We start from the raw sequence: 144,179 nt of genomic DNA on the forward strand, positions 1-144,179 counted from the left end.
TAGAAAAAACAGAAGCAAATTTGTATTTGCTTAATTTTTCGTGAAGTAATGGTTCGTGAATATGGTTCCATGTACGAAACTTTAAAATAACATTATTTGTCGTACTCGTTGTGTTTTCCTCTTTTCCAAATTACCAAAGCAAGACCTAAAATATCTTCATATTGCAACGTTTTGTGAAAAAAATTTTTGAAAAATATTCATTACGGAAATAATTATTATTTTCTGTATTATTACGTGGCGCGCATATCTTGTTTACTTTTGATTTTTGACAAATTATTTTCTCACCAGTGTAAAAAGCAACCCCATCATTTTTACATCTCACCATAGGGGATTGCTATCATTCGACAATCCCATGGCAGCCGGTTGTACGTACCGGATTGACCCGATGGAATCCTCCAACGGCAAGGGCTGCCGTCTCGGTGTACAACACACTGCTACAACAACAACAACAGCTATCATTCGACACACGCTCTTTGCAAATAAAAAGTAATTGACACACATATACGTATGACGTATGAAATTAGGCAAACAATTTAACTAATTTATGCTACAGCTGCTTAAGTGTTGCCAACGAAATGTAAAGTAAATGAAATGAAAATCGCACGAAAACCGGAGAATCAAGCTATACATCGCACAATTTTATTACGTTTTGTATTCGCAAATTTCCGCGGAAATCGGAACGGTCCTGTATGTGTTTGCCACCGGGCCTTACTTACTGGAAAAGTACGCGAACAGACCATATATATGCTCTAACAGCGACATCTATGGTAATAAGACGAACATATCATTCTGTCAATTTCCTTTCGTTGTCTATACCTTCTTTCGTCTTTCGTAGCAGATATCAGATATCAATTTTATTTTGTATTTTGCAGTTCAGCTAAATCGAAAAAATGGTAAAAACGCCCATTTTTAAACAATAAACTCAGTATTTTAAAGAATTGTGTCATTTTTTCTAACAGATACGCTTCATTCTGATCCAAAACAGAGCAGGCAAAACTCGTCTAGCCAAGTGGTACATGAATTTTGATGACGATGAAAAGCAAAAACTCATTGAGGAAGTGCACGCAGTGGTGACTGTGAGGGATGCTAAACACACAAATTTCGTAGAGGTTCGTGGGTCGATGTACTCCAATATCAGGAATTTGAGTTGACACTTTGCCAATTGGTATATTTTTTGTCTTTACAGTTTCGTAATTTTAAAATCGTGTACCGCCGATATGCGGGTCTCTACTTTTGCATATGTGTCGATGTGAACGACAACAACCTGTGCTACTTGGAAGCTATTCACAATTTTGTCGAAGTACTCAATGAATATTTCCACAATGTGTGCGAACTGGACTTAGTGTTTAATTTCTACAAAGTATATACGGTGGTCGATGAAATGTTCCTCGCCGGCGAGATACGAGAAACTTCCCAAACCAAAGTTCTTAAACAACTCTTGACACTGAATTCTCTGGAGTAAGGGAAGGGATCCATCACAATTCTTGTAGTGTAGTTATCATTCCATTATGGGTTTTCGTATTATGTGTTCTGGATTTTGCACGGAAATCTCGCAATTTAACCCATATGCATATAAAAATATTTTCCTTGAGAATTTTGCTAAAGACAAAAGCCATTTTCGAATCTTTGTTTTAGTTTGTAATTTTATTCGCCCTGTATTGTTCGGTTATTTGTGAAAGTATAACTTACCAAAAGTTTTCGCTATATTAAGATGTGTAGTAGAATGGATACACACGCAAAGAGATTTAAGCATCGTTCAAATATTATAAACTATTGATATTGTTAAATAAATCAAATATGAATGTATATGATGATGTATTATAAATAAATGATAATGCATTCTCCAATATTGAATCTGTGTTTTATTCCAAAACGATACAGTGCGCATTTTCCCACTGCATATGAAATTTTTTACGAAATATTCCATTCTACTGCTTATCGGATTCGACAATGAAAGACAGATCTTTTCTGAGAGAGAAAACATTTGAATTGTTTGATAAGAGAACAATTTATCAAGTTTTTTAGTCGGTAGTTTTATTAATCATTGTTTCATATTTCTTAAAATATGCAAAGGGAAACAGAATGCTGCCCACTACCTCACCTTATAACTCGGATTATTATTTTGAACAAATTTATACGGCAAATAGGCAACAAAACAAAACGCTACCCACACGGAAAAAAATAAAAATCGGTTTCAATCAGGAAATTAATTGATGCAATTAATTTTTTAATTGAAACTGCTTCAATCACGATGGTAATGGTAATATCAATCAATTGTTTTCCGAATTATAAAAAAAAGATGTAGCGAGTAGGCATTAACTTTATAAATAACATGAATTCGGAAAGTAAACCCAACAGAAAAACATTTACATAGAATTTGATGATAAAGAAGCTGGTATGCCATTATTTTGTATATTTTGATCATTAATAAGATTAGAATTGCGTCTTGAAATTTAAAAAGGTAGTCGAATGTCAGTGGGTGAGTCCTATCTTCTATATATAGGAAGTATTTTTTCAACATTTTGAGCGGCTAGACTTTTTCAAAAACAGACTGCCATTACAGTGCTGGTGTTTTTTTTTAATGAATGAAAGAAGTTACTGCCCATATCACTAAGTTAGGTTAGGTTGAAAAGAGGGAGTGGATATTAATCCGCCCCATGCCACTATGGACATACACATAAGCCTAAGCTTCTTTTGGTCTCAAAAAATTAAAAAGTATTCTCAAAAAGAAAAATTTTAAGTTTGGAATTCCCTGCTACTTACGAAATCCTTAATTGTTTTCCATACCACTCCCCTAAGTTGGTTCATATCTGGTATTGTGTCCCCACCAAAGTACCGGTGTCTTTTAGCCGCGAAAGCCGAGTAATGACATAGGAAATGCTCCAACATCTCGTCATCTTTACCACATGCCCTACACATGCTAACACTTGCGGCACCGATTTTGCATAAGTGAGCCCCTAGTCCTATGTGTCCGGTTATGATACCAAAAGCTATACTGACATCCTTCTTACTTCCTTTCAGTAAACCAAGTTTTTTGAAGGTAGTCCTCTGGCCTTCACAGCCAAATCGTGTTATCTTCCATTCCCCCTGATTCCGTTATGGCCCGACACCCAAACGATGCGGACTGTGCTCATACTCAGAGAATACGTTAGATTTCTTCTTACACTGCAAGACTGTTCGTGACGTTACCGTCCTGGTTGTTATTGCCCTTATGGCCATTTTATTATCCGTATAGATGTTCATACTCAACGTCTTAGCGTTAGCACCACACCACCTTACGCATTCCGTGACCCCCCGGATCTCCGCCTGCTCAGGTAGTCTTAAATAGATCTCAGTCCCTGGGTTCTCTTTATAGACCCCCAAGCCCACTCTGTCCTCAAGCTTTGATCCATCCGTGTAATATGATCTCCCAGATGGCAAAACTAGGGTTCCGTCATTCCAAGACTGCGTCGCTGGCAGCAGTGTCTCGCACTCGACCTCAAGTGTTGTCTCAGGTCTCCGATCGGAAACCTCTTGGCGAAAGAATTGAGAATCATTAGAATCAATTAATTTTATAATTGAAAATTGCCAGAATTTCAATCACGATCGTAATTGAAAAAAAAATCTGGATTCAATTAAAAACTGATAGCTTCAATTATTTTTTAATGAAACGATTTTTATTTCCAATTAAATTTTTAATTGAAAATATTTGCGTGATACATTGTTTGGTGTAATTGGAAAAAGTTCAGACTCAATTAAAAAATTCATTGAATCAATTAATTTTTAATTGAAAATTCATAAAATTTCAATCGCGATAGTTATGGAAAAAAAATCCGGATTCAATTAAAAAATCATTGGTTCAATTAATTTTTTTAATTGGAAACATTTTTTCTTGATATCTTTTTACTGTGTACACAGAAAAAAATCGGCAAAAAATTATCAATTTAAAATTTAATTGAAAATAAAATAGTTTTCAAATAAAAAATAATTTCTCGGTTTTTTTGCTTGTTAGGGCGAAGATAATAAAATTTTACAATTTTTTGTTTGTTTCTCTTTCGATCTTGTCCATTAGCTGTAATTTTTCCTAATGCATGTGTTTTTGTGTAATGACAGACTTTTTTTCTATGGCAATTGCACTACTTCTATAGTACACATGATTCTGTGCATCTGTTGGAAGTTGATGGCTTCGAACGCCAGACAACGACAACGGCCCTCGCTGTTGCTCCGTGTGCCCAGGCTCGAATCCCGGCCGGGCTCTGCCGAATCCTTTCATTTTTCAAGTTTTTTTTTGCCTGTTAGGGCAAAGTCATTAAATTTTACAATAATTTTTTTTGTTTCTCTTTCGAGACGAGCTTAATTACCGGAAATTGCAAATGGAAAAGGAAAGCCGAAGATAGCAACACACACCAGCCACTATGGGACGTGTTTCGTCTTTGGTTAGAAGACTTTTCAACCATATTAGGTGTGATGGCTTCAAGGGCCGTGCGTTAGTATGTTGCATTTGAATCGTATTAATTGCGGAAACGCATCTATGGTACAATAACAACATTAACCACGCTCGACAACTCTGTCCATTAGCTGTACTTTTTCCCAATGCACGTGTTTTATTGTAATGACAGACTTTTTTCTGCGGCAATACAAAAATAATTGATTCAATCATTTTTTAATTGAATAAGATTTTTTTTCAACTACACTCGTGATTGAAAATGTTTGCCATTTTCAATTAAAAAATTAATTAAAATTTTTTATCAATATCTTTTTTTTAATTTTCAATTAAAAAATTAAAAAAATAATTAGTTCAATAATTTTTTTTAATCGAATCTTAAAAATTTCCAAATATGGTGCTTAAGTTAATTCAATTAATGGCAATGTTTTCCCTACACATTTCAACAAATCTTAAGCAATACCATGTGCCGGACTAACCCTATGGAATCCTTCATCGGAGTTTCAAATCATTTCAACTATTTTTTTAATTGGATCAATTAAAAAATTAATTGAAAATTTTAATAGAACAATTTTTTCAATTAGTTTTTAAAAAGCGGTTATTGATGTTATCATTTTTGTGATAGAAACAGTTTCAATTAAAAAATTAATAGGATCAATTAATTTTGTGATTGAAACCGATTTTTATTTTTTTTCTTTGTATATTTCTGGCGCAATTTTAAATTCTCACACAAACTAAGCTCTCTAAAACGAATTTATTGGCAATTTTTTATTGAAATTAACACAAAAAGATGGAATATGTAAAACACAGTAAAACATGAAATAAATACCGCAGAAGCAAGTGCGATAAAACAGGCTCCAAGAAGTGCAAAAAGCGACAAGGTCTAGAGGCTAGTATGTGAAATGGAAGAGAGCGGTGTAATAGAACCATCATCGAGTCCATGGTGCTCCCCAGTGGTACTGGATAAAAAGAAAAATAGAGGCACTCGTTTCTGTGTGGATTATAGAAAGCTCAGCGATGTCACCAAAAAGGACGGCTATCCACTCCAAAGAATTGATGACACACTAGACACCCTAACCGGGACAAAATGGTTATCCACCCTTTGATTGCAGAGTAGTTACTGGCAGGTAGAGATTGCAAAAAAAGTAAAAGATAGAACTGCATTTGTCTTTAATGACGGTCTCTGGCAATTCTACGGCTACACTGGAGGTCATGTTTGACCTTCGACGAGCATCTTAAGAACTTGAAATATGTTCTCCAGCAACTATCAGCTACTGGCCTCAGACTAAATGCGAAAAAGTGCAACTTTTTCCAGCAAGAGGTAAAATATCTGGGACATCATGTTACGGCGAGAGAGATTGGCCGCGTCCCCGTAACCTACATGAACTACGCAGCTTTCTTGGTGTCTGCACTGACTATTTGTTCGATAGCGAACCTGCCAGCTTACTAAAATTGACACAAAAAGGCCAACAGTTTCAGTGGAGCGATGCTCAAGAGGAATCATTCCAGAAACTGTAAGAACTACTATCTTACCTCTTTTGGCATACCCTGCCACTGGCGAGAAATTTGTTTTGGATACGGAAGCTAGCGCATATGGTATCAGAGGTGTTTTATCGGAGAAAGCCAACGGTCAAGAAAAGGTAATCGGGCTTAGATAACGTACGGCTGCAGAGTACGGTATCTAGGCCCGAATTACTGTGTAACGTGAAGAGAGTTGCTGACAGTTGTAGAAGTCATAAAACACTACCACAAGTACCTATATGCCCAGTACTTTCTGCTAAGGGCTGACTATTCAGCTTTCCAATGGTTGCTTCAGTTCAAGAATCTGGAAGCTCAACTGGCTCGCTGGATAGAGTGGCTTCAAAGCTACGATTTCAGCATAGAGCATAGAAAGTTAGGCAAATACGGAAATGCTGGCATTGCACAAAGTCTGAATCTAAGAAAAACATCGTGAATATCAGGCTACTGAGAATCGAATCTGATGAGGATTAGGCAGTATAAAAGCGAAAGATCCCATCCTGGACAATATAATTCTGGCGAAGGAAGAAGACAAACGACCAACCCGAAAGGAAATTGCACCAGAAAGCCCTCTTCTGAAATCATATTGAGCTAAATGGGACAGACTGTTTGTCATGAATGGGTGTCTGTACCAAAAATGGAAAGACCAACCGAAATCTTATTATCGTAATAGTTTCAATTCCAAATTAAGGGTATTAGCAAAGTTCCATGATAGCCCAAGCGGAGGATACCTTGGAAAACACAAAACAGCCCAATGGTGAAACAACAATTCTAATGGGTTGGATGCCAGAAATCCTCTGCCAAATGGGTATCCAATTGCGAAAGGTGTAAAAAGGCTAAAGGTCCAACACAAAAAAGTCGAGGTCACATGCTACAGTATAATTCGGGTGCCCCGTTTGAAAGGATAGCTATGGACGTGGCTGAACCATTTCCAATTAGCGACTCAGGAAACCGTTATGTCTTAGTGGTTATGGACTGTATCAGGTAATAGTCAGATTTTTATGCTATCCCAAATCAAGAGGAAAAGACAATTGTGGATGTTTTCAGCAAAAATTTGATATGTCGCTACGGTGTCCCATCAGATTCATTCCGATCAGGGCAGATATTTGAATCTGCAATTTTTAAAGAAATGTGTGACGCATATGGAATCAGGAAACCCGGAACAACGCCTCTACATCAGCAATTCGACGGCATGGTGGAAAGGTTCAATCGCACCTTGGAAGAACACCTAAGGAAAGTGATAGATAACTGCCAGAAAGACTGGGATGTGCACATACCGAAATGTTTGTTATATGGATCTGCGGTACACGATTCAACATCTCAGACGCAGGCCAAGATTTTATTTGGAAAGGAGTTATGCAAATAGTGGAGGCTTTATCCCATTGTTTATCCCACAACGCAAGAAGGGTTTGTGTCCGAAATTGTAAACACATTGGAAAGGCACCTACAAAATCATAGATCAAGAACGGATGTCTAAGGGTTGGTATTCTATTCTGCTTTTGGAATAGTGGCGGAAATTTTTAATTGTTCCGCGAGCGGAATTTGACATCTATTGAATGTTTTTGAAACCAATAAAACATAAAAAATGTATTCGGCAATGGTTTCAAGTGTTGCTACTTTAATTTTTTTCCAATTTTTCTCACTATAAACAGAGTACTACTTTTCCGCTTATTTGTAACCAACGTTTCGCCGACGTTTTTTTATATGGAGTTTGACATTCCGCTTGAAAATCTGAACAGAATACTCAGCTTAAGGTCAAAAATGAAACTGGTTGGAACCTCATATGGAACAGGAACTGCCTATTCGGGACGAACAAGCTTAAGGGGATATTGTTGCAGTTGGGGTTTATTAGTTTTAAGGCTCCATTAGTTTAATTACAGTTATTTTAAAATTTAAATTGTAACAAGTTTTCTTATTACATCATCACACATTGTTTCTAGTATTCCCCAGAATTTCTTTATTGTTTAAAAAAATAGGGAATATTTTTATGTTTAAAATTGAGTGCTTATTATATCCCAGATGCTTGTGACAAGAACAAATTCATTTGTTCTTAGTAAATTGCTTTTTTTAATGACTGTTAAACAAATTAGTTTGATAATATATGAAACTGATTGTGAAAAACCGAAGTAATAACAAATATTTTCGCAAGCAAGATATATTCATTTACAGGTAGTGGCAGTTGCCCAACAACAAAATATTGAGTGCACTATCTGTCAAAATCAGTGATTAGTGCAACTCTGATTTTGTGTATGTTACTAGTTCGCGCCATTTTTCTTTGTGTGTGTTATGGTTCTTAAATACAGTAAACACACACAACTAAAACTTATTGAAAGATAGTGCACTTCGTGAAAAAAAAAATTGTACTCAGCTGTTTGCGGCAAACTACCTGGTAGCAGCTGAACCTCTGCACAATCGTTATTACTTCGTACAGATTTATTACAATAGCTTGTTATGAAATAAACATTTATTTTTGATTTATTTTAGAAGTACATTTATTTATATTTTTATACAAATAGTTTTTTATTTATGCATCCACAAATAATATTTTTTCTACCCCAAGTAAACACATGTGAGCAAGATCACTTACACTAACAAACACTTAGTTACAATTAGAAATTTGGCGATCGTGTTTATTTTACTCAAGAAATGAACACATTTCGAACCGAACACTGATTTTGGTAAGTAAGTCTATTCATGATGAAATGTCAAAGCATACTGAGCATCTTTCTCTTTGACACCATGTCTGAAATCCCACGTGATCTGTCAAATACTAATGCATGAAAATCCTAACCTCAAAAAAATCACCCTTTATTAATTCACCAATTCACATTTATTTTATTTAAATTCGGGTGTAATTCATGGGTTTGCTTAGGACTAAATAATACATTCAACAAACAGCGACGACTTCGGGCAAACTTATTGGGGACAGCGTTTTCCTCCAGACATATATATTGCTGTATTATTATAGTCCTATCCAGTGCAAGTCAGATGTTCTGGATAAATATCATTCCAAAGTTCTACTGGTAAATTATTGATAACATGCAATAACAGATACTAAGAAACGATTAATCGTGATTTGCACTATACAGTACTAAAATAAAACACAGCATATATCAGTTTAGTGCAAATAAAACATGCCTAATGCATTCATCTGGAGAATATATGCCCTGAGAAGTAAACGATTAAAACCGATAAAATTAAAATGGTGCTTTCTTATCGACTTTTTGCTACTATTCGATTTAGCTGCCATTCGATTAAGTGTAAAAATTTCTATTAATCGATTAGTCGAAAGTCGCCATCTTTTGTTGGAAGAATTTTTTGCTCGAAAACAGACTTTTTGATAATATTACGTGTTAAAATATATACAAATTGCCAATTCAAATAGGCAAAAACTCTTCTCATAAAAATATTGTAACATTTGCTCTAAATAGCGTCTCCTTTAGATTTCATATATTTTCTTACTTTGACGGAAAACAATTCTTTTTGTCCACGTCAAACGGTGACAATAGTGATTTGCAAGTATTGTATGTGTGTGAGCAAAGAAAGAAAGGAAGGAAAATACGTCAAATACTGTGCGACGAGAACTCTTAAGAAAAAATATTTTTGTGCACATCTCGGTGGTTTTAAAAGTTTCTGAATAAACGTTCCAGCCAATTCCACACAAAAACATAACAATGTCAGCTGTAAATCCCGAATAGTAAGTGAAGAAAGTCAAATGCGATGTGAATGTGATAAATGTCACACGGCGATTAATAATTGGATCAATCCATTGTTCGGCTGGGCTGTTCCATTCTTCTTGCACGACGAATATGAAAAATATGTAGAGTATTTTGCGACGTCATTTATTCATGTTGGTGAATGTGTGATGTACATGAGGTGCCTTTGGGCTGAGTTATCGGCCCACTCCCTTTTTCCAAATCAAGCGTTGAAGTGTGCAGAACCAAAATATGACGGTCACTTTGCAGGGGGGTCAAAATGCATCTACCTGGAAGTGGTCCCTCGCATAAGAACTTGTTTCAAATATGCTAGTTTCATTCGATTGATCGACTTTTTCCAAAGTGCATTCAGTCATTTCTTTATAACCTTTGTCAGTCGACAATGAATGGGAAAAAAAGTAACTTTAATAAGGGGCGGATGAGTCACTTGCTTACGTCTTTTTGTACTTGTATATGTGCTTTCTATGAGGCGCGTAGAACAGGTATGGAGCCCCCCTTTTAAAGGGCCTTTGGTTAGCTATGTTGGAATGTTGAGCATAGGAAATATAAATTTGGGCCCATCTTGGGACAACATCTATTGCTGTGTGTAATTTTTGACGATAGGCCCTACGCTGTTATACAGAGATGTGCACGTGAGTGATTTTTCACTCACGCGCACTATGAAAATAATTTTCTCACGCATGCTTAAGCACGACTTTTTATGTGGACTCATGAGCACTTAAGGTACAAAAATCGTACTCACGCTCACGAGTCACGAGGCATTTACGACTCACGATATTAATCACGACTCATGGTTGAAAGAACATTTTAACATGAAGTAAATGATATTTTCTGTGTTTTGCATGCGTCTAAATTCTTTTACGACTTTTCTATCCCTTTTGTATAAAAATGATGATCGCTTAATAATCGGAAGCTTTATGCAAAAGAATTGCATAAAGCGACATGTTGCTGCACCGCATTAGGTTTCGTTACTGACTTCATTTGCAGCGAAAATGCCTATGAATATAAGCCTAGTACTGAATTCATTCGCAGCGAAAATGCCTATTAAATTTTTGCGAAGTCCGACGGACTATATTCTATCCCCCCTTTTCGTGAACATTGATAATTAATTAGAAGTGAAATTTGTATTGGCCCAGAGACATGCCGCTATTATTTCGCTTATAGAATTCAGTACCATTTTTACGGAATGACTTGACAGCAATTCGGGCGAAAAGGCGAAGTCAGTACTAGTCTTAAAATAAATGTGGAATGCAAACTTGCCCATCCAAATTCGATTGAGGATCAGGGCAATCTTCTCACATATCAATGAGTGCTGTCCGATACAAGTTTAATCTCAATGATAGGGGCCTCCTTTTAATAGCTGAGTCCGAACGGCAGGACGTAGTACGACACCTATTTGAGGAAAAGTTTTTACATGGCATAGTGCCTCACAATTGTTGCCAGCAATAGGAGGGGATACCAATCTCACTTGACCAACAACGGATGTTTTGCTTATGGACGAACCCATTTAGAAGCTAAAAAAAAAAAATAAAGTTAATGCTCTTTAAGTCGCGGTATCAACTCCGAATTTCGGTAGTAATTTTTTTATGATGATTAGTGTTCACAATTCAATTCAAAGTTGTCAAGTAATTATTAAAAAAAAAACAGGGCTGCCGATTTGTCGTCATTTTCCCAATTTTTAGCTTTGAAAATACCAAAGTGCCTATTTTCTGACTTTTTCTCTAAAAATGAAAATTTTTTCAAAATTTGAAAAAAACTACTTTCTATATCAATGGATCTTTTAAATCCCGATATTGTACAAAAATAGTACATAGTGTGATATTACACACTTGAAACCCTGCCAAATAGATCAAAACCGGTCCACATTTAGATAAATATGCTATATAACCGATCTTCCGCTTGAACTTCTTGATCATATAAATAGAGTATTTTTTACACTAAAATTTTCTCGCGAGCGTCTCATGCATCGTGGACGTTTCGGGACTCGTGAATTTCTAGTGAGTGTCTCGTAAATCGGGATTTTCTCGTGAGTCTTGATTAGTGTCGTGAGCACGCACAAAGAATTTTTGTGCAATTAAATTTTGAAATTATTTATGTACTACCTATATGGTGTCTGAAATTGAGTACAATCACATAGGTACAATATACATTATATTATTTCAAAAATATTTATGAGAGCTTATACAGAAGAATCCAAAACTTTATATTAAAAACTACCAATCACTAATAACAACCTAATAAAGGCCATCGCAAATTTTGGCCTCTGTATCAAATGCCAATGCTTTGTAAATTGTTTGGATTCAGTCATTTCTCTTTCATTTGGGTTTATGTCGACTATTCTTCGTCTCCTCGTAACTTGTTCAGATGTTGTGTTTTCTTTGTCTTCCTTCATTTGCGTTTAAAATGTAATCATTTTCTCTCTTTGTGTATGGCTAGTTAGGTTGTTTTTCTTCTATTGCATTATGCCATTGTTTGCTGGATGTTGTTTCATTACTCTATTGAACAAACCATTTTATCGTAGTTACAATTTCAATGAAATCCGAACCGAGGGTAATTAAAATCTGATTGTAAAAATGTGCAAAGTTCGATTACTATTTGAAGAACTATTTTTAATCTTTTCGAACCGAATTAATGGGACTTATATGATTTTTATACGTCTAATTTATTTCTTTTTCATAATGTATTAAAGAACATTATTCGTCCACATATGACGAACTAAGAATTTGACTACTTTATACATATATATGTCCTTTATTTACAATTGAAGTAAATATATTAAATATATTACAATAAAATATGGCCAATAGTTAACTATTCAGTGTGAAAATAGGGCACCAATAAGCTCTCTCCATCGAGTTCTATCGTTTGCCAAAGCCTTGGCTTGATTCCAGGATATATGGATTGATTCCAACTCTCTCTAAGTACAGCGGATCCATGTGTTTTTTGGGCTCCACTTGCTTTATGATCGTGCGGTCGGCGTAGGATATGACCCCACCAAGTCCCTTTTCTCTTCCGGATTTCAACATGACAGGGAAAGTGTTTGTTAGAAATATGGTTTGGCCAGAAAATTCGAAGAATTTATTGTAGGCAGCGATTTACGAAAACTTGGATTTTACGTGTAGTCGCTTGTGTCAAGCTTCAAGTTCATTCATATAATAAAATAGATTTCATACTACTGTTGAAGATCCTGACATTCGTATTATGTGAGATGTCACCGCATCTCCAAACTTTGTTGAGTTTAAGAAAAACGCTTCTAGCTTTCCGTCCGTCATCCGTCCTTTGTTATTTTGATACAAAGATGGAAGTTGTCAACGTCTTCCATGATATGGTCGTTTATAGTGAGCGGTATCATATTTGATGTTAGTATCCTCATCAATTTGGCCTTTGTATGCTTATTCTCAGGCCAACTTTGGCAGGGATGCACATCGAAACTGTGTCAAAAGGACGCTCGAAGTCGATAAATAAAAGGTATAGGTGTGTAGAAAGTTCCGCAGATTGTTCAATGATTATGCGCAGGGTGTTAATGTGGTCGGCACAAGAACGTCCTGGCCGAAAACCTGCCTGTTCCTTCCTCAAAATGTTGTAAAGCGCAGGCGAAATACGCTGCAGAAGAAGTCTTTCCATCTCTTTATTTGTTGCGTTTAGCAATGTAATTCCCCTCTAGTTCTTATACTGAATGAAGTTACCCTACTTTGGGATTGTGACCATGATCCCCTTTTTCCATTCCGTGGGGACAGCGTTTGTATCCCAGGCCTCCCTGGTTATTGGGGTGAGCGGTTGATTTTTTGTAAAGACTTTTGGGGCCTGGCCTTGGGCCCCATAAACATCACAAGGAGAAGTAAAACTCAAATAGCATGGTGAAGGAAGATTTGCTTTGTATTTTTTTGTTTGCCATTTCAATCATACTATCAAAATTTAACGTGTGCGAAATAATAGGGGCACTTCTGGTTTTCAAATGAAAAACTGCAAATTAAGAAAGAAGGAAGGCAATTTTTGAGTCACAATTGCAGCCAAATTGTGGCGAAATTTGTGAGGTACTGTACCATTTGGCAACCATGCAAAAACTTCTCTACAAAGAAGTTGTTATTCCCTCTTATACTACAGATGGGGCTCATTCCATTGGAAATAAATATTGGGGTTCGCTGTGGCTGTAGGCGGTTTCATTACATGATCTCATTCCCTAGTTGGGCTATTAAAAATGCTTGTTAGAAATGCTTCTTGAAAATATTAAATTTGACTATATTGAATATATCATCCTTTGTGGAAAAATATGATGTCTATGCTGTCATCGTTTTTATACATAAACTTTCAAGAATTAAAGTTTTTCGAAGTATTGAAGTAACAACTCATGGTAGAATTAAATTAAGGGTTGCGTATCCAGCCCAGCTGACTAAATATTAAGGAATTTTAGAGTTGTATCGTCCCACTGAATTATCACGCACACATTAAACAAATGACGTCTAAAGGCTGGTACTGCATTCGCTTTTCGCGATTACCTATGGTAATAATGTAATAAAATTTTTATTTTTATCATTGTTGTTTTTGTAGTATTTGAAAAACGTAATCGTGAAAAAGATGGGTTTAGTACCAGTCATAAATGACAAATGGTAATTTCAAATTAAAACTCAAATTCTAAAAGCCATTTGAAGAAATACAGTGGTTATGTGGCTAAGAACTCCAAGGAGAAACAAGTTCTCCTTGGGGTTCTTAGCGTATGTGAACATCCAGCAATCGGCCTGGTTTAACGATAGGAACTAGAAGGCATCTTCTTCACTTCTCCTGTTCTTGTGTTGTCTCAATGGATTAAAATGTCTATGCGAGTCCGATTGCGGACTGCCACTAAAGACTGAACTTTCGAAGCACATCATAAGCTTTAACAAAATTGGTAATATATAACAGTCGTTGGAATAGTGATATCAACATTTTTATCATATAAACAAACAACTAAATTTCCCATGAACATTGGATACAGGGGATATTTCTCCCATATCAATGAGTGCATATAAACACTCTTTAAGATAATCAAGCTTTAGCTTTTGCTGCGAAATTTATGTTTTGTGGTTAAGTTGACTATGTACTCCTTTTTTTAAATCGGATGATATACATTGGTTAAAAAAAAATTTCCGGATAGTTTGAAACCCGGGTTTTGTATTTGAATTTGGTCAACAATTCAATACGTGTGATATGGGAATACGTAGATTAACACATTGTTGTTTTTGTACATTTGTTGTTGTTGTTGTTTGTGCATTTGCATTCTGCACTAGTCTTTTTGTAACTGTCATCATGAAATTGTTGTCAGATGAAGTCATCGTTACGTGCTTTAGATATATAGTAAGTGTTTATATTTTGTCTATTCGTATTGTCAAAACGAATGTTATGCAATTATACTGCAAAATGGCTCTGTTGAATGAAAAGCTTTAATAAGCATTATAACAATTGAAACAAAGCATAACTTCGTCCATATTCTTTCCAAGGAATATTGTCGCTTATCGCTAATACTTTGACTCATAATTTTTCATATTTAAACATATAGGGGTCGCTGAATAGTCGCCAAAAAAATGTCACACAACTGAAGCGGCTAAATGAGCATTTTTATTATTTATTTATATTAGACTACTATCTCTGTGTTGGAATATGACTGCATAAAACACATATTGTTTCTATATTTTCACAGTGACTATCTCTTCAAATTGCTTCTGATTGGAGATTCCGGCGTGGGCAAGTCCTGTCTTTTGCTTAGATTTGCCGATGACACATACACAGAAAGTTATATTAGCACAATTGGTGTCGATTTCGTAAGTGAATCGTACTGTCACTATTTGCAGATTAAATAAACATATAAACTGTTCTTCTTTCTCACAGAAAATCAGAACCATTGAATTAGATGGTAAAACTATAAAATTGCAAATCGTAAGTAGAAGACAACACAAGGGCGATGATTCTTTATGCATATCTCAAATGTTTATATTTTCTGTTTTGGCTTTTAGTGGGATACTGCCGGCCAAGAGCGTTTCCGCACTATAACATCATCTTACTATAGAGGCGCTCATGGTATTATTGTGGTGTACGATTGTACGGATCAAGAATCATTTAATAATGTCAAACAATGGCTGGAAGAAATCGAGCGATATGCATGTGAGAATGTCAACAAACTATTGGTGGGCAATAAGAGCGATTTAACGACTAAGAAAGTGGTTGATCATACCACAGCTGCGGTAAGTTTTAGTATTAATTAATCCAAATCTCTATTCAGACAAGAGAGCAAAAATTTGCCACAAAGATTTGAATATAAACAGCCCTACCGGTAATATTGAATGTTTAAAACCCAATTGGATATGATAACTAATGCGTATTATGCACTAGAAAATAATTATTATTTCTTCAAATCCTAAATTGGCGTAATTTTTCAATTCAATTTTTGACTTCGTCGTCAAATTTTCAATTTTTCATTTTTTTTTAAGCTAGTGTTTAATTGAAACAGGAAAACATTAACATTAGTCAAAAAAGGTCTTAGGGCTTGGGCAACATTTGAGCAAATAAATAAATACGATTGAAATTATCAGGGTGGAAAAGAAAGAAATGATGGGAAATGCTCCAGCATTTCCTTTTAGCTCGATAAAATATGTGAATGTATTTGTGAAATACTAGGGTGATTAATTCGGTTTTTCAAAATGTTGGTTTCGGTTTTTTGAGCTGAATATATTAAACTGTTTCTTAAAAATTCCCATTTTTCAGGTTTTTGATAAACCTTTTTTTTGCCATAATAACCGGGTTCACATATTTATTTGTGATACTTTTCTCTTCTATTTCATTGAAATTGTGTTTTTTGAAAATATTTCTTTGGAGTTTGGCCTATAGAGGAAACTAAGAGAAATTATTTTATTTTATTTATTTATTTTATTTATTTATTTCATTTCATGCAATGCGAAGCCATCAGGCCTATAAATAATCACACTATGCATAAGACGTACTTTTTCTAACATAAGTTAAAAAACTACTCAATTAAAAATAAAAAACTCAAAAACTTAGAAAATGGAAACAAATATTTAACCTATTTAACACTTTCTGAATCTAGATAAAACTAAATAACAAATAAAAAACAAATTACTAAAAATTATAAGCAGCAACTGATTAAAAAAAAATCCTACTCAAAAAAGATCAACGTAATAAATTAAAAAAAATGATTAAAGCATAATAAAAAAAGTAATACTTAAACCAAAATATACAAAAAAAAAAAATCACAATAATACTTTTGGCTTTGAAAACAAATTATCAAGAATTATAAATAAAAGAGCAATAATACACACGATAAAAACATTCCGTTAAAGTTGTTGGCAATTTGACACAAAAATTAAAAGCGCTGAAAGTGTAGACGAAGACGATTTGATAAAGATCTTGTTGACAAACTGAAATTCTTTAAATCCGTAGGCAAGGAGTTGTACAAACGTGCAACCCTTACAAAAAAAGTACTACTCAAAAAATTATCTACCCTCGGAAGAACCAACTGATTAGTTCTGGTAGAATGACAAAAATTAAATTCATTAACAAGAAAAATTGGAGACCGACATTTCAATAACTTAAAGAGAAACAAAAGCAAACGATAATTAACATACGACGGGAAATCACAACCGAGAAAACGACACACATAGGGAGTTATATGAACACGACGACCTACACCGTAAACAAAACGAATCATATTGTTAAAAGCGACCTGAATACGATGCATGCTCCCTTGCGACGCACTGGAGTACACCTCCAGACAATATAAAATGGCCGGCAAAACTAATGCATGCGCCAAACGCTCCCTCACAAAGAGCGGTAAATATAAACTCGTGGTATACAGGCTTCTTAAAGAAAAGTTAACCTTAGACACCACGGAACTAACGTGCCGATCAAACCGAAGCCTGTCATCCAGCTGAACACCAAGACAATCAATGCTTTGCACAAATTCAATATCTACATTATTATATCTAACACTAACATGATTGTGACAGCCCGAAGATAAAAAAGGGCTTTAGTTTTAGAAGCGTTAACACTGAACCTATTCTCCGCCATCCACTCACGTAACGACTCCATCGCAAAATTAATTTTCGTCTGAAAAACATTCAAAAATCGGTTATCACCCTTAAAAAGCAATTGGATGTCATCAGCATATGCAAATGGAGTGCACCAACAATCCAGACGAGAAAAAACATCATTGACAAATAACACAAAAAGAAGTGGACCTAATACTGAACCCTGAGGAACACCGCTTCTTACAGAAAGAACACTGCTACATTTACCATCAACACAAACAAACTGGCTCCTACCTGTAAGATACGAGCATAACAATGTACATGCACTGGTCGAAAACTTATAAACGGACTTTAATTTACTAAGAAGAAGGCCAAAATCCACTCTGTCAAATGCCTTTTCCAAATCTAAAGACAATAGCACGCAAAATCGTGATCCACCCATGTTTGACCGGATAGAATCTGTCAAACCCAATAACAATGAGGCTGTACTTCTACCTCGCCTAAATCCACACTGGGCATCACAAATAAAACGATTACTTTCCAAATAGCCAGACATTTGACATTTAATAACATGCTCGACAATCTTAGAACAAATAGGTAAAATAGAAATCGGACGGAACTCCTTCAGAGCGTGACAAGACTGTTTTTTCCCAACGGGCACTATTTTGGCTAATTTCCAATCGGACGGAAAAGAAGAAGTTAACAAAATAGAATTTACAAGATGTAACAGATGACAAGACACAAGAGGATAGACTTTCTTAAGAAATTTTAATGAGAAACCATCTACACCTGCTGCATTGGACTTAATGGCAGAAAAAGCCTTATCCAACTCCCACAACTCCACCCGTTGAAAAGCAAAACCACTATAGTCATACTCCCCGAGAGAACTACTTTGGGAGTCCAATTGGTTTTTATTAAAGGTCGTATTCAAATCCTCCACATTCAAATCACAATCATACGACTTGCAACTGCCAAGTCCATTGGATTTTAACAACGACCATAACTGCTTTGTGCTTTTATTGCCCTCAAACTGCAGTACATTCGCTTCCCTTCTAACCTTTCTTATAACAGATTTGGCTTTATTCCTGGCTCTACAATAAATTCGCCACTTAACATTGGATCTATTCTCCAAGAAAGATTTAAAAGCCAAATCTCGAAGCGATAGATGATATGAAATGAGGGGATTGCTAAACCAATCCTCACTCCTAGCCCTTATCACCCTTTTTTTTATAGGAAACGCATTATGGATAGACCCAAGACAGCTACTAAAACTACTACATTGAAAATCAACGTCACTAGTGGAATACAAAGCGGAAAAATCAGTAGACGAAACAATTTCCTGCAAATCATCACAACTCAAAGCATTATAATCAACATATTCAAAGAACTGCAAAACATTAAGGACTGAAACGTTAAGGGACACGAAAATAAACGCATGATCCGATATACTGGGACAAACAACCTGGTTAGAAATACAGACACAACTACGATCACTTACAAGAACAAAGTCGAGTAAAGAAGTAGAATTATGTACAGCACTAAAATGAGTAGGTATAGAGTTGTGGACAATTGAAACATTAAGCCGCCTACAACTTTCGCGCACACTATAAGAAGACGACAGATCAAAAAGATTATTATTGAAATCTCCCAAAATTATGACGTCAGAGTATCTCACCAAAACATCAGCAACTTCACTTTCAAATGCCCGAAAATTTCCCCGCGGAAGATATACAACACCAACAAGAACATTTCTAGAACCAAGTAAAAGTTCTACCAACAAACATTCAACAATCCCATATTGACTACCACTATAAACAACTTTGTACTTAATAGACTTAGAGACAAACAAAGCAACGCCCCCACCTCTCACACATGGACGATCATTTCTGCAACAAGAATATCCCGAAATTTCAAATCGACTAGACGGTATACTTGGTTTTAGCCAAGTTTCGGAAACACCTACTACACTTAACAAACTGTCAACAACAACATTTCTTATTTCGTTAATTTTAGATGACCTCTCAGAGAGGTTAAAACTGCGGCAATTAAAATGCCCTACACTTAAATTATTACTATAAGCACACAATGAGGAGCGAAAAAACGAATTATCGCACGTAATATTACCTAAGTTGCAAGTATTCATAACTAATGACGCTATAAGGGCTCAATGAAAAATTAATTGCTAATACAAAAAAAAAAAAAAAATACAAAATAATAAAAATAAAAGGCTAGTACGCACGGGATCCATTGGTAACGGTGCTAGCCACATCTCCATTAGCGTTGCTTGACTCAGCACTTCCAAATAATTGATCACATTCAGTCGCACTCACTGTTTTAACGTCACCATTCAGAAACGTAAGGCACACCTTGGGAATATCTCCATTAATTAAGACGTATTTCAATATTCGCTTTTGTGACCGCAGCTTACGGCATTTAAAAACAAGGTTAGAGGCAGGTGCGGTAAGATGATCATTTAAATACACACGGGAATCAACCTCGCCACCAATTACATCGTTTAGTCTGATCGAGTTAAGCCTAGAATAGTTCGCCATAATCAAATACCTGGTATGAACGGAATTGAACTTGACCAGCACCATCCTACCACCGGAAATATAACAGCAATGATTAATATCACTGGGGGCAACCTGCACTCCGCACAAGCGGGCAATCTGTATCACTGGCTCACGCAGAGTTGTAATTGATCTCGGCATGCCACTTATAAGAATATCCGCGCGATTGAGACGTCTTTGCTGAACCAAATTAAACTGCTCCAATTGCCGTATCCTCTCACACAGCCTAGCATCAACATTGGCAATATTTTGCTGACAAACAAGAACATCCGATTTGACTTTCTGAATTGAAGCAATAAACTCACTTCGAAAGGAAGCAACAACACCATCCACCATTGTTTGAAAATCCTGCAAACATTTCTGCATCTGCTAATCAAATTTTTGTTTCATGGACTCAACAAAGTCATCAAAAAGCCCACGAATACAACTAAGACGATCATCTGCTGCTTGCTCAGATGGGTCAACACGTATACTCTGCAAACCAGTAAGGAGACCAAGCGTACCACTCTGAGAATGCACGGCGTCAACAGAATTAGATTGACTGCTATTGAATGATGTTGTCCCCAAAACGCTGGAATTACCGACACCACTGGAACGCGCATCACCGGCACTATCTTTAGCAAATTGACTGCTATTGGGTAATGCACCCCTAAAAACGGTGGAGTTAGCAACACAACTGGAACGCGCAGAATTGACTTTATCACCAATGCACTTCTTACAGGTGAACTGCAACGACTTGTTTGTTTTTATTTCATTACTAGAAATATTGACGCACTTAGTGTGAAAAAAAAAGGGGGGCAGCCAGAACACCCAATGCTGTAAACACCACGAGTGATGATTTTACCACAAACAGGACACTTCCAGCTTTTAGGAATAGCATGTTTAACAGGTGCAGGAACCATGATTCAAAGGCGAACAATGGCAAAACAAATCAAATGAAATGCCGGGAAAACTAGGCAACACACAGCAACAACAACAAGAGCGCAGATCGACGGGAGCAAAAAACCACGAAATAAATGTGGTATCCAAGTACGAGATGCAATTAGCTTATTAGGCAGATGACAGCAGCGCAAAAATTTCGTAGATCGGAATACGATACACTACTTTATTTTAATATTTAATTAATTTTTCACGGAGCTCAATAAAAACACTTAGCTTCTCATGATTATCGATTATATCAAACCTTTTTCTTCAAAGCAAATTTTATCTTTAAAGAAAATTAAATAAAAATTATGTTAAAAAAGTGTTATTGAATTCTATTAGACTGACAAGATTTCAAAAAACAAATTTTAAAAAACTTCATCAATATTTTCTTGTAAGGAATATAAGCAAGCACATTTGAAAGAAATTTTGTCTTAAGATAAAATTTCATTGAAATTTTGTCTTTAGAAAAAATTCACTGAGATTTTGTCATTAGAGAAAGTTTCATAAAAATTTTCGCTTTTTAGAGAAAATTTCATTAAAATTTCTTCTATTCTATTTTATACTAATGATTGGTGTTTTGCAAAAATAAACATAAAATAAGAAAACTTAAGAACTTGTTCATACCTTCAAATCGTTTATTTAATAAATATCGTTGTTTTAGAATAAAAATAGCATAAAAACGATGCCTATACCCCTGCGCATGTTCATTCGTTGTTGTCTCAACAACGACTGAAACAAAGAGAATAATATTTCTACTACATTCACCCTGTAGCTATTAACCACATCTGCTACCGTGTCTGCATGAATGTTGTGTAGATCCGCTTGATATGCCGCTTGATCTAGAGGTTCTCTCTCTTGTAGCGCCGAACCTCACGCTCTAAAACATGTACAATAGATCTACCTTCTACCAATAGATCTACCCTCTACCTCCACCTACCCGGTATCTAACTTATGTGAAGGTAAACATCTTTTAAGAGTATTTAAAAAAAAAAATTGAGATGCAACACCTTTCTGTATCATACTTGGCACGAAAGTGAAGGGGCTACTACCTCGGATTAATATATATTAACCACATTTCGTCAAAATCTGGTAAAAATGCACCATTTATTGCAGTAGATAGATTGGATTCAAGTTTGAATGGACTTACGTTCGACTCATTCATTCATACTTGAATCTCGGGATCCAATCAAAGTTTTTTCAGGGCACAGTTTCTCAATAGATGTGTTCCTTAAGGTTCTCGGACCTCTTTTTTTCTCTATGTTAATGCAGGATCTTTATAATCATGTAATACATTATGATTTCCATGGCATACAATCTAAAATAGCCAATATTTTACACAATTACATATCAGAATGTTGTTGTAGCTGTGTATTGTACATTGAGGCGGCAGTAAAAAGGAAAACATTTGATCATTTTGTTAATTTCATTCATGCAATGCGAAGCGGATTGCCTATATTTGGGGGGGTACCGTCGTGATCGCCTTCAAAAGACTTCTTCGCTGGAGCTTTTCATTCATTCTGACAACATGACCTAGCCAACGCAACCTTTATATTTTAATACTCTCCATCAATGCATACTGGTCCACAAATTTTGCGAAGAATCTTTCTTATAAATACCACAAGCACTGTCTTGTCTGCTTTCACAAGTACCCATGCCTCGGAACTAATAATAAAGCCAAAAAAATTGAAAAAAATTAAATAAAAAATTACAATAACACGTATGATAAAAAGTTAATCCGTAAGGCTATATAACATAGAAAGTTGTTGACGATTTGACACAAAAATTAGAAGCGCTGAAAGAGTAGACGAGGACGATTTGGCAAAGATCTAGTTGAAAAACAACTTTTTTGAATCCCTAGGCAACTTTTTGTACTAACTTGCAACGATTTCAAAAGGGTACTAGTCAAAACATTCACCCTTATTCCCGTTGTCGAAGGCAGTCGTAGTCGAAGTCGAATTTCACAATTCATGGTATTCTGTAACTTATTCGACAGTTTGATAATAGAAAAATATTGTTATAAATAAAAAAATTAAATAAAAGTAGGTTCCATACTCATTCGATATACAGGCGCGATGAAGTTTAGAATGCAATTAACTTATATATCGATCGTTTTCGTCAAATTTGACGATTAAATTCGATTTATGTAATAACAAAAATGTTAATACCATTTTGTTAAAAATTTCGGCATTGCCAACCGGTATAAGGGGAATTATCTACCCTTGGAAGAACGAACAGATTTGTGTTGGTAGAATGACAAAAATTAAGCTCATTAACAAGAAAAATAGAGACTGTCATTTCAACAACTTTACCCATTAGTGCATATTGTGTTTATCGAACGTTATATTTCTCTTTTTTTTATAATTTAAAAAAGACTTAAAAAGGTGGCAGATAAATGAAAGCAAGGAGAGCTTGCCTTAAATTAATGGTACGTTAACGGGGCCAATATATTTATCTTTACAAATCCTAGTAAAATTATCATGAAAATGAAGCGGATTGCCTATATTTGGGGCGCTACCGCCATATCGACCTTTGTAGAGGATGCCATCCAAAAATTAAGTTTCCGCTTTTATACAAGAAATATTTCTTAAAATCGATTATTGGTCACCATTTAATTCTAAATAAATCAAATAGGCTGTGCTATGCATTTAAATAAACGGTGCTATGCTTTGTAAGATGCATTGGTCGAAAACTTATAAACGAACTTTGATTTACAAAGCAAAAGGCCATAATCCACTATGTCAAATGCCTTTTCCAAATGTAAAGGCAAACCCGTGACCCACCCATACATACACCCAAACCCAACAAAAAAGAGGCTGTACTTAATCCACATAGACATTTGACACTTAATAACATGCTCGATAATCTTTGAAAAAGTTGATTAAGTAGAAATCGAACGGAACTCCTTTAAAGCGTGACAATACTGAGTTTGTGCAACGGGCACTATTTTGGCTTATTTCCAAACGGGAAGAAAAAAGACGATAACAAAATATATCTAACAAGATTGTGCATTAGATTTAATGGCCAAAAAAAGCCTCATCCGACTCCCACAATCCCACACGTTGAAAAGCAAAACCATTATAGTCATATTTCCTGAGGGAACTTTGGGAGTCCAACTGGTTTCTATTAAATGTCGTACCCAAATTCTCCACATTTAAAACACAATAACACGACTTGCAACTGCCAAGTCTATTGGAATTTAACAACGCCCATAATTGCTTTGTGCTTTTATTGTCTTCAAAGAGTAAGATATTCGCTTCCCTTCTAACTTTTCTTATGACCGATTTGGCTTTTTTCGTGCCTCCGCAAAAATTCGCCACTTAACATTGGACTAATTCTCCAAGAAAGATGTAAAAGCCAAATTTGTAGGGATAGTTGATATGAAATAAGAGGATTACAAAGCCAATCCTCAATCATAGTCCTCATCGCCCTTTTTATGGGAAACGCATCATGGAAACATATTAACATATTCAAAAATGTAAACTTTTATGATCAAATGTTTTCCTTTCTATCCTATGGCAGCCGGTTGTACGTAACGAATTGACCCGATGGGGACCCGATCATCGGCAAGAGCTGCCGCCTCAGTGTACAACACACTGCTACAACTACCATAACAACATATCAGGTGCACCCCCTGCATATTCTAGTAAACCCCACAGTTAAGGTTCAAACATATGTGGTGTTTTTTACTTGCAATTTTTCCATTAGAGCTGAGTATGCATCTCTAGCGAAATTTTCGGTTGGTGCCAGGACATTTATGGGAAGTAACTGTGTAGTATAGTCTATACAAATATCTATTTATCATTTTGGCCGATTTTTAATAATTTTTGGCTAATAAAGCACATATGAACTGAAATGTATCATGAAGCTCTCAAAAACATACATTTTCGTTTGTAGTTGCAGGCAAAAATTCTCCGATGGCTATTATGTCATCCTGTTTACGCAGACAAAATTTCATTTGAACTGCGTACCTGCAAACGAAATTTTCAGTAACGGTATCGGTAACGAAAATTTCGCTTAGGATATGTCAATGCATTTCGTTTAATCTTACTCCAAACGGTGCCAAAAGATAAACCAAATTATGAACCGATTAGGGCCATACTTGGTTTGGCTGTTGGAGACCAAAGTGGAATTTATTGTGCAAAATTTTAGCCTATTCTGGCCATATATAACACGTGTGTTAAAGGTCATACAAGAAGTAGTTGTGCGAAATTTCAGCCAAATCGGATAAGAATCGATCGCTCCAGAGGCTCAAGAAGTACAATCGGGAGATCGGTCTATATCAGGTTGTGAACTGATTTGGGCCATACTTGGAACAGTTGTTAATGGTCAAACCAAAACACAAAAGGGTCACGAAGTCAAGATCCGAGATCGGATTATGTGGGAGCTATGTCATGTTATGAACCAATTTGAACCATACTTGGGACAGTTGTTGGAAGTCTAAAAAAAACACTTGGTGCAAAGTCGGATAAGAATTGCTCGCTTTAGAGGCTCAAAGAGTTAAGATCCGATATCAGTTTTTATGGCAGCTATACCAAAATAGGGACCGATTGGCCTATTAACAATCCCAGCTGACCTGCACCAAAAAGAAGTATTTATGCCAAATTTAAAGCACTAAGCGTTACTCCTTCAAAAGTTAGAGTGCTTTCGACAGACAGACGGGCGGACGGACGGTCAGGGCTAAATCGGCTAGGAATGTCAAGACGGTCAATAATATACACATTTTGATGGGTCTCAGATCATTATTTCGATGTGTTACAAACGGAATGACAAAATTAGTACACCCCCATCCTATGGTGGAGGGTATAAAAAAACGCAATCAGATGCGGAACGGTGTGCAGTCAATTTTGCTAGATAATTTTTCTGGTAAACATTGAACATAAACCGGTCTCCCTAATCTTCCCCATCCAAGCCAAGTATGGCCTGATATTGCTTTAATTGCATGGAAAATATTATCCGTTATCCTTTGTTTGCCTATAAAGAGATACCGGGCAAAGAACTTGACAAATGCGATCCATGGTGGAGGGCATATAATATTCGGCCCGGCCGAACTTAGCACGCTTTTACTTGTTTTTATTTTTAGCACTTTCTATGCCTTTTTTCTTGGGTAACTTTGAACTTGAGTAACGCATTCCGCTCTATTAGATACTATTTTTCTTACATTTTTGAAATCGAAATGTTCATGCACATTTGCAAGCCAAATGACCTTTAAAAACGGACTACGGTACTTATATGGATTTAGGATTTATTACTTTTGACTATATTAGTAAGCCATTTGAGCAACTGGGTTTGCACTTCTACAAATAGCTTTTTGTTTTGCTTCAATCGACACGAGTATATTTTTTACATCTGTAAAATTTTGAGGAATTAAACACGAGAACAAATTTGTACATTATTATTGCGTGTTTATTTATTGTTTATTATAACTCGATTATTGAATATTTCACTTATTTTATGTTCATTGCAGGAGTATGCAAATCAATTGGGCATTCCATTCCTTGAAACATCAGCCAAAAGCGCCACCAATGTGGAGCAGGCCTTCATGACAATGGCCGCAGAGATTAAGAATCGCGTTGGACCACCTTCCAGCGCCACCGAAAATACCAGCAAAGTTAAAATCGATCAAGGGCGTCCAGTGGAGAATACCAAGTCCGGTTGCTGCTGAATAATTACTACTCCCGAACTAATTGTGAATCATTATTTTATTATAATATAAAAGAAACAACAAAACCAACAACAAACAGTAAAATAATAAAATTAAAAAAAACTTAAAAACAAGCAGAAAACCAATTCATAACGAATAATTATATTGATAATGATTTAAACTCTAAGATCAGACACTAAATGGAAATTTGCAGCCCAGAAGTGAGACGAGGTGTAGCCTTCTCAATAACACAACCACATCGGTCTTCAACTGATGCTGATGATGATGATCTTGATCATTGGCTCCGCCCAACGCAGCTTTCTCTTGCTATAGGCGACTGATTCCATGCGGGTGTGTTTGATGGCCGATTTACAATATTGTATTTCGATTCGACATAAGATAATTTTTTATTTTAAACAAATGTGTAGTAGCTTAATTTAACAACAACAACAAACCAATTAATATACAACAAACACACAAACCGACCCCACACACCAATCAATGAATAAGAACAGGTTACAGTTTTAATGAAAGAAAAAACAAAATTAGAATAAATTTCTTCTAATGGGGGAAAACTTAAACAAATTATGGGTTTTTTCTTCGTCTACTCATATTCGGCTTTAAATTGTTCATCTCTTCTACGTTACTCTGTAAAAACGCATCGTTTCGATTTGGTTTTGTTTAGCTGTTTCGACGTGCAGCCTTTCTGTGTGAGCACAAAGCCGCTCATATGTTGTTTTTCATCATCCACTTAGCATCTGCTTCACTTCCCCACTTTGTACACGCCGATGTATTACCATAATTACGATTATCTCTTTCTCAAATTAAATTTGTGATGTGTAACGAGTATTTACATTTAATTAAACAAAACAAAAACTAAAACAATCGATTTAATAAAAGAAAGAAGAAGATAAGTTTTAGTTTTGTCTCTCCCTAGCCACCTGTCATGTGTAGGCACCGATTTAATGGGCCCCTTTGTAATTAGAATAATTACTTCAAATGAATGATATACGAAAAACGAAAAACGAAAAAAATGAACTAAGTAAGTTGAGTGAATGTGGAATGAAATTAGGAGCAACAACAAAAACAAACAGTTTGCAACTTAAGAAATACACTTATACATTATTGCAGAAATAATTATTCTCTGAACATATACTATAAAATAGATGATCATACCAGAAGCAGAACAAAACAAAAGAAAAAAAAAATACAAAACAAAACAAAAATCCTTTATATACTAATACACACTTTTAAACGAAATCAATCACAAAATCTTTTACTCTCTGCCTTGGTTCCGATGCTTTCCACAAAATACTCTTAGGTTTCTTTCCCCTTTGGATTTCTTCATTCATCTCCTCTCCCATTCCTCCAATAAATTTCGTTTATTTTTTATAATTTTATATATTTAATAAGGGTTTAAATAAAGTATATGAAGTATTTAAAACAAAATCCAATTTGATGCGCTGTTATTTTTGATTTATAATGGGGTTGTGGAAAATGAATGTTCGTGGTTAAGGTATGTAACGTGAGTTGTGCAACATGTAAGTCACGTGATTTGTAAGCGAGGTCTTAACCCAACCATGATTGAAAGAGAGATAATCAGAGAAAACTCTCGTCTATTATTCCATTCTTTTCTAATTTTTATGAGAGTTCCGCTTGATTTGAGACACATGGGAAACTTGGAATTTATTTTATAAAGGGATGTCACTCTCTGTTACCAACGACAAAAAGTTTGTCGGTACTTTTTTGTCCTTTTTGGCGTAAATTCAAGACATTTGATGTTTTAAGTGGTTCACCAGGTTAAAACCGCATTAAGTTTTTGCCTACCTACATTGTCGGGTGCGACAAACTTTATTGACATTTTTATGAAATGGAGATTTCGCTGTAGGAATATTTTTCGCAGTGGCAAACATCACTTTTCACCATTTCCGGTAAAGTTGGGTATGTACCTCTAGCAAAATTTTCGGACATTTATGGCGCCATTGAAAAATAGTTGTGTTGAAAAACAAAATGGCTACAAACATCGATTTATAATTTTGGCAGAATTTTAATGATTTTTGGACAGTAATTAATCGTTTTTATTTGCAAATAACTTTACTTCATGTTGCATGGAGCTATTAAAATATACATTTTCATTCGTAGTTGCCAGAAAAAATTCACCAATGCCTATTATGTCATCCTGTTACGCAAAGAAAATTCCATTTAAAGACTGGTACTATTGGGTTGCCCAAAAAGTAATTGTGGATTTTTTAAAAGAAAGTAAATGCATTTTTAATGAAACTTAGAATGAACTTTAATCAAATACATATACTTTTTTACACTTTTTTCTAAAGCAAGCTAAAAGTAACAGCTGATAACTGACAGAAGAAAGAATGCAATTACAGAGTCACAAGCTGTGAAAAAATTTGAAAAATCTGCAATTACTTTTTGGGCAACCATATATTCGCTTTTCGCGACATTTTTCGCCGATTATTTTTTTAGATAATAGATTTTCAAGCAAAACAATTTGCTGATTTCATTCAGTATGACATTCTCTCATTACTTGTGGTAAATTTTAGTAACATTATTATTTTATCATTGTTATTTGTGTAGGTTTTCAAAAAAGTAAACGCGAAAAATGGGTTTTCAACGGTGAAAAACGAACCTAGTACCAGCCATAAGCTGCGTACCTGTCCGACATTTTCGGTAACGGTACCGGTAACGAAAGCTTCGTTTAGAATACCTTAATGCATTTCTTATGGTATGCACAAAGGTGCATACTACGCTTAAACAGAAAAAAATGTTTTATCAATTTTTACTATAAAATTACTTCTTGAAGATTCAATATTTACTTCATAAAGGTTTCAACAATATTTTTTGCTCCCGTCGATGTAGGTTGCTTATCCTAGTAAAGCACTGAAAACTACAAATATTTTGAATTTACGCCATAAAGGACGGTTATACAGAATTTTTGTTGTTGGTATCACCATCCTTTCACAAATTTTATAAAACAAAATCTAAGTTCGTATAATTAAAAATATGTTCAATGTCAAAAATAATTAAAGCATTTAACACCTTGTTTGAAAAAGAATTTTATTCATGAGAAAAATATCAATTAATTATTTTTATTAACACAGTAAAATGTTGCTTAAAAAAGGCAACTTTATGGAATAGGTTAATTGGATTTTTGAGATTATTAGAAATTTAAAGTTTCTTCGAAAGTGGTAAAGACGTGCCGTGAAAGATCTTTAATAATGTGTTAGATACCAAAGTATACCCAGATGTTTAAAAAATTCAGAAAGTTATCCCAATACCAAAAGGCAAAAGTTCCAGTGATATACAGGGTGGCTGATGAATATTGCTACAATGATGAATATTGCTACATTTTTTTTTCGGTGTATGGAATACATTTTTCTTTTATTCATGTTAAATTAAATTATTAAATTAATTATTAAATTATTATTAATTAAATTAATTAATTAATTAATTAAATTAATTATTAAATTATTATTATTAAATAGAAAAAAAGTTATTACATTTTTTTTTGGTAGCGGCTTTCATCAGCCACCCTGTATAACATTTTCGTCCAATATCAGTATTGAAAGTAGTTAATAACATCTTTGAAAGAATTATGGAACTTCAAATATCTGCCTATTTTCAAACCAACGAACTTTTAAGTAGAAATCAATTTGGGTTCAGGAAACGATGTGGAACTGAAGAAGCTCTGATTAATGTTAAAAATCACATATGTAGTTTATTAGATAAAGGTTATACTGGTGTCGTAGGTATTTTTTTCGATTTATCAAAGACATTTGAGATGATGGACTACAAAATACTTTTGTAAAAGCTTAACTATTATGGTGTTGGTGGACACCAATTAGAATTGTTTGCGTCCTGTTTGCGTCCTATTTGCGTAATAGAAGGTAATTTGTGCAAGTTAAAGGCGAGAGAAGTAAATTGGCTCTAGTGGAACATGGGGTACCTCAAGGTAGTGTCATAGGCCCCTTATTATTCCTAATATATATAAATGATCTTAATAATTTACAGTTAACTGGTAGGCTGTTTATGTACGCTGACGACTTATGCCCAGTATGCCCATATAAATTCGAAGCTTCTGTGAAGTGTTATATAGAACGGGATGTTGCTTTAATTTTAGATAATATGCGCATTAACAAACTTTTTCTAAACCGATCAAAAACAAAATGAAAGCGGTTTCGGCCTCAACGGATTTTTGATTCAGATTTTTCCATTCAAATCGACGGTCAGGAGTTACCAGAGGTCAGTTCGGTTAAGTATTTATTTACAATCAAACCTAGCGTGGGATGAACATATTAAACATTTAAAATCAAAAATATCATCTGCAATCGGTATATTATATAAATTCAAATATGCTTTTGACCACAAGACAAAGCTGCTCATTTGTGAGGCTTTGGTTCACAGTCAACTTAATTATTTGTCGATTATATACGCATACAAACAAACAAAACAATTAAGATCTTTGCAGAGACTTCAGAACAAATCTTGGAAATGTATAGCCAATGTACCATTAAATTATCCGACACATTCGTTATTTTGTAATATTTTTCCCAACCTATTACCGCTTCGTGGTTTATATAAATTTCAAACAAATTTATACGTTTTTAAATGCGTTAACAATATCGGTCATCACACAACTACGTTGAGAATAAATCAGAATTCGTTTAATACAAGGTCGCACCGAAACGACAAAACAACGTATTGAATTTTCAGGAAGTACTGAATTCAATAATTTGTCACAGGAAATAAAATCTTGTAACAGTCTTTCCATTTTTAAGAAATTATTGAGAGAGCATATTTTAACAAGTCTTGAGAATCTGTTATAAACCATCTTATATGATAAATTGCTCTGGTATATGTTGAATCACTTTCTACGCTAAATTTAAAAAGCATACTTCTTTTGTATATATATTTTATTTTTATTATATTATAGTAGCAGTTAAGCCAACTTGTCTCTACAATGCCTACCGGCGCTGTGGCACTAACTTATTTCTGAAATTAATGTATACAATGAATTAATAAAAATAAAAAAAAATTGTTTATTAACAATACAAATTCCTTTATAGGACCGATTTCACCAGATTTTGTTAATTGAATGCACACATTTCTTAATTGAACTCTGTTTTTATACCCTCCACCATAGGATGGGGGGTATATTAATTTCGTCATTCTGTTTGTAACTACTCGAAATATTGGTCTGAGACCTCATAAAGTATATATATTCTTGATCGTCGCGACAGTTTATGTCGATCTAGCCATGTCCGTCCGTCTGTCTGTCGAAAGCACGCTAACTTCCGAAGGAGTAAAGCTAGCCGCTTGAAATTTTGCACAAATACTTCTTATTAGTATAGGTCGGTTGGTATTGTAAATGGGCCATATCGTTCCATGTTTTGATATAGCTGCCATATAAACCGATCTTGGGTCTTGACTTCTTGAGCCTCTAGACTTCGCAATTCTTATCCGATTGGAATGAAATTTGGACGTAGTATTTTGTTATGATATACAACAATTGTGCCAAGTATGGTTCAAATCGGTCCATAACCTGATATAGCTGCCATATAAACCGATCTTGGGTCTTGACTTCTTGAGCCTCTAGAGTGCGCAATTCTTATCCGATTGGAATGAAATTTTGCACGTAGTATTTTATTATGATATACAACAATTGTGCCAAGTATGGTTTGAATCGGTTCATTACCTGATTAGCTGTCATATAAACAGATCTGGGGACTTGACTTATTGAGCTTCTAGAGGGCGCAATTCCTATCCGATTTGGCTGAAATTTTGCAAGACGTATTTTATTCTTACTTTCAATAACTGTATTAAATAAGGTTCAAATCGGTTCATAACCTGATATAGCTGCCATGTAAACCGATCTGGGATCTTGACTTCTTGAGCCTTTAGAGGTCGCAATTATTATCCGATTTGCCTGAAATTATGTACGACGGATTCTCACATGACCATCAACATACGTGTTTATTATGGTCTGAATCGGTCCATAGCCCGATACAGCTCCCATATAAATCGATCTCTCTATTTTACTTCTTGAGCCCACAAAGGGCACAATTCTTATTCGAATTGGCTGACATTTTACACAGGTCTCCAACATGTAATTTAATTGTGGTCCAAACCGGACCATATCTTGATATCGCTCTAATAGCAGAGCAAATCATTTCTTATATCCTTTTTTCCCCTCAGAAGCGATGCCGGGAAAGGAACTCAATAAATGCGATCCATGGTGGAGGGTATATAAGATTCGGCTCGGCCGAACTTAGCACGCTTTTACTTGTTAATTTTTTTTTTTGTACATATGCAGTTCGTGTACTTGTATTTTAACATACTGGATTTTTCTGTTCGCACTGCTCCAATTCGCAATATACACTTATAGTATTGAATTTTATGCAGTCGTAAACACATATTTTCCACTTTCTAGAGTTTTTTTTACCACTTTTATTTTCGTCTATTCGAGTGATTTTTGTAGAATTATATCAGAGATGCACAAAATAAAATTGCGATTGTGTGGGAAAGAAGCAAGAAATGTTGTTTTCCATTCAGTGGTGTATGCGCTAATTTGCTCTTCTATTCGGATTACATATGTATGAAAGAGACCACTATATTGTCTGGCTTATTGCAGAAACAGATACATACAGTTTGTGGTATTGAATAACGATTTAATTTCCCGCATCTAAAACAAATTTTTAACCATACATCTTTTATACCAATTACTAAATGTTGTTAAAAATGTTTTTATTTATCACTAGTCATTGGTCAAATTTTAGTCACCAATGTAACTTGAATTTTTTTTTGATTTTTCTGAAGTGCGAGAGGCTGAGGCCACTTACCTTTAAGCAGGTAGTCTTAAATCACACTGGAACATGTGTGTCTTAAGTTATTGATGGTGCATGCAGTTGGGGGTGAACTTGGAACAGTAAATTTTTCTTTTCATTTCGTTTCACTTAGAAATAAACTGATGTTAGCACTGGATTTGTCTATAATTGTTATTAATTACACATTATGGTAGACGATCGCTTTATTAAATAATATTTGTATTTGTATATGCATGTATATATTAGTATGTATATATATGATTAGAATGCGCGAATATATAAGCATGTATTTGTTCAAGAATGTATACTAAAACTGGAAGAAATCTGGTATCAATTTGGTATTGGCTTTAGTTTTCAATAAAATTTAATTGAAATACATTGTCGTTATGGCTGCTGTGCTCATATCCGTTATGGCTGCTGCCAGCGAATGCGATTCTGGCGGTTTGATGTTTCCGGTTACGGAAGTAGAAGTGGAAACACTTCCACCACTGCGCCACGTGGCCGAAGTACGCTCTGTGCCCGACGACGTTGATATGGAGTTGACCAAGAAGGTGGCCTCCCGTCTTAAGGGGCGCCTTGATCTCAGACTGCGGTCGCTGGCCAAGTGGTTTGGTTCGCGCTTCGTATAGGTTGGGACATGACGAGTGCAGATGCGTCGTTTATGTTTGTGGCCCCGGCAGCAGGTGATCAAAAGGCGCCAAAAGCCGGTGCGAAATTTCGACGACATCAGATTGTAAAGAATGGGGTTGAGGGCTGAATTCAGATACAACATGATGCGGCAAAAGTACAAAATATTATAGTAGCCTTCCAGGCCCAGGGAGACAACGTCTTCGTTCGAACTGGCAATGACCCACAGGGTGAAGGCCCGAAAGGGCAAAAGGCAGACAAAGAAACTGGAGACAACGGCAACTAACATAAAAATTACTTGCTGACGGTGTTTGCGCAGATTATTGTTCTGGGGATGGCTGTTGACATTGGTTGTAGTTCCTCGTCTTGTGGCCAGTTGTTGTTTGGAGGGTGATGTCGCTTCCGCCTTTACTGTTGGAGCTGCAGCTGGTGCAGAGATTCCTGTGTTGTTTTGTGGTGAAGTGGGTCGCTGGAACTCTGAATGCCTTCGCAGCAGCTTGTAGGCAATGGCCGAGTATAGGACCACCAAGATGGCAAACGGTATCAAGAAGAAGATGGTTATGCTGGCTATAAAGTACAAAGCACTCCAAAATGTATCAGCCGAGGTAAAACATACGGCCACAATGGATCCATCGTAGTAGGTTTCCAGACTGTAATCAGCTATCAACACAATGGGGCTACATTAGACAGGAAGATAATTATCATTTTAACGAAAAATCCCAATCAATCGCATCTTCAATTTTATGTAATTGCTCAAGAGATTAAATACTTAGCCAATCGTAGGTGCGCAGGTCTAAAGCCAATTAAATATGCAACAACACGAGCCTGTTAATTTAATATTTACATGATGTGTTCGAGGGGCGTTCATCGATAACTACAAAGTAATGCTAAAAAAATCTCTAAATACAAAGTTAAATACAAAGGAAAAAAATCAGAACAACAATAACATAAATTAATTACAAAAACATGTATATATGTAATAAGATTGTATATATGTATGTGTAGAACAAAGTAAATGGTCTAATAAGGCTTAAACTTTCCAGTGTTCAACAAGTTCTTATCGCAAAGTTTTGGTAAGACGCATCGTTAGCAATATTGCAAAATAACCGATCAATATAAGAGTATTCTCTTCGAAGTGCAGCTGTTTATTTACAAATTTTTTTTTTTATTAATTTTCGCCTTTCTATATGGTTATTTTTTGTTTTTTTTTTATTATTCACAACTATTACCATTGTACCGTATCTGATGAAATTAAATTTTAAAAAACTTTTATGAAGGAATTGATTGTATTCGCATTAATCGAACTCTAGAAGAGTTGTTTGTTCAAATGTCCAATGTACTAATAGGCCTTTTCTTAGTCTGGTGTGTTCATAGATGGGAGTAAATTAAGTTTTTTTTAATAAAATATTTAAATTATAATAGGAATTTGATTTTTTACATTTTTACGAAAATTCCAATCTCGGTTTTTAGTAGTACTTTAAAGTGGAGGACTGTATATAATTTTGCATTATCATTTTTTTTTTTTAAATTTAGCTCTATTGCAAATAGATCTGATTTAACCTTTAAACCATTGTTGTAGCGGTTGTGGAACTTAATTGTTCACCAAAGAAGTTCTCATAGGCACCATTTACTCTATTACACTGTGATACACCATAATTATGCAGGGGTACTACTGTACCAATTTCGTTATGTTGGAGTCCATGGAAAACGAAAATACCTTTGGTTTTTCTAGGTCACTTCGTCAAGTGATTTTATATCGGTAAATGTAGAGAAAAAATGGTTATAGTTTTTTAAACTGGCATAAATGCTTTGTTTCGCGACTGATTATTATCATACTTACCTTCATTTGAAGGTCACAATATTATCTTTGAAATAAGGTATATTGTTTCAAAATCTGTCTATATGGCTACAAATGGCTATTAAAATATGAAAAAAGCGAAAAAAATATTTTCTCGAACAAAGAAGTTTAAAATTGCAAATTTACCAAAACCCGTTCTTCTCTACATTAACCGTTATAAAATTACTTAACGAAGTGACCTAGAAAAACCAAAGACATTTTTGTTTTCAATGGACTCCAACAACACAGAATTGGTCATTAGAACGCCTGCTTAATTCTTTTTCTTGTTTTGTATCACAGTGTTGTTAACGGTCTCAGCCACAGATCTAGAACAAATGTTACTGAGACCTGTCTGATAAGTACTATGATTACGACTTTTTTTGTTTTATAGCGCTGGTCCACAACCTCTAGATCACAAAAACATACGTACACTCCCCCGTATGGTAGTTCCTATGGCGGTAGATATTGTTTCGATAAAATAAGTTGCGTTGTTGAAGTTGTCGTCTCCTTAGAAATATACAGCCCTATTCTGAATTACAATTCCCTGGGAGTTTCATTTCCTACTCCCTTTTCCCCTATTCTGAATAACAATTTACTGGGAGTTTTTTCCCTAATCCCTTTTCCCTTATTATAAACCAACTTCGAAAAAGGGAAATCTCTCCCAGGGCAAAAAGTAGCTATTCTGAATCGATATAAAAGGGAGAATGAGGCGATAAAACTTGGGAAAAATTCCCCCAAACAAATGAAAGGGAGTTAGGATAAAAAATTATGAATTTTATTGTTTTTATAAAAAAAAAAAAACGGTACCACTTTTTATTACTTGCGAACAATTTAAAATGTATGGAAATTAATGTTCACTTTTTCATCAAAATCAAGTAAAAATTTTGTTAGGTTCTTCCGGTTTAAATATGTCATGTACCCATCATAGAAGTTTTTCTCAAATTTTTCAATTTTATTGGCACTTGGTTCCGAGTCGGATACTAAAAGGAGGTCCCTTATCGTTGAGCTTAAAATAGAATAGGACGGCACTCCATGATGTGCAAGAAGTCTTCTGCTTTTTTCTTAATGGAATGTTTGTGGGCAATGTGGGCAAAGATACTTGGCGCTACATTTGGCAGCATTTACTCCACAGGAGTAGGAATAAATCCATAAGACGCTTTTAGGCAGCATTATGTCCAGCAGCCGTCCCAACCACTATGAAAAGCGATCGCCGCCCGGAAATGGCGATTAGATCTTCAAGTTCTAGATCTATAAAAGTAGGCCTTTAGATATATTGGCGCATCAAACAGACCACCACAGCTTTTATGGCGACGAAGGAGAAGCAAATCTCTATATTACGATTCAACCTCGTTAACTTCTTTTGGCAAGGCTAAACGCCAACATGCAGGATGTGTGCCCGCATGCAGCCAGGGACAACACGACGCAATCTATTTTCTGTTCACCAGACCACTCCGGAAACATCTAATTTAGCCAAAGTTGTTACCACAACACAGAAATATGATGACAAGCTGTAGGCCATAATTGTGCATCATTACAATAAAATATAAAAATTAAAATAAACATTACAAAAGCAACACTAAACATGTTTGTAAACTTTTTTAGCAACCGTTATAATTTATTTTTGCATATTTTTCCATTTTATGTTTTTTTTTCCCCAAAAATAACAATCAAATGTTTAGCCAAAATAAAACAGCTAAAGCAAAACAGCTGCTTTCGAAAATTCGAAATTCCCTCTCCCATATTTGTCTCTCCCCATTCAATTAGAATAGAAGGATTTTATTCTAGGGTGAAATTTATTCCCTGGGAGTTTATTCCCAGAAAGTTTTCAGAACTGGGCTGGTAGTCTCTTCGCAGTTTTCAGGTATTTCGGCCTTGTGTCTTCCTTACATTCAGTGTTCACACAGATGCCGCCCAGGCAACAACTATCTGATTAAAAGAGGTCAACCGGAGGCCCAGTTGGCGGTTAGGGAAGAGGAAGATTTAACTGTTCAAGATTTTAGTGTCAATCATAGGGTTTAGGAACGTTGTCTTTACTTGCAATATTCAGCGCTTCGGTTCGTTGCAACATGTTTCCATGCAATGAAAGTAGCTATTACTACAATAGTTAATCAATATTTAAGCAATAAAATTCAACATGTAGGTCTCCCAAGAAATTATCATAATTTTTTTTATAATCGATTAAAGTTTCTAAAATGCAATTTAATGTCATTCTAAACAAAAAGCTCCCTTCGCCGCAAGTTACTTTGTATGTGAAGTGAAGAAATCTAAACACTCGCAGTAGAAGGCAATTAATTTTGCCTTATTGATGGGTGGCATAAATATGCGCATAATCTCAACAATGTGCATATGTATGTAAGATTGAGAATGTTTTACATTGTATAATGGCCAGTTTGCTTGAAACAAGCTACTCAAACAGAGTCAATTGTGTGCAACTGGTTTGCTTCTAACGATTATTACATAATAATGGTGGTATGTTAATTTATTGTGGTACAATTGAATTTAAAAATGAATTAATCAAAAATGTTATATTTATATTAAGTGTTAAACTATGTTTAGATACAGATCGATATAGGAAAAATGTTAACTTGGAAAATAACAAGTATTAGTTTGGAGTTAATAACAACCTGCCACCAAGTACTGAACAAAATATATGCAACAATTAATTATTGAAATGGTAGCAATTTGTACTAAGTAGCTTTTAAATATGAGGTAAAGAAAGAAATAATAAAATACTCGTAACAAATGTATGTTTCCAATACAAAATACAACTTTGAGTTAAATTTTGTTTAACCGTATGCATTTGTAATTAATTTCATTAATTTTTATTTCATTAATTTAATTTCAAATAATTTTTTGTTCATTTGATTATTTTTTTTTTAATTCTCAATTAATTTTGTTATCAACTATTTTGCCCTACCACTGTGGTATAGGGTATTATACCACCACTGTGGTATAGGGTTTTATAACTTTGCGCATTTGTTTGCAATGCTTAGAAGGAGACGAGCTACCGATCGCCTTAGAATCACTTCCTGATTCCATTTAGCTGTGTCTGTCCATGTTTTCTTGTGATTAAGGTACAGGTCACATTTGTTGTCCGATTTGCACAAGTCACTTTTTTGAAGCAAGCTCGCTATTGATTTTTAATATTGATAAAATCGGAACACATTAAGATATAACTCACATATATAACATTCATCGAATATGGCCTTTTTAGGCTATAGTAGCCACAATTTTATTAACGGCCGTATTCACAAAGCTTAATGATAAAATCTGTCAAATTAACTGTCAAATAATCTACATTTAGTTTTGTGAATATTGGTGTAAGAATACAAAATTCCTCCATTTCGACTGATCGCAACAATGCCACAAAAAATTACTACATGTTAACATAACATGTAAATATATCTTGTTTTATCAACTTGTGTCGCACATCATTTCTAAACTAAAGAAAGCCATGCATATATCGTCTATTCATTAAACCGTCCATTGTGCCGTATACTTAATCAAATAGCAATTTCTATAAATTATACGTCACCATGATTTTACGAGAATTTCAATTATTTTCCACAAAAAACATTTTAAGATGTCAACCGCCATCAAGTGTGTTCGAGCACTCAAAAATTTGTGCAAATTTGCAAATTGTAACTGGAAGTCGTTCGCGTACTGTATTTACCAGCAGAAGAGGGCCGCTGAGTGAGTGAGAGCAAGCACCGTTTTGAGTATTTGGTAATTGAGAGCTTGCAAATTTCTAGTGGGGATTTTTTTCCTAGGAGAACTTTGTAGCGTCGAACACTTGTTTTGTTCAAATAAATAGCAAAATATATTAAAGGTTGCTCTTACTCTCCTGCAAATTACTCTTACTGGCAAATCGTTACGCGAAACTGGAAAAGTACGCTAAAAGACCTAATTTTCAAAAAAGAAAGAAAATTAAAATACACAGTTAAAAATAATTTTGAAAAACAACGAAAGTTGTTGATTTTCCAGCAACAATTTATTTTGAATCTCAACGACCCAAAGTACAAATTTGTTGTTGAAAGGCACTTTTCGCAAGCCATCATATTTTTTGATTTAAAATTCTGGAATTCTCCTTTTCATTTCGAGTTAAAGTTGAGTATCAAATTACATAAAGACTGTTATTGAAAGTTAACTTATCAAGGCGTTTGTTCGAATGTGGCTTTAACAGCAAACAACAATTCAGAAAAAATTATAACTATCCTTTGGTTTGTTATCACAAAAATTAGAAAAATACATACAAAAGAAGGAAATAATTTTTAATTTTGGAAGGATATTGAAGTGAAGTGATTTTAATTTTAGAGCATTTTTAAGGGAATATGCTTTAAAAAAGCCAGAAGTGCTTTTTTTCACATAAGTGTAAGCACTCCCAGATCTAAATGTTCTGATATCTGAAAACGTTACCTAACTCCGCCTATGAATTCACAATGGGCAGTCTGAAGCTTGAAATGCCGCAATTAATCGTCCAAAAACTGTTGGCTTTAGGCAGCAGACATAATTCTGCCAGGCGTTGAAAATCACGACAGCTGGGACAATGCAACACCACAAGTTTTACATAGTGTTTGGAACAACCTGATGTCCCAAGATAAGGAAAATCCGAATTATGCTGCTGTTATACAATCGAACAATTTAATACCACTTGGATGTTAATTTTACAATCTCTCAAAGTAGATGGAGTGCGATGATGATGTCACCTCCTGTGCTATTGTATCTGATGCCAAATCTCGTAGAATACGAGATTGATGAGATTCCGAAGAATGGGAGATTCCGAAGAAGAAAACTCAAAAGATCCAGAAACCCCCACATTAGCTCAAGCAATAGAGGCATCCAGCGTTCTTTAGAGCCAGATGCAATGCAGACACATCGTATACCGACTAATATACTCAAATAAATAGACATAAATAACGAAATTTAGGAAAATACCCCCATTAACAGCGATTCGATTTTTCGTGCTAAGCTCGGTCCCGTTCGAACCGGGTAATCGAGGTTCAACTGTAGATATAAAAAATAACGGACGTATTCACAAAACTTAGTGAAGCCTTAAAATAGATTTGAGAGTTCTCCAAAGGAAATCTGTCATACAAACCTTTTTCAAATCTACATTAAGTTTTGTGAATACAGGTGTAAGTTTACAAGATTTCAATGTGAAATGTTTACAAAAGGTAAAGCATGTCAATGAGCGTATTTATATACACACTATCAAATACTTCGTGCCAAATTTCGCTACTTTTATTACTTTAAATCGGACGAATGTATATGGGAGTAGAGTTTTGTGCGTAATAAAGATAGGATAAAAATTCTTTTTGAATGATTTCTTCATGATATCTTGCTCACCTCAGCTCACTAATTATGGAATTTAAGAATTTAAGAAATTTCATAGAATTTTTAAAAATAAGCATCAGTATCTGATAAGCTTCGTGAACATATTTATTTTGTTGTAATTATGAGTATTGGATTGGTTTAAAAGTGGGAGGAATCGTCCATCTCTTGCGTTTGGTGGCCGCAGTACACACATCGGCTAAAATGCATTGCATTTTGTTGCACAAGCACAATATTTGTGTCTCCTTTACCCAGACACTCATATGGATAGATATGTGCGTATGCATTTGAAGTTGGGAACCAGCGAGGGTGGCCTCAAATGTTTGTGCGGATATATCCAACATAGTTTAAACTAGTGATGGACACACTAACATTACAACTGGTTATACAATAAGAGTGTGTCAGTATTTGCCCATAGCTGGTTAAAACCCAAGGCACTTTCGGTTAGGCAAAAACCCATTGAGACATGCAAGTGTATGTGTGTGGGTGTATGTTTTAGTTAATAATCGAATATTGATGGATTGGTACCATCAATTCAATTTGCTGTTCATTGCATGTCCACAAATTGATCCTTATATTGACAGGGCATTTGCTGTTCCCTGTTTGTCCTTTCTTCTTCTCAATTCTCTTTTATGCGATTCTGGCGATTCTAGGTTGCTGTATGATTGGCATCTTTTAAGTTCAAAATAAATGTGAAATGGCGCATTTGTAGTTTTCCTCGCTTTGCTTTGTCTATGTATGTAAAGTGATAAATCAAGTTTTCTTTTTTTTTTGTTTGATCTCCTAGATTTATTTTCAAATACTAAATTTCTGGTATTTATATACATTTGCACACTGCTGACGGTTATGTGGTGCTGGCTCTTGTCCTCGCAGAGATTTTTTGGGCGATAGACGCACCATCGCTTTCCTACATCCCAAGAATGAGAAATTATCATTAGGCATAATAGGAGATGAATGAATATATTTTATTTTATTTTCTTTTTTGGCTTAATTTTGTTTAACGTATGTCTTGTGGTGCGCAATTCTTGTTGCCATTGCTGTTGTCATCCACCAAGGCCAAGGAATATAAATTTATTCTTTTACGATTTGTTACCAGCCTTAAATAATTATCTGGTCTGGGTTACTCTGCCTATTGCTGGCAATGTTGTGGATGGATACGGATCACTAATAAAAGATAAGTCTCCAAAAAAGGGCATAGTTTCTATGTAAAGTTCTACCATAAATTTTTATTTATTTTCGAACTAGTAGTCCAGCAACGAACACATGTCCATTAACGGGGTATGAAGACACTTGAATGTTTGAATTCAACTATTCTTGGTGATGTGTTGTTCGTGGATATACCAACAAACATGAGAGGTTACCATTAGCATTAAATTTATATGTATACCAACACATTTACCTAAATATTCAACTAAACTAAACAGACACATATGTATATGTGTTTGTAGTTGTTCTTCTCCTTCTGCTTAATGAAACATTAAAGCAGGCAATATATTCAAGAGATTTTTCATGTACATATATGTATATAAAAATATGCCGTAATCGAATCTGCAATAATACTGGGATTTATATGCCAAAGAATGAAATAATAAGAGAAGGAATAAAGAAAGATTAATAGAGAAGTAAACAAACAATGCCGGGCAAGTCAAAGAAATTTCAAGTGGTCCTATACAATATGGGTCACGCAGACACACACATGTACGCATAATAACAAACAAAACTTATTCAAAAATATCTATCAATTTGATATAAGGTTGCAATAACGTAGCATATACATTGGTTGCCTTTTATATCTCGGGATTAGAGAACACAAAAACAAATATTAATCATGAAAAAAATCCCTATTGAGATGTGTACACTTTTGCATGCGTTTAAACCAATTGTCGAAGCACTTTTCCACTCTTATTGAGGTATCTCCAAACCATGCATTCTTAACGCATCAACCGCTTCTTCAGGTGTCGAAAAACGTTGACCTCTTATTTTATTTTGTATGTACGGGAATAAAAGGAATTTATTCGGTGCCAAGCCAGGACTATACGGCGGATGACTCATCAAATCGATGTGTTGAGTGCTCAAAAATGCAGTAGTTTCGTATTGGAGCTTTTCTTTTGACCAATCGAAACGAGCGTTTTTTGAGCGATTGAAAATTTTTGTGGGATCCAATTCGAACAATATGTTTGGAGGTCAAATGTTCATGCAATATTGAATGTATGCTGGTCCCACTAATGCCTAATGTTGCCTCAATCTCACGATAGGTCACATGGCGATCTTGCAATATCAGTTGGCGCACAACATCAATTGATTTTGGATGATCTTCGCGAAATTTGTCTTGGAGTGAACTACGACCTCGGTTGAATTTACCATACCATCGATAAACACTGGTATTTGAAGGAAGATTGAATTCCATTTTTTTGGCAAAATGAATCTTTTAAGTTACTGTAAACAACACAAGTAGCTCTCGCATGTCAAAACGTTCTGAGTACGTATAACCTCAAAAATGTCAAGCTTTACCATAGAGCTGTCAGTTGGCTGACAAAACAAGGGTCGTCCAATCTCGAAATATAAAAGGCAACCCTCGTACAATGCTACATGTTTGAAATGAAATTACCGCAGTCTTGTACCAACTAAAAAAAAATTTTGAGATGCAACAACTAAGAGACTTTGAATAAAAAAATTGGCGTATGTGGCAGCCGCATACAAAGATTTTAAGGGGTCCATGCAACTTACAGTAACGTCGCAAATGGGTAGTAAAAGCGCATTTCTGGGTCCAAAAATGTAAGTCAGGAGAAAGCTTTATCCAAACTTGGCACAACTGTTCATTAAAATCGGGGCAAAAATACGGGTACAAAGGATGCTATATCATGATAGTGGCCATCAGTAAACGTAAGGCGATAGATTGATTTCAACAAGCAGACAGACGGACGGACATGGCTAAATCCTTTATGAATAACGACGGTACTAGATCGTTTGTAGCGTTGAAAATGTATACTTTGATGTGTTTAAAATGGAATGGCAAAATGACCTAGTCAACGGTAGCGGGTATAAAAACATACCACAGAGATATTCCGCATGTTTTTTATAGGGCTTTTAAAGCTGATTGGTCCATAAATGATTGTTTGGCAAGCAGAACAAAATTTGACATACTCGAAGTGACCGACTTTCAAGCCCTATAGATCAACTTCTGGACTCTCTAGGGTCCCCAAATTTTGCATACTTATTGCAAAATATCTCAACATTGACTATGTACTTACCATGCACATATCTCTATCCTTTCAAAAGTTCCAGAATTATTTCGAAGATTTTTCAATTTGCCAACGCTGTGCGCACTAAGAATTTCAAAGCAATCACGGTCCCGTGATTGGATTTCAATCTTACTCACGAAGTACGTGACTCATGCATGATTTACGCGTGACACGAAAACTCACTTCTCAATTGCACACCTCAACTAAATCATCTTAGCTTTTTAGGATGAAGAGGTTAGAAGATGGAAATGCAAATTTGCCATGAACATTGCATAGGGAACAGGAGCAAACTGCTCATATCAAAGCGGCCTCCTTTTTATAGCCGAGTCCGAATGGCGTACCGCAGAGCTACACCTCTTTGGGGAGAAGTTTTTACATGACAAAATACCTCGCAAATGTCGCCAGCATTAGGAGGGAATTTTTTTTTGGTGTTTTCGCTGGATTCGAGCGCAGGCGTTAAGCATCAAAGGCAGCATGTCCGGCCTCAACGCTACGTTGGTCTCTCAAGAGGCCCTAAGAAAAATGCATACTATTGGGTTGCCCAAAAAGTAATTGCGGATTTTTCATATAGTCGGCGTTGACAAAATTTTTCACAGCTTGTGACTCTGTAATTGCATTCTTTCTTCTGTCAGGTATCAGCTGTTACTTTTAGCTTGCTTTAGAAAAAAAGTGTAAAAAAAGTATATTTGATTAAAGTTCATTCTAAGTTTTATTAAAAATGCATTTTCTTTCTTTTACAAAATCCGCAATTACTTTTTGGGCAACCCAATACATTTTTCCTATACAACCAAAATTAACTACAATGGTTAACTGTTATATATATTTATGTGCGGTTTTTCAACTTGAATGGCGTTTTTAATTGGACTTAATCAACTGATTTCAATGGAATTAAAAAATTTTGTTATTAGTTTCCAACAAAAATCTCAAGTATTAAGTTATTATCAATCAGTTTATTAGTTTGTAATATAAATTAAATTATTGATATTGTTTGGGGATTTGCGCATAAAATAGTTCCAAGGGGCACTACTTCCTCTAAAGATTTCTAAAAAACTGATTCGTTGTTAATCCTTATTTGAATATGTTTTGATTATAATTTTCAATTCCAATCGAATCGTCTATAGACAGAAATAATGTACCAACGAATTAATTCACACATTCATATAACCATAAAAAAATATTTTGGTAGCTTCAGTACTAAAAGGTGATTTTTTTGAGGTTAGGATTTTCAAGTTTCAGTTGTTTTATTTTATTTTGATGATTAATTTTCAGTTTATAAAGGGTGATTTTTTTGAGGTTAGGATTTTCATGCATTAGTATTTGACAGATCACGTGGGATTTCAGACATGGTGTCAAAAAGAAAGATGCTCAGTATGCTTTGACATTTCATCATGAATAGACTTACTAACGAGCAACGCTTGCAAATCATTAAATTTTATTACCAAAATCAGTGTTCGGTTCGAAATGTGTTCATTCACCGTAACGTTGCGTCCAACAGCATCTTTGAAAAAATACGGTCCAATGATTCCACCAGCGTACAAACCACACCAAACAGTGCATTTTTCGGGATGCATGGGCAGTTCTTGAACGGCTTCTGGTTGCTCTTCACTCCAAATGCGGCAATTTTGCTTATTTACGTAGCCATTCAACCAGAAATGAGCCTCATCGCTGAACAAAATTTGTCGATAAAAAAGCGGATTTTCTGCCAACTTTTCTAGGGCCCATTCACTGAAAATGATTTGCAAGCGTTGCTCGTTAGTAAGTCTATTCATGATGAAATGTCAAAGCATACTGAGCATCTTTCTCTTTGACACCATGTCTGAAATCCCACGTGATCTGTCAAATACTAATGCATGAAAATCCTAACCTCAAAAAAATCACCCTTTATAAACTGAAAATTAATCATCAAAATAAAATAAAACAACTGAAACTTGCAGAGCTAATGTTATTTCTTTAATTCTAAATTCGACAGAGCTCTGTAAGAATTTCGAAGAGTTCATTGACTTGGACAAATCATATCTACAGATATCCACAACATTGACACCACCATCGTACTCACTCAGCACAATGTATCGCCAAACAAACAAAACCCAACAAGACTGCGAGTAATGACAAAATATCATTTCTAGCAGTTTCTTTACTTCGACTCGGTTCTTCAATCAAAACAAATCGGAATACATCGATTTAAGGACAATGGTGGACAAGTAGTTGACAAAGATATGCGGGTCCAAGCATCCCTATGAGGGTATGAATTCCATAAAACTAAGGAATGAACGCAGTTTGCAGAAGAAATATGTGAGACTTCAAAAGCTTTCTCTTTGGTAATTTTTTGAATTATTTCGACTATGTTCTGTGATGGCATTTTTTCACATAGAAGCCGAAATCTGATACTTTCATGTTGTTGCTGCCTTGTACATCAGTCTCAACGATTCACTGTTGACATATTTTGTCTTGGAATTTCTGCCGTTGCGTTTTTGTTTGTGTTTTTTGTAAGGGGTGGATGTTGCTGTTGACATAAATCCATCATGTATACGATTTTGTCTTGTAAGTAGGCACACTACAAATGGGATAATCCAGAATTGAAGCACTAATCAATTTGACAACATACCCTGCAGCAGTCTTAAATTAAATAGAGCAATAATGAAGCGCCTTGAGGCTCAATAAATCAAATGGCGAGATCTGATTACACGAGGGTTACATCAATTTATGTAGCTATGTGGTTCTTACTTGGTGTTGGTATCTATCTAAGGTCATGGGGGAATATCACATAATAACTTTCCCAAACTTCGCCCAATTAGATAACAATTAAGTCTTCTACGGGCCAAATGGACACATTTATAGAGTATTTTGGGACTGTACCAGGTATGGGTATTCATTATCAATGTACTTTACAGTCAAAATTTCTGCCAATCGTATACCTATTGAGGCTTCTAGAGGTTCAAGTATTGAAATCGGAGCATTGTTGCATATGAAATCTATATACAAATAAATAACTCATTTGGAGGAATATCATTGCAAATTTTTAAGCGGATCGATAATTTTTTTAACGCTTTCGTGATTTTGACAAATCAAAACGAAAATGGCTAGATCGACTTGAAATGTCCAAACGACCAGGAATAACTATAGGGCGGCAGTTCGACATTTCAAGATGTTTGTCTCTGTTCCGTAATGGAATGTACATGGGCAAATCAGCATTCGCATTTACACATGGAACAACAAGATTCGTAATTCTCCCTCTACCATGTTAACTTTAAAATTTTCCACAACGCTCCATTTACGACCTATGATAATGGGATATTCGTTACAACTGAATAAACATCTTTCAGATTAGCCAGTGTCTGCACGAAATGACATATACCAGCTACTTGATCCATGGCGTTTCATTTAGAAAAAATGCAGAGGAAATGCAGAGGATCAACTTTCGAAATTCCATTTGAATACACATATATTACGGGCTTTATATAAAAAGGGACGAACTCAATTTTTTCCATAATGAGGTTTTTTGTTTATTTTGGAAGACAAATGTCAGATGCACCTTCTCTCTAAAATTCAGGTGAATATAATTGTAAATAGCGGATTTATAACATAAAAAAAACTAAAAATATAGTCAAGAGTCCAGGCGTATTAAAAAGGTGGTCGCATCGGCGAATTACTACAACAAAGCATCTTTTTTGGGATCTTTGGGATATGTCAAAATTTGTAAACAAGGCGAAGAAAATTCAATTTGCCGTGACATTTCAGATTTGGTTCTACCAATCAGAGCAAGAAGTTTATTTATTTTTGAGTGTCAAGCAAGAAAAAAAAATATTTAAAAACGTATAATACTCCCATAGCTCCAAAGGCTTAAGCCACAAAACCACCAAGATGGCAGGTTTCAATAGTTTTTACTAGGATATGGAAGCGGTAAATATCTATCAAGAGAATACCTTTAACCTACCACGATAAAGCAGGGTAGTTCTGGCTCAATTCCGATCGGGCTGGGATTGATTCCAACTTCCTAGGCGTGTGTCTCGTTTGTTACCAAAGGACCCTCTGATTTAAGTTCATAATATGTTGATGGACGGGTAATGAGCGTACCACCAAGAAAGTGCTCAAATAGAAAGATTGATCAATCACCAGAAGGAAGAGGTTTGTACTCCTTTTTAAGTCTCTTTGATATCTGGGATTTTCAGGTCATTTGAAAATGAATGATGAATTTAAAGTTTATTGCTAACGAGGACGAATGAAGATGTCATCATGGTGTGTGGCGGTTCAAATGGCGTATAGTATGCCACAAAGGTTGTACAGGGGCTTGACGTAAATTCCAATTAGCTTCCGAGGCTTTACCCACAAAACTGGCTGGAACACTAAGGTCCGATCTGTGTGCTGTTCGTTGCTGTTACGAGAAGCTTATCTGCGTGCTACCGGGTGTGTCCATAGGTTGCGGATAATGGAATACCCCATACGGAGTTGCTGCAACGGCAGTCACGGACAATCAGCGGTATCGAGCGGAGAGTCTCAGGCCGGACGGCACCGACTCTTGCACAAATACTGAGTGCCTATGATGCTCGATATGACAAGGCGAGTTATTGGCGCCTTTAATTAACCAATGTCCACCCGCTTCTGGCGTCGATCGGTCCTTTGGACCGGAACGAGTTTGCCCACCTACAGGAGCCTGACGAGGATCGCCACCTCCACATGAAATGTGCCTAGAGCAAAGACAATCTACAAAACCAAAAAAAAGCAGATTTAAATAGTTTTCATAAGGTTATTGTAGCCGTAGATAGCTACCAAGTGAATGCTACAAACAAATGTCTCAAAAGGAAGATTGTGATTTAGAGCTCAATCACCACAAGGAGGGGTTGTGTACTCCTTTTTGACTCTTGGATATCTGTCGGATTTTCAGGTCATTGGAAAAGGACAGTTAAAGTTTGTTGGCTACACGGATGACGTTTTCATCACGGTGTGTGGCGGTAAAGAGTGCATTTAGTACGCTGCCAAAATACTACGTAACTTGGTATGTTCAGAGGACCTCTCCTAGATGTGATAGAGCTGCCGCTCTCACTACCGAATGTCCTGAAAAGCCATAGCAATGTCAGGACTTTGACCTTTCGCTGGCCACATGGCGGACTTAAGCTTGATTTGTGGGGATGGTGAGGAGTCATAGACGGCACCTATTGTGAGACTGCCCTGAAATTGCGAGAGTAGGTGCAGGATTATGGCTACACAAAAACCTATTTTCCTGTCTAAATCTTCTTCATGCAATAGTCCTTTTGCCATTCTTGACTACTATAGCTTAAAATTACATATTGGAGGGAGCTTCTCTAGACTGCCTGGCCTTTTTGTCACGCATGTTGGCTCCTTATCTTCTTAAATTTAATGTCTGGTATTGTACTGAAGTAAATTTTATCAGTCTTCTTCTGCGTTTTTTGAATTTTTCGGGGCGACACAATAGATCTAAGTTCCCTGAGTGTTGATTGATAGTGAATGAGGTTGCAAGACTCGTGCCATTATATACCCCATGTTTAAAACCATTACAGCAGCAAAAACAATTTTTAAAATTTTATTTTATTGTACGGCGAATTCAAAAATGTATTGACATATCAAATTCTCTCAGCTGGGTTGATGCGGCCACTTGATAAATACGTCTTGGTCACAGTTTTTTATTTATTCTGGAAGACATATGTCAGAGTCACCTTGCTCAACATTTCAGGTGGATACAATTGTAAATGATAGATTTATAACGATTCAAAAAAAGGGTTATGTCAAGCTATTCCTCTTCCCCTGTTAAGTAGCAAAAAATCGGGTAAGGCACTTTTTATATTTAGCCATCGATATATAGGATGTCCCATCCAGCAGTTGCATTCAGCATCCAAGCTTTCCTTGTGTGTTGCGGATGTTAGCTAAAAGTGGACCGAACTTCAATATTAGGGCGAAGTAAATATAGGTTAAGTGGCCCATATAGTGGTCCTATTGTGGGGCATCCAATACACGTACTATGTTTTATAAGTGGATGTTCGAGTTATAAGACTTAATTATAAGCTATTTTTAATGATTTTTCATTTAAGTATCACACTATGTAAATAGCGGCATTCATATATTTTCTAGTCTTTAAAAATCGTCATCGTTGTTTATAATACTTTGCCTAACCTACTCTCATTTAAATAGGATTTTTAAACAATCAATTTATCAATTATACTCACATGTATTTCATATATGCCACACCGACTGGTGTAGCGACATCCATCTACTTCCGCAATGGTTTTAAATCGCTGTCTAAATTGCTTGTTTTTGTTTTTTTTTTTTGGGGATTATTTTTTCTTTCAACGTCTCTCTCTCTCTCTCTTTTTCTCAGTCACCCTCACTCTCTTGGGAGTATTGGATATCAGTAAATATTATTGGCACATCCATTTGAGTTTAATAGTCCGAAAAATTGATTGTTTTTGTCGATGTTGTCAATGTTGGCATAGCGGCAGTAAGATTCGCAAAGCGATAGGGAACAACAGGAGAAAGTGCTTCATTCTCTCGTAGATGTCCCTTAACGTCATTCCTTGAATAAAAGCGAACCCATCGATTCACATTGTGATTTTATAGAAATAAACTGTTGTGTTGGTTCTAAAAAGCCCCAAAACATTAACTGACCAAAAAGATGGAAACATTAAATGGCACAAAGCAACAGCCGAGAAGATGTTCTCGCTCCCCATTCAAAGGACAAAAGTTAACGTTTTCCCAAAGCTGAAGGCGATAAAGTCTTATCGCTTATTCCTTTGGCAAATAAGTGGAATATTTGGAGAAGATAAACGAAAGGGGTATTTGATTTGTAATGGCGCATGCCATTTGTTGTTGCTGTTGCTGTGTAAACATTTTGTTTGGCAATGTCTTCTTCTTGTCACTTCTTTTCAATGGTGACATTAATGACCATCGGCATGTCAATTCCGGCCAAAAAAAAGTGTTAATGTCTTTAGGTTTGATAAATATGCAAAATGAGCAGATTTCGTTGTTGTTGATCAATCAAGCATTTGATTTTCGCAAACGAAAAAGAAAAAAAGCATAAATACCATAATATGAAGATAAAAACAAGTTATTACATAGGCGTTAAAATTTTGGGAGCCCATTTGAACTATTTTTGTGCATACAAAATTCCAAATATGATATTGTAATACTAAAAACTATTGATTTGTGAAAGTCCAGCAATTATATTTGTATGGGAAATTTGAGAACCACAAATTTTTAAGTTTTTTTGCCTGTTAGGGCGAAGATCATTTAATTTCATAATTTTTTGCTTGTTTCTCTTTCAAGACGAGCTCAATGATCGGAGATTTTTGCAATGGAAAAGGATAGCCAGAGATCACAAGTGGTTAGAATAACTCTGCGGCCATACATTGGTAGGTCGTACTTATATCGAACCTATATCTTATATTGAATACAAGTCTGACATCTTTTACATTGGCTTTTCTTTTCCACCGCATGTGTTTTCTTTGTAGTGATAGACTTTTTCTCTATACGACTACATAGTTTCCATGGCATACACATGTCATTTGTGTGCATCTTTTAGAACTTGTATTGATGGCTTCGAATACTAGACAACGGAAACGGCTCTCGCTTCTGCTCTTTGTATTAATTATTTTTAACCCATTAACACCTGACCCTCGTTTCTATTAACCGTTATTTTATTATTGACATCGCTATTTCAAATTTTTTTTTCTATAAAATTTTTAAAGATAAATACATTTTCGATATCTTTAAAGACCATATTTAAGAAAAGTGGATTTTTAAGCGTTTCACATAAATTCATATTTGCCGTTGAAAGAAGGAGCTCTATGGCATATGTATTTTTTAAAAATTAGTGACTCTAAGCATTTCTTTAAACTAGTAGAATTCTAGTTCCAAGAGGTTTCTGCACCGAGTTTGGGAAGCCTATCGCAATCAAAAAAGTAAAGATTTGATTTTTTTATTTTAAGTTTTTTTTCCTTATCTGCAGCTATGTGAACTCCGCGAACCATTTTTAACAGTTAATACTTTAGTTTACCAAACGTATATACCAACAAAACATTGGAACGAGTGTTAACCACACGGAAAAAATGTCCTAATTTTAAAAATTCGAGCCATAGATTGGCAAATTTAAAGATGATAAATTTTCCAACTTCTTAAAATTTTTGCATTTTGAGCAAAAAAATGTTGGATATCATCTCAAGATAGCGCTCACTATTCACAGTTACGTTACGATTCGCATCATTTTTGAAGAAGTACGGTTCAATGATGCCACCAGCCTATAAGCTGCACCAAACTGTGACTTTTTTTGGATGCATTTGTAGCTCTTGCTATGCTTCTGGCTGATCTTCACTCCAAAATCGACAATCCTGCTTATTTACCAAAAACGAGCTTCGTCGCTGAACACAATTTGGAATTTTGATAATAAAATTTAAACATTTGCAAGCGTTGTTCGTTTGTACGACGATTCGTAGTTAAATTATAGACCAAACTGTAGATGTTCGGCATTGAAACAGTGAAACTTGCAGGCTAAGAATGCTCTTAACACGACTTGGAACCACATAATGAAGGATAACCGCATCAGTCTACGTATGAAATTGAAGGTGTACTTAGCAGTTTGTAGAACAATGCAGAGCTACGTATCTCAAATATGAGGTTTCAAACATTTAGATGAAGTAGACAAAATTAAACGCTTCTTTATAAAAAAATATTACGGTTGCTAAATTGGTTGCCAAAGAAGCTAACAAAAGCACTAATTGAAAGGAATTCGTTTTGGGTGAGAGATTTGAGAAATATAGCAAGAGATCTAAACATCAATTGGCCGGAACTGCTAAATATTTTCAAACCAATGTCAAACTTTCCGTATAGACCTGCTAACGGCTTTAAAACTGAAAAACCTCCATGGTAATATCCGAAATAAAAAGTCAAGAGAACGGTTTTACAAACATCTTGATAAAGGGCTTTCATATATAACAGATGAGAATACTTTAGATAAAATCATATGGATTCTAAAGGCGCAAGGCGAAATGCTTAACTTAAATGGCAATTTATACGGAGTGGAAGATAACCATAAATTATGTAACCTCTGCAACATACAGGCTATCGATAATATCCAACATTTTGTAGGAGTATGTCCATTACTAAAAGAGTTTCGATTACGGTACTTGGGGAAAATAATACTAGATGAACATGAAATGATCAATATATTGAACGGCCAACGAGAGGATAATTGGAGAAATTTGATTAAATATATAAAATGTGCTTTAAATTATAGGAATTATTTGATACAAGAATTAATCTAAACATAAATGAGCCAGACGTTTGATACAAAAACATTGTCTAATTTAAACTATCAGTATTATATAAAATATAAAAAAGACCAAGAATATTATACTTTTATAATTGAATTTTGAATAATTAAGATAATCTATCTATCTATAAGTGAAACAAAAGACGAAACGTGCGTGAACTGTTTTAATCAGTGTTGCCAAAAAGGTAATAGCTAAAAAATAACTCTTTAAATGTCACAACAGAACTGTACATAGAAAGTTATAAAGAAGCACCCAAAGAAAATTATTTTAGTCAAATCAGTTAGAATTTGTGCCGCCATGATGTATGAAAGTTACGTCAGATTATGAACTTATTGGAATATACTTGGCACTGAAGATATAACGCAACTAAACTTTCAGCTGTATTGTATTGGGTTGCCCAAAAAGTAATTGCGGATTTTTAAAAGGAAGTAAATGCATTTTTAATAAAGCTTAGAATGAACTTTAATCAAATATACCTTTTTTACACTTTTTTTCTAAAGCTACCTAAAAGTAACAGCTGATAACTGACAGAAGAAAGAATGCAATTACAGAGTCATAAGCTGTGAAAAAATTTGTCAACGCCGACTATATGAAAAATTCGAAATTACTTTTTGGGCAACCCAATATATAAATTACGCCCTTCAGGTGCTGACGAAGATAAAGCGGTGATGGGGGAGCGGGTCAAGGGTTAGATCATAGACAAATGAAATCTTTAGACTCATAGGGTCCAAAAAGCTCTAGAAAGAAAGGAGAAATGTAAAATTCTCAGTCGTGTATATGTGAGTGCGCAAGGAACCCGGACGACATGGAACTGAGAACTTTAGAGTTATTTTATTAACATTTAGAGTTTCAAAGTCTATACCTTTCTTTTGTCTGACTAGAACTTAACAGTTTTCATTTCATACACTTATTTTGGCAAACGAAATTCATAATTGCATTAATTTATGATTTTACGAGTCAGTTAAGTTCCCAAAAAAAATCTTTCTATAATGTTTGATCATTGTTACATTCATCAATTTTGTGATAAGGAATGATAGCATATATATATATATATATAATGATTTGATTAAGCTTAATTGGTTTATTCAATAACTACCAAACATTTTGCCAAAATATATCAATGGTCCTAAATGCACAAATGATTTCTTAATATGCGTGCTATTATTGGTCATAATGAATGACCATAAACGTATTAAGCCACTATCTACAAGCTTAAGAGACTTTGTTGTCAGTATGCCGATATTAACCACAAGCTTTTTTTAAACAATTCCATTAATCCTGTACCATCTGTGTGGTCTCCAAAGAGAAACTGTATGTAAGAGAGCGAGAGAGAGAGGGAGAGGAAAAACTACAACACCATGCAATTGACTACTTGAGTGGAAAAAATGAAAAGACAAGAGCATCCTTTGATGTTCAGCTAAGACGTTGTCGCCGTCTTCATCAAATCTATTTTATATTGCCACACTGAGTGATAAGACGTACACATTTATATACACTACTACATACATACAGACATAACATAGATATAAACTAAATACTACTAAATACACAATACAATACTCGTATATGGAGACTTAATGAAGACTACTCCAAATGAATGACTTGCCAAACTAAAGCTATGGCCAAAGTGGGACATACTTCGTCCCATACCATTTTCTTAAAGCCCTTAAGCCATTGCAGCATCTTCTTCGAAACTTACATGTTTGGCCTTCAAGCGACTACAAGCTACATGGCGATGATGCTGATGCGGATGATGATGATGTGAATGCTGAAGAGAGGGGGCATTCACGCCCGTCTGGATCGATGAGGATGACGAACGCCGCTGGGGATGAGCTTTCGTTGCTCCGTATTTATTGAGAGCCGGCAAACTGGCCGCCACCACAGACGTACTATTGCTGTGTAGCATGGCTACCATTTCACAATCGCTACCGCAGGGCATTTGCATTTGTATCTGGACGCGGGTGCGATTGCAAACTTCATCACTGGAGCGTCGATTCGAACTGCGTGACAAAATACTGGAGGAGGTATTGGTGGTGGTGTTTGTATTAGAATTAGATGTGGTAGTGATGATGGCCATGGCATTGACTCCTCTCATTTTCCCACACGCCCCACAGTAACCACAGGTGACTGAGGTGAACAGGCTGAGCCATACGGAACAGATCAGTTTGTAGAATCCTTTGCGAAATTTTGTTGACATCAAATTGTAGAGAATGGGATTAATGGCCGAGTTCAAATAGAACATGATGCGGCAAAAGTACAGGAGATTGTAGTAACGCTCAACACCTAGATCGTGAATCCTATCCGGTGTCAGAATGATGCACAAAGTCAAAAGGCGAAATGGCAGTAGGCAGAGGAAAAAGGACAGGACCACTGCTCCCAGCATTAGGACAACCTGTTTGCGGGCCTTCAAACTCAGTTCCGGTTTAATGGGTCGTATACGCATCATCGTTCCCGTATCTGAGATCAAATTCTTCGCAATGACCCCATACAAGACAATCAAAATCAACAGGGGACATATGAAGAATACCATGGTGGTCATCAGGAAGAAACCCAGTGTCCAAATCGTTAAGGCTTGCGTCAGACACACTGGAACCGAAGACCCATCGATATAGTCGAGGAACTTGTATTCAGATATCCAAAATATGGGACTGTAGTTGAAGAATGTATGGCAGATAGAAATAGGAGAAAAAGAAAGATAGAGAGCAAAGAGAATTTGGAAATTTGGTGTTTTGCCAATAAGGGAGGAGTATTTGATCAGCTGGAGCTATGGGAAATGACTGCGAAATGTAGTAATTTAAGGATGAAAGGAACCTTTGCAAAAACTGTGAATGCATGAAAGAAGTAAAGGGCACAAGGATAGGGGACAATGACCGCAGGGGCATGGAAATATTAAAGGAAATATGCTATGGAAAATGATTGTGATATGAGGAAAAATGATTATCAAACCTTTGTCTTATTTTGACTTTAATTTCAATAAAACTTGGATTTTCAATAAAAATGCTCATTTAGAAGCAGATGTTCGGCCATATTTATAGGCAAACTGGTTTATAGGTTTAGAATGTATGAATGTATATTGAAAATTATTGAATGATTTGAAAAATTTCATTCAATAGCTGCTATTGAAGAATGGTTTTCTTGTTATGTAGTTTTCAACCATATAATTTAATGTTATGACCAAGAGTTTGTCATTGCGCCGGGACGAGGCCACGAAATGCATAGGTGCATTGGAAAGAGACGGCTCGTGTAATCGAACTTGGTTATTGTCGTATTCATTTCGTCAACGCGTTTTCGCATTAACTTCGACATAAGTCTAATCTACTAACGTACAGCCATTGATACATTCACAACAGAAAATATGTGAAAAGATCCCGGCGAAGGTTTCACAAACTGCACTTATTAAAACTACTCTCCGCATGGCAGACTTCCCATCAGGAAGATATCAAATGTTTTCTTGGCCATTGTACTTCAATGTCTTCTTGAGAATTTCCAATGCATAATTTCATCATGAATACCCTAAATACTTCGACTGTGCCATCTGACAGGGGCAATCTTAGATGTCCCATTCATCATTTAGAACATTTAGCAGAAACATGATATTGGCCACCTTAGAAGACACCACGCGGTTTGGAGGGGTGCTGGTATTCGTTGTTATCACAGTTCGTTACAGACATTCTCATCATCGGTGACAGTGATGAAGACTCGATATCAGACGCCTCTTTATTTGTAAACCATTTAATTTTCCGCAAATTTTACAATCATTTCCATTACAGTGACATCAACATGGGGGGACTAGGGAGCGAGAAGAAATATGTATCTTGAATATTTCGACGGAGCAGAAGGCGGAGGGTAAGGAGGGACGGGAAAATGTACTAACGAAATGCCAATGAGAGTGAAAGCAGATGGTGTAACATGAAACCGAAAATGCTTTTAGCAGCATTATCAGATGCCGCATGCTGTTCAATGCCCGCAGGGGTGTCCCTTTTGCGATTCCATTCGTCTATTGTTTTAGGGACTATTAACACCTCCCCGCCCGCAATGTAGGCGATTAACCCCTTGCCAACCTAACGACATGTAATTAATGTGTAAGAAAGTATTTTTCTGTGTTTATCATTCCCGGTAATAATTTTTTCTTTTCACTTTGTCGATAAAATAGAATTAACACCAAAAACAAAAGAAACGAAACTTGACCAAGATTTTGGTCAACTTTCGATAATGTTCACATTAAAGTGCCTTGAGCAATAGACTTTTGCGGGTGTGACGTGTTTTGTTTGAATTTTATTAAAAAGTAAAAAAAAACGCACACACCACAAAGGGGAAGAATAACAGAAAGTGTCAATGTCTGATAAGGGTGACAACAAGAACACCAAACAAAATATTATTTAGAGAACAAACAAAAAACATAACAGCGGGAAACAAGGCTCCACAAAGAGAAGAATGCTAAAAGAAAAATATGTGTGGGAGAGAGTGGTGTTAATCTCATTCGATATTGTTACAATGGTAAACAGCAATTTAAAAAGTGTTTTTATAGCAGGACAACAGGCATTGTCATATTCATCTGCATGTTCAACAACTGTAATCTGGATTGCCTAGCAGTTGTTGCTGTCTGTGGTGTTATCTATTTACATACATACATACATGCATATACAATTGAATACCAGATATTAGAGAAGAAAGTGTGTACATGTTCTCACTAGCTCTGCCTTCTGTTTAAAGTGTGAGAATTTATTTCACACACGGTACCCCCTACTCGCTCCACATACGGCTGTACTGATCCATTATCAAAGGCTTTCATGTGAATGGCGAGAGTAGCGGCCTATGGAATCGCCTTTGCATTTGTTTGTATTGGCGAGATTTATGAATGATGGTTTATGGGCAGGGTGAATTTGTTTGAAAATTTAATTTGCATTTAAAGAAAATAAAAATGTTAATAAAAATAGATTTCTGTCTTTGTTAGGAGAGGAAAATAGATGTGAATAAGAACGACATTAATGAGTAATTATTGTTTTTATTAGTTTACTGTTTTCTGTTGTTTTTACACTATGGCTGGAGTCTACTGGACGGTGGAGCAGTTTGTCATTCATTAAGTTACATATGCCATTTATTAATTTTTTACTTGAAATGTTTGTTGTTACTTTTACATTTACCAAAAAGCTTTTAAAAAGAAATAATGTAAAATTCCAAAAAAAAACATTGTGATAGCATTGTTTAAACAAAAATTCTTAGACGGTTTCTTAAACTTCCTAAAATACGTAAATCCCCGAGTGCCAACATAATAAAAAAAAAATATTTTTTGTTCCACATTGCTTTTTTGTAAAGAATTTAAGTGATCTACGAAAATCTAGTTCAGCTCTTTACAGAGCACAGAAAAATTGGACGTAGCACATTCATCCACAATCGAAATCCAATGGCGAAAACTCCATAATTTCGTTTCTAGGAAGGATGTTTTTTGTTATGTAAAAAGTTTAAGTTTAGTCGAGGGCCAAAGCAATCTTCAACATTTGAACCTAGCTTTAGGCATATTTGAAAAACTCTCAAAGTCGACTACTTTTCATACAATAGGATAAAAACTTTTTGAAATTTCCTGGAATCTTACCGAAAAACCATTGTAACGCTTTTGAGTCTGACGGAACACATAAACAAGCTAAAAAACACCTATTCATACTTTTTCCTCAACATTATGAATCTGTTAAAAAGTGTTCTTTTAATGGGAGATAAGTGCGTATAGAAGCTATAGCCATATACAATCCAAATTGAATTCTATTGGACACGGGAATAGCGTTTCATTACAATTCACTATTGAATATTTCATGCCTTCTACGAGCTCAAGACTATATTTGAATATAGTCCGATTTGGCAATATTGTTGTGGGTTATAAAACAACTTAATATTTCAAATTTCATTAACATTTGATAAAAATGGTAGCCATATACACATAAAGCTATCAATTCCACCACATGTTTGCGGTTCGATATGTATCTGAAACTGAATGAGTATGATATACTGACAATATTGTGTGATGATAGTTCTAAGGACCTGCCTATTGGGTTTGCCGGCGCTTCGAAACACCACTGGCAGTAAAGTTTTGTTGGTGCTCTTGCTGGCGCTTAATAGATACATAGATAACGCTTCATGGTGGTGGTGGGTCAGAAAAAATTCTGCCTCTGAGATCTGCAAGTTGTCTTCGAAGTTTTACCAACTAGCCACCCCTTTGATGATTTTGCTCCTCTGTCACGGGAATACGAGTAAGCCGGTCTTCTTTGCGCTTTTGCTGTCTAGCCAAGTAGTCCGCTATGGACAACCGCTTTGGACCCTCAGCAATGGTTGGCGCCTCGTTGGTTTTGTTTACCTTAACTTTCGTTTTGTTTGGCAGGATCGCCATATAATGATAGTGCTCTTTGGTATATCTAAGGACCTGCCTATTGCGTTTGCCGTTGAATAACGCAATAAAACAAATAGGGTTTTCTTGATAAGCCAACAGTTCGGCTTTTGAAACTTAATTGATCTTTATTTCAGATTTGCATCCTTATATACCATGCATAGATAACAGCTCTTTAATTCTAATTTCCTTTCTATAGTTATCCTTAAAAATAGACATTGCATTTTGTAAATAATTCTAAACAGATGTTTAGTGCTAAACAGCTGATTCATCTCAGGGTACACTCATGAAGGTATTGATCATTTCGATAACACCACAATTGTAATACTCGTATTATAGTAAAAAGTCTGTTATATAAAATTTGCACAAGAATCTATTTGCGGCAAATAGTTCTGGTAGTTTGTACATATTTTGCAACCATATTCGATGTTATTATGAAATAATAACATCGTTAACGTTTTATGCAATAAAACTGGCATTTCATAATTTGTTCTTAAATGGTAACTTCGTCTTGCTTCATAAACGGTTGTAGCAGACATTAATTTTCATTAAACATTTATCATTCGAGGTCATTTAAATTGTCAACACTTTATGTCGAATGGAATATTCATATATGAAATATGACGATTTAAATGCATTATCACAACAACAGTCATTTCATTTGAAATTTATTATGATTTTTATGTTAATAATTAATAAAATTGTTCACACCGACCAACCAGCCATCCAGTCATCCAGCCAGCTAGCGAACCTACATTACCATATGCTACAATGAGCGCAAGTCATTACCATCAATTAGAAAACACGCTTCTAAATCACAAGCTTTTCAACTCTACATTGGGCATCTCATGCATGCAACTACTACTTCAAAATGGAAAAAAAAGAGTCGTAACGAATCCAATCGATTCGAATAGGACAGAACAGTCATAATAAATATGGAAAAATATGATACTAATGCGAAAAAATGAGCAGATTTCTAAGTGCTACGAATGAAGGAACGATTGAATGAATTAATGATGGTCGTTTACTAATGACAGATGACAACAATTACCGGCAATTTGTCACTTACCTCGTAAATAAGGCCGCAATGCCCCAAGCCAGTGAACAGATCAGAATTGCGCGCGTCTTGGTACAAACGTAACCGGCCTTTAGAGGTTCACAAATCGCATAGTAACGTTCAAATGATATGGCCAAAATTGTCAGTACGGAGGCATGGGCGACGGTTAGTTCAATAAATGGGACAGCCTTACCTGTGAATTAATGAAAAAAAAAAAAAAAAAAATATGGAGAGAATATGAAATACTTAAGAATTGAGTTGGGCCTTGATGCAACAATTCTACAATACAAAATGTAAAAAACAAGTATGTATAGATTTAAGTCGGCCATAGACTACCTTTTTCGATACCCTTTACCATGTTGAGTTTCAGCACAAAGTACATTAAAAAAGTCAGTGGAAAATGACGACAGTGGCCAAGGTTTGGTGTTAAAAAAATTTACAAATTTCAATGAAAATTTTTGAGATTCTTTTACTTGTGTATGAATTTTTTATACGCTCCAATCTCGCTATTTCACTTCTTGAGCAATATTTTGAGTTGACTTCTTGAGCCTCTAGAAAGCACAATTACCGCCTGATTTGATTGAAATTTCAAATCGTTTTGATATGACTTCCAACAAATCTGCCAAGTATGGTCTAAATCGGTTCTGATTTTGCTGCCACATAAACCTATTTCACAATTTGACTTCCTGACACCGTGAAGGATACAATTATTACTCGATTTGCCTGACATTTTGGAGGTGGTATTTGTAACAGCCATGGCAAATACGGTGCACATCAGTCTATATCTTGATATAGCTATATATTTGAAAGTCATTCAAAGAACTTGTCACATGCGATCCATAAGATTCGGCCCGGCCAAACTTAACGAGTTTTTACTTGTTTTTTGCTTTTTTCCTTCATACACAACCATTATTTTATTTCACAAAAATCGGAAATGAAACAAACGTAATGAAATAATTAAAATTTTCTTCAATCAGATCGTTACTTAAAAATAGAGTATGAACCAAAATAGCGCGTGTAAGTTATTGGTCTGTGAATTTGATGTCACTTCCTATTATGAGACAATGTCTTAATACTTACACATTTCATGACCCAAAATCCAAGTTTCCGGCTTAGTGTTCAATTCGACCAAAACTGTGGGTGTACAAACTAATAAAACTAAAAGATCAGCTATGCTGAGGTTTGTTAGAAAAATATTTGTGGAATTTCGCATGTCCTTGGTTCTTATAATGACGATGGGTACCTGCAAAAACAAATCAAAATATAACAATTAAATGGCCCAGAATCATCGGTAGTAAAGTTTAAGGGTGATATAGTAGCAGATGATGCAATTTTAGTTAAGTTCAGTCAACCAAAATAGATATACTCCGCGATTCACCAGGATACAACCACTGAAATATTGTGTGAAGCAAGCGTCTTATCGAAAGATGGGGAGAGTATTTGGATTTTATTTTATGAAATTTGTGAAAGGTTATACAGAACTTAGAGCATCATTGGGTGGTAATCCTTTCACAAATGTCATAAAAAATCCAAGTACTCTCCACCATCATTCGATAAGACGCGTCCTTCAGCCATTATTTCAAAGCTTCTAACCTGGTGAAACGCAGTGTATTATTAAGACCTACTTTAATCCATTTGTAACTCCTCGATTGGTCGCGTACGACAGTAAATGGACCCAATCAGTCCTTGTTTAGGTATATCGGTTACACAATTTGAATTCTTGCTATGGAGACGTTAATTACCCAATTTAGATGAATTTTCAATCAACTAGTTGCTCTGTGTACTGCTTATTCTTACTGAAATCAGATTATTCTTATTGCCGCCACATTCCATTATCCTATTCCTCATCAGGCATTATTTTTGATGTAAAAACAAATTATACACTTTTTTTTATTATATTCACTTCCCGCACTCCACAAAAAGAAAACTTTTCCCCAATATTCAATCAAAACTTTTACTTGGTCGGAAAAATTCCTTCGTCATTAAGCGGATAAATCAAGAATTACTTTTCGAAATCTAGCTTAACGGGCTAACGTGGGGAGTTGATACTTACCATGACATTTCCAATAACACCCATTAGCATGATGACAATGCACAAAACCATGGCAGTGGTGCGAATGTATGCTGGAATTTCGGGCACTTCGCTATCAAAGGTGGCATTGGAGGAGCTGTTGCTGGCAGTGATGGAGTCATTAAATGACGTTGTTGGATATACGATAGGAGTTGGAGGTGTGGAATTAAGGCGGTTATCGTTGGTGGTGACTTCATCACTTTCTGCATAAAGGACTTCATTATTGTGGCCATGTGTCTGAAGAACTCCAACGTTTTGGGAGAGGGAAGCTATTAAATTGTCGGAATGGGAGAGAATTGTTGTTGCATGGAGTAAAGTAGCAGTGGCTTTGTTGGGGAAGGTTACCGCCGCCGACACGTCCACAGCACTGACCTTGCCGACATTGAATGTGAGTAGCCAGACGAGGACAATAAAAACGATGCCCAAATTTTGGCACTGAATTGGTCGTGCTGCTGCTGACAATGCCCATCGCAGTGGCTGGGATGTTTTGGTGGTTCTATTTGGTTCGGTTGTTTTTGTTGTTGCTCTTTTTGGTATAGTTGATTTGGCGGCGAAGGGTATGCCATGTTTATGTTTTTGTCGCTGATGTCGTTGTCTTCGTTGTTCTTCTGTTTCTTCTTCGCTTCGCTTTGCCTGTGGGTATGGTGGGCGTGTGAAGCGACAGACCAGGCATTCTGCCACAGCCTTTAATGGACCACTCAAAATCGCCTCCGACGCCGCCGCTGCCTGTTTGCTATACGTGGTATATGGTGCAATCTTAACTTGGAGGGCGTTTTAAATCAAATTACTCGCTTATTGTCCATATCCGTTCATGGAAAGCAGCAACATCATCATTATCATCATCAGCAGCAACTTGCCATGACTCCTATGCAGAGAAAATCACCCACATAATCACATGTCTTCGACTTCGACCGAAATTTTGTCATATGAGTGCTAGCCTCCTAAGTCACACACAAACTACATACACAATGTCCTACAGTGTGGTGCTCGAGGGTGGCTGTGTATGTGTGTGTTTGGCCACAGGATACTTGGAACACTTGATGTACTTATCCCGATTGTTATTATTTTCTATTTCCGCTTGTTTCAAATACTTGCGTCTTGCCTCTTTAAGGTTCCTTCTTCAAGGTCTGATGCAGAGCGCGGTCATTGTTGGGATTGAATAACTCAATTTGTGGTCATTTCTCAATGACGCAAAGCACTTAGCGCATTTGTCAATTATCCTTTTGCTACGGGAGATTATGTTCCCCACAGGGATGCCACTAATCCTTTCAATCGATTCGCTTAAAGAAATGAAATGAAAGAAATGAATCACAAAGAAGTGAATGTTAACTAAGGATTGTTTTTTTTATTCTTAATACCACTTGCAATGTCTTCAATTGAGGTAAAGCTCACAAAGGAAGTCCTTTTGGAAAATTTGTGGGAAAGATTAATGACATATGAATAACGTCACAAATATCAATGAGTGTGGTGTTATGACTTTGACACTTTCATTGGAATTGCCATGAAATTATGACTTTAGAGTATATTTGGTTTGAATTGGGAAGATGACGAACGAATGGTATACTGAATGAATGGAATAAAATCATTATCCCGGCCGACACGGGATAACTGTGAGCACTACACAGACTGGTATTTTAAGCTCCGACTTGTGTGGTATTCATCGTTATCACGGGAAGCTTAGCTGAAAGCTACCGCTGGCGTCTGCTTTTAACATCGTCTTTGTCCATGGCGGTGTTTTGAGTGAATGTAGGGCGAGAGAATTGAAACACCGCATCAACACAATACATTGATTCAAATCATAACTGCGGTGTTGATTTTACATAGATTAGAAAGCATATTTATTTTAACAAAACGATATTTTAATATAGCTAATGTTTTATTTTGTTCCTACTTAGATAATAGTTTTCATAATATTTCGGAATTTTTTGTTAAAAACAAAATTGCGTTGTTTGTGTCGTTTTTGGCAAACACTCATCATCCCACCGGATATGCAAGAGAAAATGAGCATAAGTATTTGCGATGGCAGTTTAAACTCGGACGTCGCTCGTTTGCTTCAAAGCGACATATACAAATTAGCACCAACGAGAGAGTAGTGTGAGAGAGAGTGAGTAGAGAGAATACGACCGCGGCTCCACCCTTGATATTAAAAACGTTCTGGAAGATTTTAATGCGAACATAAGGAAGGAAAATATATTTAGTGCAACAATCGGAAAATTTACGCTCCACGAGATAATGGGTTGAGGTTAATAAACTTCGTGTCGTGGAAAAAAAATGTGGTAGTTAGCACCAGATTTCAACATAAAAAAATTCACAAAGCCAGAGGTTGTCCCCAGATCAAGAAGTGAGGAACCAATTTGGTCACGTTGTGATAGATGTACAATCGATCTGTGAAGCGAATATAGATTCGGATCATTACCTTATTGCAGCAAAGATTGCCACTCGTTTGAGAGTGACGAGAAAAGTAAAGTCTGACTCTGCACGGAAGCTGGACTTTGAATAGCTGCAAATACAGTCGATGGCAACGGCATACTGCACTCAACTGACCTACCTGCATGATAAAAGCACACCTTGTCCTGATGATATAACGGCGCAAAAGCAAAATAATGCTCACTTCATGAAAATTCGCCAAAATCCGTACTTTGGTACCAGAAGAAGAGTGTCTAAATGCTACTAAAGTCAAGAATGCGCCATATAGAGCAACTCTGCGGTATCGGGAAAAAAGTAGAGATTGATTTAATACAAGGAAATGAAAAGTCGTGAGTGTGAGCAAATTGAAATGTACAGAAGTCTGAATGAAGTTCGTAATTTTTACGAAAGAATCAAACATTAAACCAATGGATTTGGTGCAGGCACATCCTCCTGTAGAGATAAAGAAGGAAATCTGGTAACAGATACAGATAGTGTGCTAGTGTCTGACGATGGCGGCGAAGGGGATACCATAGAACCAATCCTTGATGATGGTATACAATGTCAGAATAAAGTCCAAGTAGCAGTGATCTACTTGAAGAACAACAAGGCAGCAGGAGCCGACGGGTAGGCCCCTGAACTATTTAATACCGGAAACGATATGCTGATAAGGCGTGTACATCAGTTCGTCTGAGCCATCTGGCTAGAAGAACGCATACCCCATTATATGAACCTCGGGATACTATGTCCCGTACACACGAAAGGAGACGAGACGGAATGAGCCATCTACAGGGGAATAAATCTTCTCCCCATCGCATACATACGAAGCGTACTTAGCGTACGGCTTTACACCCGGTAAATTCACCACACTGCGCCAAATCTTGGAAGAGACGTTCAAAGGTATTTCAAGCCATGTCTGAGTTTGGTGTTCCTGCAAAATTAATAAGACTCTGCAGGATGACGCTTGCTTACTACTCACAAGAGAACACATGCTACTCGCCTATGCCGACGAAATCGATATCATGGATTTGTTGCCGGAAGTAGTAACTGCAGATTTTGAAGGGATCGCGAGAAAATCGGTGAAAATGGGTCTGGCAGTATATGGTAAAAAGATAAAATGGAAGGTATCAAATCCCACAATGTCTTGTACACCTGAGCAGAGAAAGAAAATGAAGAAAGTTGGGAACCACAACCTGGAGATTGTCAGCAATTTTATCTACCTCGGCACCGCCGAAACCCAAACGACACCAGTTTTGAAATAATGCGGAGAATAATAATCCAAATGCCTCTTTGGATAAGACAAGCAGTTTAGAAACAAGGCCACCTCGCGACAGACGAAAATTACACTATTCAGGAAACCGATGCTATCCGTGTTGCTGGGTACTTGTGTAAGCAGACGAGATAGTGCTTGGAGTGTTTGAGAGAAAGATTATTTGTAAAATCTATCATCTTGTAAAAATAAATCTATTTATTTTGAACTAAACTTCGATTCTGTATGCTGTTTTTCTAAAATTAGTTTTTAATGGTTTTAGACATATCGATTTTGTAGGAAACCTACATAATACCGTAATAAATAGGACAGCTACTCATAGCTATCCAGCTAAAAAGTTTTTGACCAGCAAATTGTTCCTCTATGTTCAATAAAATTTTTGAAGTTGATGATGAAAATACATTAACCAGATGTTGAGGCAAATACCATTCAAATGCTCATCGCTCATTCATTGTTCAATTAAATCATATTTCCGTGTTTGTTGGTATTCTGTTTTCACTGTTTTGTTCAGATGTGACCAGGCCAATCAAATTTGGCTCAACAACATTGCCTGCTTCATCATTTTATTGAGTTCCTTGGTACACTTTCTTTTCGCCATTGTTTCCCAGAGAATTTGCAGTGCTTATCTGTTTTGTTTTTTCTATTTTTCTATTTTTCATTCGAATTTAATTACTTTTTGTTTGTTCGGTCTTGAAAGCAACAGACAGACTGACAGACATGACCAGTTGGATGAATGGACAAATGGATTATTGTAGAGTAGCGTACTTGGAGCATGTGCCTGATGCTGTATCTATGATAAGCTAGCTTGAGAAGGTTTTGCCATTTTGATTAATGGAATTAATCCATATTTTGTGTCGCCATATGCACATCATGGTCGAAGTTGGCAAACATCATTGTTCGTTGTCACTTTAGCATTTAATGAAATTATGGATAATTAAGTCCGTCCCGCAAGATGTTATGTGGTGGGCAGTGGTAATATTCCTAAAGGAGACAGACAATAAGAAACAGTTTGTTGTCCTCCAGAGATGACCTTGAGAAGACTACTTTTGAAGTATGTTATACGAATGCTATCTTTTTGTTTCATTCCATGATAAGCTAACTTAAGAAAGTAGTGAACCCAATAATATTCTGTTTTCATATCCCAAATACGTTCTAAAGGGTGATTATGTAGCTATTATCTTTTTGGCAACACTTGTTCAAACAGCTCATGCACGTTTCGTGTTTTGTTTCACTGTCAAACATCCTCAGTTTGGTCTATAATTAAACCATGAGTCGTCTTCCAAACGAACAACGCTTGCAAATTATTGAATTTCATTATCAAAATTCGTGCTCTGTTAAGAAAGTTAATCGCGCGCTTCTTCCATTCCATCAACAAAGATCATTTTTGCTTCAATGGGTACGTAAATAAGCAGAATTGTCGATTTTGGAAGATCAGCCCCAATCATTGCAAGAGCTACCAATGCATCCAGAAAAAGTCACAGTTTGGTGCGTTTTATAGGCTGGTGGCATCATTGGACCGTACTTCTTCAAAGATGACGCGAATCATAACGTAACTGTGAATGGTGAGCGCTACCGTGAGATGATATCCAACTTTTTTTGTCCAAAATGGCGAGTTCGGTGAACATTTTATTTCACCTTTGGGACCGTTCAATTGGTCGCTTATATCGTGCGATTTATCGCCTTTAGACTATTTTTTGTGGGACAATGTTAAAGCTCATGTCTATACAGATACGCCCGCTTCAATTGACGCAATGGAAGACAACATTGAAGCATTTATACGTGAGATACCGGCCGAAATGTTGGAAAGAGTATGCCAAAATGGGACTAAGCGGATGGACCATTTGAGGCGCAGTCATGGCCAACATTTGCATGAGGGACCGTACTATCGATTCAAATTAGGATTTCATGCATTTTCTGAATTTTATGTGTGTGTGTTTTTATTTTTTTGAAAAACTTTCCCATAGCTCTTAAAAATCACCCTTTACATACGATAAATACCCTTTTCATACAAAATTACCTTTCTTTAGGCATATAAAATTAATAAAATTGAATTCACAATCATATGAAAAAGAGGTTACGTTAGATTTTGTTAATGATATGTGGCCCTTCGCACTGTGGAAAAAGCGGTCAAAAATACATAAAAACCGCATTTATTACCCGATTTCAATAAATTTCTAAACAATGATTTGTACTATGCACACCGATGTCCGAACCGAATATGGTCCAAATCTGACTCTATTTCGATACAGCTGTCATAATGACCTATTTGCCGAATTAGAGTCTTAAGCCTATAATTGCCGCATTTATTACCCAATACCGCTGAAATTAGGAGAGTGCGATGCAGGAGGCTACCCAACATCTGAGTTGAAGATGGTACATATCGGACCATATTTAGATAGAGCTCTTCTATAATCCGCTCTCCCGATTTGAACTTTTGAGCCCCTGGAGGGCGCATTTTTTATACGATTTGGGTGCATTTTTATACGATTTGGGTGCATTTTTATACATAGTGTTTAAAAACTTCTCCTTACAGAGGTGTCACAACGCCGTTGGGACTTGGATATAAAAAGAACATTGACATGTGAGAAGTTTGTCCCTGTTCCTTAATAGGATGTTCATGGGAAAATTTGCATGTTAAGAAATATGCTCTAAAACAGCCTATAAATGAACATAGCTTCCGTATAAACTAATCTGCGAATTTAACTTCTTAAGTGGTCCAGCCTTTATAGCACCTTAAAATAGAAGCTATTTACGGACCGTGGAAATATATAGGCCTCAAGTAAACGGTATTAGTCATAGGAAGCGCACCCTGTTCAGCTCGTAAAGGATAAATAATACAGTGCCACATAACCAATACCACAGCCACAATCGAAAACTTACAAAAAAAAGGGGGGGGGGGGACTTTTAGTCTTTTGGTCATAACTCCGAGGGTTGCAAAAAGTTGCAGCTAAAATTTTACATGTAGCATCTTAAGACCACCATTGGCATTGAAGTAACATTTCAATGGGGAGTTCAAAGGGGAACATAACTAAAACCTTACTTGAAGCTCGATTATACTCTCGAGATAACATTAAAAAACATACAAATAAAATAGTTATTTTAAATACACTACACAATAACCTAGCATACAAAAATTACATAAAACTTAAGTGAATACCTTTCTTTTCAATATTCATTAACGATTTTGTTAATATAAATTTGATTAATTTTTTTATTACAAAAATATGTGGTTTTTACTTCACTTTTGCACTTAACTCACGTCTGAAACCAAGTAATTACATCTTCTCTCTTTTGGGGCTATTCTTAGAGAGTACCGTTGGAATGAATTATTCACATGTATACCTTTGAGATGCTTAACCTGTAAGGAGTTAATGTATACATATTTGGTACCAAAAATTAGACTTTAATTTTTGGCCAAATGGCAGAGACCACTGTGCATCGTGGCGTTACAGCTATGTTCTTGTAGCGAAAGATTTAAAAATGATCTAATGAATCATATAAATCAAATTATGTAAATATAAAATAAACTCAATAACGGCTGAACATCATTTCTTAAAATAGTTTAGAATGGCTCTGCGATGATTCGATATCTGAAATGGGAGCAACCTCCCCTTAACATGATTTGCAAACAAAAGATATTGGTTTTTGGTGGGAGGATTTAGGCGAACTTTTGTTTGGAACCCAAAATCACGAGTCTGTCATGTAAATTTAGGGTAGGATATATGGGGGAACTTCCCCACACCAATACCCGCACAAACCGATCAGTGCAATATGGGATTCAAATGAAAAGTATTGAAGATTGAGTACTAATGATATCTACTTTTAGTGCTCAGCATCAGGGGCCGCCACACCCCCAAAATCAGACATAAATAATCTACCAATCTTTAAGCCGCACTTCAAATGAAAGTCTAGAGGTTTTAAATTTACTGTTACTAATTGAATGAAAGTTCGGGGAAAATTCTGAGTGCCAGAAGTGAAATTTGAATATTTCAATATACAGCGTCATTTATCACACTTTTCCCTAATGTGTGGTGAGGATAACAAATAGGGCTAACAAAACTCACTGTAAATATATTTCAGCAAATGTTTAATATCTCCGAAAAGTAAATTCTTAAATGCCCAATTTTTGTTGTTAATGCAGATCCCTTATCAACTAAAATAACAAAATTTTATTATATCAATCATCACTCTTCTCTTTTGATGGCCTAAACAACAACAAAAACGAATTTTTATTTGCCTTTCTCAAACACATCTGACTTACATTTTTATATTAAAACACCAAAATGAAAAATTGCCTACACGTTTTTCGTCCGTCTTGAATGTGAGAACATTAGAAGAGGAACGTCTAACTTAAAGGCCTACTACGGACGCCTAAGGGAAGAAATATGATTATTGTTCGATATTTGAATGTTATTCGCAATAGCCTTTCAACGCAGCCTGTATTTTTCTATTTTTTTTTTTTTTCATTTCTCACTCTCGTGCCGGCCACATTTTTTTTTATTTGGTTATCTGTCATCAATTTGGCTAATTGTCAAGAAAATTGTTATTTGTTGAACAAGAAAATAAATGCGAATAAAAAATTACCAAATCCATTTGAAAACAGACGCTTGCACACATACACATGCATAAGTTTTTTTTAATACTTTTAGCACACACACACATCACACATCCAGTGGTGGGTGGACCACTAATCCACCCGTAATGGATGCAAATGCAAAAGATAAGTTTCTATCCTCTGCCAAAAAGGATGTTAGTGGGTTAGCAAACATTACCAAAGTGCCGAGTGATTTCTAAGCATTACGACGCATGTGAGTGTATTAAAGCGGGGTCATAGTTCGTGATAAATGTTGACCAAGTGAAAAGTTTTTTCCATTTTCCATTTTTATACCCACCACCGATAGATGGGGTTATATTCATTTTGTCATTACGTTTGCAATACATCGAAATAACCATTTCCGACCCTATAAAGTATATATATTCTTGATCAGCGTAAAAATCTAAGACAGTCTAGCCATGTCGGTCTGTCTGTTCTGAAATCACGCTACAGTCTTTAAAAATTGAGATATTGAGCTGAAATTTTGCAAAGATTCTTTTTTTTGTCCATAAGCAGGTTAAGTTCTAAGATGGGCTATATCGGACTATATCTTGTTGGGGCCCCCTATATATAGACCGATCCGCCGATTTAGAGTTTTAGGCCCATAAAAGCCTCATTTATTATCCGATTTTGCTGAAATTTGGGGCAGGGAGTTATGTTAGGCCCTTCGATATCCTTCTTCAATTTGGACCAGATCGGTCCAGATTTGGATATAGCTGCCATATAGACTGATCTCTCGATTTAAGGTTTTGGGCCCATAAAACATAACTTTTTTGTGGATACGGAAGTTATATTATTTGAACAAATCGATCTTAAGGTCGAGTGACAGGAAAAAAAATTGACGAAAAACAATTTTGTATTCAATAAAAACCTTGTGAAGAAAAACAACTAAAAAGGCGTTAAGTTCGGCCGGGCCGAACTTTGAATACCCACCACCTCGGGTATATATGTAAACCCCCTTTCGTCACAATCCGATACAAATAGGATAATTCATGCACCCGACATTGAGTGGTCTTGTAAATAAAAGTCACTGTTGAATTTTGTATTTCAAATTTAAACAAAATCGGGTAATAAATAAAGCTTTTATGAGCTTCAGATCCTTAACAGGCATATCGGTCTATATGACACCTATATCTAAATACAGTCACATTTTTACCATATTTGGGTCGGATGTCACTGTTTCAAATTTCAGTGAAATTGGATAAAAAATAATGCTTTTATGGGCTTCAGACCCTTTATCGGGAGCTCGGACTATATGGCAGCTATATCTAAATGTAGTCCGATCTGAACCATTTTTGGGTCATATGTTAGGAGACCTAAAACCACTCACAATTTCAAATTTCAGCGAAATCGGATAAAAAAAAATCAAGCTTTTATGGGCTTTAGATCCTTTATCGGCAGATCGGTCTATATGGCAACTATATCTAAATATAGTCCGATTTGAACCATATTTAGGTTCGAAGTTAAGAAGCCTGAAACTACTCACTGTTTCAAATTTCAGGGAAATCGGTTAAAAAATAAAGTTTTTATGGGCTTCAGACCCTTTATCGGGAGATCGGTCTAATTGGCAGCCATATCTAAATATAGTCCGATCTGAACCATACTAAGGTCAGATGTCGGGAAGCTTAAAATAACTCACTGTTTAAAATTAATTAATTTAATTCAGCGAAATTGGGCAATTAATAAAACTTTTATGGGCTTCAGACCCTTTATCGGCAGATCGGTCTATATGGCAGCTATATCTCAATATAGTCGGATCCGAACCATATTTGGATCAGATATCAGGAGGTCTAAAACTACTCACTGTTTAAAATTTCAGCAAAATCTGATGAACAATTAAGATTTTATGGGCATTAGACCCTTCATCGGAAAATCGGTCTATATAGCAGCTATATCCAAATATGGTCCGATTTGACCCGTTCAAGAACTTAGCCAGCGTGCATCAAAAAGACGAATCTGTGCCAAATTTCAGCTCAATATCTCAAGTTTTGAAGCCTGTAGAGTGATTACAACAGACGGACGGACAGACACACGGACATCGTTAAATCGTCTTAGAATTTTACGACGATCCGAAACATATATACTTTGTAGGGTCGGAAATTGATATTTCGATGTTTTGCAAACGGAATGACTAAATAGATATACCCCCTACGGCGGTGGGTGTCAAAATGTAACAAGTTATTGTTTCGACAAGTTAAATAAAATGCAAGGAGCTTGCCCGTAGCTTATTATAAAGTCAAATGTGTGAGTTGGTTTATATATGCGCTATGTCGGAATCAGCGAACCAGATATCATTGAAATGTGTTGAAAATTTAGCCTAATACGAGCTAGTCTAATGGTGAGAGAGGTTTTATACAGAGACAGGTTTATTGAAAGATAAGCTGGTTTATTGGAAGGAAATAACATAGCCTTTTTTCCATGCACTTCACATTCCAACCGACGGCCTGCATTAATAATTAGTAGTTGTTCCGACCTGCATGCTGTGCCCCACTGAAGTTCTCCAGCATCAGTCCCCCATCTATATGGGTCTTAATATTGATAATTTTGGCTTTGTTTATTTGTAATGTCATAAGCTACTTTTTGTAATACGCACTATAGCCGCCTTACATTTTCGCTACATTTATTCTACTTTTCCTGTACGTTTACGAGAGCGTAACCAGGCCTTTAGAATACCATGGCAATCAAGAATGTATATACCGTTGATTAAGGTAATGCAAATGGAAATCCAAAGTTCGTTATTCCACTATTATTTTGCGATTTAAAAAGGAAATATATTTTTTTTTTTAATTTGATTAAATAGTTCATCTTCAAGTGACCTGACCCGCTCTTAGATGTAAATGCCTTACTATCACATTGGATTTGTTTAATTTGTGCGATGGCACGTCAATACGGTGACCCATTTTCCAATATTGTCGACTAAAAATAAAATCGCATCGAAAATGTATAGCAGGGCGGGTGTAAACATTTATGCGCCCTTAATAATAAATCTTGGTTTAATCGAATCACGCCACGTAGACCTCGTTTCTTACTTCACTCTGGGAGAAAGGAGAGTGCTTATATGTGTATGGGTGTGTGTGTGTGTGTGTGTTGGCAAAGCCGCGATAATCGGAGGACAAATAAAAAACGGAAAAGGAAACCAAATCACTTTAAAGCGTATCGAATCGTTGGCAAATAAATGAATTCCATGATTACTCGTTGTTGGAAGTGCTGCTCGACAATGCGACGATGTGTGAACAACAATTGGGGGATTTTAAACTCTAGCATTTGGCACAACATAAATTGAAATAAATCTTCAACTGTGCGTTGATAAACGACTATTTGGTGACTTAGTTCCTAGTGCGTGTGCTTTCCTCTTTTGCTTGCCAACCGCTACCATACCATACTGGCAAACTTTGTTTTCGTTGGTGTGCGAAGGATGGGAAGGTGTTTTAAACGATGTTATTTCAATTGAAATTAAATGTGGTGTGATGATAGTTAAGAGATAACAAGTCCTGGCGAGGATGAGTTTATTGATTTTGTCGTCTTGAGGTAGTTAGGAAAAGTTTTCGTTCTCTTTTTGGTCTTTATTTGGGTTCTTACACAACAAATTTGATTGGTAGCAAAGAAAGCCAATTGGTTCATTTAGCAGGAACTGGAAGGTGGTTCTATAAATGGGTATTGAATTCATTTTTATCGAAATAAAACCGAATCTACTGTAAGTCTGAAAGAAAAAAGTTGTCACGGGTCTACAAGGGAACTAGCCCGTTGATAAACTCATCGTAGCATGAGGCTGCCATTTCAAATGCTTCCGGCAACAACACACTTTTGCTGACTTTTAAAAATGTTTTTGCCATAGTATTCTTTAAATAGAAAGCATTAAAGCCGTACAATATCCTGCAATGGAATATCAAAAAGATGTTTAGGCCGAAAAAAGGAAGCGCAAACAGACAAACGAAACGAAAGGCACGTCACATGCGGTGTAAGTCACTACACCACTGGCCCTATACACAAAAAAAGCGCTGGCAGCATCAACCGTTGGGCGATCGCCGTACGAAGAACAAAAGAGTTTTGCAAAACATGTTTGTGTTTGTTGCTATTGGCATCGTTGGATAAGTTGGATTGGAATAAGGGAAGTAAGATTTGATTTGTTTTCTATTGCACTTGTGAATTCAGTCGGCTTAAAGAGCCCTGCTCAAATTCAGATGTGTGCTTTTAAATCTACTCTAGTTGGGATGGTTGTAAAGCACCATGATCCATTTGACATCGCCCACTAATGATATTTCTTGGTCGAAATTGAAATCGCGATACGGGATAACCAGTCAAATGCTTCTAGCAACAACACACTTTTGCTAACATTTAAAAATGTTTTTTGCCATAGTATTCTTTAAATAGAAAGCATTAAACAATGGTCTAAAGCCATACAATATCCTGCAATGGAATATCAATATTTATATATTTGCTATATAATTCTTTTCCGATTTGACTCAATTCTTATGCGATTTGACTGAAATTTTGCTTGAAGTGTTCTGGTATGACTTTCAACAACTGTGACTAGTATTGTCTAAAGCAGTTCATAAACTGATATAGCCGCCATAAAAACCGATCTCCCGATCATGCAAAAATTTCAAGCATATTGGATAAGAGTTGCGCCCTCTAGAAGACCAAGAAGTCTAATCGGGAGATCGGTATATATGGCGGCTATATCAGGATAAAGACTGATTTAGACCGTACTTAACACAGTCGTTGGAGCCAAATTAAATACTTCATGCAAAATGTCGGCCAAATCGGATAAGTCATAACAAATCTGAAAAGTCATAACAAACTCTAGAAGCTCAAGAAGTCAAGACACAAGATCGGTTTAAATGGCAGCTATATCAGATTATGGACCGATTTTAACCATACTTAGCACAGTTGTTGGAAGTCATAACGAAACACGTAATGAAAATTTTCTGCCAAATCGGATAGAAATTGCGTCCTCTAGAAGCTCAGCTTGAGCTTTCTATCTATCCGATTTGGCTGAAATTTTGCATTACGTGTTTCGTTATGACTTCCAACAACTGTGCTAAGTATGGTTAAAATCTGTCCATAACCTGATATAGCTGTCATTTGTACCAATCTTGGGTCTTGACTTCTTGAGCTTCTAGAGGGCTCAATTCGTATCCGATTTGACTGAAATTTTGCTTAAAGTGTTCTAGTATAACTTTCAACAACTTTGCCTAGTATTGTCTAAATCAGTCCATAAACTGATATAGCCGCTATATAAACCGATCTCCCGAGCAGACTTCTTGAGCGCAAGAAGTCATCCGCAAGTCCTATCCGATTTGGCTGAAATTTTTCATTACGTGTTTCGTTATGACTTCCAACAACTGTGCTAAGTATGGTTAAAATCGATCCATAACCTGATATAGCTGCCATTTAAACCCATCTTGGACCTTGACTTCTTGAGCTTCTAGAGGCGCAATTCTTATCCGATTTTGCCGAAATTTTAGTGAAGTGTTTATTTTTGACTTCCAACGACTGTGTTAAGTACGGTCTAAATCAGTCCATATCCTGATATAGCCGCCATATATACCGATCTCCCGATTAGACTTCTTGGGCTTCTAGAGGGCGCAACTCTTATCCAATATGGTTGAAATTTTGCATGTGTCGTATTGGTATGACTTCCAACAACTGTTCCAAGAATGGTCTAAATTGGTATATAATCCGATATGGCTGCCATATAAAATCGATCTTCCAGTTTGACCTTTTTAGCCTCTGGAGGGCGCAATTATTACTCGATTTGCCTGAAATTTTGGATGTGGTGTTCTTCTATGATTGGCGTGTTTCTATTTGAAAAAGTCATTCCAAGATCTTGACAAATGCGATCCATGGTGGAGAGTATATAAGATTCGGCCCGGCCGAACTAGGCACGCTTTTACTTGTTTTTATTTTGTGTAATGAAACTTCTGTCCTATGAATGTATATCCCACTAAGGGAGTTTGATTACTTTAATACAAATAAATAAATAAATGAATTGGAAAATAATAACGCCCTCGAAGCGGCCAATTCGAAAGATCAGCTTGTGCTGTAGATACATATATCAGCCTATAAACCGATTTGAACTATACTTTCAATGCATTTTGGAAGCCATATCAAAGTGCTAGGTACTAAACTCCAGGCAATCAAGAAACCAGGTGATACAACGAATTGGATCATACTTACCATGTATGTTGGAAGTCATAAAAAATTGCTGGCTTTCCTTTTCCCAAAGATTTTGCTGTGGCCATAACAAATTGCTGTTTTCACTAATACATTTTTCTTAGAGTGCCAAGAGTTTCCTTCTTTTACTTATAAATTTCTCCGTGTTTACGAACAATTTATTGCTCTATCGTAGCTCTAAAATTGAATATGACACTGAAATCAATGCATATTGCTATTCAATCACCTCTTAAAAGTGTTGCCAATTATCACATTCGTGTTAATTAACCGCCGATAGTCTATAATTTATAATTTTGAGCCCGACGATTTAGCTGACATATATTTGTCGATTACATACACGCTTAGTTTTTACTTATTATTAGAGAAAAAATACACGTTTTTGACCCGATTTCAATAAATTTTTTAATAGTGGTGTTTTCTTATTATCTTTTTCATACAAAAAACTTGTAAGATTTTTTTCCATTACATTCGGTTTGCAAGATCCTTAACTGCATTTTAGATGCGAATGAGAAAATGATGGTAATGGTCAAAAATCTCCATCAATTCGCTCATGTCGGGAAGGTCCTCCAACATTTCCTCAACGTAACGCTTGATATGATTCGCAATGACACACATTTTGAGATATTCTCAAACTTAATTTGAGACAATGTTGCCAAGTACTTTGCGATTTATAGTAAATTGATCTGTTGTTGTTGTCATAAAATAGTGCTGACGTAATTGCTCTCCAAGTAATACCAGATTTAGAATTCGATTTAAATTAAACAGAACACTTCACATTGATTTGCATAATAATTGACTCATTATGCAAATATTGTTTAAATCGCTGTTGGACAGCGAAGAAAAAGATGTAATTGTGGCAATCCGACATGATCGCTTTTCAAACAGTAATAAATCCGGATTCTCGGTTTAATAATAACCAATCAGGCCAAACAGATGTGAAATTGCTGATCAGGTTGTTTGAGAACCTTCTGGTTTGTTTGTCTGATCCAATTAAAGTTTTTGCATAATTCCTCACTTTGGCACTTGCGTATGTAAGCCATACTTTGCGTCACTTCATCAAATGCACCCACCCACCTTTATTTGTTATCATACATCACAAACTGGTAACATTGATAACATATGAATATATATATATATACAGTGCGAAACCTGATACATTTGGTAGGTTGAGAAGGTTACACGGAAAGGAAGGCAGCATCACGCATGTAAAGGGAGTCTCAAATTATAAGCTCAATGCAATAATCTAAGATTTTCTCTTCTGAACTGAAAAGGAGAAGATAGTTAGATAGATTGTATAATACCTTATTGACCTCTTTTAACGCAAGAGACAATCGACGAGTATGGTTTTCTCGACAGTCCACCATCTTACAGACATGTATACAAAATCGGAAATTGTGAGAGCCGCCTCCATGTTCTATTGGCCTTTCAACAAGGACTTGCATTATGGAAGGAATCCCCTCTGCAGCGATTGTAATCGGAAATATCAACCCACAGAAAAGTCCAAAGAAAAATTCTGGTCCAAATTAAATCTGAAACTTCCAAGGTCAGGAGAGAAAGAAATTCATAAATATCAACTCATATCCCATACTCCGCAGCAACGCCTTGTCTTATCACGCGAGCTAATGGCTGAACGATGTCAATCCGGTCCAAGGAACTATGAGGATCGTCTGTTGTACAATCTTCTAATTGCAAATAGTATTTGTATGTATGTGTAACGAAATAAAAACTGGATTGAATTGGCATCTTGCAAATAGTAACTAATTTTTTGATAACGTAATCAGATTGTCTTGCAACAGGAGCAACTATTTTGAGTCATAATAAAATGTGATAATAATAAGAATAAAAAAATAAATCACAGTGTAATTTTGGTGACTACTGCTACTAGTACTAACATTCAATTAAGGAATAAATACGAACATTCCATTAAGGGACAGGTGATAATTCTCTCATATCAATGAGTGAAGTCCAATTCATGTTTAAGCTCAATGATAAGGGGCGTCTTTTTTATTGCCGAGTCCACACCATTTGGTAGAGAAGTTTTAACATGGCAGGATACCTCACAAATGTTGCCAGCATAAGTTAGGGGAAAACCACCGCTAAAGTGAACCCATGCGTCATAGGCGGACACGCCAACCTCTGTGCCTCGATGGTTTTGATGACAATTAGGTGACATTAAGAGCTATACAATTCTAATTGTTTCACTTCTCATATATTTGGCCAAACTTACACTTTGAGGAGCAACATTACCATATTTAATTTTGAATAAATCGAGCTGAAAAAATACATTTAAATTAAAAGACCATAAATTTAACATTTAATCTTTTTATGCCATGTTTTATTTTTTTTTTTTAAATTGTTTACCCAATACGTATGTTGTTATAATTTGTTTAAAAATGTGTAGAGATTGGCGATAAATTGGGTCTGATCAAAAAATAGCCAGTTGGGTATTTATAATTTTGTAGATATCTTGGCAACATAACATATTTTGGCAAATGATTTTGATGATTTCTTATTCTTTGTCTTTCAGATCTAATAAAATCGGACTCTAGTCATATATATTGATTATATATATAGACCGATCTCCAAATTTTAAGTCTTGAAACCATAAATTTCGCCTAAATTTCTAACAGTGAGTTCTGGTAGACCCCTTTATATGCTGCTCAAATCCCCACCTATCTCTCGATTTAGCGTATTGCACTCAAAAAAGGTTCATTTACTACTTGATTTCGATTAAGTTTTAAACAGTGTGTTGAATCGTTACTCCCTTTTTTCGAATGTGTCCCAGATCGGACCATACTTGGATACAGCAGCCATTTAGACTAATCTCCCAATATAGGGTACTATGCCCATAAAAATCTAATTTATTACCCGATTTCGAAGAAATTTGAGACAGTGAGTTTTGGTAAACACTTACATATTTTTGTTGAATGTGACCCAAATCGACCCTTATTTGGATGTAACTACCATAAAGGTCCTTTTTCTACCCCATTTCGATAAAATAGACCTCTACACTCTTTTGTGGAATGTGGTTCATATCGGACCTTTTAGCGAGTGTGGCTCAGATTGGACTATAAGGTACTGAGCACATAAAAGCAGTATTTTTCATAAGATTTGGAGCCATCCTATCTTTTCTAAGTTTTTTTTTTAAATTTTTTCTATTTTTTTTTTGTAAAAAAGAACTTTTAAGTTGAAACTTGATCAAAATGATATAACCACTGTGAATTTTGATATGTTCCAAATTCTTTTCTATATGGATTTTCAAAATATTAATATAATGAACACCTAACGCAAGAAATAAAAACGGCAGACAAAACGGACGTGCATAGTGTCCGTTAATGGGTTATATATTTTAATTTTCGGTCTAAGCTCTATATTTTCCGCTGACTGTTTAATTCCTAGAGAAGAAAAATTTTTAAAAATGCCTACCAAAACCGACCCGCCCCTTCCAAATGTTCTACAAGCGGAAAATACGTTATTTGTATACCCTTAACCGAAATGTTGAAGATTTTGTTATTCAACTCTTCGAATTATTTATTTTAAACACTACAAAGTTTACATGAAGATCATTTTAATATTTATAAACGATCTAGCCATGTCATGTGGGCCGTCTGTCGAGTGAAATTACGCTAAAGTCTATAAAAATTATAGATTATAGATAATTTGCATCCATATATACGAGCAATTGGATCAGATCGCTTGACACTCGTACTAGTTGCAGTGAATAAGAGAACTTATTTTAAATTTGGAATAGTGGGTCCTCTTGTATACGTATTAGGCCCCTCGACGCCCATGCCCCGAGTATGATTCAGATTGGAAGATAAATGAATTTAGCTGGCATATAGACGCATCACCCCATGTAACATTTTATCCGATTTAATTGTTACATCGGGTCACCTCGATCTTGTACGCTCATTTTAAAATCTCTGACACCAAGTTTCGAGGTGTCTCCCACAACTTGATCTTTTATCGGGCTTTTGGTCGTCCCGGTTTGCGCCTACCACCGTGTTTACCTTCAAAAGTCTTCTTTGCTGGAGCTTCTTCATCCATTCTGACAACGTGACCTAGCCAAAGCAGCCGTTGTATTTTTATACGTGTAACTAAGCTATCGTCGTCATACAGCTCCTGGTTCATACGATGCCTATATTCTCCATTAACACAAACAAGTCCATATATGTTTCGAAAACTCTTTCTCTCAAATACTCCGCCTCATCTGCTTTCCCAAGTACCTATGCCTCAGAACCATATAACAACACGGGTAGTATCAGTGTCTTGTATAGTGTAATCATCGTCTGTCGAGAGGTGGCCTTGTTTCTAAAACGCTTACTTTACCAAAGTAGCATCTGTTTGCCAATATTTTTCTTCGCTTTATCTCAAAACTGGTGTCATTCGTTTTGGTTACGGCGGTGCCGAGGTAGATAGAGTTGCTGACTATCTCAAAGTTGTGTTTCCCAACTTTCTCCATTTTCTTTATCTTTTTGGTTGTGCAAGGCGTTTTGGGAGTTGAAACCATCCATTTCTTGTAATCTCCATTTATTGCCAGACCCATTTTCATTGACTCTCTTTCGATTCTTTCAAAGGCTACAGCTACTACTTCCGGTGACCGATCTATGATGTCGATGTCGTCGGCATAGGCGATTAGCATGTAATCTCTTGTGATTAGTGTGACATATCTATTCACATCTGCATCTCGTATAATGTTCTCCAGCAGGATATTAAAGAGATCATACGATAGGCTGTCTCCTTATCTGAAACCTCGTTTGCTATTAAATGGTTCGGAGAGATTCTTTCCTATTCTTACTAAGGATCGCGTATCAGCAAGTGTCATACTGCAGAGTCTTATACATTTTGCAGGGATTCCGAACTCAGACGTGGCTTGAAATATCTTTGAACGTAAAGGGGTATCGAAAGCGGTTTTGTAGTCAACAAAGGTATGGTAGGTGTTGATTTGAACATCTCGGGCCTTTCCAGCATTTGGCGCAGAGTGAATATCTGGTCTAGGGTGGATTTACCAGGTCTAAAACCGCATTAGATTTTAATCTACGCTCGAGAGTATCTTGTATGCGATGGGGAGGAGACTTATTCCTCTGTAGATGGCACATTCCGTCTTGTCTCCTTTCTTGTGTACGGGACATAATATGCTGAGGATGTAATCAGCACATTGCACATTGACTTCTACTTTGGCCTCCAAACATGGGTGCTTATATGGGTGCTACATCAGGTTATGAACCGATTCAGACCACATTTAAGAAGAATGTTGGAGGTCAAAGAAGAAGTCGTTGTACAAAATTTCAGCCAATCGGATAATAATTGAGCCCTCTAACGGCTCTAGAAGTCAAGATCCGAGAATGTTTATATGGAAGCTATATCAGGTTATTAACCATACTTGGCACAGTTGTTCGAATAATAAAAATGCCGCCTTTTAGCGTCTTAAGAAGTCAAGAATTGAAATGGGTTTAAACGTGTGGGAGCTATGTCAGGTTATGGCACAGTAATTGGAAGTTGTTGTTACGACAAAACACTTCATACAAAATTTCAGACAAATCTGGTGAAGAATTGCGCCCTCTAGAGGCTCAAGAAGTCAAAAACCGGGATCAGTTTATATCGCAGCTACATCAAAATATGAACCGAGATAGCCCATTTACAAAACCCAACCGACCTACACTAATAAAAAGTATTCATGCAAAATTTCAAGCGCCTACCTTTATTCCTTCGTGCTTTCGACAGACGGACGGATGGGGCAAAATCGACTAAGAAAGTCAAAACGATCAAGAAATGTTTGCTTATATCAGCAACCATATTTTTCTGGCATTCGTATGTGGATAAATTTGCTAGTATGTGTATTTGTCCACCACTGCTCTATACCCTAGAGCAGTGATGGAAACACTAACACAATAGAAAATACTAAATTGTATTTGTATGCGGGACAGTAAAACCCGAACAATTAAGCGTAAGTGTAAAATAACAACAATGCGTCAACCGAAAGAAGTCACACCAAGTTGCTTACACTGATCGTGTGCTACTGTTCGCGGGCATAGGAATTTATGTGCGGTTTTGTGTTGTTGGCCACCTATGCGTATGAAATATATAAACATATGCTGCAGAGTGTTATTCATACGCCCCGAGTAACACACCGAAAACTAGTAGCAGAAACTACAAATTATTTCAATTTTACAATTTCAACGAAGGTACCTCAAAAATCATTTTGAATTAAAAAAACTAGTATTTCATATTATCAATACTAGCATAATTTAAACAGCACTGCCCATAGTTATCACAATGGACTTAATTTTCTAACCTAATTACTGATAACCAAATACTCGATTTACTCAACTCGTTATTGAATCCTCTTACAAAGGGATTAATATGTCATTTATTGTAAATTAGTATCCAATTGTCTTTTAATTATTTAAATGTTGCAAATATTCCTAAATGGAAATGTGCTTCGGGTTTGGCCTACTTTGTACTACACTTAAAAAAATAAAGTTCTCAAACATGATTTCATTTCATGATATTTGCTAATAACACAGTATAAATTGCTGAAACTGTAATAAATAGCAAAGAAACAAATTTCTTATTCACATTAGATATTTTTCGAATAAGCACTACCATATGAAAGTAGGATGAAATCAAGAGTTTTCTGTTCTGTTGTAGCTGTTTATGGCAAACTAAAATCCAATGCACTAAATGTTTACACACAACGTACAAGACTCTACAGTGTGATGGGCTACCATTGTTTTTTTTTTGTGAGTGTATGCATAATAGCCTTTTCTCAAGTCTTCTTGACTCGACAACAGAAGAAACTACTACCAATGTCTTATGTAGATGGGATGGATGCCCAAGTCAAATGGCATTAAAGATTGTGTTACAATTTACGGCTTAAAGAGTCGTAATAAAATTAACATTCCAATGACTATTTTCAGGCCATGTCAGCAAAGTCGGCGATGAGAGCAGAAACCGCAGAAACCCATCTTAAAATAGGGGCACTGACTGACGTAGTGGCAATAATCAGGAATGTTTGCCATTTCGCATCGCAAATACCAGCTACACTCCACATGTGTGCGTATGGGTAAGTGGTAAGCGTTGAAGATTGAAACAGAAGGCAGAGACCATATCCGCACACAAACACCCACTTACAAGGTCTATCTAATCAATTTATCGTCCTTTAATGGGCAAGTGAAGATTTCATTTTCACACTCCCACTGTCGCATGTGTTTAAGCTCACACCCACCCATATATACGCATACTTGCAAATAGATATGTGTACATGTATTCCATGGATTACTTTTCACCGACACACACTTACTAAAGTAGATATATTTCCCATAAGTACAGAGCTCACATACAGACTTGCTCGTCTATATTCTTAAGTACTGCCCAAGAAGGTCTCTACGATGTCTGTGGTGGATGCATTTACAGAAGCCGCTGTCAATGGAATCAAAATGCCAAACATCTGTTTCTGTTTGCATGACCCACATCCAAGATGATTGTGGGTGCGATGGCATAAGGAATTCATGGCCTGTACCGTTTGTGCTTTAATAATTAAATCGTATTTACCCCAAATGACTTACCGGCGGCCCCAGGTCATTTATTCCCCATCCAAAGGATAATTTATAATCACTCGTTCGTTCGTTCCTATTAATTTGCTGCTCAAGCATATGGCACCGATATTGATTTTAGAGTGGATTTTTCGTACTGTGGGCTCAGTTGTCAGGGTAACGCTTAATCGCTTCCACATCATCATGCCATAAAAAGGTATCATCAATTCACAATGTATTAGCCTTCGTGAAAGCCATTTTTTCAATAGTCACAAACGCCCTCTCAACGTCCCCCTAAGTGACAAATAATATACAGATTTATTACTTCCTTTGCAACGTGACATGGCGTGGAAATGTTAACCCAATGAACAAACAGTTTGCAGTCAAGGGAACTACGGCTAGGTGAGAATATGTGAAGAGTAATCGTTAACTGCGTTGATAAGCGAGTTCAAATAACCTTGTAAAGCTTAATCAATGCAGATAAACTGTTTTCCTCTACAAACAGTAGAGGAAACCCGTTTATCTGTCCGCCACCAAAGGATTGGGATATTTTAATTTCGTCATTCCGTTTGTAACACATCGACATATTGATCGGAGGCCAAACAAAGCTGATTTAGTCATGTCTGTCCGTCTGGCTGTTTGTTTGTCGAAAGCACGTTAACTTAAAAGTAAGGCTAGGCGTTTGAAATTTTGTTAATGGACTCCGCCCGTGTTTTAATATAGCTGCCATATAATCCAATCTCCAATCTTGGCTTCTTGAGCCTCTATATCCGATTCCATCCATTGTTATCCGATTTAGATGATATTTAGCATAAACTCTTTCGTCTCCTAACAACTGTGTCAGGTATGATTCGAACCTGATATACGACCTGCCATATTTTATGTAATAAATTTTCTCAAATGATAAAGTTTCTTTAAATTTTCTTAATGATAAAAAATGGTTAAAATATTTTATAGACAAAATTTCGAAAAAAAAACTTTTTTGAAAGATCAATTTTTAAATAAATTTTCGCTTAAGACAAAAATTCAATAAATTCTTCAATTCTGGAGAAAAATTTACGGAAAACGAATTATCTAGTCAACAGGTTCCTAGTACACAAGACATCGCATCAATTGGTATACATTTCGATAGGTGGCTAAAGTCGCTGGTCAATTTTATTGCTCTGTTAATGTACACTTTAGACGCCGCGGTAGCCGAGTTGGTTGCGTGCTTGGATTGCCAGAGCGGGGGGTCGTGGGTTCGATTCCCACCAAAGGCCACGGTCTGTCTCTACTGTGGTATCACAATGGACTTAAAATTGTCTAAGTGAGTCTGTAAAGGACTGCCACTCTTACCTAACCTATCGATATCTGACAAGGTCAAATACTTAGGTGTGATGTTGGACGGGAAACTGAATTGGAAGTGTCACATTCAGGAGCGTACTGAGAAGGCTCACTGATGTTGGGCACTATGTAGACGGGCCGTAGGCTTGAAATGGGGCCTGAATCCTAGGATAGTCCACTGGCTCTACAGGAGCGTGATTAGAGCAATACTTACTTACGCCTCAGTAGTTTGGTGGACTGCTATGGTGAAAAAGTGCAACATAAGGACCATACAAAAGGTTCAGAGAACATGTATTCTTGGCATAGGCGGAACGATGAGGACCACGCCCACTAGGGCACTGGAGACTATTCTAGATATCCGACCCATTGACATACAGATTAAGTGTGAGGCAGCTACGGCTGCGAGACTTAATGCGATGGGAGAATGGATTGAGGATGGGAGCAGCTCATACCATCGCGGTATAATCGAGGCGACGATAGGAAACCTGGTAGGAAGGAAAGAGGTTTCCGATCGGATATCTGAGATGAACCTCGAAGTCGAGTGCGAGGCACAGTCGATGGCATCGGAACCCAAGTATGGTCATCTGGAAGATCATGTTACACGGATGTGTCAAAGCTAGAGGACAGAGTGGGCCCGGGGGTTTACATTGAGAACCCAGGGTCTTAGATCTGTTGTAGACAGCCTGACCTTAATACGGTCCTGCAGGCGGAGATCCGGGCTATCACGGAAAGCGTGAAGTAGTGTGGTTCTAACGCGAGGACGCCGAGTGTGAACATCTTTACCGGCAGTAAAATTGCCATAAGGGCAATAACAACCAGGACGGTAAGGTCACGAACAGTATTGCAGTGTAACAAGGAGATTAACGCCTTCTCTGAGGATGGGAAAAATCAGCATCGTTTGGGTGCCGGACCATAACGGAGTAAGGGGAAATGAAGGGGCAAACGATTTGGCGGTGAAGGCCAGAGGACTGCCGTCAATAAACTTGGTAACCCAACAGCGAAACGGTCGGTAGGCCGGCAAAAATCCTTTGGGGGGATTCAGATCGTGAGAAGACGAGGCTATTACTGAAAGGAATCAAGAAGGAGGTCAGTATAGCTTTTGGTATCATAACGGGACACATAGGACTACGAACTCATTTATGTAAAATTTCCCCCCGTTTCCTAATGGAATACATCTCAGTCATGAAACTTCTTCAAATGTTTATTCTTCTATTGCTGATGACACATACATATGTATCTTCGTTTGCGTACTGGTTAATACCTCATTCATGCAACTGTGCCAACATATATTCCATTTTCGGGTTACAACAGCACTTGTGTGCAATGCAACAACAACGTTTTGTCGCCTGCTTTCTATCCCTCGCTGTTTGGTGTTTGTTATTTGAAAACCCTTTTTATTGTTATTTTTCATCAATTGAATGTTGTTTTGTTTCGTAGACCACGCATGATCTGTGGAATGTTAGGCTATTATTTATGCGTGCCTGTTACTCCCGTCATGTGTTGGTATTATTTTAGGTATATTTCTGGTTGGCCTTAAAAAAAAGTACAAACTTCTCTTTCATTTTATTTTCAAACAAACCCATCATAAATTCATTAGCACTCATTTTCAGCAAACAACGGACTTTTCAGCAGTCAGACCGGTGTTCTGAAAATGCAAACATGTAGCTATGATAACCGAACTACTGCTGCTACAACAGCAAAATTAACTACTTGTGGTGAGCAGGCAGTGAGTGTTGGCTACTACCGGCAGGCTTTTTTCTATGAGTGTAATTATCACAAAATATTATACGAAATTAACCAATAGTATGGGAACATCGAGTGCAGACGAACAAAACAAATATTTAAAAAAAAACACGCTTTATGGCTTTGAATATAAGATAAGATGTAACATGAAAATGTTTAAAGATACAGATTTTATCATTTATAAATTGTAAAATTTTCACCGGACTTGATGTAATGAAGTTGATTCGTATATTCGAGGTGGTGGGTGTCGAAGTTCGGCCCGGCCAAACTTAATCCGTTTTTACTTCTATTTAATAAATTTTACTTATTAAATAGCCCCTCTGTCCGTGGCTTAAGAAAATGGTCTTGTCAGATGCGATCCTTGGTAAATAAGACTCTACGCGGTCGAACTTAGCACGCAGGTGTGGCTAAAATCAAATACGTTTTGTGAAGCAGATGGCATATTGGCAATTTAATTGATTTTTGATTAAGGCATAGCCGAATGCTTTTTTTTATTTGGATTAAAATAAACCCCCTCCGCTAATTATTTGGATTAAAAAAATCTGTTTTTGGTAATTACCTCTGTATCCCAAGTGAATGGCTTTGGCAATTTAATTGCCAAACTGTATGTTGGGTTTCTGACGATGTCCCCATTGTCTATCATTCATGACAAACATTTGATTAGATATAATTGGATCCGAGTTTGTGGTGGAGATTGAAGCTAGGCAAAGAGGAAAGATAAAATCCCATTGACATCAAGTAAAGACAGCAATTTCATGGTAATCCAAAATCCTTCAGCATTGGAATGCAGGCAAACCGGAAGGCAAGGAAGCCTACAAAGTAGCATTCAAATATTTAACAGATAATGGATAAGTACACTGAGCAAGTAGGCAAATACACGCACACACAGAAACACATTAAAGTCTCTAAATTTGAGTTGCACACACAGGCTCACTAACACTCAAGCACATAATTAAGTGTGGTTGCGGTGGGGTTGGTGGAATGGTGCCTGATTCCAGTTAATAGACTATGGAAAAGAATGCGAAATGATTTGGCTTTCGTCCCTGGCTTTGTCTCCGCCACGTTTTGCCATGTTTTGGTTTCGGCTTGGTTGAATTTGGGCTTTTAATTAATTTAGAATACCTAGGACTGAGAAGGGCAGAGCGAGCATTTGCCAATTCATTGAAATGTAATCAAATGAACGTCGCTAGTAATTGAGAATGATGGAATTAAGTTGCACGCCTTTGTATAGCTCCCCATTTTAATACACCGAAAAAAAGTTTGCCCTAATTTTAAAGATTCGCGCCAAAGATTAATATATTTAATTTAAAGATGATCAATTTTCCAACTTTTTCTGGAAACATTCCCTTTGGTGAAAAATATTTTCCTTCACATCAAGGACTTTTATACCCTCCACCATAGGCTGGGGGTATACTAATTTCGTCATTCTGTTAGTAACTCCTCGAAATATTCGTCTAAGACCCCATAAGGTATATATATTCCTGATCGACATGACATTTTATGTCTTGATCGACATGACATTTTATTTCGATCTAGCCATGTCCGTCCTTCAGTCTGTCTGTCGAAAGCACGCTAACTTTCGAAGGAGTAAAGCTAGCCTCTTGAAATGGCTGAAATTTGGCTGAAATTTGGCATGACGTATTTTGGTATGACTTCCAACAACTGTGCTTAGTATAGTGGAAATCGATATAGCTGATATAGCTGTCATATAAACCGATATGGGATCTTGATTTTCTTGAGCTTTTAGAGGGGCAATTATTATCCGATTTGGCTGAAATTTTGAACAACGGCTTCTTCCATAACCCCCAACGTACGTGTCAAATGCGATCCGAATCGGTCTATAGCCTGATACAGCTCCCATATAAGCCAATCTCCCTATTTTACTTCTTGAGCCTCTAGAGGGCGCTATTCCTATCCGATTAAGCTGAAATTTGACATGCCATGTTTTGTTATGACTTCCAACAACTTTACTTTTAGATTAAGATTGCTTAGTTTAAAAAAATAACAGTAATTTGAGAGACAGGAATCAATCAGCAATCGAAATTTGAAACGGATGGTCGTGTCCATTAGTAAATAGGAAATTTAATTTAAAGATAGCAACTTAATTTTAACGTTTTGATTCGTTTTATTGCTAAAATCCTACAAATAAGGAAAAATCTTAAAATTTGGGCTAATTTTTTTTTTTCTGTGTAACACTTGTTCCGGTTTTGGCAGGGAAAAGGATATGAGCGGAAGCAAATTATAAGCATTCGATCTAATGATGATGAGCTCGCCTTCTTATCTGTGTGTAAATAAGTATGGCCCTATAAATACCACTAATGGAGTATGAAATTATTTACCCGTTCTTGTATTTCAAGCACCAACAAAGACAGCATACCGAAGTGCTACCGCCAGGAAAAAGGGGCAATACATTCGACTTTTGTTCCCGACGCAAAAATCCAGAACGGAGTATGGCATTGAAGGGAGGGAGACAAACAAACACGCACAGAATGTGTACACACACACACGTTTCCAATGAATGCCAAATAAAGTTTAGAAAACATGCACCAAAAAAATGTTATCATTTTGACAACAAATCCCTGGCGAATGGAAAAAAATTTCAATATTTGAACACAACCATGAAGGAGGCATGCTGCACTGTTCCACGTGACTACTGAGAATATTAACAGCTGTTGATGGTGACTTTTGCACAGTGTTTGGAAAACAGGTTTTTTTTGGGTTGGTACGATACTGTGGGACCAAGGGTGCTAAAGCATATGAAAAGGGGAAAAGCAATGCTGAAACAAACTTGTCATACGTAAGACAAAGTTATCATATTTAGGTTATTTACAATATGTATAGGCCCAATTAAGATGAAAACAAATGTCAACAAATGGAATTTGTACCATTTACCTTAGAATAAGGGTTGATCTAATTAATTTTTTAATTGAAACTGCCTCAGTGATAATAATTATCACCATTTTGGAAAAAAAGGTAAATTGGAAATTTGTAAACATTTTTTTTTTTAAATTGATCAATTGATTTTCCAATGATTCAATTAAAAATATGAGTAAACATGTAAAAACATTTTTCATTTAATTTCTTATTTGATTAAAACTTTCTAAATTTTCCGAATTTTGAAAAATATGCTTTGTTAAAATTTGTTTGTTAAAAAATGTTTCTTCATACGAAGCCAATCTTGGCCAAAATTTCAAAAACAAAAACTAATAGGCCGATTATGGATTGCAACTCAACTTCAGTTCAGTTGCCAACGGGAAAATTTGTTATAGAAATATTCATTTATGCATTGAGTTGCATACTATTTTTTCAATTCATTTAGTAGTTGAACGTTCAAAACAATGATATCGATGAATGAAACTGACAAAAATGTTAAACTTTATACTAATTTTATTTCATGATTTTAACGCAAGTATAGTTGAGTTGAGTTGCCATCCGTAATAGGCCCCTAAAAGTCGACTATCGAATATTGTAGGTATTTTTGAGCACTATCCATCAAAAGAAAGAAAGAAAAGTTGTGAAAATCGAACCACAAATAATGATTTGGCATCTCGACCAGTTTTTCGAAATGCCGAGGTGATCAAATTTAGGGGCCTTCGTAGAGGGCTTTGCAATTTTGCATATGATCTTGATAACAACTCAGCTCTAAGAGTAATCTTTGTCTGTTCTCAAATGGCATATTTTTTTTTTTACTAGTTTTAAGATTCTATCCCACTGTGCAACGTCACGACTACCTCGATATCTAAAGAGTTTGGTCGAATTGGGTTCAGATGTAGACAAAACTCCCATATATATGTCCTTCCGACATTGAGTAATTTGCAATAATGTGGTCATTTGTCAACCGATTGTCACGAAAATTGCCACAAATAATACTCTTATGATAGTTGAAATTATTATTAAATTTTATCAAAATCGTTTCAGATTTATATTTAGCTTCCATATAAATACATTACAATTTTCGGGTTGTTTGACAAGTTTTAGTTTTAAGTTTTGAAATTTTAAATTCCTTTTTAGCTTCAGAATTGTAATGTTCGGATCCAAAACAGAATAGGGGGTTAGTCAACCACAGTGCACTCAGTTGTCTGTCTTGCGAGGGCGGATATACAAAAAGGGAAAATTGTTTATGCGCCATTAATGAGGTATTGTTTTATGGCGTTATTACAGTTTATAAATAAATATGTCAAAAAGTGCGTAAAGTGTTGAAGTTGCTTTTGCGTGTGTTGGCTGCTGAGACTTTTTTCCCTTCAATACTTGAACAATACGTTCCATGTTCAAGCGTATGTGTACCAGTGACGAAAAGATTCTCTTAAAGATACATAGCTATGTATGGATATTGTGATGAAAATGGACACGCTTTAAAGGCAGAATATGACGTCAAGTCATTTTAAAGAGCATTCTGTCATAGGTGATTTCGTGCAAGGTGCATAAGAAGCACTCGTACGAAGGAGTATTACAAGCGACCTAATTCAGCTTTAAGCATAGCAAAATTTTTGAGTTAAATGCCCGAAATTCTGAGATTAGTTGTTTATTTGTTATATACCAATGATATTTAAGTTGTTTCAAAAAATCTTGTGCAGTTTTCGTTTTAAAAACATACAGCTGAAAAGTCATCAATCTGCCAAAAACAACTGATGCGATTATTTAGTGAGACAAGGGTTTGTGGCCACCCGACAGCATGGACTTGATGTAAAAAGAGGATATTTTAAGCCATCCATTAAGGTGGAATGAAATAGCAAACATGGGTAAATGATAACTTTTAGACTTTTAACTGTTAAGATATTGAAAATTGGTAGCTTAGGTTATGTTAGAATGACAGTCTTTTACAGACTCACTCAGACATCTTCAAGTCCAATGTAATACCACAGTAGCGAAGGCCTATGGTGGGAATCGAACGCACGATCCCCACACAGGTAATGCGAGCACACCACTAACTCGGCTACCAGGGCGCTTGAAAATTCCCATTGACATAAGTGTCGAAATTCATCACTATTGGCATAAGCTTACAGAGTTTTTAAAAGCTCAATACGTGATGATCTGTTAGGCCTGATTGATTAGTATAATTATATTACTATGTATTTCAACAGACAGGCATGGCCAAATCGACTCTCAAAAAGTGGATTTAAGCCAAACTGCATACAGTCGAACTTCTCTATATCGTAGCAGTTGGGGACCAACGAAATACTATGTTATAGAGTTATAGAGAAACTGGCCAAAACTATGTTTAGTTTGACCTAATTGCAAAAATAAAAATAAACAAGTAAGAGCGTGCTATGTTCGGCCGGGTCGAATCTAATATACCCTCCACCATGGGTCGCATTTGTCGAGTTCTATGCGCGGTATCTCTTTTTAGGCAAATAAAGAACATTGAATAAGAATTGCGCCTTGTTGGGGCTCAGAAAACAAAATAGGGAGATCGCTTTTTATGGGAGCTGTATCAAGCTATTGATCGATTTAGGCCATATTACGTATGTTGAAGCTCATGAGAGAAGCCGTTGTACAAAATTTCTTCAAGATACAAGATCGGTTTATATGGCAGCTATATCAGGTTATATATAGATTTGCGCCGTACTTAGCACAGTTGTTGGAAGTCATAACAAAACTCCTCATGCAAAATTTCAGTCAAATCGGACGAGAATAGCGCCCTCTAGAGGATCAAGAAGTAAAGACCCAAAATCGGTTTATATGGCAGCTATATCAAAATATAGACTGATTTGAACATTACTTAACGCAGTTGTTGGAAGTGATACCAAAACACTACGTGCAAAATTTCAGTCAAATTTGACGAGAATAGCGCCCTCTAGAGGCTCAAGAAGTCAAGACCCAAGATCGGTTTATATGGCAGCTATATCAGGTTATGAACCGATTTAAACCATACTTGGCACAGATGTTGGACATCATAACAAAACACGTCGTGCCAAATTTCATTCCAATAGGATAAGAATTCCGCCCTCTAGAGGCTCAAGAAGTCAAGACCCAAGATCGGTTTATATGGCAGCTATATCAAAACATGGACCGAAAGTTAGCGTGCTTTCGACAGACGGACGGACATGGCTAGATCGAAATAAAATATCTCGACGATCAAGAATATATTTACTTAATGGGGTCTCAGACCAATATTTCGAGTAGTTACAAACAGAATGACGAAATTAGTATACCCCCATCCTATAACGGAGGGTATAAAAACAAACAGCGGCATAGAATCGAAAAATAGTACAAAAAACCGCCGTTACAGAATGGTTAGAGATAACTCTTTGAAAATTTGTAAGGTTATAGCTGAGGTGTTAACGAGAAAATAACAAAAATTGTAACTACACAATTTTTATACCCTCCACCATAGGAAGGGGGGTATACTAATTTCGTCATTCTGTTTGTAACTACTCGAAATATTCGTCTGAGACCCCATAAAGTATATATATTCTTGATCGTCGTGACATTTTATGTCGATCTAGCCATGTACGTCCGTCTGTCCGTCCGTCCGTCTATCTGTCGAAAGCACGCTAACTTCCGAAGAAGTAAAGCTAGCCGCTTCAAATTGTGCACAAATACTTTTTATTAGTGTAGGTCGGTTGGTATTGTAAATGGGCCATATCGGTCCACGTTTTGATATAGCTGCCATATAAACCGATCTTGGGTCTTGACTTCTTGAGCTTCTAGAGTGCGCAAATCTTATCCGATTGGAATGAAATTTTGCACGTGTTTTGTTATGATATCCAACAACTGTGCCAAGTATGGTCCAAATCGGTTCATAATCTGGTATAGCTGTCATATAAAGAGATCTTGGATCTTGACTTCTTGAGCCTCTAGAAGGCGCAATTCTTATCCGATTTTATTGAAATTTCGCATGTAGTGTTTTGGTATCACTTTAAACAACTACGCTAAGTATGGTTTAAATCGGTCCATATTTTGATATAGCTGCCATATTAACCGATCTTGGATCTCGACTTCTTGAGCCAATTGAGCGCGCAATTCTCATCCGATTAGGCTGAAATTTTCCATGAGGTGTTTTGTTATGACTTCCAATAACTGTATGGGGAAAATCGGTATATAACCTGATATAGCTGCCATATAACCGATCTGGGATCTTGACTTCTTGAAACTTTAGGGGCCGCAATTCTCATCTGATTTGGCAGAAATTCTGTACAACGGCTTCTCTTATTACCCTCAACATACGTGTCTAATATGGTCTGAATCGATCAATAGCTTGATACAGCTCCCATATAAACCTATCTTCCGATTTTGCTTCTTGAGCCCATACAAGGCGCAATTCTTATCCGAATGAACTGAAATATTACACAATGACTTCTACAATGTTCAGCATTCATTTGTGGTCCGAATCCGGCCGAACTTAGCACGCTCTTACTTGCTTTCACTAAAAAACCCATTTCTGGCAAAGATGGACTCAAAATCATCATGCGTTAGTAAACTTGTTTTAGGAGACCTGTCTCGGTAAAAATTAAAAGTCGAAAATCTCCAAGACAAGAAGAGATCTTTTAGACCTGAAGCGGACTGTTTTTTTTGGAAATCGGACCACAAATTAAGATTGGGCAGTCCGAAAAATTTTTCGAAATGCCGAGGTGACCCTACAGTAGGGGCCTGCTGCGAGGCGCCTGAACGAATTACGGCCTTAAAGTGTCGCACATAATCCACTTAACTCTCTACCCGTTCCCAAATGGCGAATTTCTTACTAGTATTTTTGATTCAAACCCAATGTAAAGCATCTGAATACTCAGGCATCCTAACGTTCTGAAATTTTCTGAATAAAGTAAATTGCGGAGTGTTCTAACCGATACTCTTTCTTTTTTAAAAGCCTTCATCAACTTTGGATATAATATGACACTTTTCTTCCATAGAATGAAACTTTGAAGGCGTCAACCGTTAAATCCATTCATTCAATTAGGAATAAAAATGTCATTCAATTCGCAAGACTCCTCCCTGCGGTCATGTGTACGCTTTTCAATCACCGGTGACCTCGAGTTACACATTCAACAACACTTCATGCTGTTAAACATTCTCAAATAGTATCCAAGAATTGCATTAAGGATCGCTCAAACAAATGAAAGAGTAGTCAAAGTTTGGATAGACTTTCCATTTCCTCGGTAAAATCAGAATGGAAAATATCTCTTGAACTAATGCACTCACTGTGTATTATTCAGAAAGTAACCAGATTACGTTGCTCCACCTTTATCTCAAGAGACACAATCGTATTGGGGTTTTAGGCGACAACCTAACGACACCGCAGAAGCTTTGCCGCAACATGGATAGCATGCGACATTTATATCTCAATTTGTGGCATTCAATGACTTTTAGTTCGCCACAACACCCAATGTGGTTGCTTGTGGCATCAAATATTTATTCAATACTCATTGACAATAAAATTCTATTTTATTTACAGATAAATGCAATTTTCTTCATTCCAAGCAAAACAAGAAGAACAAATAAAGTAGATCAGCACTGTCATGTGCCTTGTATTTGCTGTAAATACTGGAAGAAATGGAAGCGAAGTGACGTTTTTACCCTTGCCAAAGGACATACCATGCATTAGACAGTCCAGGAGAGTATTCGATGCCCAGGAGATGAGGGCGAGCATGGTGGCTTCATTTAACAGATGTTGTAAAACAATTGTGGCTGTTGGTTTTTTTCGCCTCCCTCCCACCACTCACGATGCCACCGTGGTGGCTGCCAGTGGCATACACGGCTTAACATATGACATTTTTCATGGCAAAAGTCGTCCAGGCTATGCTTTGCTCTATGTCTTGTCGTCCTAAGTAAACCACACACTCTGTTGAGAGGATATTAAATTTAAACTTGCCAGGGCTTCGCCTACACTTTGTCAACAGCATCTTGATAGGGTGCGACTTTTTGGGCATGTAAAAAGAGGCAAAATGGAAATTTCGAAAAAAAACGAATGAACCTATAAAAACCATGGAATGTCGATTAATATGGAATAAAATTGCATATAAACCAGTAGATACCTCTTTCTACTCTTTTTTCCAAAACGACATCTATACTCTTTTATTCTTAACATTTTTTTTCTTTCCATTTTCCACTTTTGTATTTAATGTTATTGAATACTTAATATAAATGTAAGGAAGTAAGAAGGATGACAGTATAGCTATCGGTATCATAACGGGACAAATAGGACTACGAGCTCACTTATGTAAAATCGATGTAGCAAGTGATAGCATGTGTAGGGCATGCGGGGAAGATGATGAGACGTTGAAGCATTTCCTTTGCCACTGCCCGGCTTTTGCGGCTCACATAAACCGGCACTTAGGTGGTGATACAATGCCAAACATGAATCAACTTAGAGGCGTGGCATGGAAACAATTAAGGATTTTGTAAGAAGCACGGAATTCCTTACTTAGATTTTTTTTCGAGGTTACTTTTTAGTTGTTAGAGCGCACATCAAGCTGATTAATATCCGCACCCTCTTTTCGACCTAACCTAACCTAATGTAAATGTGTCTTCAACTTATATCGGGTTTTTAATAAAAGCCACCTCGGTGTCGCACGACCGAGGCGGCCGATCGACTGGAACATTTCGTGAGATAAAATGTTCTCCAAACTTGGTTTCCAATAAATCGATTGTGACATTCGCTGTGTGGGTGTTGCAACATCATGTCCTCCAAGTCCATATCATCCATTTGGGGCCAAAAATATTCTGTTATCGGTAGCGATTCCCATTCATAGTAACGTGCCGGTCTTGGTCATCACGGAAGAAGTACGGCCCAATGACGCCGCCGGCCCATAAAGCGCACACAACCGTCATGTTTTTCGGATGCAATGATGATTCATGGAGTACGTGTGGATTGCTGTCTGACCAATAACGCATATTTTGCTTATTTGCGAAGCCATTCAGCCTTATTGCTAAATGGGACGTAGCGCTATTAACGTTAAGGCTACTTACTCCGAATTTGGGTAGTAAATTTTAATAGTTTCGACTCGTTAACGGCTCGTATATCAGGAATTGGCAAATTTTACTGAAGAGAAATGTCAAAAGAGCGGCAAAAAGTATGGCTTTTCTTTTGTGGCGTCCCTGAAAAAAACCCTGCATAATTCAAACACTGAAAATTTTCAGAAGAAAATTTTAAACACAAACTCTGAAACTGTGCAACACCAGTGCTAGAGATAAGTTTTGATTCAATTAAATCCACATGTCCACTAACTACGAGGACGGTTCCAAAAATAGCCGACCTAATAAAGAAAACTCGACTAATTTGGGAAAATGTTTCTTTATTTCTGAACACAATCTCCTTTTAGGTTGATACACTTTTTCCAATGATTTTCCATAGCTTCGATACCCTGTTTGTAGCAAGAACTGTCTATCTCCTCGAAATAGCCATCAACCGCAACTTTCATCTCTTCATTTCTGGCAATTCATTCAGCAATTGAGCCATTATTCTAAGTTTTGAAACAATAAAAATAATCCGAGGGAACTACACCTGGCAAATAAGGTGTATGCTCAAGCTAATCGAACTTTAATTTAAGGATCTTTGCCATAGCAATGGTGGATTTTTAAACTGGTGCATTGTCCCGATGAAACAACACATTGATGTCGAACGCGGCAGTCATCTTGAGTTTTCCCATCATTAAATTGTCCGTCAATCTATGATATACAATACAACACTTTTTGAAATGCCTGTGACCTCAGCAAGCTGACGATCTTTAAATCAACTCTCATCCAATTATTTAACCCCGTTTGAACTCAGCCAACAAATATTTTATGGTTGAAAATCAAGGCACAGATCCAAAGTAGAATCTAGTCCGATAAAAAATTGGTCACCGATATGTGATTTATTTTGACCAATATTTTCATTATTTAGAAATTCACAGATACCTTTATTTTTGAGTCGTCTAAAAGTTTTGCACGGTGGCGGCTTGAAACTTAAAACACATGTTTCAGAAGGTTGCCACTTTTCACCAAAGCATTTATTTTCATACTTCTACAAATTTACAAATTTTGCCCATGAACATTGCACTAAGGAACAAGGGCAAACTTCTCACATATCAAGTCGAGTCCGAACGGCGCGCCGCAGTGCGACACTTCTTTGAAGAGAAGTTTTACATGGCATAGTACCTCACAAATGTTGCCAGCATTAGGAGGGGAAAACTACCGCTGAAAATTTTTTCTGATGGTCTCGCCAGGATTCTAACCCAGGCGTTCAGCGTCATAGGCGGACATGCTTAGAAGGTTGCCACTTTTCACCAAAGCATTTATTTTAATATTCTACAAATGTTTCCCATGAACATTCCTTTAAGGAACAGGGGCAAACTTCTCACATAACAATGATTGCAGTCCGATTCAAGTTTAAGCTCAATGATAAGGGGCCTCCTTTTTAAAGCCGAGTCCGAACGGCGTGCCGCAGTGCGACACCTCTTTGGAGAGAAGTTTTACATGGCAAAGTACCTCACAAATGTTGCCAGCATTAGGAGGGGAAAACCACTGCTGAAAATTTTTTCTGATGGCCTCGCTAGGATTCGAAACCAGGCGTTCAGTGTCATAGGCGGACATGGTAACTTTTACGCTACGGTGGCCTCGTCATATTTCTACTGCCATCTATATGTCAGGTCGGCTACTTTTGAAGCAGCCCTTGTAGTTGCAAGAGGTCTCCATATCCCGGTTCATCGAATTTTTGTCACCATTTTTGGATCTTGAATCGTTTATTAAATAACTCCCGGATGATGTCATAACGCATAATTTTTTTGTATTTTTTTAATTTTTTTTATATTGGGTGTTAAGTTCCCCTATAAGAAATCGCTTCTACACTTTTCCCAATAAACGACGATTAGCAATCTGTAAAAATTCTTACAGACGTCAACCAAATTTACATATTGGCAAACAATGCCTGAACATATGAAACTTTTCCAAATGGTTTTAAGACCAACGTTTTCTGATTTCTTTCTCCTAAAACCATCTATTTATGCCAGTGGATGAGACGACGAGCACAGTTTTGTACATTGTCGCTAATATATCATCCCTTTGAGACAAATGAAAAAATAGTTATGTATGGCTGTGACACTTCATCACTCCATCACTCGACTAAGCAGACAGTCGGTCACCCTGTGCTTCGCAGAACGTGCAAAAATCTTTTAAATGACGAAAATATTTGCCAATATTTTCACCTCCTTACCCCTTTTAGGGGTGAACGCTTTACCAAGTCTGACTCCATCAAGCCTTCGCAACATATGAATATATTTACCCTTGGTCCTTGTGGATTGGTATTTTGTGTTATTTAAAGTTTGAAGTTTATTTATTAGCTAACTCATCGATACTTTCCGTTTCCCATTGAATAGCAGCCAGCCTCCCACCACGAACATATGTCAGTCATTTTGCCACTTGGCCCGTGAGTGGGATGGGGCGGTAGGATGGGTAGCAACAAAGTTTATTAGTAAACAAAGTACTTAAGGGCTACGATGAATCGAAACAAGAGTCTAATTGTTTTTGTTGTTCTTTATAAGAACAAAAATTAATAATAAAACACTTTGAAAGAGTAGATGGATGGAGGACGGTATTGCTGTACGCCTATAACCATTCATTAAAAGAAAAAAACATTTCCAGAGTGGCATAGATCATTATAAGCGAAAGTGAACAACTTCCAAACTTTTAATGACATTACCTTTAAGCATAAAACTGCGTTTTTAATTCAAGAGAAATGGGGTAAGAATTTGGTGTAAAATATATACCCCTCATTTGAGTTTTGTGATATTATAATGAAAAATGTGTAACTAATTACATTGGCCAACTAGCCAGCTGGTTCGCTACATTCTAGCTGATGCGTAGAGGGCCAAGACTTCTAATGATACTTCTCTGATCCAAATTAATAGTTCCAAAGTTGGGGGCATTCGTTGTCTACTTTCACAATCATGTCATAAAGGTGTCATATCGGAATTTGTTTTTTGCACTCAGTGGTTTATGCCTACACATATTTGGCTCACTTTCACTCCTGTTCGAATAACATTTGTATGAAAGATAATACAATATCATCTTGTTTATTGAAGAAACAGATAGACAGCGTTTATACTATTAACCAAAAATTTTAATTCATGCAATTAAAAATTTGTTAAAAAAAAAACTTGTTTTGTCATGATTCAATGCAAAATAGAATTTCAAGGTAAAAAATGATTTCTTTGTTACACGGCGACTGAGAGGAGAACCGGAAAGCGATATCATACATAGAGTAGTTAAAGGCTGCGCCACCTGCAAACGTGTTTTTGAGCGAGATATGCTCAAATAGAATTTTTGAAATATTAAATCTTTCTATCGCTATCCGTTGCTAATCTAGATAATCATTCTTGCCCCAAAGATATTAGAGCATTCTTAACTAGCTGACGCATAAATTTAAATTTTCTTTGGCCTGTTCCTTCAAAACAGTTGCACATAATTTTTTTAATGGACCATTAAGAAGAACGCTGAAATGTTTAATTACCACCATCCCCCACCAGACCGGTAAATAGGAAGAGTGATGCTGCTGGTATTGCAGGACACTGATTTTGTTTCTCACAATGATGGCACATCATCAAAAACGTGCGAAATGGCACATGACAACTATGTAATGGACAACATATGGAGGGTATGGCCAAACGGCCAATGGAATGGATGAATACTTGCAACAATGGTCGTAATGGCAGTGGTAATAAAGTAATATGAGCAGCTCTTTATTTCATTGGGATTTGTTGGCCGCAACGAAAGTTGATTGTCTCAACGAAAGTTGGTTGCCCCAACAGTTTGGGTGGGATTGGATTGAGAAGCTGCTGGAATACAACTAATTGATTTTTTCTCATGTAGAGCGGGGTATCTAACGGAGGGGTATTACTTGTCAACATGGCACAATGGCAAATATCGTAAAGTAATGACCATGACAGTTGTAACTGCTGTTCGCCATAAAACATTGGCGATAAACAATGACAATTTGGAGACAGACGCAAATTCATTGATTTCCGCAACATGGCCAACAGTCAAGTTCTGCGATAAGTTATGGGCCATAGTAAAATATGTGTCAATTGATAGATCCTTTGCCTCTGCCTCTGCCTTCGCCCACGCTAAGCCTACACAGATTGATAATCATAAACTGGCTGAGAGAGGTAGGACGGTTCGCTAGCAGTTATTGAATTTTTTTTTGGGGAAATGAAGTGCCAGTCATAAAGACGACATTATAACACCATAAAGGTTGGAAACGAACATTCATTTTAACGCCTTTACAAGCAGTACTTAATTGCGATAGGATTTCACTCCATATTGGACAATAAATGGGACAATGACGAAACACGATACGCCACAGTGATTTTGTAGGTCAACACACATTTATGGGGAACGACTCTTGACATCAAAAAGACAGCAATAGTTAGGGATAGGATTTTGGAAAGTAAATATTTGAAATGAAGATGATGAATAGAAATAAAACAAAAACCATATAATGGGATTCAATTTAACATGAAAAATTATTACATTCAATTTAAAAGTAAAAAATATAACTAAACAAATAAGATCGTGCTAAGTTCGGCCGGGCCGAATCTTATACACAATACCCTCCACCATGGATCGCATTTGTGGAGTTCTTTGCGCGGCATCTCTTTTAAGGCAAACAAAGAATTATGAATAAGAACGGTTATGTTAGTGGAGCTATATCAAGTTATAGTCTGATTCAGACCATAAATGAATTGAATGCTGAACATTGCAGAAGTCATTGTGTAATATTTCAGTCTATTCGGATAATCATTGCGCCTTGTAGGGGCTCAAGAAGCAAAATCGGGAGATCGGTTAATATGGGAGCTGTATCAAGCTATGCATCGATTCAGATCATATTAGACACGTAAGTTGAAGATCATGAGAGAAGTCGTTGTACAAAATTTCTGCCAAATCGGATGAGAATTGCGGCCTCTAGAGGCTCATAAAATCAATATCCCAGATCGGTTTATATGGTAGCTATACCAGGTTATTTACCGATATTCGCCGTATTATGTTGTTGGGAATTATAACAAAACATCTCATGCAAAATTTCAGCCAAATCGGATGAGAATCGCGCCCCCCAGCGGCTCAAGAAGACATGATTCAAGATCGGTTTATATGACAGCTATATCAGGTTATGAACTGAGTTAGACCATGCTTAGCACAGTTGATGGAAGTAATACCAAAACACCTCAACACCAAATTGGAAAAGCTGAAGAAGTCAAGACCCCAGATCGGTTTATATGGCAGCTATTCCAGGTGATGTACCGTGTGCAAAATTTCATTCTATTCGGAGGAGAATTGCGCCCTCTAGATGCTCAAGAAGTCAAGACCCAAGATCGGTTTATATGACAGCTATATCAAAACGTGGACCGATTTGGCCCATATACAATCCCAACCGACCTACACTTATAGAAAGTATTTGTGCAAAATTTCAAGGAGCTAGCTTTACTCCTTCGAAAGTTAGCGTGCTTTCAACAGACAGACGGACGGACGGATGGACATGGCTAGATCGACTTAGAATGTCATGACGATCAAGAATTTATATACTTTATGGGGTCATAGACCCATATTTCGAGGTGTTACAAACAGAATGACGAAATTAGTATATAAGGGTATAAAAATTTAAATCTTTTCCTGATTTTTCGAGCATCTTCTAGCTCGATCAATGCTTTCTGTTCAAAGAACATCATACACTCAACCAAATGTGTTATTCAAAGCAGCAAAAATGCTTGCTAAAACATCAGTTTTTGCCTGCTGAAATTAGGAAAGCAGACATTACTGCTGTTCCAGCAAACATAAGGGCTGATGTATTAGCAAACATTTCTATCAGCAAACAAAATCTGCTGTTTTGAATCACAAGTCTGCTGAAAAAAATGTGTATGAAACATTTTATGGTTGCCTGTTACTTGTTTTGATTACCTAAGGCATTATTTTAGATATATATTTGTTTTTGAAATTTTGTTGGAAGAGTTGTTTTTAATTTGTGATCTTTACTGTAATGAAGCTACCTGATCAACAGATTTCTTGTACACATGACATGGCATCTATTGGTTTACATTTCGAAACGAGGCTGAGCTCACTAGCATTTTTTATTATTGCTCTACTGATGTCTAAATGATTAGCATGGCCTTTTGTTTCAAAATTTGAATTAAAAAGATTATGGTATTATGCATTCAATGGTGATTACAAACATCCCCTAAGACTCACATTTACATTTGCATTTTATTTTTTCTTCAAACATCTCCTTCATAATTAAGCAGCAGTCAATTTCATCTAACAACAGACTTTTCAGCAGACATCCTGCTGCTCTGAAATTGCAGAACTACTGCTGTAATAGCAGCAAAATTAACTACTAACAGTCAGCTGTGTTTGGTATTTTCAGCAGACTATTTTCTATGAGTGTAGCAAAGAAATTATAAAAGTTGAGCAAGTTATTATTCAAAACACTTTAACTGGCTAGTGTATCATGATTTCGGTTACGCCATGTAAAATCATTACCACTTTTGTCAAATTGATTAAGGTGCCTTACATACCCAAAGACTATTGAGTACGTTGTAGAGCACGCTTTTGTTTTGAAACAGGGCTCAATAAGTCCACCAACTCTCCTTTTCGCGACAAGAGAGAAGAAAGCATTACTTTCTACTATTCCGATACAAACTAATCATTAATGCTAAGAACAACAAACACATCAACATTGCCAAACTCTTTTTGTTTTGCACTTATATATTCTTCGAATGTCACTGCAAGTGTTTTTTGTGCGAAGGCCGCATCGACCTACAGCACAGCGACGGGCCGGTTGGTTTGGTTTGTCCGTTTGCGCTCTTTTATTTTGATCTTTAAAATCTTTTCGTGTTTTTTCGAACAATGTTTGAGGTAATTTAAGTGACTGTCAGCCGATGTGTGTGTATGAATATACATACAATGCATGTACGTGCATATCATACATACACCCAGAGAAAAACAGCAAATCGAATATCGGATTGAGTGCTCTGGGGACGGCCTTACTCAACATGTGAAAACAAAAATGTTTGTGTTATCACAGTTTAAAATTTTTTAACTTCTAGGCTTGTGGAAATTTCTGGTTTCAAAGGATAAAAGTGATTTCAGTAGACATTTTGTCTATTATACTTAAAATTATTAAAATAATTACTATTAAAAAAAAATTTAAATTTAAAGAAAATGTGTAATCTGCAAATTACAATATATACCGTACTCCATTACTGTTGAACAGGTTATTATAAGTTTGTAAATTTGTTTCTAACAAGCAGAAGGAAGAGCGATAGACCCATTCATATATACAGTATGGCCAAAACCTAAGCAACCCCTAGGATTTTTTTTTTTTTTTGAAAAATTTTTATTAAGAAAACGATGTTATCAAAAAATTTTTTTATATTTTTTTAATTACTTGTATCTTTCATGTTGAAAAACACAAGCAACTAATTTTCAAGGAGTAAATTTGAAGGCCCACAAGCAGGAGCCGGGCAGCCTACGACCCAGAATTTTTGGTTTGCGGTAAGAATTAATAGTATAATGCAATGGCCACCTCAATCCCCATATAAACCGATCTGGGGTCTTGACTTCTTGAGCCACTAGAGGGCACAATTATTATCCGTTTTAGCTGAAATTTTGTACAACGGCTTATCTAATGACCTTTAACATATGTGTCGAAATTGGCATGAATCGGCTTATAGCCTAATGCAGCTCCCTATTTTACTTCTTCAGCCCCTAAAGTGCAATTCTTTTCTTTTATCCTTTGTTTGCCTAAAAAGAGATACCGTGGCAAGAGCTCGACGAATGGGATCCATGGTGGAGGGTATATAAGATTCGAACTAAGCACGCTTTTACTTGTTTACCTTAAATTGGGGCTGCTTTAGTTTGGTCTGCTTATATTTGCGACTTAAAATGCTTTTTGAAATTTAACTTTTTTGTATTAAATTTTAAATTTCTTCAGTTTGTTTTTCAATGGTAAAACTATTGATTTCCACTTCTTCGCAAAACATTACACAGCGCTTTCCCATGTATAAGTTCGTCCGATTTTGAGTAATATTAGTAAAATGCGGAAATTTTTTAACCGATCCTTTCGATATTTGACACAAGCGCTCTCGTATGACTGTTGTTAGTTCTAGTGAGCTTTATGAAAATCGATTCAGATTAAGGTAAAGCTCCTATATATATACTTATCGCTTGTGGAGCCAAAGTTATTACAATTTTGCATACATTTTTCAGAAACTTGGCTAGGATTGTTTTGTTATCCAGAAAACTGTCATAATCGCTTCATGATTAGATGCAGCGTGCACATATCTATAGGTAAGTGTACAGTTTTATATGGTCGGCACCGCCCTCTTTTGCCTTTCCTTACCTGTTCAAGATACTTTTGACATAGTTAGATTGTTATCAACTTTCTGCCATCTGAAAACAGCAAAGAATTATTGCTTTCTTATTTTCAGCAGACTTTATGTTGTTATAGGAAAAATGTTTGCAGATTTTATTAACAAATATTTCTGAGTGTAGTGGGAATTCCAAAAAAAACGAACCTATCAATACCCTAAGGAAAATGGGACAGGTTCCAAACCTGTTACGGATAGGTCATCTGGTGATAAAGACCCAGGGACCGGTCTCATCTCCTTACATGAAAAAAACCTATTACTTGTATAAGGGTTTGTCGCTCGACGTGACGAATTGCCACCATTCTAACACCGTAGGATAGGTCCTGGGACAGTTCGAAAAGGATGACTATACTTTGCAACTATGTATATGACTATACTTTTTAAGGGAGATAACATTAGTTAGAAAATATATTTAACGGATAAGCAATTTTTAACAATAATTAAGCGACTTTTTAAAAAATAATTAAGAATCATAAGTTATGACAATTGAAACTTTTCATTCCCTGTAGGATATGTCCTGTGACAGGTAACTCATTCTCTAGTATAGGACCGGTATATTTGGGGCAATTGACTACACATTTCCCGTAATGTAGCTTCTGCACATAATATTCCCCGTTGGCTGTTCCAGCGTCATCCACAAAGCGTCGCATAGTGGTGAGTCTGTCGGATTCATCGAAAAACTTTAATCATTTATTAAATAATAATTACGCACACAAATAAAAATTTGGTTTTCCAGAGTCTTATATGTTCCAGATTGGGTGATTTGCGAAATTTGGGAAATTGCGTCTTGTAAGAAGATCGGTTTATATGGAGATATATCAGGTTATAGACCGATTCGGACCGTACTTGGCACAATTGTTGGAATCTGAAACTGAAGAGGACAATAAGTTTGAATAATAGATACAAGTGATGTGAACATGTATCTTATTTAGATTTACCGGGTAGCTGACAGGAAGTGTTTCCAGTTCAAACGATTACATTTTTTGTGTCAAAATATTTTTTATTGATTCAAACTACAAAAATGTACAAAAGTAACCAAAATTTTTGAGTTCATACACTTTTGCTTGATATGACCACATTTTTCCTAAACTTTTGGTAAAGAAACGAATTGGGAGCTGCAAGAATGTAATCTGTTGGTATTTTGGCCCATTCCTGTACAATGGATTTTATCAACGCATCCATATGGCCATATATTTTAGTCATTACCTTGCTCTCAAAAGTGATCCGAATAGAAAAGTCCGTCGGATTAGCATCTGGCGAATTGGACAGGAATTGTGGACCAAATGAAGTGCGGAGCATGATTTTTAAGCCATTCTTGGTTTACACGTGTGACGAGTCTTGTTGTCACGTCCCTGGCCTACGACCGAAATATTTGCTTGCCCACGGCTCCAAAACAGATTCCAAAATGTTTCCCCAAAAACAAAATGTATTTACTTTGACTTGGTTTGAGCTAACCGCGTTACCACCAAAGTTGCAATTGGCTGTTTCATATATTTCTCCAAGATTTGGCATCATTTGTTCTTGGCCCATAGTAATTTAACTGAGGGAATCATACCTTCCATAGCCTATATTGTTCATTTCCCGGCTTGGAAGTTCCCCATGCCAAAGCCTATCCCAAGGTTATATTTACATGAGTATTAAGATATAAGTAATTTTTTATAAGCCTATTTTTTTCACTTTCTAGGCAACTTTGAATACTTCTCCCGTACACGGTGTACGGGTAAAGAACACTCCCATTAAAAATAGCATCAGCATTTTATTTGACAATGCCGCAGTCAACTGTTATTAATTTGAATAACAATGGGTTTAAATATGCAAATACAATAAAATCATTCATTACTCTGCTTCTGTTGGTGACTCTTTGCATGTAGACCATCGTATAATGGGTTCTCATTGGGTATTCCACAGTCTAGCGCCACCATCCAATTTGAGACTGGCAAATATTTGTTTTGTCTTCGAATGGATCCCCCCATTGTGAATAAACAATAATCGAAGCGACTGACCGACATAGGAAATGAAAGACGAAATTCTATTAACACGTCTTCAAGCTTCGCCACTGCCTGACGCTACACCCACACTCACATTGATGTTGGGGAAAGAGAGTGTTGACTGCATAAACTGTTGAACCCCTTGAAATGGGGCATTGCTTGCAGGTGTCAGTCACTCAACCTTCAACTTAAGCAGAGTTACCAATGCGCGAATACATGAACGATAATTAAAATTGAATCATTCCATGCGATCGTAAGGCAAAGTAAAATAACCTGCTCCTTTTTGTGTCAGAATACATGTGGGCCAAAATTAATTTTAGCAAGTCAAAAATGTATGCGGCGACTGTAAACGACTTCAGCGGTTAATTGGCGGTTTGTGTCTTGGGGAGTGGTGCGGTTACAACGAGTTGTATGTGCGTGTGTTCATCTCTCATTGGACGATGACTTTATCAAATGCAGGAACAGGTGTTGATTTCAGTCCTACTTATCCATGTCTACACCTTTGTCCGTCAGAGGGGCCGGGATTGGGCCAGAGTGTGAGTGTGGAGATTCGCCCATACGCAACAGATTTAAACGAATTTCCGTATCTCATAAGAAATTCCAAAACATGGTCGTTAGCTCAGTCACGATACACTTGGCTTGAAGAGCAGTAAAGAGAAGGAGAGAGGATATAGGTTAGCAATACCACATTCGATGGTTGTGTGCTAAGATTGTGTGTATGTTTGAGTACAAACGAGTTTAGGAAGCTACAATAAATGGTTTCCTGTTAAGAAAAGGAAATGTGGAGCAGAGTTGGATCGTAAGCGACACATGATTTATTTTACACGCATAGACATATTTAGAATTAAACCAACTGGTAATTATACGCAGCTAATTGACTTCCTTATTTATGTCTTTATGTGCGCAGTGTATAACATACTCTTAACTTATCCGTGACTATACACTCCGTGGCCACTCCTGCCGCAAGTGGCCAAGAAAAATGGAGATGTCTTTGCATAAAGTAACCTAATGGCAAGGTAAGGTTCCACATATGCCATACATATTTGGCAGAGTAAGATATTAATTAAAGATATTAATGATTATATTTTTTTTTACATTTGGCAAGTTTAATGGTTGAAAATATTTTTTTTTTTTGCTCAAAACAAAATCATATTAATTAAATTTTTTTTTAAGTTTTTCAATTCTATTATTATTAAGCATAACCAAAATGTTCATAGCTTACGTATTCGAAATGTTTGTTTGCTTGTTGTTGCTGCAGTGGCCGAACAAAATTAATGTAAAGGGTGATTTTTTTGAGGTTAGGATTTTCATGCATTAGTATTTGACAGATCACGTGGGATTTCAGACATGGTGTCAAAGAGAAAGATGCTCAGTATGCTTTGACATTTCATCATGAATAGACTTACTAACGAGCAACGCTTGCAAATCATTGAATTTTATTACCAAAATCAGTGTTCGGTTCGAAATGTGTTCATTCACCGTTCAGCGATGAGGCTCATTTCTGGTTGAATGGCTACGTAAATAAGCAAAATTGCCGCATTTGGAGTGAAGAGCAACCAGAAGCCGTTCAAGAACTGCCCATGCATCCCGAAAAATGCACTGTTTGGTGTGGTTTGTACGCTGGTGGAATCATTGGACCGTATTTTTTCAAAGATGCTGTTGGACGCAACGTTACGGTGAATGAACACATTTCGAACCGAACACTGATTTTGGTAATAAAATTCAATGATTTGCAAGCGTTGCTCGTTAGTAAGTCTATTCATGATGAAATGTCAAAGCATACTGAGCATCTTTCTCTTTGACACCATGTCTGAAATCCCACGTGATCTGTCAAATACTAATGCATGAAAATCCTAACCTCAAAAAAATCACCCTTTACTAACTTCGATATATGCACATAGTTGGACTCGTATTCTCATAGGAGATTTTTATGAATTTATGCAAAAAAGTAATATCAAAAGCGCAATGGTTTGTCGTTAATTATAATACGAAATGTTCAATGAATGCAAATAAAAACTATTTGCTACTCATTGACCCCATCATCTGGTTCAATGTAAGTATGTAAAGGATTGATGTTTGAGTACAAGTTGCGATATACATAAACAGAAAAAAAACAAGTAAAAAGGCATTTCCCACCACCTCGGGTGTATATGTAAACCCTTTCGTCACAATCCGATGAAAATTGGATAACTTAGGCACCTGAATTCGGTACGGACATAGAGTGGTCTTATAAATATAAGTCACTGTTGAATTTTGTATTACAAATTTCAACAAAATCGGGTAATAAATAAAGCTTTTATGAGCTTCAGACCCTTGACCGTCATATCGGTCAATATGACAGCTATAACTAAATACAGTCTTTTTTTTACCATATTTGGGTCGGATGGCGGGTGGCCTAAAATTACTCAATGTTTCAAATTTCAGTGAAATTGGATAAAAAAATAATGTTTTAATGGGCTTCAGACCCTTTATCGGGAGATCGGTCTTTATGGTAGCTATATCTAAGTATAGTCCGATCCAAACCATATTTGGGGCGGATGTCGGGAGACCTAAAACTACCCACTTTTTCAAATTTCAGCGAAATCGGGTAATATATAGGACTTTACCCTTTATCGGCAGATCGGTCTATATTGCAGCTATATCTAAATAAAGTCCGCTCTGAACCATATTTGGGTCCTATGTTAGGATGCCAAAAACTAATCACTGTCTCCAATTTCAGCGAAATTGGGCAATAAAAAAAGCTTTTATGGGCTTCAGACCGTTTATCGGCAGATCGGTCAATATGGCAGTTATATCTAAATATAGTTCGATCTAAACTATATTTTTGTCAAATGTTGATAGGCTTAATACTACTCACTGTTTTAAATTTCAACAAAATCGGATAAAAAGTAAAGCTTTTATGGGTTCCAGACCCTTTATCGGGAGATCGGTCTATATGGCAGCTATATCTAAATATAGTTCGATCTGAGCCATACTTAGGTCAGATGTCGGGAGGCTTAAAATAACCCACTGTTTCAAATCGCAGCGAAATTGAGCAATAAATAAAGCTTTTATGGGCTTCAGACCCTTTTTCGGCATATCGGCCTATATGGCAGCTATATCTAAATATAGTCCGATCTGAACCATATTTGGATCAGATGTCAGGAGGCCTAAAACTACTCACAGTTTAAAATTTAATTAGACCCTTTATCGGAAAATCGGTCTATATAGCAGCAATATCCAAATATGGTTCGATTTGTCCCGTTCAACAACTTAACCAGCGTCCATCAAAAAGACGTAACTGTGCCAAATTTCAGATCAATATGTCAATTTTTGAAGCCTGTAGAGTGATTACAACAGACGGACAGACACACGGACATCGTTAAATCGTCTTAGAATTTTACGACGATCCGAAATATATATACTTTGTAGGGTCGGAAATTGATTTTTCGATGTGTTGCAAACGGAATGGCTAAATGAATAAACCCCCTATCCTACGGTGGTGGGTATAAAAATTACGGCAAAAAAAATGTCACAACAGTTGACATTTTTTCGCCGGAGGGAGTTTCCCAAGGCGGGGTGATATCTCCAGCACCATTTAACCTCTATCTATCCTCTATTCCACCCCCTCCAGACGGCATAGAGATTGTATCATATGCCGATCAGGCCTCCCACCCATCGTTGCCATCTGCCATAGTTTAAACGTCTTCCTCAACTAATCTTTCTATTATTTCGCTGCAAGAAATTTGAAGATATCTGCCACCAAATCTTCAGCCAAAATTACAAATACGCGTGAGGTGAATGATGAGCTAAATGTGATAGTCAATGGAGTAACGATTTCGACCATCGTGTTTTTTAAAATACTTTGTATTTGACACATTCTCCTCACATGCTGACAAAGAAACCAATTGACCGGTCTGTGGTAAGTTATGTAGCGTCAGTATGGTCTTGTCAGCATTGGGATACGCAGTGGAATGGTATTCAGATCTGTCATACTCACGTGGACCACATCCATCAGCAGACAGAGATCGTACTCGTGCGAAGACATAACTATGGGTTGCCCAAAAAGTAATTGCGGATTTTTCATATAGTCGGCGTTGACAGATTTTTTCACAGCTTGTGACTCTGTAATTGCATTCTTTATTTTGTCAGTTATCAGCTGTGTCTTTTAGCTTGCTTTAGAAAAAAAGTATAAAAAAGTATATTTGATTAAAGTTCATTCTAAGTTTTATTAAAAATGCATTTACTTTCTTTTAAAAAATCCGCAATTACTTTTTGGGCAACCCAATACATGCAGTCTAAGCAATACCTCCTGGGCAGTTAATGCAGGGACCATCTAAATCATTATCTTGTGGATAGGTATCCACAGCCCAGATCTTCACGATCTACCACCATCACCACCGCCACAAATTGTAATAAATTATATATAATTTATTATAATTTGGGCATTCCAAAAAAAGGTAATTACAAATACACATTGGGCACGAGAGAAAACTTTAGTTGAAGGCATTCAAATGTCTACATTAAAAAAAAAACTGTTAGCAACAAAAAAAAAGAATATAGCTTAGATTATAGTGGCAGACTGCAAAAGGACTCACATGCCATTGCACTACCACGGAAACAGCACTCAAGAGAAATTTTTTAGTAATAACAGCATAAATGGTTCCTGTTACAACAGAAAGTCTGCTGAAAAAAAATAAGTTGTTGTTTAAATAGCTAACATTTTCTGCTGTCTTCAAATGGTTAAGAGTTAAAAAAGCTCAAATATGTCATAACGATTTAAAAAATTTTTATATTCCATCTCATCATTCAGTTCCACAAGCATATAACGTATTTTTTTCAATCTTCTACAATTCAATTTTTCAACGATTTTAAATAATAGCTGATATTATTTTGATGCTTTCAAATAATAAATATGAACGCCTACATTTGAAATTTTTTTTATAAACCCTTTGAGGACCATGAATTAACCATTCGATAAAGTTGTGAGTGTCGCCAGAATGGTAAAAATGTGGTTTCTTCTACGAAAAAAACCATAATACACTCATAGAAAAAAGTTTGCGGAAAATAGCAAACGCTGTCTGCTGAAAATTAGTAGTTAATTTTACTGCTATTGTAGAGTAATATTTTTTACAGTAATATTCTGCAAACTAACAAAAACTTCTAAAAAAATGCCTAAAGTGATCAAAACAAGTAACAGGCAAACATAAAAAATAACATAAAATTTGTTTTGCAAATTTTTTTTACTTAAAATAGCAGATTTTGTTTGCTGACTTAGCTGACCGAAATGTTTGCCTATTACTGCAGCCGATTTTCAGCACCAAAACTGTTGTTTCAACAAACATTTTTGGTGTTTTGAATAACAAATTTGGCTGAGTGTATTTGTCCCATTCGTCCTCAAAGATAAAAATGTGGGTAGCAAAATGTTTTCGAATACTACTTAGAATTCAAAAGAAATCAGATTTTGTATTCTGTTTAGACTGCCAGAGAGAGACCACACCATAAAAATAATTCATACGCGATTTGTTTTGATGGATATACATTGAGCGTCAAAATGAAGTGTAGAAAAGCATTCCATTAAAAAAAGTGAATTTTATCTTTAAATTGACTAGTTATACGAAATACAAACATAAATTACTTTCTTGCTGAAACAACGTTTCATTTAGCGATGAAAGTAAGTTTGAGGTATTTGGCAAAACAAACAAGTAAAAGTGTGTTAAGTTCGGCCGGGCCGAGTCTTAAATACCTACCACCATGGAATTTCTATGCTATTGGATCTATATTAAATTTCACCCAAATCACATAATAATTGCGCCCTATAGAGCCTTAGGAAGTCAAGATCCCAGATCTTTTTATATGGCAGGTATATCAAGTTATGGACCGATTTGAACCGTACTTGATACAGTTGTTAAAAGCCATAACGAAACACCTCAAGCAAAATTTTAGCCAAATCGGATAAGAATTAAGCCCTCTAGTGGCTCCAGAAGTCAAGACTCAAGATCGGTTTATATGGCAGCTATATCAGGTTATGGACCGATTGGAACCATACAGTTGTCGGAAGTCATGACGAAACACGTCGTGCGAAATTTCAGCCAAATCGGATAGGAATTGTGCCCTTTAAAGGCTTAAGAAGTCAAGATCCCAGATCGCTATATATGACAGCTATATCAGGTTATGCACAGTTTCCAAAATTTCAGCCAAATCGGATAAAAATTGCGCCCTGTAGTGGCTCAAGAAGTCAAGATCGGTCTATATGGCAGCCATATCGATGGATCGATATGTTCCATTTACAATCCCAACCGACCTACACCTATAACAAAATTTCAAGCGGCTAGCTTTACTCTTTCGAAAGTTAGCGTGCTTTCGACAGACAGACGGACGGACGGACATGGCTAGATCGACATAAATCGACATAAAATGTCATGACAATGAAGATTATACATACATTGTAGGGTCTGAGACGAATATTTCAAGAAGTTACAAACAGAATGACGAAATTAGTACACCCCATCCTATGGTGGAGGGTATAAAAAAAGCATTTTAAAGTATGGCTTTTGTATGTTGGCGCTCACTGTAAGCATACTGAGTACTGCGGAGGCTCAAGAAGCAAAATAGGGGCTATGTCTATTTGAAGAACGATATCGGCAGTATCAGGTTTGGGCATTAACGGCAATATGTGTACTATGAATGCTTAACTCCAGCCAAATTAGATAAGTCTTAAGGTTCATAGGGAGCCACGAAGCGAAATCTGTATGTGAGCAAAATTTTAGGCGGATAGCTTTTGATCAGGTTCAACATTCCATTCCTCAGATTAGGTTGGGTTTATGTGACAGTCTGACATCAGACTCACTTTGACGTTTTTTGTCCATTGTGATTACACAGGAACAGGAGAAGGAAGATGTCTTCTAGTTCCAAATTTAAAACTAGTGTTGAGGTTAATATTTTTGTTTGTGTATGTTGGGATAACTTTATCCATTTTTATGTGATTTTTCCCGTTATCTCATACAGTGTTTCATTTTCAATCCACCCCAATACACGCACATATCTCTTTTTTTTTATGAACATATTTATTTACATTAGAAATAGCAAAATTCCACTTTGTTGTTGGCAGTCAATCACCCATACGTTTACAGAGGGTCAGAAAGGAATGCCAATATGCCAACATTAGTACGTTTTATTTACTTTAATGATTTCGCTAAAACATTTCTCTGTATAACTAGAGGATATTCTATTTATAGAGCAGATGGAAAAATTTATAGCCCTTTTGAAGATGCCTCAAAATGAGCCATTTCAACAATAACTTTTGGAATGGTCAAAACAAAAACTTTCATCAAACTTTTGCGATGTATGAAAGCATTAACAAGGGAATATGACTGTCAACGATATGGGTTGCTGATGATGTGTAACACATAGCGCGAACCAAAACTAGATGATTTATTCAAACAAAACTGTCACCAAAACAAAAATTTCCTCTAAGACCAAATTTTAATAAAATTTTCTCTAAGGAAAAAATTTTAATGAATCTTTCCCTAAAAATAAAGTTTCTGTAAAATTGTCTCTAAAAATCAACTTTAAGAAAATTTTACAAAAAATGTCGATAAATTTTTCCTATCGTATGAAACATATTTATGAGAGTTATCTAAAGCAGAGTATTCTGTTCAGCTTTCGGAATAGTTGCGAATACTTTAACGCAATGTCATAATTATATGAAAATGTTTGTACAAAACCTTTAGCTAAGTTCAGATTAGTCATGATTTGACCCAACTCAAAATGAGCCATTTGATAAACAATTTTGGGGCCAAGTGTTTGGGGTATGACTCATCCCATAAATTCGCCTTAGATCAATGGCAATATGGAGTTTAAAAAAATGGTATTTGAGAGGAGAACAAGATGCTGATATTTTTCCAGCTTTATGTATATGGGGGACCAACACTCCCCCAAAAACACCCCTAAACCGGATATAAATATTTGCCGATCATGGCAATATGGGGCTCAAATTAATGGTATTTGGGAGCACGAAATACGTATCAACTTGCGGGACCACGATTCTTCGGATCCACACCATCCCCAATACCCTGGGGCACTTCCCACTACCAAAATCCATATGAGAATATCGGGCTCAAATAAAGTCTTTTAAGCTCAAGTAAATCATTAACATCCAAATTTAAATGACCATATACCTTTTGAGCGAATTCATAGACGAATAAAGATCATATGGGATTCAGGTAAAGGCATTTATATTGTTATACTGTTTCTCAAGCTATATACACATACTATTTTCGTATCATGATATTTCACTAAAAGTTCTTTAATTGTAAAAAATAAATATTCAAAGGATATTGTTTCATATAAAGTTAAAAAAAAAGGTGCAGCGGAGCGCGCCCGCTTCAGCTAGTGTTATATAAAAAGGACAAAAATTCCCCAAATACCTTGAACCGACAAATACATCAATAGGGACATATAGGGTATGAGACTCTAAAGTAAGTTCTTTAAAAGTCCAGTACACATTTGGGGCCGGGCGGGGAGTGAGACCGGGGCGGGGTCGGTGCCAAAGCGGAGCGGCCTAGTTTTTCAGAGAGAGGAAGTGAAGATTTGTTCTGCGCTGAGTGGATATTATATAGTCGGCGGTGCCGACTATATAATACCCTACACCACCTAGTGTATGTAGCAATTTTTATATGTAGAACTTATCTCGAAATCTAATCAGACTTTAATTTGGATACCAATTGAAATAGCAATTTAGAACCTTGTAAGATTTTCCTACCATAGGACAAATGATTTGGATTTCCACATCTTTAAAAGGCCATATCGTATAAAAGATGAAACCTGTGCCAATTTTATTGACACGTACTGCGACATGAAATAGAACATCTCACACCCTCTATATTGTAGAGATGTCACCAAAATTGTGGATTTTACTGTCTTAAAAGTCCATATCGGATGAAAAATACACATTGGAGCTATACCTAAATTTGCACGTATTGTAACGTCAATTTAAACGTCTGATGCAAAGTCGGACGAAAATTGTGGATTCTACAGCCATAAAACGCCATATCGGATGAACGATATATATGGGAGCTATATCTTAATCTGAAATTTTGCACATATATGAGGATATTAAATAAATTGTGGCTTCTACAGCCCTAAAAGGCCATATCGGATGAAAGATATGTAAGGGAGCTATATCTTAATCTGAACCGATTTTTATGAAATTTTGTACACATATGAAGACGTCAAATAAAGCACCTCATGCACATTTTTGTAAAGATCGGACCAAAATTGTGGCTTCTACAGCCGTAAAAGGCCAAATCGGATGAAAGATATGAGAGCTATATATAAATCTGAACCGATTTTTATAACATTTTGTACACATATGAGGACGTTAAATAAAGCACGCCAAATTTGGTGAGGATCGGACCAAAATTGTGGCTTCTACAGCCTTAATAGTTCAAATCGGAAGAAAGATATATATGGAGCTATATCTAAATCTGGACCGATTTTCATGAAATTTTCCACACATATTAGGACGTCAAATAAAACACCTCGCGCAAAATATTTTAAAGATCGGACTAAAACTGTGGCTTCTAAAGCCGTAAAAGGCCAAATCGGATGAAAGATATATATGAGAGCTATATCTAAATCTGAACCAATTTTTATAAAATTTTGTACACATATGAGGACGTTAAATAAAGCACGCCAAATTTGATGAGGATCGGACCAAAATTGTGGCTTCTACAGCCTTAATAGTTCAAATCGGAAGAAAGATATATATGAAGCTATATCTAAATCTGGACCGATTTTCATGGAATTTTGCACACATATGTAGACCTCAAATAAAATACCCAATGCCGAATTTTGTAAAGATCGGACTAAAAGTGTGGCTTCTACAGCCTTAAAAGTCTATATCGGATGGAAGATATATATGGGAGCTATATCTAAAGCAAGACCGATTTTTATGAAATTTTGCACACATATGTAGACCTTAAATAAAATACCCAATGCCGAATTTTGTAAAGATCGGACTAAAATTGTGGCTTCTACAGCCTTAAAAAAACATATCGGATGGAAGATATATATGAGAGCTATATCTAAATCTGAACCGATTTTTTCTTCAAAATCAATAGCGTTTGGGTCCTTGGGCCAAAAAAGTGACATGTGCAAAATTTCGTGACAATCGGACAACAAATACGACCTGCACTTTGATTACAAGAATACATGGACTCACAGACGGCCTGACGGACATGGCTAAATCTAATCAGAAAGTGATTCTGAGTCGATCGGTATACTTATCAATGTGTCTAGCTCTTCTCCTTCTAAGCGTTGCAAACAAATGCACAAATCTATAATACCCTGTACCACAGTCGTGGAGTAGGGTATAAAAAATGGTGGTGAATGAAGAAAATGCGAACACATTCCACAGAAGTGACACTGAGTTCGACATGTCGCTGCGCCAATATAAATTTCGCTTCAATTAATTGCAAAGATAATTAAATGCTCACGAACTGGGTCCAAGCAACTCTGTTTCATGGTAGTTGCTTTTGTTGTGTGGCTTTGTTTTACTTTTGTTTGTGTTATGTCAGCCAATAGATTGCGACATATTTCGCCAACAATTAGTACTGGAGTTGGTACTAGGCTTAAGGAACAGGGGCCAACTTCTTACATATCACTGAGTACTGAACGGTTCAAGTTTAAGCTCAATGATAAGGGGCCTCCTTTTTATGGCCGAGTCCACACGACGTGCCATAGTGCGAAGTTTTTAAATGGCATTGTACGTCGCCAGCATTAGGAGGGGATAACCACCGCTGACAATTTTTTCTGATCTTCTCGCCAGGATTCGAGTTCAGGCGATCAGCGTTAGAGGCGCACACGTAATTTAGCATTTGGCACATCGTTATACGCGTGGCATTGTCGTTCTTGTTGTTAGCCCAGTGCAAAGGCAAATTGCTTAAATAGAGGGATATAAGCGACAAATGACTGCGATTCTTCCAAGTACACGAACTCTGCAATGGCGCTCTGCCTGTGCGTTCGACGGACTGCCACTTAACTGCTGAAATTAAATTCTAATCTATTTAGGTCTGAGACATGAATGAGGGTAAGGTTGATTGTTCAAATCGATGGATGGTGTCGCTGTCGGTGTCGGTGTCACTAGGGCTGTTAGCAAAACGGTGTTGCTGGGGCGGTGTCATTGTAGCCGTCGCAGCTGGAGTTGCTTACGAGTGCAAGGCATGACAAATGCTGCTGCTGTTGCTGCTGATGGAGTTGCCTTTAACACTCTATTACCACTAGCATGATTACATAATTATGCAAATATCCCACGTAGGCCAAAAAGAACAACAAAACGCAAACACATATAATAAGTAGTTAAATAAACGCAAAAAAAACAAAGCAGAAATAAAACTACTAAAAGACAAACACCACACACCGACGCACTAGTCGCTCGCTCGTGTTGTCTTTTGCCTTAGGCAAATTGGAAAAGTACAAGAACGAATTACAAAATCATTGAACCCATCAACTAACTCGCCGAGGCAAATGAATGGAAGCATGACTGACTGACTGACTGACTGAGTGAGTGGCTGACTGAACTAATACACGTACCGCCAACCATACCAGCACCACCACACGCAGCTAATGAATAATTTTCAACTTTTCTTCGAAATCCAAAATTGGCGTTGGGTGGGAGTGCATTGTTTGTCTTTCGCTGTGATGACACTTTCACTCGCCTACTCCATGTTGATTCATAAGCCTTGTGCCTGAGTCACTTAGAGAGAAGCTATCATCGTTCAGCTCCAATGAAATGTTCTAGTTTTCTATTTAAATATTTATCACACTCGCCTGACACACCCTATCTTCCTCATAAAACGTCCACAGTGTTTCCTGTTCTTGGTTGTGTCTTCCCAAAAGGTATTGATCATCAATTTGTAATACAGCTGATATAGTTTTTATGCCTACAAGGAAAACCTAAAACTAATGATAAGAAATTGAATCACTAAAAATATTAGCGGACAGGGGTTTGATTTCCAAACACAAGGTTAGCTCGACACACCTTGTTTGTATTATTTCCAATGCTGGAAAGTGGTTCAGTTCTTTAGTGAATGAATAAGTGAAAACGTGCTATGTTCAGCCGGCCCCAATCTTGGGAATTCACCACCATGGATTCTGCTAAACATTTCTGAATACCAAATTTCCGCCAAATCGGGCAAAAATTAAATCTTTTGAGCGCCTTAGAAGGTTAATTGGGAGATCTGTTTATATGGGAGCTATATCTGGATATAGATATATATAGATCGACTTTAAATGTCAAGACGATAAAAATATATATATATTGTATGTATACTTTATAGGGTCGCAGATCAATACTTCAAGGTATTGCAAATAGAATGACTTGGCTAGTATACCCCCATCCTGTGGTGGGTCTAGGTAAATACCCAATAATTTGCAAATTTACACAGTAGAATTCCATCTCTACTCATAGGGTATTGAAAGTGCGACGTCTTCTAGAAAAATAGTCAAAGGGTGGTTTAAAGGAGAAAATGCCCTGCCGACACTTGTAAAAACCGACCCAAATTCATTTCAATTGAGACTCATATTGTCCAGATAGGTATGCACGACTGCTCGGGAGTTTTTGGAGGTGAGCTTAATAAAATCGGCATATATAAAAAGATTACCGATTATACCAATTCTTCTTCATTCGCCTGAGCTAGCTGGCCAAGAATCGGCTCGTTCATTACTAGTTATGTGAGTCAACCGAAGCTATGGAATGAATTTTCACAAATTAAAGCAGTAAAAGATATAATAAATTAATGTCTGCCAAAAATTTTTCACAAATTGTGTACGTTTTCTAACAACATTAATAAACTACCTTATCTGTAAATTCTTAAAAAAAATGTTTAGTTTTTGTTGTTTTTAATTTTTTTCAAATTCAACATATTTATACCTTACACCATTCATTACTGTGATACAGGGTATTATAGATTTGTGCATTTACTAAGAAGGAGAAGAGCCCATTGATAAGTATACCGATCGACTCATAATCACTTTCTGATTCGATTTAGCCATGTCCGTCTGTGAGTCCATGTATTCTTATAATCAAAGTGCAGGTCGTATTTGTTGTCCAATCATTACGAAATTTTTGACATATAATTTTTTTGGCCGACAAAGGACGAACGCTATTGGATTCAGATTTATATATAGCTCCAATATATATGTATCGCCCGATTTGCACTTAAAATGGCCGTAGTAAGGACAATTTTCAACCGATCTGCACAAAATTGGGCATGGATTTTTTTGTTACTGATTCTAACATATCTGCAAATTTTCATAAAAATCGGTTCAGATTTAGATATAGCTCCCATATATATGTATCGCCCGATTTGCACTTAAATGGCCCTAGTAGCTACAATTTTCAACCGATCTGCACATAATTTGGCACGGATTGTTCTGCTACTGATCTTAACATATCTGCTAGATTTCACCAAAATTGGTTCAGATTTGGATATAGCTCCACTATATATAGGTATCGCGCGATTTACACTTATAAGGCTCTAATAAACAAAATTTGTAACCGATCTGCACAAAATTTGGCACGGATTGTTTTGTTAATGATCTCAAAATATGCGTGAGATTTCATCAAAATCGGTTCAGTTTTGGATGTAGCACCCTTACATATTTATCGCCAGATTTGCACTTATATCAAACGATCTGTTCTGATTTAGCTATAGCTCTCATATACATATATATTTATATATTGCCCTAATTTATAATCGCAGGGTAGGTGTAGGGTATTCTATATTGTCGGCTCCGCCCGACTTTTGCCTTTCCTTACTGATTTTTAGTTAGTTTTATGCATTGCCCCTTCGTTAAAATTGGTTAGTTGTACCCCTTCGGTACAATTGGTTGTTCTGTAACAGAACAAAATAAAAGGTTAAAACCGTTTATTTTGTTATTTTGTTTATTTTGTTATCTATTTGTTTATTTTGTTTGTAACAGAACAAAATGAAAGGTTGAAACCTTATATTTTGTTCTGTTACAGAAAATACTGTGCCTTTTACTGTTGACGTTGATTGTGCCTATGAATAAAATAAAGAAAAAAGAAATTCCGAACCATCTTTAGACATTTTAGGAGGTCCCACAAGGAGGAGGAGACATTCGACGATGTTTTAGCCCACTGCCAGCGTCGTTGTTGTGCCTCTCGCACGTTCTTCCCGATAAGTTGTTTGTCTAATATTAAATAATGTAAAAAAGAGAAAGAGAGTGAGAATATGGACAAACTGGCAAAAGACCGACCACTACATACAGACATGAAATGCCGGCCATGTAGTAAAAACCAAAACAATACCCATCAGTGGGTGGTTCGATGGTTTTAGAATGCTCCCTACCTCCTTTCTTCCCTTACTTATTACGAAAATTTTATCTGCTTATATTCCCTATTTTCCTTTTGTTCTTTTGAGCGAACTACGCCAACATCAACAGAAGAAGGAGAAGCAAAAGTTAGGAGCCTTCAAGAGGTATAAAAGAAGCGATTACGCATTGTAATTTTTATGATATCTGTCGTATCATGGGTCATTCGAGTTGTGGCCGAAGGATGGCTATACAGCAACAGAGACACTTACAAATGCTTCATCAAGTGGCGTCGTTGTTTACATTTTCGAAGCAAATAAAGCAATAATTAGCTATTGTGGTATGGATTAGCTTCACACTCTCGTAATACGTCGCAACAACACTCAAAAAACGTGGCGAGAGATAATCTCTTTGTGGCATAAGTAGCAATTTCTTCATTTGCAAAAAAAAAAAAAAACAAGTCCATCTGAATACGGAACAAATCATTTTGGAAAACTGAACTTTAACTAGACCTTCGTTAACGATAGAAGCAAATTTTATAGATCGATTTTAGTTGGCAAATAAAAACTTTAGGCTTATTCAAAATTCATAAATGTAGACTCACATCTTTTATATCCACCAAAATTGTCCAATCCATCATATCTTAACCAAATCAGGCTGCTCACATTATGATGTTATTCACCAACCCAACTCCTTCACCCTGTAAACCATTTTTCGTAAGGTTGGTTTGGTTACCAATACAGATTTTGTTCATCAAATATGATATTGGCGTTTAATAGCGGTTGGCTACTGATTTCAAGTGCACGATTTTATCTAAAAGATGTTCAAACCAAATTTTGTCATTACCTCTTTGCACATTGAGGCACTAACTCAGTCACAGTGGCCATAAATCATATTCCACATTTCGTCGTGTAAGGCCAATGAAGAAATTCCAGATAAAGTCGTCATTGTCATTGCGGTTTTTTTGCGACCATTTTGTGCTTCCCAAAAACGGGCAACGGATACACGAGCGATGTATTCAAATACAATAAATTTGTAATAAAATTGTGACAGTTACTATATTTTGTGTTTTGTATTTTGCTATCCACTTTAATTTGGCAGTTGACATGTAATTTTGTTGTTATATGAAATATTTTTTGGTTTTTGCTTATTGCCGGTTAACTATAATTTTAATTATTCAGAAAACGTTTATGGGCAAAGACAAATGTTTAGGGGAGCCATGACAAAAGCCCCACACATGAAACTAAATACACTGCAAGAAATTATTAGGAGCACAATGGAAATAAGGAGCATGATATAAATATAGAAGGGGGTAATGTTGTGAATATGGCCGTGAAATCCGTCCTCAAAAAGATTTATAGTCATAAGAATAAGTCTTAGTATTGAACTTAAAACTTGAATCGGACAACACTCATTGATATGTGAGAAGTTTGCCGCTAGTACTTAATGCAATGTTCACGGGCAAGTTTGCTTTATGCATTACTGATGCATTGTCAAACAATTGTTGCTGTTTATTTTATTTTCCCGAGAAAAAAAAATTTTTACATGATCTGATCCGTTTATATCTGCTTTCAGTTATGATAAGACCATAGCATATCTAATAAACTACAATAAGATATGCTATATTTATATATAAAAGAGTAGTGTGACTGACTGATATTCGCCCAGAAGAATTGGCTGAACCAACAAACATGGACATTTGCATAAAGGCTTAAATCGAACAGCAATCATTGATATGTGAGAAGATTGCCCCTGTTGCTTAATGCAAATTTGCATTTTACAGACTTCTCGTATGGGACTCGATGAAACGGTGTTTGGGTGTAGAGTAAATATTTGTTTTTAAAATTCGGGAGCAAGCGTGGGAGGCCCCAAAAGAACATGTCGGCCGATTGAGACAATGTGGGGCTTAAAGAAAACGTCATTGCAAGTAGAATACGAATCTGATATCAATTTGTGAAAAAATATAACAAAAAAATTATTCCACTTTCTTACAAACTACTGGCGGTACAATTAATGTAAACACAAGTAGCTGAGAAAAACAATGCAGACATCGATCAGAATTCGTTCAAAATTGTCGAAACAAAAATTCAATAAAGGTTCAACAAATATTGTGCATCACCAAGAGCACAAAACAAAAACTTCATATTGAATATCAGTATTCGTTTCGAATTCCATGAGAACTTTCGAAACAAAAATTCTTAAGGGTTCACAAACAAAGAAATATCCGAAAAAAGCTAGCTCAAAATAGACCAAAACATCCGACAACGAATTCAGAATTCTTTCAGAACTGCCTGAACTAAAATTCCTACAGACAAGCAGTTCAGAATTCAGACATCATTCAGAATTCTTTCAGAACTGTCTCTAAAACTAGCTAAATCAGATTCATTGTTCATATACAGTTCCGTTGAAATTCTCTCTGCTCTTAGTTTTCTTCGCTTATTTCCAAGTGGTGTTTCTTAAAAGTGTCGATAGTTTATCTAATACTCATTTACTGTCTGTGGCCAGAAAAAAAACTTTGGGTTCATAAATGGTACGTCTTCGCAAAATTTTTAAGAAATTTGGATAAATTTTACATATGCATGTTAATTGTTATTTTTTTTTTTTTTTGTTTTCAAATTTTAAATTGCAGATCTTTTATTAAAATTTTTATTTTATAAAATTTTGCCATAAAAGAGTTTTAACTATTCAACTATATATACCTCAATTTTGCACTGACTAATAAAGTAAATAAATTGACGAAAACTAAATTAAATTTTATTAATGTTCTTTTGAGTCAGACTTTGAAACTGATCTACTCATTCGCGGATGGCAGCAATCTCTGCTTTCAACAATATGTCGATGAAATTCTAGAAAAGAAGTGCAGATGGTTGATTAACTTTGCCAGGACTTGCTGGCCGTTTTGGAGTGGGATCCACTGTATGCACGAAAGACTCGGTGCTGACTGTTGTCTCACAAAGGCATTACTGATCCACTAGGATCCACATTACCCATCGGCGGAATGAATATTGAACAATCGAATGTTATATCCTTTTGTAAAATTATAAGGTCTTTCAATAAGAGCCCTCCAAAAGTTTTTTAAATAAAACAAAAACGGTTTTGGATATCAATGAATTTCTTTATTTCTATGAAAGTACGATCGATGCCAACTTTTTTTTTGCGTGGCCACCACGGACACCCTTGCAGAAATCCAGACGCTGAACCCAATTTTCAACGGTTTTCAAGCATAAATCGGCCGATACTGCTGCAATTTTACTTTCGAAATTTTACTACGAAATTCATCAATCGTCGCTGTTTTGTTGGCATAGACCATAGACTTGACGTAGCTCCACAGGAAAGAATTTAACGGAGTCAAATCGCTCAACCGAGGTGGCAAATCGATTGGAACATTTTATGAGATAACACATTCTTCAAACTTGGTTCCCAATAAATTGATTGTGACAATCGGTGTGTGGCTTGAGTCGCCCTCCTGTTGGAACCACATGTCTTCCAAGTCCATATGATCCAGTTGGGGCCAAAAATATTCTGTTATCATTTTACGGTAGCGATTCTCATTCACTGTAACCTACCGGTCTGGATCATTACGGAAGAAGTACGGTCCAATGACGTCGCCGGCCCATAAACCGCACCAAACCGTAATTTTTTCCGTATGCAATGATGATTCATGATTTGCTGTCTGACCAATAACGCATGTTTTGTTAATGACGAAGTCATTCGTAGCACTCTTAACGTTGAGACCACAGACTCCGAATTTCGGTAGTAAATTTTAATAATTTCGACTCGTTTTTGGCTCATATATCTTTCCATTATGAAACGGCCAACCTTACTGAAGGGAAATGTCAAAAGAGCGGCAAAAAAATAGGGGGTCCTTTGCTGCCCCTGTCGGTTTACTTTTGTAGCGTCCTTGTTAAAAACCCCTCTACATACATATATTCGAAATTTTGAATACGTGTATGTATTTGACACACATCACACCGAAGATGGTATATAATTAGCATAATGCACAAACTTGTTATCCGATTCAAATTTGAGCTTAGTGGCAAGTGTTCACCTTTCGACAAACAAATCCGATCGGTGTTTTGCTAAGCAACCCCACTTCGTATAGAAGTTTTTCATGGCACTGAGTCTATCAGATGCCGCTGGCATTAGAAAAGGAAAAAAATTTCTTATGTACTTCCAGTATTCGAATTCTATTCAGCGCAGTGGTCTTCTGCAATTAATCCTATAAATTGCTAAATTAAACGGACTTTTCAATTGTTCTGTAGTCCTGTTTGTCCTTAAAAAGTTATTGATATATAATTGATAGTAGCATGTCATGCCTCCATCCAATTTGTTATTTAAGGATTTGTAATACAAACATTATTAAACAAAATCAACTTTTGAATAGCTCATTTTCTATTAAACAATCAAACGTATAAGACTTAATATCTTGAAATATTGTATAAAAATTCCCGCAGATATTCGCAAATAAAAACAAACACTGCATTAAAATTCACTTAACACCTTTTCGATGGGGAGGGGGGCGTGTTGGGATTTTATTTTTAGAACGTCACATTTCACATTGGGTTTCGGATATGGATTCAACCTAATTTTATGTGCCTTTCACTTGTTTTTCTTCATATCGGCTAATCGTTGGACGCTTCCAGATGTGCCTGGACAGTTGGTGTGGTGTTCGTTCACTACGTCTCTCAATTATTTTGGAGGAACATTAAAAGCGTTTTTTAATGAAAATGTTTTCTTTTTTTGTTTCGTTTTGTTTTGTTTTGCCAGATGATTGAAGCGAACGGAAAAAAGTTGAATTTAAACAAAAATAAAAAAAATAAGAACTAAAAATATGATTTATTTTCTTAACATTTTTTTAATGATGATGTCTTGTGAATTGTTAAAATGAAACAGAGCGACGGACAAACAATTCACAGATCATTGTGTGCAAGATGAAGATGACAGACTAAACACCTGCCTGAATGCTGTTCGCACCGGTCGCAGTCTTAGAATTATGTGAATGGGGGACATTTATAACCGACAGTTATTGTTGTTGTTGTTATTGGTGTCATAAATTAATGAATTCATTTCTAGTGTCAACCGAGATCTTAGCCTCTTCACATGCGTCGTGGTTGTTGGGCTTCGAATAACCATTTTTTTTGTTAGATTAGATAAAGCTCTAGAAGTGGTTGGCGGCCTCAAATGCCTCGACACTTGTTAGACTCAACGGCCAGAGCAGATTACATTGCAATACCTATGAGTGTTTGCTTAGCGCAACAATTGACTAACGCTGTACTCTCAACATTGAATGATTTGAAATGCACAAACAGTAAGGATGATCATGCCTGCTCTGAATTTCAATAGACCTGAAGTTATGTCGAGAGTTATTAATCACTTTGCAAAACATCAATTGAATTTAAACCATAAACAAAATTTAATATGGTTGTATCTTGTGTTTCTAGCGATTGGTTGGTTTTGTGTACGGAGCATCTAAGCCTTCTGGGTTGCCTTCTGTAATACCTCAAAACCTTAAAATATGAACCAATAATCAATGTTAAATCTTGAGCTTATGCAAAAATCTTGAGCAAATGATAAAAAGCTACGAGACTCTTATGTAGCTTTTTATCATTTGGTGGCTTGGAAGCTACATTACACTATGGAACGATTTTTCTGCGCAATCAAATAAGAACTAGGTCCTCCATGTAAATATCAAGTCAGTTCAGTTGGACGGTTAATTTGAAAGCTATTTAAACAAAATATGCCGATTTGGCGCATTAACAATCGTCACTGAGCTATATTAATAAGAATTATTTGTACTGGCTTTCGACAGAAAGAGCTGAGCTCAACGAATTTTTCAAGCATTTTAATTGGAAACTTTGTTTTCTAAACGGTGACGTAAATGCTGCTGCCGAAATGGTGCAGGAACTATTAATATTAATGGGAATGAGATCGTTCATTCCGACTAAGAATTTATCGGTTAAATCAAAAGATAAAATTTTATTTAACCGGGCATGCAGAGATGCTTCAGATCAAAAGAGGATGCATTTAGGACTTGGCGTCTGAACAAAAATGTCATTACCGAAAAACTGCGCAAACAGAACTTTGTGTGCCAGAGTACTTAGACACGAAAAGATATTCAGATATTCTTTCGAATACGTGGAGTTAAAAGGGTCCTTGCGGATCTCGACGTTAATAAATCTCCGGGCCCGGACGGTATATCAACACTTGTCCTTTGTAAGTTTTCTTCGACGCTTGCTCGTCCACCACGCAACCTTTTCAACCTTACCGTGCGGAAATTTTCCCAGAGCGTTGAAAGGTTGTGAACGTGCAGCCCATCCCCAAAAAAGGTGGAGCGACCAACCCTGCGAATTACCAGCCAATTGCGATATGCTCTGCGCTCTTGTCAGATACTTAGAGTTCAATGGCCTTCTTAGCTACAAACAGTATGGGTTCGGCAGAAATCGCTCTACGGGAAACCTAATGTCATTTTTGTCGGAACGATGGAGTCGTTCTATCCACCAGTTTGGTGAGAGTAAGGTTGTGGCTCTGGATATCTCCAAGGCATTTGAAAGGGTCTGGCACTATGCACTTTTATCAAAGCTTGTCGTTTTTGGAGTCAGTAATAACTTCGTTCGATTTATATCGAGCTTTCTCAAGTGAAAAGCCATTAAGTTCGGCCTGGCCGAACTTTAGATACCCCCACCTCGGGTATATATGTAAACCCCCTTTCGTCACAATCCAATGAAAATTGGTAAGCTTATGCACCCAAATTCATCACGGACATTGAGTGGTCTTATACATATAAGTCACTATTGAATTTTGTATTTAAAATTTCAACAAAACCGGGGAATAAATAAAACTTTTATGAGCTTCAGACCCTTAACCGGCATATCGGTCTATATGACAGCTACATCTAAATATAGTCCGATCCGAACCATATTTGGAACCATTGTTAGGAGACTCACTGCCTCAAATTTCAGCGAAATCCGTAAAAAAAGCTTTTATGGGCTTCGTCAGATCGGTCTATATGGCAGCTATATCTAAATATAGTCCGATCTGAACCATACTTAAGTCAGATGTCTGGAGGCTTAAAATAACCCACTTTTCATTTCAAATTTCAGCGTAATTGGGAAATAAATAAAGCTTTTATGGGCTTCAGACACTTTATCGGCAGATCGGTCTTTATTGTAGCTATATTTAAATATAGTCCGATCTAAACCATATTTGGGTCAGATTCCGGGAGGCCTAAAACTACTCACTGGTTAAAATTTCAGCAAAATTGGATGAAAAATTAAGCTTTTATGGACATTAGACCCTTTATCGGAAAATCGGTCTATATAGCTGCTATATTCAAACATGGTCCGATTTGGCCAGTTCAAGAACTTAGCCAACGTGCATCAAAAAGATATGGATATAGCTGCTATATAGACAAAATCGGTCTATATAGCAGCTATATTCAAACATGGTCCGATTTGGCCAGTTCAAGAACTTAGCCAACGTGCATCAAAAAGACGTATCTGTGCCAAATTTCAGATCAATATGTCAATTTTTGAAGCCTGTAGAGTGATTACAACAGACGGACGGACAGACGGACATCGTTAAATCGTTTTAGAATTTTACGACGATCCGAAATATATATACTTTGTAGGGTCGGAAATTGATATTTCGATGTGTTGCAAACAGAATGAACAAAATGAATATACGCCCTATCCTACGGTGGTGGGTATAAAAATGGAAAAGCGAACTATAAATGTAATTTTGGCAACGTAAACAAAATTTTGCAGGGCCTAGGTGACTGACTTTAAGGGGCCAATTGTTTTTTAAAAACAAAATCCTTTGAGTGTGGACCTTCATCAGCTTTTCGTAGCCAATTTTCGATTTTTTTAAAAAATAGAAGAATGTTTCAAAATCCTTAGGCAATCTGGACATGGTTGTCAGACAGTTTAAACCTAACATTTTTAAAATTATATTGGTTGTGGATAAATTAAGTATCGCATTGAGCTGAAATCTAAAACTGACTAAGCAACGGTTGTGAAAAACTTAATTTTTTTTTTTTACATCATTTTGTAATAGTAACAACTAATTATACAGCCATACTAACTTGTCGATTGAGACTAGATGTAATGGTTTTTTTTTAGATTTTGTTTGAGCAATAGACTGAATCGGGTGACTGTCTGAAATCTGTGTGAACTGATCCGAACAAAAACGTGCAGCCACTTTAATTGTTTCTATTTTGTAATATTATAATTAAATTGTTCACGAGACATTAACGAGACCAATTGAGATGCAATATCTTTTAAGGCGAGGGATTTTCTTGTTTTAAGGTGTGGCTAATTAGGTACTAAATATACAAATGACTTCATACCTACAATGTAGGTACCATACACAGAAAAAAATAAATAGCATCAACAATTGTAATTTTAAGAGCGATTAGCGTTTGAACGAAAAACGCCAGTGCCAAAAAAACTAATTTTAGACTTTTGAGTTGTAGAAACTTGCCATTAAGGCAGATAGGTTATATTTAAGTGACAGTCGGAAATAAGACTCGGATAGACATTGGGTGTCCATTGTGATACCATAGTTGAGACTGACAAAATCCTCTGGTGGCAATCGAATCCAACACCACAGCTATCGAGGTGCTCCATTAAACGGTAACCATTTTTCTTAAAAATATCTTAAAATGTATAAAAAGATTCATTTCCACATCGAGAAAGTCAGTAATGATCTCAAAACCGAATAATGCGTACTTCAGAACACCACGCCTAGAGGGGCTACCATATATAATTGGATCTAAAAAGGTAACTTATGGCATTCTTTCGGGTATCAGCCACTTCCTTGGAGACATCGACTACCCGGATGATGTATGCCTCCTTGCGCAACGCTTTGAGCATATAAAGGCGAAATTGAATGGCTTGATGAAAAAGCCGCCAAAGTAGGCTTGAAGATTAACATAGCAAAGACTATGAACGGCCATTTAATCGAAGATGTTGACAACTTTTACCATATTGGCAGCAAACTCACAAAGGAGGCTAGAGTTCCTTTCATAAACTTAAGAGCATGCATATATTGGGTTGCCCAAAAATTAATTGGATTTTTTAAAAGAAAGTAAATGCATTTTTATTAAGACTTATCATGAACTTTAATCAAATATACTTTTTTTACACTTTTTTTCTAAAGCAAGCTAAAAGTAACAGCTGATAACTGACAGAAGAAAGAATGCAATTACAGAGTCACAAGCTGTGAAAAAATTTGTCAACGCCGACTATATGAAAAATCCGCAATTACTTTTTGGGCAACCCAATATATATGAGGAATTGCGCTGGTCAAAAGACTCTGATTTTTTTGTGGTTATCTCTCAAAAAGATATTAAAACAAACCTATACGGGGCTTAGTCAAAATTGCGTATAAGTGGGATTTTAAAACAAAATTACGCCATCATAACAATTCATGAGATCTTTATAGTGGATGGCATAAATTGTACGCTGTTATGTCCAGTTGAAGAGAGGTGCACAAACCATTTCAAAGAGTTTCCTTGCTAAAACTATTGACCATGGCACAGCGGTCGCTGCCATTGGCCAAAATTCAAAATATGCAAAGTCTAATGTTTGCTACCAAATATGTTGGTACTATCTGGAAAGTATACATGTGATTACTTTGAGAATAGCACCAAATAAGAGAAAACGTAATTACTTTATTTCAAACGTGTGTTATGTGCAAAAGAAGTGAAAACAGCATTAATAAAAAGAGTAAATCAAATTTATATTGAGAAAGGTGTTGACTTAAGTTTTATATAGTTTTGTGTATGTTAAGTAGTGGCGTAGGTTATTTAAAATTTGAGTTTTATTTGTATATTTCGTAATATTAGCTCGCCAGTATAATTGAGCTTCAAGTAAAGTTTTAGTTTACTCCAATGTCAATAGTGGTCTTAAGATGCTGCGACTTTTTGCAACCTTCGCAGTTATGATCAAAAGACAACAGGTACCTCCATCCCTTTTTGTAAGCTTTCGCTTGTGTCCGTGGCATTGTTTTATTTATGAGGTACTTGATGAACCGGCCACGCTTCGCTGCGCTTTCTTTCCCTTTCTAATACCTTTTACTTGAGCCCTATATTGCCAAGTTCGGTAAATAACTTCTACTTTGGGGTGTTTTGAAGGCTGTACCACTTAAGAAGTAAAATTCGCAGACTGGCAATATTCATTTATGGGCCGTTTTATTTCATACTTCCCAAGTAGCGGTCCTAACAAAACACTATGCAAAAAAATGCAGCCAAAACGTATAAAAATTGCGCCTTCTCAGATATTAGGGAGCCACCTGTAACTCACCGTTCCAAGTTTCAAAGAAATCGGGCAATAAATGCGGCAATTATGGGCTTAAGACTCAAAATCGGCAGATCGGTCTATATGGCAGCTATATCGAAATATAGTCCGGTTTGGACCATATTCGGTTCGGATATCGATGTACAAGTTATTGTTTAAAATTTCATAGTAATCGGGTAATAAATACGGCTTTTAGGTATTTTTGGCCGCTCACTCCATACAAGTCCGTCCACTGTGCATGGGTACGTATGATTACTTTTCCGTAATTATACCCATATATGTCATACATCATACGCCACTTTGGTAACACATGGTAAACGTAAATAAATGCATTTCTGACATATAATATGAACAATAGGATGATAACTTTTTGAGTTATTTTCTCAAAAATTATTTCCTGTTGCACGAATGAATAAACTTTTGCCTATTAATTGGACTAAAATAAAATTTCTTCCATTAAACTTTTTAGTCACGCAAAAACCGACATCGTCAAACATTGCCAGGAGATTTTAAATTAGTTTGCACTTATAACTTTGAGTCGACTTTCTCTTTCACAAGCTTTTCATCTACTCTACTCGTCTACCATCAACAACATAATTTTCTCTTATCTTAAATAAAAACTCACCATGCGGGCATATGAGGTTGTAAAAAAAATCATCACCCTAATGAACAACAACCCGTGGCTTGTCCTTTCCTCTATCTTATAAGCAATTTTGACAAAGTGAGATACAGGATTTTTATATATCAAAAATATTTCAAAAACTATTTTGATGAAGCACACAGTGTTTGTCAACTTTGCGAACTCATATAAACAAATACAAAATATTTGAAATACTCAAAAAAGCGAATGTCTTGGCAAAAATCTTAACTATGGCCCCAAAACAATATCTCAAGCAGCTGGAGAAAAACTTTTGCCTCAGATAAAACAGCCAACGTTTTTCAAGTTGTTGACCACAGCTATCGATGTGAATGGAGACAAAAAATGGATCATGAAAATTGGCTAAAGTGAATGCACTCATTGTATGAGTTAAGCATAAATTGCTACAGTTTTCCAACAGTTCATAAATTGAAAACTGAATGTTGATTTACAATAGGCTCATTAGCATACTTGCTAGAGCCTATATTAAGCATAACATAAATCCGCAGATTCGGGTTATTTGACCACCTCAAACGTCATTAAGGTAATACAAAAACAAAACAAGCAAACAGAACTGCAAAATTAAATATTCACAGCGAATTTAACAATTACGAGAAATGATTACAAACCTCTATTGGATCGACGGCCGCAACTTACAGTAATAACGCGTGTGCCACTCAATTGAGGTAGGTACGCGCGCGAGGAGAATAAGAGAAAAACTACACCAGACTGATAGACGCAGACTGACGGTATTGTTGTTGTGATTGCTGGTGGTTGTCACAATTATCATAAATTCCAAAAGTGTCAATATCACCACGTCGTCCACCCCGACACCAAAAGACGACAGTCTAATGAAAAATTTTTATTAAAGCAACGGGGTTATTGCATTGGCAACCGTTATTGCTAATTGAAAAAAGTTTTCAAAATTACTCAAATGTCGAACTGAGGGTTAATGAATTTCCAAAGCAGCTGATAGGACGGAAAATGGGTAGTGATGTTGGTGTTTTAAAAATGTACGAATATCACTCTCTTGCTAGAGTGTGTGTAAATTATTTCACTTCTTTGTTTATTAATAATAAAAAAAATTGTTTTTCTTTACACAATTATACACCAGCAAAACACCTGCAAATTATGAATCCATCTACACTTTTAATCCGCTATGGCCAAACCAACAATTTTCCCACATACACACACACACACTCATACTCAAGCACGCACAATAGATAAATCCAAGATTTACGACTTTTTTTTACAAAAGAAACATCACTGCGCCACCACAACGAAGGCTGCAGCAACAGCATCAGCGACGTTTACCACAATGACAGCGAAAAGACCGCTTTATTTCAAATTCAAACAATAATCGGCAGTTAATTGTTGCTAATTTGTCTAATTTGACAAAGTGACAATTGTCTGCAATTCAAACAATTCGCACACACTTCCAATTAATTCACACACTCGCAGCGCTTGTCAAATTGGCTAAGATATTTCAAAACGAATAGGCGTTTGTGGCGCGACGTCAAAGGCTCAATGAAATCTATCCGCTCAACACGCACAAATCAACCTTCCATGGGAGCGTTTTCTACGAAACTGAAGTGAATATTTGGCCCAAAATTAAAGCAATCGTTTATGCTGACGTCGTTTTCGACATCGCAGTCGCAGTCATCATCGTCGTTTGCCGGCTTATTTCGCATGAAATTACGCTACACACACACCACATACACTTTCCTAGTCAGCCATTCGTGGTTCAAATGTTTAGGCAATGGCAACATGTTGGCCCACCCACCATCAACATGTTGTGGCAGCAAACGGAAAAGCGCGCCAAAATATAACGTTAGCTTAAAGCTTTGCCTCTATTGTGAATGTGATTATGTTTTGTTTGGTTTGATTTGATTTGGTTTTGACGCACGGGCCAGTTGCTCGTATGCGGCGGACTTTATTATGTTTACAAACGATTGTTTACGTTCGGTTGTTCATTTGTTGTGATTTAAGTCAAGTGCGAAAGCTCACATTAGCCGACAGCAGCAACAATTCCCCTGAATTTAGCTTTTTCATTGCAAATTTATGAATGAATTGCAGAGGCTTCAATGAGAGCGAGGGAGAGAGAGAGAATGGTAGACGCGTAGTGTTTGCATAGAAAACGGCGAGCGGTCACTTAATAATAATGGAAAACATTAGTATTAACATTATATTAATATTTTTATTATATTAAATGAAGACTAGTCAATTTTTTTTATATTTCTTGGCTGTAATTTAAATTAATAAATTAATAATTTCGTCTAAAATCCATACATTTTTTAGGAGTCATAGAGGAAATAGTTGTCCAATATGTGGGCGACACATATACATGGGAGCTTTATGTAGGTTAGGTTAGGTGAGAGTGGCAGTCCTTTACAGACTAACTTAGACAATTTTAAGTCCATTGTGATACCACAGTAGCGACAGACCAAGGCTTCTGGCGGGAATCGAACCCACCACCCCTGCACTGGTAATCCAAGCACGCTACCAACTCGGCTACCGGGGCGCCCACTATATGTAAATCTGAACTGATTTCTATGAAATTCACTAGTGATCAGAAGAGTCAAAAGAGAAACCAACGTGCCTAATTTCACGAAGATCGGTTGACAAATTACGATATTAATGCACTATTAATCCAAATCGGACAAGCATATATATAGGAGCTATATCAAAATCTGATTTCATCCAAATTCAATAGGTTTCGTCTCAAGGACAACAAGATGCCAGCAATAAATTTGTACACAATTAAGAAGGACATAAAGACAGACAGACACACAACCAGAAAAACGGCCTGACAGACGGAGCGAAAGATGGACGGACGGACGGACAGACGAACATAGCTAAATCGAATCAGAAAGTGATTCAGAGTCGATCGGTAAACTTGTTAATCGGTCTATCTCTCTTCCTTGTACGACAGTATTGGTGTTGGGTGTAAAAATATTTAAAACTTGCACCCGTTTTATGAATAAGCTTAGTTTTCGAATAGTTTGGAAGTCCGTACTCAGGAGCGTAGTACGAAACAATTTTCAAGAATTTTAAAATTGGTTAGTATTATAAACCATTTGGTCCACAATGGCCCATTTGCAACAACCTAACTTAAAAAGAAGCATCTATGAAAAAATTCCATGCTAATAGGCTCATTTGTTCGAGCGCTAAGGTGATTTCGGCTATCTGTTGAATGGATGGACGAATATGGGTTGAACTAACCCATTAACGATGAATAGGTAGAAAAATACCCAAGAAGAGAACTATCTTAGAAAAATTCTAGCTCGAGTGAGGAAATAGATAATCTAATGAAATTTGGATTGGCGTAAAGTGGATGAATGAAACTAGTTAAGGTCATATTTTGGGAGAAAATTGGTTGTTCGAAACTCGGCAAATTTGTATAGCTCAAAAAATCAAACAAAAAATATTCTCAAAACTGTTAGGAGTAAAATTTCTGGAAACCTTTTTAGAGTCTTATTCTATAGCCTTCTACGTTTGAAAGCAGCTGCGTGCGGTCTTAGATGGTGATTTTGTAGCTTTTATCTTTGTGGCAACACTAGTTTAAACAGTTCATGCACGTATCGTGTTGTGTTTCACTGTTAAACATCATCAGTTTGGTCTATAATTTAACCATGAAACGTCTTACAAACGAACAACGTTTGCAAATCATTATATCATAGATGCGTTTTCGCAATTAATACGATTCAAATACAACATACCAACGCACGACCCTTGAAGCCATCACACCTAATATGGTTGGAAAGTCTAACCAAAGACGAAACGCGTCCCATAGTGGTTGGTGTGTGTTGCTATCTTTGGCTTTCCTTTTCCGTTTGCATCTCCGATCATTGAGCTCGTCTCGAAAGAGAAACAAACAAGAATTGTAAAAAAAAATTTAATGATCTCGCCCTAACAGGCAAAAGAAAAATGATTATCAAAATGCGTGCTCTGTTATGAAAGTTTATCGCGCTCTTCTTCCATTTTATGGAGGAAGCTCATTTTTGGCTGAATGGGTACTTAAATAAGCAGAATTGTCGATTTTGGAGTGAAGATCAGCCAGAAGCATTGCAAGAGCTATCAATGCATCCAGAAAAAGTCACAGTTTGGTGCGGTTTATGGGCTGGTTGCATCATTGGACCGCACTTCATCCAAGATGATGCGAATCGTAACGTAACTGTGAATGGTGAGCGCTACCGTTAGATGATATCTAAGTTTTTTTTTGCCCAAAAAGCAAGACCTTTACTTGCATGACATGTGGTTACAACAAGACGGTGTCACATGCCACACAGCACACGTAGCAATAGACTTATTGAGAGGCGAGTTCAGTGAAAATTTTTTTTCACGTTCGGGACCGGTCAATTGGCCGCTTAGATCGTGCGATTTAACGCCCTTAGACTATTGTGGGGCTATGTTTAAGCTCAGGTCTATACAGATAAGCCCGCTTCAATTGGCGAATTTTAAGGCAACATTTATTCGTATAGCCGAAATGTTGGAAAGAGTATACCAACATTGTACTAAGCGGATGAACCATTTTAAGGCGCAGTCACGGTCAACATTTGCATGAAATAATCTTCAAACATTAAATTATGCGATTCAAATAATGATTTAATTTCATTTAATTTTAATTTCATTGAAAAACTTGCCTATAGCTCTTTAAAAATTACCCTTTTTTAAAAGTCATTAAAATCCACTTTCTTTCGCTAAATGATCGTAAAATATTAAGAAAATTATTATTTGTTTTGTTATAAAAGCATATAAGGTTAGGAAATAAAGAGAATTTCTTTAATTTAAAAAATAAACTATATGTTGTTGAGAAAATTTAAAAAAATAAGTGCTCGGAGTCGACATCTCGACTTCGCAGCCCTGATCCAAACATGAACCGATATGGCCCATTTACCGACCTACACTAATAGCAAGTATTTGTGGGAAATTTTAATCGCCTAGCTTTATTCCTTCGCAACATAGCGTGTTTTCGGCAGACGAACATGGCCAAATCATCTTAAATTACCGTGGGGATAAACCTCCTGTTACAAATTTGGTTTTCTCGAACACTTTTAAGGTAATTTAGAAGATATGGCAACATTACGCAGCAATTAGTGTTCAGGTACTTAAAAATTTTCACAAACTTTTATGGAAAGCCGTTCCTTTTTATAGTAAAAGAGAGTGTGAGAGCCAAAACCATTTGGAGAGTTTTGTAAATGAAAGAAGTTTCTTACTCTTTTGCAAATTTTTATTGGCAAATTGTTACTGAATAAGTACGCGAACACACCGTTATATTATGTAACGATCGGTTAACAAACCACCGCCGTATTTATCGATGCTAACCGGCATCCGTCTGCCGGTTAAGGTTTATGGTTAGGATAAAGCAATAAGCATATATTCAGAAAAGCAAATTCTTTTAACCAGAAGAATATCGATACGATAAATTGTAACCGGAGAATGAGAAACCCGGCCTTAGGATGTCAAGACGATCAAGAATATATATACTTTGTTGAGTCTCAAATGAATATTTCGATGCCTTACGAAAACAACGACGAAATTAGCATATCCCCATCATATGGTGGAGGTGACAATTAACACTCAACGAAATTTATCATTTGACAAATAGCAAACCAGTTGGCTAAAACAGCAATTTTTACCTATTGCAAATGGGAAATCAGGCAAGACTGTTGCATTACGAAATATTTGACTGCTGTTTTAGCAAAATGTTCGCTCATAATGCCAGGGGACATAACGTCCAATAAAATTTTTGGGCGTGATGTCCGTTAGGCTTTGTGACAGGTTACAGTTTTAGAGTGCCCAGCATTGATTTACCGCATAGTCGGGTCATTTGCTTGTGCGCTTCCTTTTTTTGTGTTTCTACGGCCACGTTTGAAGTCAACATTGCAGTGATTTATGAATGGTCTGAACGGCGATTTCCCCATTAAGAATGTTAAATTAAAAGACGAAATGGCTGTCAATCGATGTTAAAAGTAACAAACAAACAATCGAAGCATAAAGTAAGTTAGGAGCTCAAGAAGACACACATAATTTAAGTAGGGGGGCTATATCTAAAGTTCAGTCTAACTGACTCAAAGTTGGACATTATAAAACATATCAATTGAAATCTCAAGAAATTTATATAACATGTAAGCTTTCTTAAACAATTTTAGTAAAAATACAATAAAAGTTTTTTGCGCTTCATTCCGATTTATGATGGAACATCACGTCATCCTGGCCTTACTGTAACCCATTCTGTGGACACAACTTTCCAATATTTTTTCAGATATTGCACAGAATATACTGGATATTTGACACATAGGAAACTGCCGTTTAAGACGTTAAAGCCGTACTGGCAAAAGCAAACGCTAGACAGCCCAGGCCTCCTTGTAGATATTTATTGCTTAATGGTAACGTTTACAATTATTATTTTTGCAAAAAATTTTAAATGTGCCATAAAATCTCATGCAACCGCATCACACCCACACAATTGTTGAGATAATATTTCAACAAATTAGTTGTGGTGTATCCAAATAATAAGACCAAAGCGGGAAGTATTGCAAAACATTTAGAGCGTCTAAAAGTTGAACGACATGATTTATTATTTATTATCGCATTGCAATCTACTTGACATGATATGCACAATTATAATGGGGTTTAGAAAATGGTAACCGCAAGAATTATGAATAACATACCAAATAACAAGTCTCTGGACAAAGGTGAGCTGATTTATCGATTAAAAATCTATTAAAATACGTTTGCGGCATAAGAGCTGTCCGACTTACAAGTGATTCCAATTATTTGGGCATTAAGAATAGAATTGAGATTTGTTTTTTTGCAAACTCACTTTGTTTACACGTTTCAATGTTTTGGTGTGCATTCGATCGATGGTGGGGTTCAAACATGTTTTAACGATTAAGTTAAAGCCACGCCACCCACACGCCCACTATTTCTCGTCGAAACCTCTCTAAAGGAATTCAAGCAAGGATAATCTCTTTATTGACGTTTTCTCAATTGTGGGCAAAAAGTATTGCATTGTATAAGTCAAATAAATCAAATCAGAGCAGCGCAAACAACAAAGTGCAGAAATGTCAAACCTGACCAACAATGTATGGATGAATGCTGCGATCAGATTGGTATCTTGAGAATGCCATACAGACAAAAACGCGAATTCAATCATTTGGGCCCGTATATTACATATACGCAGTAGCTCCACTCTGCTGGGCTTTGTGGTTGGGACAACCTTAATGACTCCCATAATGATTCGCAGAAATAGCGCAATACTATCTGATTTAGTAGTAAACAATTAGCTTGAATTCGATTCTTTTCAAATTCTAACAAAATTCCTACAAAAAAAAAAGCGTAACCAGTCGTCGCAAAGCAGTCTCGATTCTTTTTAAATCATTTAATCGAGCAGTGCCAATATTGCGCAAACAAGCATCCCACTGAATACTTGTTAATTATCACCTCCATTGACTACGTCACAATGCTGCAGACAGACAGCACTGAGAGAAAAGTTAACAGATAACCAGCAGTTGGTAAACATCAGCTCACTAGCAAAGCAACCACTTAACACTCAATGTGTGAATGAATGGCACAGATGTTCATTCTCTGGCCGTTTTTTTCTCAGTATTCCCCCTAACAATTAAATGTTTTGTTTGTATTATATTTCATATTTTCAGTTTTCTTTGGCAAAACATTTGAAATCGTTCGCATTGTGGGGGGGTTTCCACAACACTATTTGGTTTTCGCTGCTTTTATGACTAAGAAACACGGCGGCGGAATTCATCACGTGTGGTTAATCTTTAGCTAAGGAAGCCGGAAAGAAATTTGCCAAAGTTAAAAAAATGCTGCCTCGACAGTTTTTGTTTCTTTATAATTGGTCTCAAAAGGTTTACTAAGTTATGATGATGCATCTCAGACAATATGGGACTCAAATGAAAGGTATATAGGATAAGAAAACGTATCTGATATCCAATTGTCGGACCAAATGTAAAGGAGACCACCCCAAAACACCCCTAAATCGGACATATTTACCGAGCATTTACCGAGTAGAATACGAATCTGATATCCAAATGTGGGACCACGTTTCTGGGGGTCCAACTCTTCCCCAGAACACCCCCCAAACTGGATTTATTTACTGACTATGGGAATATGGGGCTTAAATAAAAAGGTATTTAAATATAGAAAACGAATCTGATATCAAAATATGGGACCAGGTGTTTGGGGGGCCGCCTCTCACCAAAAACATCCCCCAAAGAGGACAAATTTACGACCATAGCAATATGGGACTTAAATGAAAGGTCTTTGGGAGTAAAGCACGACTTTGATATCAATATTCGGGAAAAGTGTCTATGGCGCCACGCCACCCCCACAACACCATCTAAATAGTAAGTATTTACTGACTATTGCAATATGAGGCTCAAATAAGAGGGGTTTTAAAATGGAACACGAATCCGATGTATACCTTCAAGGCCAACTCACTGAGTGGCCGCCCATCCCCCAAAACACCCCCCAAGCCGGTAATTTTTGCCGACTATGGAAATAAGGGGCTTAAATTAAAGGTATGTGGGAGTAGACCCCGTATCTGATATCAACATTAGGGGCCAACTGTCTAGCGGACGTCCCACTACCATAACAACCCCCAAATAGGACGTGTTTTCTCACCAAGACAATTTGGGTCCCAAAGAGAGTGGAGCTAAATATTTATAGTTTTTAGGGCCAATACCCCAAACCGGAAATATTTGCTGACTTTTGCAATTTAAATGAGATTAAAAAACGAATTTGATATTCAATTTTGAGGGCAATGGCAATAAGGGGTTCAAATAATTGATATATAGATATATGAGAATAGTGCACGTTGCTGATATTTTTTCCGGGCTTAGTGTTTGGGGGACCACCCCAATCCCCAAAACACCCCTAAATCGGGCATATTTACCGACCATGTCCATGTGGAGCTTAAATGAAAGGTATTAGGGGGTAGAGCGAGAATTGATACCCATTTTCGGGACCAATTTTCTGGGGGTCTACCACTTTCCCAAAATACCCCACAAACAGAAATTTTTTAGTGACCATCGCAATATGGGGCTCAAATAAAGGTATTTGGGAGTAGAATACGAATTTGATATCCAAATGTAGGACCATGTATTCAGGACATTACCCCATTCCCAAAACACCCCCAAAGGAAAACAATTTTTCGACCATGCCAATATGTGGCTCAAATGAAAGGTATTTGAGATTAGAAAACAAATTTGATAACCTATTTTGGAGCCATGTGTTTGGGGGACGCCTCATCCTGTAAACTCCTCTTAAGCCAATGGCAATATGGAGTTTAAATAAATGGTATTCGAGAGAAGAGCACGATGCTGATATTTTTTCAGGGCAAAGTATCTGGGGGACCACCTCTCCCCCTAAAACACCACTAAATCAGGCATCATGAGAATATCGGGCTGAAATGAAGTATTTTAAGAATGGAGTTCAACTTACATCCAAACCTAAATTCGTAGACCAATAAAGATCATATGTGATTCAGATAAAGGCACTTGTATTGTTAAACTGATAGTCAAGCGATATACTATTTCCGTAGCATGGTATTTCACTAAAAGATCTTTAATTGTCGAATATAAATATTCTAAGGAAACTTTTGTTCCATATAAAGAAAAGGAAGGCGAGGCAGAGCGGGCCCGGGTCAGCTAGTCTTATATATAAAATTCAATTATTGTTTGTTTGTATGTTTGTCGGTTTGTTTGTTTGTTCCGTAAAGACTAACGCCTGAACCGATTACCTTGAAATTTTCACAGATTGTGTAGGTTGGTTTGGAAGGAAACATAGGCTATATAATTTTTTGATATCGTAATAAAAGTTGGGTCCTAGTACCTGGGGACCGCCCCAGCCCTAAAACCCCTTAAAATAGATTTATTTGACGATCATGACAATATGGGGCTCTTATGAAAGGTATTCGGGAGTAGATTACGAATATGGTCAGGAAGCAAGATTAGGCTTTATAATTTATTGATATCGGGGACGGACCCTCCACCGTTACCCCAAAAACACCACCCAAAATCAAAAGTGGACCGAAAAGGACAATATGGGTATCAAATAAAGTATCCGGAGTAGATA

At 36.4% G+C, this 144,179-nt stretch overlaps 4 protein-coding genes across 4 annotated transcripts; 2 read left to right on the forward strand and 2 right to left on the reverse strand.

The window, feature by feature from the left end:
* Positions 1-794: 794 nt before the first annotated feature.
* Positions 795-1,849, forward strand: LOC106083501 (AP-2 complex subunit sigma). The gene is made up of 3 exons (XM_013246578.1): positions 795-893; positions 960-1,109; positions 1,187-1,849. The coding sequence occupies exons 1-3, from the start codon at positions 891-893 to the stop codon at positions 1,460-1,462; spliced, it is 429 nt and encodes a 142-aa protein (XP_013102032.1). The 5' UTR covers positions 795-890; the 3' UTR covers positions 1,463-1,849.
* Positions 1,850-9,225: 7,376 nt separating this feature from the next.
* LOC106083486 (ras-related protein Rab-1A) lies at positions 9,226-26,953 on the forward strand. The gene is made up of 5 exons (XM_059362201.1): positions 9,226-9,638; positions 15,332-15,452; positions 15,520-15,567; positions 15,645-15,872; positions 26,631-26,953. The coding sequence occupies exons 1-5, from the start codon at positions 9,616-9,618 to the stop codon at positions 26,826-26,828; spliced, it is 618 nt and encodes a 205-aa protein (XP_059218184.1). The 5' UTR covers positions 9,226-9,615; the 3' UTR covers positions 26,829-26,953.
* Positions 26,954-34,010: 7,057 nt separating this feature from the next.
* On the reverse strand, positions 34,011-49,939 carry LOC106083514 (alpha-1B adrenergic receptor). The gene is made up of 2 exons (XM_059363378.1): positions 49,725-49,939; positions 34,011-34,950 (listed from the first exon to the last, which is right to left on the reverse strand). The coding sequence occupies exons 1-2, from the start codon at positions 49,937-49,939 to the stop codon at positions 34,011-34,013; spliced, it is 1,155 nt and encodes a 384-aa protein (XP_059219361.1).
* A 5,427-nt stretch (positions 49,940-55,366) lies between these two features.
* LOC106083487 (trissin receptor) lies at positions 55,367-64,239 on the reverse strand (the record flags this gene model as incomplete). The annotated part of the gene is made up of 4 exons (XM_013246537.2): positions 55,367-56,609; positions 61,407-61,587; positions 62,475-62,637; positions 63,448-64,239. Coding segments are annotated over 4 exons (2,118 nt in total), but the record flags the coding sequence as incomplete, so codon positions are not given.
* Between the last annotated feature and the right edge of the window lie 79,940 nt (positions 64,240-144,179).

Source organism: Stomoxys calcitrans, chromosome 2, assembly GCF_963082655.1.
Source record: "Stomoxys calcitrans chromosome 2, idStoCalc2.1, whole genome shotgun sequence".
Lineage (NCBI taxonomy): Eukaryota > Metazoa > Arthropoda > Insecta > Diptera > Muscidae > Stomoxys > Stomoxys calcitrans.

Bases quoted from the DNA above. Each gene is read 5' to 3' on its own strand.
- LOC106083501 (XM_013246578.1), top strand. The intron at 1,110-1,186 runs GTTCGTGGGTCG...TTGTCTTTACAG, and splicing joins AACACACAAATTTCGTAGAG to TTTCGTAATTTTAAAATCGT.
- LOC106083486 (XM_059362201.1), top strand. From the start codon at position 9,616: ATGTCAGCTGTAAATCCCGAATA. The intron at 15,568-15,644 runs GTAAGTAGAAGA...TTTGGCTTTTAG, and splicing joins AAACTATAAAATTGCAAATC to TGGGATACTGCCGGCCAAGA. The intron at 15,873-26,630 runs GTAAGTTTTAGT...TGTTCATTGCAG, and splicing joins TTGATCATACCACAGCTGCG to GAGTATGCAAATCAATTGGG.
- LOC106083514 (XM_059363378.1), bottom strand. From the start codon at position 49,939: ATGGCAAAAGGACTATTGCATGAAGAAGATTTAGACAGGAAAATAGGT. The intron at 34,951-49,724 runs GTGAGAGCGGCA...TGTCTAATGTAG, and splicing joins GCTTTTCAGGACATTCGGTA to CCCCATTGTGTTGATAGCTG.